The 144,179-nt window shown below is 38.5% G+C and overlaps 3 protein-coding genes and 1 long non-coding RNA gene across 5 annotated transcripts; all 4 read left to right on the plus strand.

Moving 5' to 3' along the window:
- The first annotated feature begins 38,375 nt into the window (after window positions 1–38,375).
- On the plus strand, window positions 38,376–81,838 carry LOC103477709 (ubiquitin-conjugating enzyme E2 E2). The gene is made up of 6 exons (XM_008430993.3): window positions 38,376–38,516; window positions 42,485–42,668; window positions 44,362–44,412; window positions 72,009–72,141; window positions 76,224–76,371; window positions 81,002–81,838. Exons 2-6 carry the CDS (start codon window positions 42,493–42,495, stop codon window positions 81,097–81,099), a joined length of 606 nt encoding a protein of 201 aa, XP_008429215.1. The 5' UTR covers window positions 38,376–38,516; window positions 42,485–42,492; the 3' UTR covers window positions 81,100–81,838.
- Window positions 81,839–85,960: 4,122 nt separating this feature from the next.
- On the plus strand, window positions 85,961–101,661 carry LOC103477708 (ubiquitin-conjugating enzyme E2 E1-like). 2 transcript variants are annotated; one of them, XM_008430992.3, is made up of 6 exons: window positions 85,961–86,205; window positions 88,979–89,162; window positions 92,419–92,469; window positions 94,227–94,359; window positions 100,027–100,174; window positions 101,368–101,661. In XM_008430992.3, the coding sequence occupies exons 2-6, from the start codon at window positions 89,008–89,010 to the stop codon at window positions 101,463–101,465; spliced, it is 585 nt and encodes a 194-aa protein (XP_008429214.1). In that variant the 5' UTR covers window positions 85,961–86,205; window positions 88,979–89,007; the 3' UTR covers window positions 101,466–101,661. The 2 variants fall into 2 exon arrangements, with proteins under 2 accessions (XP_008429214.1, XP_081453447.1); XM_081597321.1 differs by lacking the exon at window positions 85,961–86,205 and adding an exon at window positions 86,377–86,496.
- A 5,539-nt stretch (window positions 101,662–107,200) lies between these two features.
- On the plus strand, window positions 107,201–115,638 carry nr1d2a (nuclear receptor subfamily 1, group D, member 2a). The gene is made up of 8 exons (XM_008430991.3): window positions 107,201–107,505; window positions 109,302–109,514; window positions 110,223–110,311; window positions 110,400–110,544; window positions 111,294–111,958; window positions 112,042–112,227; window positions 113,233–113,443; window positions 114,528–115,638. The coding sequence occupies exons 1-8, from the start codon at window positions 107,475–107,477 to the stop codon at window positions 114,725–114,727; spliced, it is 1,740 nt and encodes a 579-aa protein (XP_008429213.1). The 5' UTR covers window positions 107,201–107,474; the 3' UTR covers window positions 114,728–115,638.
- A 23,687-nt stretch (window positions 115,639–139,325) lies between these two features.
- On the plus strand, window positions 139,326–142,827 carry LOC145547657 (uncharacterized). The gene is made up of 3 exons (XR_014083953.1): window positions 139,326–139,847; window positions 140,610–140,698; window positions 140,772–142,827. It is a non-coding gene; the product is annotated as an uncharacterized LOC145547657 (long non-coding RNA).
- The last annotated feature ends 1,352 nt before the right edge of the window (window positions 142,828–144,179 follow it).

A 144,179-nucleotide genomic window follows, 5' to 3' on the forward strand; every position in this document is an offset into this window, starting at 1 on the left:
TCCTTTCACCAAGTTCTTCTGAAATCTCCGAGAGTACGTTCACATTTATATCTCCAGTTTTTCTCAAAAGCAATTTCAAAATTTTGCTATGTTGTTCCTCAAAGGCTGTCGGACAAGATGCGAGTTGGTCATCTGCGCCTTTTCTATCATTCACAGGTTCACTGAGAAGTTTCTTTTTTAATTGGGCTCTTTGACAGGATGAACTTTGCTGGACATGTCTTTTCACTTTCGTCCAAAAGAAACCTTAGGTTTCACATCCATTTCTCTCTCTGGGCTTTCGTCGTTCATCTTTATTGTGCTGAGCTAAAACGTCCAAATGAATCTCGAGTTGACTGACTTGTTAACCGATTTGTGGTAACTGATCTTGATCATGATGTCATGGACTCTATGACATCATAAAGTCATCCTCAGAAGGGCCTCATGACACAGACATCATTTGAAGTCATGCTGATGACGTCATTGTAAGCAGCATGGCAACTGTTGCTAAGGGTAAAAATAGCACGCAGTGAGCATGCGCTGTGAAAAAAAAACTTAATCTGTGGGCACTAGATGCATTATTCCCGCAAGTCTGAACTGGCAGTGATTTGTGCAGCTTAACAGGAGGGGCCAGGGAACCATTGGCCCCTCCACTTACCGCCCACCCATTTTTATTTGTTATTTGGGTTCCATCTCCTAACAGGCATAGAGCAAATATCAGTGGAACCACAACATGACCTGGGCCGGTCTATCAGTCAAACAAACCTCTTGTGATGCCCACTGGTGTGTGAAAAAAAAGTGAAAAAGGAGCATTTAAATGTCTATGGGATAATAATAATAATAATAATAATAATAATAATAATAATAATTTACTTGTTAACAGGGGTTAAAGACGATGGGTGCAGTAACGGTGTTTCACCGGTATGTGGTGCATGGGAACTCTGAGCTGCCAGTTGCTCTTAATACATTAGAAATGTGCCATTTTAATGAACAATGCCACAGATAAAGCATATTTTTATTATGTTTACTCTCTGTAACATGGTTTAGACTTAGATATGTGATTCTATGCATCATAATTTCAGGGACGGAAACATCTTGTCTCCTGTCCTAACATAACATGAACTTCACTTTTTTTTTGCTACTAGTAGCTTTTATTTTTTAAAGAAATCCAACAGAAAGGGGATGGAAAAAAGGTGGGTGGGAGAGGACAGGCAACCAAGGAGCCAGTAGCAGAGTTGTAGTCAAGGTCACCGACCCAAGACCAAGTCAAGACCAGCACCCCGCGCTACGTGACACAAAAAAATTAACTTTTACTTATCAAAATTGCTTCTCAAATTGATCTGAAAGATCCACTTTCCCATAAAAAAATTGTTATTAAATACGTAGAGCTTAAATAAATGCAATCAGTAAAGATCTGTCCAGAAGAATCGGATCGTTCCTGAATGTACCAGCGTTGTCCCATATGTGCGACACCTCAGTCAAAACCTCCACACAATAATTCATCGCATGAGTGACAACTTTTTTTCATCGCAGATGCAACATGTGTGTCTACGTCAGTACAGCTAGCTTTGCTAGCATCACGTCCACAGATCTTACCTTTCTTTAAGCTTTCCTTCCAAATGACGCTAAAGGTTGGATGAAGTCCCCACCATCTGTGAAAGCGAAGCGCTGCTGATTTTACATGTCGCCATATCTTATGATTTATGCAGCGCTATTATATTACTGATAATTAGACTCGCTCAGAGGAAACCACTGCGCATGTCTGGAGTTTCGCGTGCGAGTAAAGGTGGAGGCGATGGGTGACAACAGACACGTAAGTTACGATATTGCTCGGATTTTAAGGCGCCACCTTAAGTCCCTGAACTTCACATTTTAACAGAAAAAAAGAGCAACGCGACTTGGATGTAACGAGTAACGCGACAGTTTTGTAGAAATGTAGTGAAGTAGAAAGTACAGATACTTACTGTAAAAGGTAGTGGAGTAAAAGTAGAAAGTCCCCATTATTAAATCTACTTAAGTAAAGTACAGATACACGAAAACTCTACTTAAGTACAGTAACAAAGTACTTGTACTTCGTTACTTCCCACCACTGCGTAAAGGTGACATAAAATGTATGATCTGCATATTTGGAGCAGAGCTCAGGAGTGTTGATTTTATGGCTTTTTTATTTATTTGGTTGAATTGTGATTTGTTCTGGAGTTAGGGAACGCAGCTTACCACACTGCACTTATATTAGAAGTTTTATGGTCACAATCCGTGTTAGTGAAAATATTTCTGTTTTATTTTGGTAACCTGTTGGTTTTATCTGTCAAGTTAGCGCGCTAAGTCTTAAATGTACGCATGATGTATAAAAGAAAAAGAGACGCAGTGTTTTGCTATTAATTATCTGTACAATTATCTGACAATTATATAAGGTCAGGAAAAAGTTTTAATTAAGTAAAAAAATATCAAGGGAGAAAGAAGCAGGTCAGTTATGCTAGCTTGACTTTGACAATCTTAACATGTTGATGTGCTGCAGGATTCAGTGACAAAATAAAAAAAACGGGAACCCCCACACCAACCCTGAGCGTCAGCTAATCAACCATCCCTCTGTTTATTCAATCAATAATTAATAACCTGAAAACATAATGCTGTAACGGACTGAATGTTCTGTTCTTCGTGGGGGAAATGTTTGTCTTCTGGTATCGAATCCTGACACACTAGTGGAGCTGCTGTCAGTCAGTTGCTATGGCAACGTGTCTGAGCGAGAAAAAAGGAGAATACGAGTGGTTTAAGTTTTTCTTCACTATTTTTTTTTTTTTGCCTTATTTTTCCCTTTTCTCTTGTGTACTACACTAAGTTTATGATTCCTTCATCTCCAGGTTTCATTTTCTTAATGAAGTTGTTTTACCATTGCAGCTCATCAAGCAAAAGAGTCTTTTTGCTCTTCTGTGCACATGCGCAAAATGTCTGGATGTAAACAATAACAGACAACGTGTTTATTGGCTATAATAGTTTTGGGATCAATAAACTTTTTAACGTCTGTACGGAAGCGCATTGCTATCACGCAGGAAAAAAAAAATTCGAGTGCTATCACGTTATAACGTGATACGTATCTTGTTAAAACGTGATACATATCACGTTATAACGTGATACTATCTTGTTAAAACGTGATACTATCTTGTTAAAACGTGATACATATCTTGTTAAAACGTGATAGTTATCTTGTTAAAACGTGATATGTATCTTGTTAAAACGTGATATGTATCTTGTTAAAACGTGTTATGTATCTTGTTAAAACGTGATACGTATCTTGTTAAAACGTGATAGTTATCTTGTTAAAACGTGATACGTATCTTGTATAAACGTGATAATTTAATGTCCAGGAAGTGGCGATATTATGCTAGGCTTTACAGTGGCTAACATGAATTGGTCAGGTTTCCCTTCATGTTTGGTCTACACGGATACGGATGCTGCTTTGCACTGTGGTTAAAACCATTAATAGCATGCAACTTTAGCAGGATCCTACACAGAACGGGGCTGCACAGAAGGAAACGTCAATTCGGTTCTCTAGCTGTGGCGGCGTTCCTGACTGTCTGGATCGAAGCTGGAGTTGGCTTTCGATTGTAGCTTCTGATTCGGGAAATGGCTAAAGAGCGATTAGAACGGAGGCTCAGATGTATTTGCTGAACATTTTCTGTTCAGATTTATTTTTTTTAACAGTACACTTGCTGAACAACGGCAACGGCTGTTCGTAACCAAGCAACCGAAATCAACAGAAGGCTAGATAGTGGCAAAAGACAAACTAGATCCTGTTAAGCATTCTTCAAAATAAAAGACTTCCTTCAAGTTAATGCATCCCTGTAAGCCACAACAGCCAAACAGAAAGGCGGATGCTCTAGGACAAAAAAATGAAAGAAACAGAAAGCTAAATATAGCAAATATTGTAAATGTGATAGTTCATTTATAATGCATTCCAGATACAAAAGGTTTTTAATCTCTCATGTTTGAAGTTTCACAATTCAGATAAAGGTTTCACAAATCATTTTCACAAGCATCAGGTGATTTCTTAACATTGCATGTTAAATCTAATTCCATGATTAGTTACTTATTTACAGGGCTGCACAGTGGTGTAGTTGGTAGAGCTGATGCTTGCAGCAAGAAGGTTCTGGGTTCGATTCCTGGCACGGGTCTTTCTGTATGGAGTTTGCATGTTTCCCTGTGCATGCGTGGGTTTTCTCCGGGTACCCAGTTTCTCCCACAGTCCAAACATGACTGTCAGTTAAATGGCCTCTCAAATTGTCCCTAGATGTGTGTGTGTGTGTGTGGTGTGTGTGTGTGTGTGTGTGTTGTGTGTGTGTGTGTTGTGTGTTGTGTTGTGCATCTCTTGTTGCCTGCGACAGACTGGCGACATGTCAGGGTGTACCTCGTCTCTCGCCAGATGTCAGCTGAGATAGGCACAACACCCTCCCGAGCCCACTAACGTACAAGGTGTAAAGAAAATGGACGGAGTTACTTAATTACAGTCATATGTTACGTATAATTTAAATGCTCATTATTATTTACTGAATGTAACTTGGTTGTACATAATTACAAAAGGTGATGTGAAAATAATTAAATTCAAAGCTTTATTTATGATTTATTTTGACCAAAGGGAAGAGAGAGGAAGTCTTTTATTTGAGAATGCTTAACAGGATCTAATTTTTGTCTTTTGCCACTATGTAGCCTTCTGTTTATTTTGGTTGCTTGGTTACGAACAGCCGTTGCCGTTATGCACCTATTGTACTGTTCAATAAAAATGTTTTACAGAAATGTTCAGCAAATACATCTGAGCTACGTTCTAATCGCTCTTTAGCCATTTCCCGATCAGAAGATACAATCGAAAGCCAACTTCAGCTTCGATCCAGACAGTCAGGAACGCCGCACAGTAGAGAACGAATTGACGTTTCCTTCTGTGCAGCCCCGTTCTATTTAGGATCCTGCTCAGAGTTGCATGCTATTAATGGTTTTAAAAACAGTGCAAAGCAACATCCGTATCCGTGTAGACCAAACATGAAGGGAAACCTGACCAATTCATGTCAGCACTGTACTAGCCTAGCATAATACCGCCACTTCTGACATAGAATTATCACGTTTTAACAAGATACGTATCACGTTTAACAAGATAACTATCACGTTTTAACAAGATACGTATCACGTTTTAACAAGATACGTATCACGTTTTAACAAGATACATATCACGTTTTAACAAGATATGTATCACGTTTTAACAAGATAGTATCACGTTATAACGTGATATGTATCACGTTTTAACAAGATACGTATCACGTTATAACGTGATAGCATTCGAATTTTTTTTTTCCTGCGTGATAGCAATGCGCTTCCGTACGTCTGACACTCTGATAACTTGCTTTTATTCAGACGATCATATAAATCAAGAATTTTTTCTAAATATGACAAATATTTATTAGCCTAAATTCAATGTTTTTTATTTATCATATTGCTGTTGTTCAATGTAAGCTGATTAATTCAGTTAAGAGAATGTGTATCAATACAGTGTGGCTGCGTTTAATAACTTAAATATTATTTTATCATAGCAAATGTTAGCTTATACAAAGTGATAAACCGTTTTTCCATTCATTTTTGTATTTTGTGGTGTACAAAGTGCAGTGTCCTGAAATATTTGTTGAAGTTGTAAACATTCGTCCTTGGACTCAGAAGAACCTGTCTTATCTCCATCCCGGGTCAAAGCCATTCATGTGTTCTGTTCATTTGATGGACAGACTTAAATGTGGCAGCTTTCAGGTGCTTTTTGTGAAACGTATTACACTTTTTGCTGTGGAGCTCTCTAGAAAGTAACAAAAGCAGATTTAGTGCTTTGATGGCATCTCAATAAAAGGAGTTTAAACTGAATGAACAGTATGAAGGACATTTTTTGTGTTTCTGAAACCGTAACTTTTCAAAACGTAACTTTTCAAAACTTTAGTATATGTTGATACATCTGACTGAACCTGGAATAAGTCACATTATGACTTATTAAAGTCAATATATATATATAAGTAGAATATATATTCTATATAGGATCCAACAAGTTAAACATTTTAATTCATATAGAAAAAATACAATTTAACTTGCAGATTTGCAAAGCAGATGCTTTAGTGCAATGCTCTGCGCCTCCAGACTGCTTGCAACTTGTTTTTCAACTTTAGGTCAGTATCCATTCATTTGATTCAGGTGGGTTGGAGCAGGAAGGCATCCAAAAAGATGGTCGCACTCAAGGACTGGAGTAGCAGATCCATTTCCATGGAATGTGACCTATGATGATTCTTAAACAGCTAGTTATATGATAGATTTCTTTATACTTAGATAGTGAGATTTTAGTCTGAACTGTTTTACGGCCTCTCGTTTTAAATATTTTTAAAACAAGCCCCCACCAACTCAACATTTACACTTGCAAGTGAAAATGGCTACAGCCGTTGCTCTGCTATACAATCATACAAATTTAAAAAGCAGAAGAAGAGCCTCTTGTCCAATAAACAAGAATAACCAACTGAAGAATAGCCAAGTCAATAACCAACTGACCAAACGTTCTGGAACTCAGCTTGGGTTGCTAGGTGACGGGCGGAATTCCACTGGGGTTGCTAGGCAACGGGCTGGGATTCTCTGGGGTCACTAGGTGAGGGGCAGGACTTTATGATTTGTGACTTTACATTCAGCAGATGTTTTTTAAACCGCTTGTTTTTTAGACACCCAAAAGCATCTGGGTTTTTTTTTTAAGTGCTTGGGCTGTTTTTAGAAGCAGCAGAAACCCAAATGGAAATACAAAAACACTCTGCACCACACTGCCCTTCCTACCCATCGTCGTTTTCACCAGTTTAAACCAGTCAGTTGGAGTTTTTCTGTCCTTTTCTTGACGTTGGGGGAGGAAGAAGAGGCAACTATATTTTTCTGAGACACACCAGAAAATGAAGAGTCTGAGCTGTCCTTGCAATATACACAAATGTTATTAATAACGATTAATAACATACGCAGTACGTATTACACTGACAGAGAAAACTTTCAGATGTATAATAATGTAGTTTCAAAGTAATTTCCAGTTTTATTGGGGTTCTGCTTTATAAAGCATAAAAATCAGGTTGTCCTCTGTGGTTTGGCTGTTGCCATGGTGTTGATGGGCAGACTCGCTGTGTATTTTTAGTTATAAGGAATCTGCAACAGTTGATGGCTCGTTGCCTTCCTGGAGCAAAAAAGTGCAACATTTCAGCTGCTGTTTTTTGTGAAGGGTGGACGTGTTTACAGAAACTGGTCTTCCAAACGATCCTATATCTATTTTTTTTCTCTCATTTTTTTGTTATAGACTTATTTAATGTACTAATTTGTCAGCAACTGCTTCACATTTCATCCTGGCATCCACATGCACTGCAAGTCATCACAGTCTTATGATTATTTATGCACTGTCAAATTCAGAGAATCATAATTTCCTGCATCACTTCACCTCCATTAGCGGTTTCTTTCAGACCTTGCAGCATCTTTTAGCACCATCATTTGTTATTGTAACTGAGGTGATGTTTTTCTCAGTCGCTGCTGGTCTAAAGTACAGCAGCAGCAGCAGCGGCAAGCCGGCACAGGCAGCCTGAACTCTCAGAGACCCGAGTCAACGGCCAGCAAGATTAGCAAGGCACACAAAAGCCCAGAGCATTAATAATTCAGGGATGAGTTGGTTGTAAGAGGTGGATAAATGTGCTTTACATTTCCGCTCTTGCAAATTAACCTGCTGAGAGGGGAAACGCAGAGTCTGTTACCATGAACATTATCATCTCAACTAAACAACGCAAACCATAGTTGGGGAGTAACAAGTTACATTTACTTAAGTAAGTTTTGGAAAAAATGTGCTTCTAGGAATATTTTTGCTATGCTGTACATTTACTTCAACCAGTCAGTCAAGTTTATTTGCGGAGCAAATTTCAGCCACAAAGCAGTGAAAATATATAAATATAAAAACAAAAAGCACAACAGTTGTGAAAGCAAAATAAACATTTTGTCAAGCGCTGTTGTTAAAAATATCAAAAGTGTTGGTCAATATTCCATTTATTATGGTTAAAAAGCAACTCTAAACTGGTGGGTTTTTAGTCTAGATTTAAAGGAAGTCAGTCTTTCAGCTGTTTTGCAGTTTTCTGGAAGTTTGTTCCAGACTTGAGGTGCATAGAAGCTGAATGCAGCTTTTATAAAGTATCGCTTCTTTTACTTGAGTAAATTTTCTGGATAATTTAGCCACGTCAGGGTTTCTTCTATATGATATTAGAAAACATTAAAAGATGCAAACAAACAATTTATTCCTTTTATGAATGAAGAAATAAAATTTTTTTTTTTGTTTGAATGGGATAAAATATGATTCGTTTAGTGAACAGTTGATGATTTGTAGTAAATGAAGCATCTGCAGCTATAACATACAATAAAAAGCTCAGACTATGATTAATAATTGGATAGTAAAATGTGCTTGGTGGAAGATTTTCTTTACAGAATTTGAATTAGATGACGCTAAAACTGCAACTTGAGAAATTCTGGGTAGAAGATTTTTAGAGATGAGGAATTTTTAAAATCTTAAATGCAAAATGTTTACATTTTTTGTACAGTTTTGACTTAATTACTGCCCTGCTTGTGTTCTCTAAGTGAAACTGCCTCTTTTGAGTCTAGATACTCCAGTTAACGATAATCGATTACTAAACTAGTTGATTATTATTTCAATAATTGATTAATAATAATTAATCGTTTCACCCTTACTTAAAACATCAGCTGTTTTTAACTTGGAGTACATCCACAAGCTGATTAATCAATTATTTAATCGACTTAATCGATTAATCGGCTAATCATTTCATCTCTACATTAATTTTGTAATTTTTAAATGTGTTTAACCTATTCCTGACCTGTTGTTTTCTCCTTTAAACATGTTGCTACATTAATACAAGATATCCTCCTGTGACAGCAGTAATGTAAATTATGCAAGCAGCTGAATATGAATGCGATCGTGTGTGTCTGTGTATTTATGTGCGGCTTCGGTTGCTGCGTGGGCAGCGAGATCTCAGCATCGCTGCACACTCTGTCACAGAATGCTCCACCTAAACGCCTTAACCACTTATCTTCCCCTGGGGATTACAAAGCATTGCAAATAAATGCCGGGCGGCAGCAGACAACAGTCGCGTTATTGTAGCTCGACTTTACGATAAGGCTCTGCGTGCTCCTCGGGGTTTCTCTGTGTGGCCTTTTCTGCTGCGATTTGAAAGTGGAACACACACAGAGAAATGAGAGTCTGCGCCGGATGAAAGACGGTTTACGGCTTTTAAAGAGAGCCAGGATATCACTGGACCTTTTCATCTCTCTGCCTGAGGTTGAGAATAAACAAGTTCTCCGCCAGCCGCTTCGCCACATTCGCTACAATTAGCTCACCTCCTCTGATTAATTTGAAAACCACTTCACTTCGTCCCAGCAGCTCCCCTCTGTGCGGCGCCACCAGGTGCCACTTCCTGTGGCGAGGATGAAAAAAGGCCCTCTCTAAAGGTCATTAGGGAAGAAGTCAAAGTTTCGCTGTGATCTTCAGCAGCAGGGAGCCAATCCATCCAGGATTTTACATGAGGTTAAATTTAATGCATGATAATTAGCATTTTCACACAACCGAGGGAGAAACATCTTCTCTCTGTGGGCTGTTTCTCTTTAAAAACTGAGAGTTTTAACAGATTGTACAAGTGCTCTTTTTAGCCCAAACTAAATATCCAGAAATAGACAGCGATAGTGGATCAACACTGCGTTCAGGCAGAAAGCGATTTGAGCATCAGGAATATCTGGTTTACACTCAGTCTATGTGGACGCGCCTTGAGAGTGCGTTGCATTTCTAGCGTTCAGCGCTTGAAGCGTTTCAAGGGTTCGACGCACAGCCATCGCGGAGCATCGACCAATCACAGAGACGCTGATATGTGACGTAGTGACCTGTAGATGGTGTCCAGGAGATACAGGCACCGATCAAAATCAAATCTAATCAAATTTTACAACAGAGCACACAGTCAACAATAGAAACATTACATTTTCCCATCGTTACACATCAGATTGTTGGTTAATATTTCATTTATTGAAATGCAGGTGGGCTGGCATGTGAAACTCACCAAAACTCACAACACCTGAATTACCTGGTAAATTCAAACAGGTGCCCGACAACAACATTCTGCTGCTTACAGTAAGTAAAGCAAAGACGCTCTCTCAATATTTCATCCGCCTTTGTTCAAAGTAACCGGGAGAAAAAAAAGAGACAAGAGGCTCCAAGGCGCCGCTATCAGCTTTCAACGTTGCTTGTTCAATAAAAAACTGAACACAAAATGTTCAGCAAAGACATCCGAGCCTCCGTATGATTGCAGAAGCTTTCGCTACATCATACTTTGGTACCACTCTTTCAATTTCATCTGCCATTGTATAAAGAGACCGGCAATTGAAAACAACGGCTCGTCCCAACACAAACTAGAGAGACTTTGATGCTCAGCTGGAGCAAAATGTCAAGCGTCTGACTTCAAAGTGCTAACGCAGCATAAAAACTGTAACGGAAAAGTTTTTCTTATCACACAAGTCACATGACCAAGAACAGGAAGTTACTACTGGCTTAAAGGTCAGAGAAGACAGCGACAGGAAGTGGTACGAGGATGATGACTCGGCATGTATTTTAGTGACTTATTGCTTGAACAAACTTATCTGCATGTGATTTTAATTGATAGCTATTGGCTTTGAACATAAAATTCCACAAATTCAAATTACAAAAATAAACTTGTTTAATGGAAACGCTGATTTTGAAAAAAAACACTTTTTTCGCATCACACGAGTCGTATGACCAACAACGTTACTACTGGCAGAAACAACAAAGAAGACGACAGGAAGTGGTAGAAAGACAATGGAGCAACATTTTTAATGACTTAGCCTGTGAACATAATTATTCACACGTGATTTTTATTGCAATTCTAATTTAATGGACACACAGACATTAACAGAATATTGACAAGGTTTGTGATTGTGTGTGACCTGGGTATTGCAAAATGTTTCTTTCCCATTAAAAAAAGGCTAAAGAATTTCACAGAAAAGTGATAGATCCAACAACTTTTGAATATATTGAAGTTCGGACAAGCTGTATAGACTCGAGTTATCTTAATTTTCTCATTAAAACTCCAAGTCCTGTCAGGTAAGATATTGACTCATAAAAGCTCCTACTTCGCTGAGTAAAGCAGAGAAAGGACATTGTTCTGCGCTGAAGGCTTTTCACCAATTACACAAGATTATTCTGTCCTTGAAAGCTGCTGCCCCAAATTTTAGAAACCTCGGCCTTGGAGTGGTTACCATGGCGTCCTAGTTAACTCGATTTAAAGCTGAGATGTGATTTTTCTGCTGTGATCCCCTGAACATGTCATAAAAAGGCCCACATGTGCACACACAGAGCGAGTTCTGCAAGGACCTAATTTATATGTCGCAGTTCTCAACCTAAAAGAGGAAGTCAGCAGTTTTAAAGCTTTCTTTAGTGGGAGAATAAATGAAATCTGGTGAGAACAGCAGCAGTCAGTGCATGACTTTCTACCTCTAAGCGTTTCAAATCTCAAAAGACATTATTGGAACTGTGTACAGCTGTGAAAGAAATGTCGTTTGCCTTGATTGAGATTGATTTTGTTCCCTTTTTATTTTTCAGCTACAAGTAAAGATCTGCTGATATGTACAGCGAATATACTCCTTACTGGTGGCGTCTCACTGACAAAAACATTCTGGCTGCAGGTTTTAGCAAACAGCTACAGAGCGGAGCAACGATAGTGATGAGCTGGCTGAAAACGTGGCACTGGAGGAAAAAAAAAAGAAGCTTATTTTGCTTCCAGGAAGCAGTTTTAAAGCAGGAGTGCAAAACTTTGCTTGCAGAAAGCTGGGAAAACCAAACCACAGCCGACTGATTTAAGCCATGTACAAAAAAAAGAACTTAAATCCGTCTAATTCCCCTTATCTGCTGCGTGCCGCATGTGTTTACATTTACATATGTTGCTGGTGTCACCTGCAGGGCTAAGCAAGCACTGCATGTGTCCCAATTTTCCTATTTCTTCCAAAAAATAAATAAATAAAAGTCAACCTCATTAAAATTAGATACAAAGAGAAAAGAGCAGCTTCTCCTCCTGAATTATATCTGCGTGGTTTTCTCTGCTGGGGTAACATCCAGTAACAAATCAGCAAAACACAAACCTCCCTGCCTCACTTCCACCATAAACACAAAGATTTAGGGGCTCTAATTATGCTGCAAATTACAGAACAAACTTTAAAACATGAAAAACATACAGTTTACATTACAAACTCATAGGGGTGAAACTATTAATCGTATTAATTCTGATTAATCGCTTGTTGAAATAATCGTAAACTAATTTAGTAATCAATTAGTCATTAATTGGAGTATCAAAATGTCAGTTTGCTGAAGGGCTAACACACTCAAAGCTGTAATTGAGCTAAAACTACAAAAATGCATACATTTTGTATTTACAATAACAATGTCTCTAAATTTATTCTACCCAAATTTCCCCAAGTTGATTAGTTTTTGTTTCACCAGGTTAAAATTATGTAAAAACAAATATATATCCTTTTAGGCTTCTTTTGCTGTCCAATTATTAATCAATGAAGAAAAAACATAGATGTATTTCCAGTATTGCAAAAAAAAAACCTTTAATAAAATATCAGCGGAAAGTGCCTAATTTTATCAGATGAATCGATTAATCGTCAGAAAAGTCAATAGATTTGCCGATAACTAAATTAATCGTTAGTTGCAGCCCCACAAAGGCATTGTAAGAACTTTTTAAATATTAAACATTTACATAAACAGAAGAAGGATAAAACTATGTTTTTTCGACAGATGAACAGCGAATGATTCATATAAATATAACCATGAGGAATTATTTCTTATTTTTATGATATCCTTTATTTGTAATGATTTGTTTATAGTCAAAATATTTTTTGATATTTCAGAAATGGTTGTGAAAACTGATAAATAAAAGACTTTACAATTAGGACTGCAACTAACGATCATTATCGATTAATCTATTGATTGTTCTTGATGATTAATCAAATAGAAAATTGGCACAATTTCTATTGTGTCAAGGATCAAATGCATAAAAAGGCATTTATGCCATTTTTAATGAAATATTAGAAATGCATTAAAAATGCAACTCAATTCCTTTTTTAAATCAGAAAACAACATTTTATTTCCTGAAATGCAACAGCATTCCTTTAGTGAACACTTGATCATTTGTAGATTTTTTTTCACAGAAATTGAACAAGGTTGAGTTAAAACTGCCACTTATGGCGTTTTTTGTAGAACATATTTGCAAAATTTGCTTTTATTTAACCTTAAATGCAGAATGTATATATTTTTGTTCCCTTACTGCTCTGAATTAGTTGTTTTTTTAACAAATGGTCTTCTTTTGAGTCTGTATACTCCAGTTAACGGTTAATCAATGACTAAATTAGTTGACAATAATCGATTAATCGTGATTAATCAGTTCAGCCTTGCTTACAACACCAGCTGTTTTAATTTGTAGTGCTGGCCACAAGCTGTTAGTGTTTTTCATGTGTTGTGCAGAAGCACATTGAAATGAGAGCATTATTAATTGCTTACTCATGTTCTGTGACAACATTAATTGTCGTTTTTATTTGGACCGAGTTGCTTCTGTCCAACAATTTTATGGCAGAATTTCACCAAGGAAGGAGTTCCATATTTACGACACATAGTAAATATAAATTAGTTCTTTTCCGGATTACAAAAGTATTTCAATCTGACCTCAAGTGGACAAAAACCTGCAAATGATTCAACACTGGCTTTGTTCATGAAGCAAAGCTGAAGCGGGAATAAGAAACAAAAAGCTGCGTGGGGAAACTAATTGCACTTGTTATTCTTTTAGATGATTTAAGTGAGGAAGTAGCAATAAAGTAAAGAGGAGGACGGAACATGGCAGCATGCTGTAGCTTTGATGCACTTTTTCCTTCCATTCAACTTTCCATCATTTTAGAAAGTTTAGAATAAGTTTTGGTAAGTATAGTGAGATTATAGATCCATGGTTTTGTCAATGATCAAATTGTTTTTGGTCCAAATATCAAATTAAACTTTTGTTTTCTGACAAAAATAACAGAAGAGTAGGTCTAATATTACTTTTTATATTAGCACTTTGAGATTTTTGCTAATAAAAAGTGCGGTACAAATTAAATTGATTACTATTATTATTATTATATTGCTACTTATTTCATTGAGTACCGTTTTCTTATTTCTGCTCTTTGATACTGTATTTAAATGTTGTTATTCTGACTCATTTTTGTTTTTTAGATGCTAAATATATAATTTTTTCTGTTTAATCAACAGCCGTGTTTAAAGCTGATCTAATTTAATTTAATTTTGCTCCATCAAAACGCCAGTCAGACCTAAATAAGCTGAATGATGTCATTCATCGACCCTGAAACAGAACATTTTATCTAATTTAGAGCTTGTTTATTTTAACAGTCTGAAACCAGAACAGATGGGATCTGATGCATGATGGGAAACGTGTTTCTTTAATCATGAAAATGAAAAAATTAGAAGTTAAAATTGTCCTTTAAACTTTTACCAAAGTCTCCTAACAGTTAAATATAACTAAGTTGATCTAATTACTGCTTTTGCTTCTGGTTTTGATTTAACTAATCTGAAATGGAACAAAAATGTCAATTATGCAAATTACATTTTTAAAAGTTGATCAAAAACTAAAAAGACGAAAGGACTTAAAAAAGAAGGCGCCGGTTGTTCTGCATTGAAGAAAATCAAACGGGAATAATTATCTTATCTTCAGACCTTTGCTTCCAGTTTGATGATGAATTCCTTTTGAAACGCTCACAGATAATGTTTTATTTAAGCTTGTTTATTCCAGAAATTTGCATTGTATTTTATAGATATGTGGAATAATCAAGGGAAGGCTCCGTTTCCAGGCCTTTCTTGTGTTGTTCATCACCTCCTTTCAACAACTGATACCAATTAGGCTTCAGTTCAAACTGGAATGATGATCGCGTTGTCTGGCTTCAAAGACTGACGTCAGATTATCCGCAGGGAGTTATTGTGCAAACCCGCCAGCTTCCAGAAGCGAATAAACAAACACTTTCCGCTTCTTCTCCTGCCAGACGTCTTACTCTGCTATAAAACATTTTTATAAAACTGCTTCTGCTCTTCTGCTGGGGCCAAACTCTGCCGGGTCTGAGTCAGCACCGGAGGCAAAATAATGCTGTTCTGGTAAAACTTCACAACAAGACGCCTACTATCGTCTATGGATGTTATCAATTCATATATAGGCACTTTCATTAATAACTGTTTATGCATTAATTAATGGTGAAAAGGAGATTAAAAGAAATGCTTATTGTGCTCACAAGGTCTAATATGTTTAACACTTAAAAAAAACACAAAATCTTACCAAATATTTTTGACCTAGTTTCTAATCCAAACATTTGTGTACACTTGACATAAGATTAAACGTCACTTACTTAGCGAGATAAAAAAAGTTTGTTTAAAGTAAATAATTCTTAATATTGATGAAAAAAATACTAGTTCCATTGACAGATTATTTAATTTATAACGAGACATTTTTACCATGTTAAAAGTTAATTTGTCTGCCAATGTAACTGGTAATTTTTCATCAATATTAAGAATTATTTACTTAAAACAAGCTTTAGTATCTCACAAGTTAGTTTTGTCTGATTTAAAGTGTACTAATATATTAGGACTACAAACTAGAGCAAAAGTACTTGGTAAGATTTTGCAGTGTAAACATTTCAGACTACCTTGTAAGCACTATAAGCACTTCTATTAGCATATAATCTCCTTTTCACCCTTAATTAATGCATAATAAACAGTTATTAATGACTTATAAAGTGTCTATAGATGAATTGATAATATCCATAAGCAATAGTAGGCGTCTATAAGGGGAGCCTTGCTGTAAAGTTTTACCAGAACAGCATTATTTTGTTCTGGTGCGGACTCAGACCTTGCAGAGTTTGACCCCAGCAGAAGCTTGGTTAGATTTTGTGTTTTTGCAGTGTAGTATAACAACTCTAAATTAAATAAAATACATGAACAAATTTGCTTCCCTATTTGGCAAGAAACCAGTAGATCTCACCCTTAATAAATGATTTATTAATGATTTATAAAGTGTTTAGAGGTGAATTAATAACATCTATGAGCTATTTATTATTCATCTATTAAGGGAGCGTTATCATAAAGTGGTACGGCTTTTTTATTTTTTAATCCATTTTGTAAAAACATGGTTGAAGATTTACTTTTCTCAATTCATTTAAAACTGTTCCGAGTCTCAGGATGAACTGGATCTGAGTGGATACTTTGTACCGCTCAACAACGTTACAACTCAAACACAAAAAACTCCAACAAACTTTAGAGAAACATGCATGTTTCTCAGAGGTGAAAAAGGTTTATGGCGTATTAATTTCTTCACTGTAAAAAGTTGTGTGGAACCAATTTATATCCTCAAACTTCAAAGTTTTAATTCTGTTTAGTTAACAACTATGTATATAATTCCACTGAAAGTTATTCATGTACATTTTTATATATATTTCAGACTTTTTTCCCCGTTATTTAATCTCTCTCAAATTACACCTTTATGTATTTTTGTGAGAGAGAAGAAAAGCCTGAAACATACACGGCTATCCTTCAGATTTAAACAGCATCTGTCATCCCTCAGCCTGTGACTCATTTTATGCATTATTGGTTTTCAGTCTCCTTTATTTTCTTATCTGCAACGTGTCCAAATGTGTCCCACAGAAGATAATTCAGGAACATATTTTTATACTGCCAGCTTACTCATTACTTTGGCTTTCCTCAAACAAATAAAGAGTGTTTTCTTTTTCTTTGCTGCTTTTGACCGATCAGAGCAGCATGAGGTTTCTGGAAAAAAAAGGACTTTAAAGTAAAACAAAGTCTTTTTGGCCTCTGTGCACACAAACATGGGCATTTTGACAAATGTTGAATTTTCCATTCGGTCATTCTTGTTGCCCACATTAAAAATCCCTGGATTTTGAAAATGCAAATATTCAAAACTTTGTCTGTGCCGAAGATTTTATGATGCAGTTTAATCCAGTCGTAACTCAAATTAGTCCAAATTATTCTGTTTGCTTCATTTGTTGAACAAATTCAGAACAAATGTCCATTTAGAGCTATGCACTAAATAAAAACATGATTTGGTTCAAATGATTTTTATGGACCCAAGTTGTTTTCAACAGAGGACAATTCAGTTTATTTCTAATTCAGTCCAATAACAGGTGTCCTTCAATATAACAGACGTACATAGATCCAGTTATTTGACACGTGTTCAAGAAACGGTCAATTTAATGAAATTAAATCAGTTTATTCACGTCAAAAATACAAAATCTTACCAAGTATTTTTGGTCTAGTTTAGTGCAAATGCCTTCGTTCACCTATAAGACAAAACTAACCTACAAATAACTTTTCAGCAAGATATGGAAGCTTGTTTTAAGTAAATAATTCCTTGTTTCTTATTTAAAAAGGTACTAGCTGCACTGGCAGATTATTTCACTTATATCAGGACATTTTTTCTATTGTTATAAGATGATCTGTAGAGTATTTTCTACTTAAAACATTACTTGTAAGTTATATTTGTCTTATTTAATGTGTACCAAGATATTTTCAATAAAAAGTAGGCCAAAAAAATATTTACATTATTATTTTTTAATATTACTTTTCAAAAAGGTATGTAATTTAGACCTCTTTGCTAGAACAGGTGTGAACAGTGACATTAAAAAGTATCCATACCTTCCAACCACACCCACAGCAGTACTTCATTTTGGTTTCAAAAACTTGCCAAATGTGATATCACAAATCAGTAAGCAGTGACCCCTCACCTACTAACCTCAGCCAAGCCCAACCTGTTACCTAGCAACCCCAGCCAAGCCAACCCCCGTTACCTAGCAACCCAAGCTGAGTTCCAGAACGTTTGGTCAGTTGGTTTAACTGCTCTGTGCTGTAAAAAGGAAAAAGGTTGGCCAGTTATTGACAATAACTGGTTGGCAAAACAGTTACAGTCACAATAAAACTAACTTACAAGTAACGTTTCTGGACTCATATCAAGAAACTAGATCCATGTTAATAAATGACAAGCAAAAGCTTGTTTTAAATAAATAATTCCTTAATGTTGATGAATAAGTACTTGTTCCATAATTAACGGGTTTTTTTCACTAGTAAAAAGATATTCAATCTGCTAGTGAAACCAGTACTTTTCCATTAATATTAAGGAATTATTGACTTAAAATAAACTTCTATATCTTTCTGAAAAGTTACTTGTAAGTTAGTGGAAATAAGACAAAACCAGGAATACGTGGTAAGATTTTGTGTTTTTGCAGTGATTAATCTGAAATACGTCACAGCTCTGTTAGCCAAATGTAGGCCTACAGTCCTTTTCAATTGGGAGGTAGGAGAACATGACGTCTTCCTAAAGTAACTCCTCTCTGTTGAACAAAAAATATTTAACCATCTATGGTTTTCATGCCAGAAGCTAAACACACAATGAAAACACCTCAGAAGAATCATAAACCTTAGTTTTACAGCCTAAACTTTTCCGTCAGTTGTTAATTAAATGTCTTCGTATCTCCGGGGAAGCCTTCCCTTCTCGTCGTCAGATTCATCTTTCATTACATGTTCTGCATGTTTACAGCAGAGTGTCGCTTGGGACTGCGCAACAAGTGGAATGCAAACAAACCATTAATCTCCTCATGCCAAGCAGAAAAAACTGCAAAATGTCCCTGAATGCCTTCTCCTGCTTATTTAGATTATGCTATTAGGCTGTGAGGATGATGCAAACAATGAGACCACGCAGCGTTTGCTTTATTAAAAAGAAACACAAGCAACACAGTTCATGAATATTTTACCAGCGAGACCGGAGAGCGACAGGAGAGAAGATCTTCGTTTGTGGATGATTTGAAGAGATGTTTATGCAACATGTGACTGAATAAGAAGAGATACTGGAATAATTTTTATGCTTTTTCTCAATGGTATAAAACCATCTGTTAGTATGTAGAGTGCTGTAATGTAATGAAAAGAAACGGCATCCCATTGACTATTTTATAGCAAAACTTAAATGATTTTCTTTTAAATTAGGCAATAATATATGAATGACGATGTAAAAAGACAAAAAAAAAAAACATTTAATGGGAATTAAGCTTGAGATTTGCCTCTACAAATACCATCTATCTGTAGATATTTATTAAGAAAGTGCTGCCTTTTATGAAATCAGTTATGTGTTGGAAGTTTTATACCCATGGAAAACATCTACATCGCAAAGATTATTATACTTTATTCTCTGTTTTGTGATTATAATTTTTTTTATAATTGTTAGGGCCTCCAGGTGGGAAGTTTTATTTCTTTCCCACTTTTCATCACTATTTTATAACATAATTAAGCACCAACGCTAATCTGCACAACTAATTATTGTAAATTGTGAAATGTGAAAATGCATTGAAAGGGTAATTATTTAGAAGAGTAAAGTGGTATTTAAATCAGCCTGAGCCAAAAAACCCAAAAGATTACAAGGAAAATGTGTCTTAATGCCCATGTAACTATTGCTGCTAAAGGCTGCATGAACTAAAAATGTACAAACCTGAACAAATATTCTACGTTACAGAATAATTTTATTCAATAGCTTGATATCCTTTCATATAAAGCACCATAAAATTTATATTTTATTATAAATCTAATGTATCTGCTTGGTCAAATGCCCGAATGCACTGAAGGCTAAGCTAATCAAGCATGCTAACACTGTAAATGCTAACAATAGCCACTGCCTTTTGAGAAGTTTTCACTTTTTAAATAACTTTGCAATACAGATAGTTGGTATTTATTAATAGTGTTTCAGCTGGCTTCATCAGACGCACGACTTTGATTACTTTATGTAGTTATTAGCTGCTTTAAAATATGAAGAGTAGACAAAAAAGTCAAATCCTGCTGACTACTCAGGTTTTTTTATAGAGCACACATTATATATAGAGGGTGATTAAATTAGAGGATATTTCCAGCACAGGTTCAGAAATGTTGAGCAGAAATCAGCGTCCAGCTCATTCAGGAAGCAGTAAGTAACTTCTGGAAACTGACCAATCCACACATGATGAGCAATCAGGTGTGATTGTGTCGGTAATTGGAGAGGCGTTGTGTACGGCTCGGCAGCACAACGCAGTTGATTGTGTTTGAATGGCCGCTGAGTGATTGGAGCCAGGCTGCAGCCAAGTCGGGCACCAAGAGTCCCTCAAGCCGTGGGGGGCGAAGGGCGGAGGTCGGGGGTCGGAGTGAGGTAAAACCTGAACTTGGTAGGAAAAAAAGTGATCCACGAGCTTTTAAACTTACTAGTAATATCCTTTTGGTGATGAAATTAAACTAACTACAGGACTAAAAAAACAAAAACATGTAAATATATGTTTAGCAGTAGTTTAGAAGGCGGTCTTTGTAAAATTTATATTTTGTGCTTTTTTATGCTTCTGTTTGGGTTTTAACTGCTTCTACAAACAGGCCAAGTGCAAAGAAAAAAAATCATCAGACATTTCTTTGGCAATAAGTTAAATTTGTTTTTGGTGTTTGGAAAATGCACTGTTTCAAAAACCTTCAGAATGTAACAGCACTGCCCGTTACCTAGCAACCCCAGCGGAGTTCCCCTCATTACCTAGCAACACAACCTGAGCACCAGGGTATGTGATCAAATAGTTTTACAGCTGTATGGGCAACTTGCGATAAGCAATAAACCAATTACTAGCATGATAAATTAAACCCAATAATTTCCATTTGTCTGATTTATCATTTTTCTCTCTTTCTACTAAAAAACCCCCCCCCTTGGTCTTCATTTTGGATGTTTGGTCTCAACTAGTTCTTTTTTCTGAAGGACAATTTTTTTTACAAAGACTTCAGAATAAATTTGATTTAAAATGTCTTCTAGTTCCAGCATTAAATGTTCATTATAATTTAAGGTCTATAGATCTCTGAGAATGAGTTCTAACATTATTAAGCCATTACCATTATATTACTTGAAAATGGTCTCAAAACAACAGTGTCATCATTAATTGCAATAACTTCTGGGACAATTTATCATCTACCAAAATCTGTTATTGTGACAGGGGTGTGTATGCTCTGTACAATGGCTGCTGGAAAAAAGACAGTATTTTATTGTTGAATAAAATACTGTCCAGAAACCACTTGCTGCATTTTCATTGGTTGTGCAGGAGACTCCACTTCTGTTTTTCATATGTATGGTTGTTTGCAGCCATTTTCACATTCAAGTAGAACAGTTGAGTTGGGGGGAGTGGCCAGCAGCAGTTTATTTATTTAAAATAACATTAAAAATAGACATAACTGACTAGACTAAATCCTCATCATCTAAGAATGTTTTTCATTACCTTTTTTTTCTGAAAAAAAGGTAATGAAAATGTTTAGTGTAATCCATAGATCTATCCTAACCTCTTCAAGGAAGCATAGTAGGTCACATTTAAAAGGAGTTTTAACAAGAATGTGTCTGCCCTGGCTAAAACCCTACAATAGTGAATATATTTTGCATTTTTGTTGCAATTAAAGGTCTTCCTTCATGGCCGTCCCAAATCGAGAGATGTTTTCAGACAGAGGCGACGTGAGCAAAATTTAGAAACATCCAAGGCTAAAGATGGCTCCCACATCCAGGCCTACCGGTTTCCAGTAGCTGGGTAAATTTTTTAGGGAACAAAAAGAAATCGTCAAGGGTTGCCATGGAGATTTTTGCAACATTTTCATAGCAAATCAGATAATTTTATTATTTCATAAGTAATCAGCTCAGTACAGTGTGTACCTAACTGAGAGCTGTTAATTTTGTTTGTTTGCCTCAGGACATTCAGTATGTACAGTGGGAACGCGCTGTGCCCGCTTTAATACCGGACAATTTAAAGTAATTTTCTATGATCTGCTCAGAGTTTATTGAATCAAAATGTGGTCATATGAAGCTAATAAAGAGATATGCAGGATTTCCCACAGTAAACTTTCTAAGCCGACGAGTAGCCCACCGTGGTTTTGCAATAAAAATGTTAAAAGGTGACAGAAAATAATGTGACTTCATCCTGAAGAAACAAAAACATGTTGTGGTATATTGGAAAAAAACATTATTAACATATGTGAGATTTGGGTAAGGTAATTTTATTTATCTATCACATTTTCAGCAGCAAGGCAGTTCAAAGTGCTTTATATGAATTAGAAGGAAATACATATAAACAAACCAAATGAAAGACAAACTACTGGAGGTTTGTCTGGATTCTTGTACTGATAAAATTAGATGTTTGGTTCTCCATGTTGGATTTTTGTTCAAGGTTGTTAAGTAGATGGTACTTTCTAAGTTTGTTCTAGATTTGTAAGCTAACAGAAGTTCCTCCAGGTCTTGCTCTGATAGTAAAAACATAAAGATAAATGTTGGTCTAAAGTAATGATAAATACTCCAGGATTTCTAAAAGTAATAAACTAAGAAGTTTTCTGTATCTCTGTAAATCCTAATTAAGTAATCAGCCAGGACCAAGCAGCTGAAAAAACTTTAACTAAAATGCTGGCCTTCATTGACGATATAAAATATTACACAGTTTTTCTGAAATTACATTTTTTTTACCATCATTAAAACATACTTTACTACTAGATTAAGTGATAGATTAAGAAAATTGGTGCAAAATGGAAGGAAGAAAACATGAGGCAACACGTGTTTATGAAATGGAGCCAATAAAACATGAAGAGACTGATTTAACTCAATACAGTTTCTAATCTGTTTCACGCTCACCGCCCACGTCAGCAGGATCATCTGCTCTGCTGTGAATCAGCCAATCAGTCCTTTCAGCATCTGGAGGCCATGACTTTCTGAAGTTCAAACTTAGTTTCAACCAGGACGTTTTTCACCATGCCGTCTCGATTGGTGCCAAACAGCTTTGATGCTGATCTACTAGGACTTTTAGGTACAACAATTTCTCAGGAGAAAACGACAATGACCAGGAACCTGAGGCTACTAGTCACACAGAATCATGAAATTTAGGGCGTCTTGCCACTTTAAATCCAAATAAGCTCAATGTTTACACTCACACGTGAAAATGGCTGCAGCACTTTGAATTGCCTTGTTGCTGAAAATGTGCTTTAAAAATAAAACTACGTTACCATACCTTGCAGACAGACGCGCAATCGTACTTTTAATATCGAAGCAAGACTTAGAGAAACTAATGTTAGTTTATAAATTGTGGAGGACTTAGCAGCCCAGAACAAGAATCAAACATGGAGAACCAACATTTAGCTTTATACTTTTCTCATCTACAACAAACTTAGAAAATACTACCTACTTATTAACCCAGAACAACTGGAACATTTTAAAATGTAGTTTTTCTTTTATTGTGTTTTGAACTGCCTTGTTGATGAAAAAATGTTGCATAAATAAAACTACTTCTTCTTCTTTTTCTTCTTCTTCTTCTTCTTTTTATTTTTATTCTTTAATTGTACATCTTTGAAAAGCAGAAACGGGGCCTCCCGCACAACAAACAAGAATGCAGCAAGCGGTGTCTGGATGGCAAGTTGACAATGAAACATTTGTCTGTTCCAGCAGCCATTGTACAGCTCAGCTTCAGTTGTTAGGTAACGGGCTGGGTGTGGCTTCGGTTGCTAGGTAATGGGCTGGGCATTGCTTGGGTTGCTAGGTAACGGTGCAGCGCCTGTAGAATGTGATGATGTAACAACTGGAAGGTTTTTGAAACAGCTCATTTTAAAAGACATAAAAAAAAACATAAATTTACTGCCAAAAAACGACCAGGTGTTTTTATTTAAGCGCTTGGGCTGCTTTTAGAAGTAAAAAAATGTACAAAATGTTAATTCTTGAGGAAACATAATACGTCACCTTCAAAGGCGGATCAGAACAACTAAAGACGGGAACTCGGGGAAAAGCCTTTAACATGTAAGGAACCCATGACAACTGGTGATTTATCGCCGTCTTGAAGCATCGTCACATTTCATAGACGGATCTTTCAGCCATTAACCCTCTTGGCCTCGAAGGGATTTGTCAAAATCTCAGGGTAGGGGGCCATAGGAAATGGGATCAGGCCTAAATTGCTGCAGTTCAACATTACAGATGTTTTTTTCTGTATTGAATGTCACTGTGGTCAGATTGCCGCTCTCAGGAGAAGCACTTAGATACCATGTTAAACACACTGGTCTGTTTCTAACAAAACATGACTTATGTGCACCACAAAGCCGCTGAGTAGATGCTTAAAGGTGAGGAAGAAGAAAGAGCATCATTTACTCTGCTAATAGAGCTGCAGGGAAAAGTGGTGAAAATAATAATAATTTTAAAAAAACACACACGTCTCCAGAGGAGAGAGTTTGGAAGCGGTTCCTCCGGTCTGAATCTTCAGTCGTGACTCAGAGGGAGTTGGAGTTTGTCCAGTCCTCTATGAAAAATGATCCCAGAAAAACCAAGAGCAGCCAAGAGAAGGACCTCCCCAGCAGGCATGGATGGGATCGGTTCTGGTGTGAGTGGAAAGACGCAGGAGTTCTCCAGTTTTCATGATTTAAATGTTTGGTTCTGAAGGGACCCGTCATCAAGTCTGCCTGTCCTTTATGGGCCCAGATGTTTCAGCATCAGTAAGAAAATGTTTAACAGGCAGAGCGGCTGCTCGTAAACTCAGACTAGACTTCTTTAATTAGCTGTTTTCATTCATCATAAAGTTGCACAAATTGGAATCACAAGAATAAATTTGTTCAATGGAAACAAACCAATTTTGAAAAAAACTTGATTTCTTTGATAAAAGGTTTTGGCACCAGGATGAGGCGGTTTTCCAGCTGTGTCACAGTTGGTGTATTTTGCAAAATTGCAGTAGAAACACTTCCTCACACATCACACAAGTCATAATCAAGAACTGAATGTTACTGCTGGCAGAAACGATGAAGAAGACAACAGGAAGTGGTAGGAAGATGACGGCGCAACATGTTTTTATAGACTTATTGTGTGAACAAACTTATTCACATATTTCTAATTTAATGCAAAAAAATTTATGCAATTTGTGGACTTTAAAATTCCACAAATTGGGAATAAAATTTGCTAAATGGAAATATGCTAATTTTGAACAGTTTTTCCATGGAAATGTTTTAGGATGAAGTGGTTTTTTGTGGGCTGTATATATTTACAAAACTGCAACAGAAACTTTTTTTACATCACACAAGTCATGATCAAGAAACAGATGTTACTACTGCCGGAAATGACAACAGGAAGTGCTAGACGGATTTTGGCGCCACGTGTTTTTTAACGACTTACAATTGGACAAGCTCATTAACGTGATTTTAACTGTATTTCTTATTTATTGGAAACACCACAATTGTGAAATTATTTTTTTTCGACATTCGTGGAATCTCAAATTTTTGCTCAAATTTGTAATGGAAACAAAGCTATTAAGTGCATTTCCACTGACTTTAAAACTGCACAAATTGGAATTATGAAAATAAATTTATTTAATGGAAACATGCCAACTTTGAAAATACGTTTTTCGATAAAAAGTTCTAGCTCTTGGTTGAAGTGTTTTGTTTGATTTTTTTTTGTGGCTAAATCAGAATTGGTTTATTTCTCAAAACTACAATGGAAACACTTTTTGCATCACACGAGTCACATGGCCAACATCTGGATGTTACTACTGGTGGAAACGACAAAGAAGACAGGAAGTGGTAGGAGGACGATGAAGATGCGTGTGTTTTTAATGACATATCATGTGAGCAAACTTATTCATGCGTGATTTCAATTGAATTTATCATTTAATGAAAACACTGCAATTACAAAATTGTGTTTTTTCAAAGTTTTGCGCTCATTTGTGATGGAAATACAGCAATTTCTTACTCATTTAATCTGTTTTCATATATTTGTAGATGTGTATATATGTGCTCCTTTTTTCCCCACCATTACCTGCAAAGTAAAACCACTTTCATGCCAACCTAGTGTCGATTTTAAGAAGTCAGTCCTATAAAAGAAATGCTGTAAAAAGCCCATCGGGAGCAAATGCCTTTCTGTGACATTTCAGACGGACGATTACACCTGGTAAAACAATTTAAAGCCTTGAGGGATCACTGAGCATCAAACGTTTCTGGGCCAGAGGTTCATTTTTCCATGCTTAACGGACTAAAAGGGAAGTGTTTTTAAGAAAAAATGTCCTTCCCATGACCCGCTGCTCAGCCCGTATGGCGCTGATGGTTCCTGGTGTTCTGAGTTTTGTCTCATCACAAGCGGCGGTCTTGTCTAAAGCAGCTGCTGCCATCTCTCTGTGTGAGAGACGGAAAACAGGACCCTCAGGAATCCACACACACACACACACACGCACACACACCATCTCAGGCACCTTCTTCTCTTCACTGCCATGACATCAAGATGACAGCAGCGCCATCGGGCCTTCGGGAACCAGGGAAAGAAGGTGCAACAGCTCCCCCTGGTGTTCAAGCCAAGGCAAAGGTATTTACAGTTTTTCTCTGATCAGAATTTAAATTTTCATTCCGCAACCTTTAACCATTTGTTACCTTTCGCACTCCTTCTACATGGCAAATCTTTTTGGACATGCAGTTGTTGCTTTTATGCAATTATTCCCTGTTTTACAAGTCAAGTTTATATCTAAACCACATTTTAGCAACAAGGCAGTTCAAAGCTCTTTACTAAAAACATGACCAGTTACCAAACAAGTGATAAACTTCACATTTTGCCAAAAGCCATCATCGAAATAATAAGAAAATATACATGAGAACCTGCAGAAAACATAGTTTTGGTTTCATTTCCAGTAGAAATATCTTAGTTTGCTTGAAAAAACACCAAACTATCTTACAGCAATTCATAAGAGCTCACTTTAAGTAAATAATTCCTTAATATTTATGAAGATTTTGCATTTTTGCAGTGTATCTGCTCAGTTAAAAATGTTACTTATAAGTTTTGTTTTATTTCATAATATTTCTATTTGAAATGTTCTAATTTACAAGTAACTTTTCAGCAAGACATACAGGCTAATTTTAAGTAAATAATTTCTCATTACTAATTAAACAGTAATAGTTTTGGTGGTATTTTGGTGATTATTTCACTTATGGGGAAAATGTCATAAGTGAAATAGTGAAACTAGTACTTTTTAAAATCAGTATTAAGGAAAGATGTACTTAAAATAAGCTCCTATATCTTTAGAGCCAAACTGCAAACAAATTAGAACATAATGCAGAAAAATGTGATATTTGGTGTTTGGTTGTCAGCATTTACATCAGTTTAATGTCAAAAATGTGATATTTGGTGTTTTGTTGTCAGCATTTACATCAGTAAATACAGAAACATGTAACTTAACCAAGAAACTGAACTGAATCGGTGAAGGGGAAGCTGTAAAGAAGGCAGCTTGTTTATTTTCTGTCAAAAATGTGAGTTATTTGTTTATAATTTTCACTGAAACAAAAATGTCAAAAATATGTTTTTCATTTAGTTGTGTAATAATTCTGCCCAATAATTGTGCACATGTTTATGTTCTCTAAAGAAAACCACTTTTCTCTTCTTAAACGCTCATGTTTGAGGTTTGTTAGCGCTTTAAATTAAAAATAAGACTTGCTTAATAATTGTTCAGACAGTGTGTCTATAATCTCCGTGGATAATCGTAAATAAAGCCTCGATAACATGTTCTTTCTACCCGTTATCGACAGATGTTGCCTCAGGTTTGAGTGCAGATTGTTTGATCTTGCAAAATAACGTGTGAAATTCCTCGGAGCACCAAACAAACCGTTCCTTCTTTTACTCCTCCGTGTCCATTTTTAGATTTTTGTTTTCAAGCAGCTTGTATTTCTCTTCTGAAGGAAACTGCTGAATGTTTCACAGAACAAATCAAATTCTTTCTATTATTGATCACGAAAGAGATCAATAAAATCCTTCCTGTTCTGGAAGGATTTACAACACCGTCTACAGCTGCTGCTGCGGAAGAATCATTACAATTTAGCAGAACATTTTTACTACAATAGTTTAATGTCACACTGTCAACGTTTCATGATAGATTATCTACGTATCTGTTCATAGAAAACTCTGCTTTCCCTTAAAACAAATTATATTTGCCATAAAAATTTAAACAAAAATGGATATTTCCCACCCTAACACAATTTGAACTCAAAAATGTCCTTTTGGTTCATGTAAATGAAAAATTTTTGGGTTTAATTACACAAAATTCACATTTTCCATGTTTTCTCAACTGCTTCTAAAAACAGCCAGCAGTTTTTAGACAACAAGTTATTTTTGGTTTTTGGTTTCTGGAAAATGAGCCATTGATTAAGTCACATTCAGCGGGCATTGAGCCGTTACCTAGCAATCCCAGTGGAGTCTCACCCGTTACCTAGCAACCCAAGCAGAGCTTCAGTATAGTTTTACTTCTCCTGGAAAAGACAAGTGTTTTATTGTTGATTTACCATCCAGAAACCACTTGCTACATTTTATTGGTTGTGCAGGAGGCTCCACTTCTGCTTTTCAAAGGTGTACAGTTGTAACATCTTTGATGCAGCCATTACCATGTATTAGTGTAAACATTGAGTTATTTATTTGGATTTAAAGTGACAAGAAGCCCAAAAACAGCTGAAAGGAGACCAAAACAGTCAGAACTGACCAGAGTAAAATCTCGTTACCTAATTAAATTTTTTGTGTAAAAAATGTAATTGACATATTTTGTGTTGCCCATAAACCCATCCTAACCTGTTCAAGTAAGCGCAACAGGTCATCTTTAAAAGTAACTAGCTACCCATACTCAATTACATTTACTTGAGTAACTTTTTTGAAAAATGTAACTTTTAGGAGTATTTTTACTACGCTGTCCTCCTTACTTTTGCTTGAGTAATTTTACTATGAAGTATTTTACTCTTAAGTAAAATTTCTGGATTTTCTACCCACTGAATTAAAAAGAAACATGTTTTAATTAAAAATCCACCAGACCCTGACACACACCCTCAGTTCCTGTTAAAGTTTCGTAAGTTTTATATTTAAAGAAACTGATTAGGAAACATTTTCTTTTGCCTCTTTTTGTTATTGTTTTGTTACTTATATAAATTATTGTCATTTTTGTCTTTAAAATGCCAAAATTTACCCATAACTCTATATTTTGGTCTGTCTGATAGTGCAATTTTTAAATATTAAATGATTGATAATTTGATCAGTTTCTCAGTACTTGAGTAAACTTTTACCAAATACTTTTTACTCTTACTTGAGTAATTTCTTGGACGACTACTTTTTACTTTTACTTTTTAAGCAGTGCTCCTCTTGCTGGAGTTTGGGTGATTATTTCTATAGAAGTGTAACGTTAGAGGCACGGCCAGCTGTTCCAGGATCAGTTATTTGCCTCTGAACTTGCGTCTTTCTGGATCAGAGCCGCGGTGACCCTGAGCAACTCGCCAACACGGGGCACCAAGTTTCGGATTGTTGCAGGGGTTAAACTTTATCCACAGCATTTCCATCACAAAAGCCTCCTTAGCAGTGAGCAGCCGTGGCCCTGAGACCTGTCAGGGACAAACTGGGGAAATGAATTCACCGAAGCTTCCCCCATTCACGTGTGAGCCTAATAGGTCGCTATCTGTCAGGCCAAGAGCCCGAACCGCGCCGCACCTCCTGCTCCTCTCGCCAGCCCAAGTCCCTTTGTTATGCTGATCTAATGACTGTGGAGGGTAATCCAAGAGATGTTCATTAAAACGAGTGGCCCGATTTTATCTGCTGCCACACCAACTTGGATGAGCGTTGGAGCAAACAGCTGCAGCAGCCGAACTTCACGCTGTTGCTTGTTATTTTTACAATACGCTGGTAAATTTTGTTACTGACTGAATTTAATGTGTTTATATTAAATTTTCTGCTAATCTTCTTGATCCAGATTCAATAATGAGCTCAGTTTGAGTTTTTTTTTATGTTTTCAAACCATGTCAGAGTTTCCTTTCGTCCAACTTTTCCAAGGAAACGCCTCAGTAAGAAATTCAGAATCCGAGGAAAACCAGGCTCTTTTAATTTAATTAGTACATTTTTTCAGTTGCTCAAGTAGATGTAATTCAGCAAATGTAACAAGTTACTACCAAACTCAGTTTAAAGGTGACCTGTTATGCTTCCTTGACGTTGTTACGAAAGGTCTGTGGCCTATTCAAAACACGTTCATTACATTATTTTTTGCACAAAATCATTCTTTGATAATGAGATCGGTTCCGCTTCTTGTTGCTTAAATCCAAATAAGCTACTGTTGAGCTGTTTCACTTTTGCACAATCGCACGTGAAAATTACTCCAAACAAATGCACAATTATACAGCCGTACATCTTAGAAAAGCAGAAGTAGCGCCTCCTGCACAACCAACAAGAATATAACAAGTGATTTCTTGATGGTAAGTCCAAAAGAAAACACTTGTCTTTTCAACTACAGCACATACAGCAGTAAAACCAGCTGACTGAACGTGCTGAAGCTCTCCTGGGGTTGCTAGGTAACGGGCTGGGCTTTGCTGGGGTTGCTAGGTAACGGGCTGGGCTTTGCTGGGGTTGCTAGGGCTTTGCTGGGGTTGCTTGTCCTGAGGAGCCCTTGTCCTGCTCCTCAGGACAAGGGCAACATTAGGGTGGTGTTCAATGTCGGCACAGACGACATCAACATCGAGGAGAGCTCCAAGTTCTTCAATGACGGGAAGTACCACGTAGTCCGGTTCACCAGAAAATGTCTACTCATTTGTTACATTACATTCAGGAGATTTTTGAAATGGCTCATTTTCCAGACACCAAAGTACTTTAACTTACCACAAAGCAAATAAATAAATAGCTGGGTGATTTTTTAAGTGCTTGTGCCGTTTTTAGAAGCAGTTCAGACTCATATGGAAGAATAAAAACATCGAAAATGTGAACTTGGCATCATAGATAGAAAATACTGACTGACAGCATAGGAGCCATTATTAGGTGATAAAAATCTACGTTGTTCCTCCTGCACTCTGTCAGGTCTGCCCCTGCTTTCGTAATGAACACAAACGGCACAAAGTGAGAGGTAAGTTCGAGTAGATGCAATAAAAGGAAATGGCAGAGCAGATTAATTTCCTATATGGCAAAAGGAACATGATTAGAAAGGTACCAAGCTAACAGGACTCATCTACTGTACAAATTGACCTGAGTAATATTTTCGCCTGCTGCCTCCTCGTACATATAGCACTGCCTCCAATGTTATATCACCACTGTTATGGAAAAACCCCAGCATAGAAAAATTGGCTAATATTTAATCACATTTTCTCCAATTTGTTCTTAGTAGTCAGGGCAGAATTTGTAGAATAAAAGCCCAATATGCCTCTTGGACTATTAAACAGGCTGTTTAATAGTCATTTAAAGGTTTTAATCTGATTTCAGCAACAAATGTGTGAAGAATGCGTTGCTGTTGGCTGCTTGCTGTGATTCTGGAGTGTTTTCATTTTCATCTGTATTTTGATTCTTTTTTAAACTGTGTTGAGCTTATGTCTCGTCATATCAGTTTATTATTTTGTAATTTGTAAACAACTCTTTTTTTTGTGCACATAAGCTGCAGATTAGTTTTAATGCTTCTGTTTGCCTCCTCTCCCAGCTGCACCCGTTTTGCAGTCATCTAGCATTTAAAGGCTTGTATTCAAAACATGTTCATTACATTTTCTGCACAAAATTATTCTTAATGAGATTTTAGTCTGGTCAGTTATGCCTGGTTTGAGCTGCTTTAAGGCGCCTTGTCTCTTTAAATCCATATAAGCTGCTGCTGGCCACGCCCCCCACACATGAAAATGACTAACACATACAACTAACAAGAACACAACATGTGGCACTCCCAAGGGGTTGCTAGGTAACAGGCAATGATTTGTAATGTTGCACTCCAGAGGTTTTTGAAACGGCTCATTTTCCAGACACCAAAAGTTATTTAAATTTTTGCTCAAAAACAACTATCTGTTTTTTTGTTTTGCTTTTTTTTTTAGTTTTTGGACTGTTTTCAGAACCACTTGAGATTCTGAATTAAATGAGAATATTAAAATCCTGTTTTCTGTAAATCAAACTGTGACAAACATTGGAAGTACTCCTGGATCAGTGCTTCTCTTTCATTGGTTTTGTCTGTATTCTCAAACTCCCAGTTGGTCGAGACAGGTAGTCATACATAGTAGCTGCATTTCCATTGGTAATATAATTGCTCAAATTGGAGTTACAAAAATAAATTTGCTTAATGGAAATACGGCAGTGTTGAAAAAAGTTTTTGTGCTAGGATATGATGGCTTTTCGGCTGAATTGATAAAGACGTATTTCGTAAAATTGCAACGTAAAAACTTTTTCACATCATATGATGAACAACTGGATGTTACTACTGGCGGAAACGATGAAGAAGATGACAGGAAGATGATGGTTTTTAATGACTTATATGAACAAACTTATTCACTTGATTTTAGATGCGTTTCTTTTTTAATGGAAACACTGCAAATGCAAAATTCTGTTTTTTCCAAATTAGTGGAATATTGACAAAGTTTTGCCCTCATTTGTAATGGACACACAGCTATTAACTCGCTGTAATAGTCTATTTTTGTTGTTAAATAGCCTTGAGACAGTATTTCTTGTCCTTCATTTATAAACTCAGCTGAATTTAATAGAAATAGCTTTGATAAAAAAAAAAAAAAACATTCCCGGAATAAAAATGAGAGAAAAGGCTGCAAAAGAACATTTCTGAAAGACCTTCAGACAGTCTGGAGAATTATTGATTACGATCACTCAAAAGAAAATCAACAGTTTATCTTCTTGGGAGGAAAACACAAAGAAATCGCCATAGCGACAAAGTGCAGTTGCAACAAGTGACTTTGATTCATTCAGACAATGTTTTCCTGCCGGGATTTAGTTTTGTTTACCTTTCATCTGGGCTCTTTTCAATAAAGTAATCCAACCTGTTATGCCGCCACACACCTTAGACCACAAGGCAAACACAGAGGCTATAAATCTCAGAGAAAAAAACTCTGTACTCACTAAATCTCTTTGCAAAGAAAACTTGAATGCAGCCAGAGCCTTTTTTGTGTTTCATTGATTTTTTTTTTAAAACAATAAATCCCACAAAGATGTGCACCTGTGCAGAATATTAAATGATCGTGATTTATTCCTTTTTACTTTTTACTCTTGCGGAAATTCTTTAAATAAAAACCATTTGGACCTAATGAACTGATTCTTCACTGAGAAGGACGAAGCTCCTGGTTTGGAGGCAGTTATCGTGCGACTCATGCCTCGTGGTTTTGGTGTGAGCTCGCCCTCAGGCGTTCACACACATCTCAGTGCATCGACTCTTGAAAAGCCCAGAGATAAGAGCAGAGCTCTCAGTAAGTCATTTTCTCTGAGTACGCTGTTATTAATCCAGACAATAAAGGCTGCAGTTCTCAGAAGTCTGTTTTACATTCACTGTGTGGTCCTCCAGCTGAGAGATTTGAAAGGGTTCTGCATTTTTTCAGAACCGGATTGATTAAATGAATAGATCTAATAGTGGTGAAAAACATTTTTAACAAGCAGTGAAAAGAAAAGCACTTCTAGCTTCTAGCTTATCTAGCTAAATATTCAGCATTTCACTCAGGTTTGCAATTTAATTTTTCATCATTTAAAAAGCACACAGTGCAGTGACATAAATTAAAGGAAAAGCAGAAAATTTATGTTAAAAAATGACAACAACCCAACGACTGGCTCAAAATTGATAAATGTCTTAGCTGGATCAAAATCCCAAATTTTGGTCTAATAAAGATAAAAAGTTTGGCAAACTTTCTTCAAATTGATTTCAGACTCTTGTAGATGTCTATAAAAAGTACCTCTGATGTTATTTAAGGCACCATCTATGACACTTTTTGTCAGATAGAAACAAATTTCTATTGACATTTACCGTTTGATGAATTAAACAAGGCCAAGTTTGGGTGCTTACATTTTGTTTCAGGGATGAATGGAAAAATAAGAGTTTTGACATCAATCAATCAATCAATCAATCAATCTTATTTGTTGAGGACATTTCAGCAACATGGTCGCTCAAAGTGCTTCAACATATGTGAAAGCCAGTAACAGACGTTACGTTTTGTCATCTTTAAAATCATCAATAAAAATCAAATATGTTGGTTAATGTTCCATTTATTATGGTTAAAAATGTTAACAATTCTTTGAGAAGAACATAATATTTATTCATAAACTATAAATGACATTCTTTACACTCCACATACTTTACATTTTAAGTAATTATTTGGTTTTTCTTTTGAATCTAAACCACCACAAACACCACACAATGAGACATTGGTGTGGTCTCACTTACTATATTTCAGGTGTTTGGTGTTGGCATAATTATTAAATGTAAGAGACTTACAGACTCTCCATGTTTGACTCGGCTTCAAACCTACAGAAACAAACTAAAACAACTGTTACATCTAAACATTTGAGAAAAAGGCTGCTGGATTTTAAGATATATACGGCCTTGAAGCCATAAAGAACCAGAGAAACACTGAAAAATATATTTTTCTGTCTGTGTCATTAATTTAAAGAAGCGGGGTTTTTTTTCGGTTTTTTTCTTCCTGGTGTCTGTCCTTTCCTCACCCACTGGGATGTGCTTGGCTCTGAAAGCTGAATGAATCTTTATGATGCTTTAGCTGCCAGCATGAGGGTGTTGTTTTTTTGCTAACCCAGTGAGTCAAACGGGTTTCTCTTGCGGTTTTGACAAGCACTTAAAACTATGTGGCGGCGCCCATAAGCTTTAATTTTATTGTTACTAATGTGAGGTATGCAATAGTAAACATTTATGGGAAAATGTGTGAATTGAGCCGGAATGAGAAGCTTTTCAGATTAGGATTGTATCATTTGTGGGATACGAATCATTATAATAATTAAGGCGTAACCCTTATTTAATTATTTTTTTTGCTGTTTTTCTGTTTTGTCCAATTATTTAGGTATTTGGCACAATGCTTTTAATTGTTTAAATGCTTGCAGAGCCAAACCAGCAGCAGGGATTAGTTACACCAAATTTTCCTGTTTCTCTCATAAAAAAACATTTATCTGCGCTGACATCAACAACCAATGAAAACACGGACCGCCATTTTCAAAACTACCAGTTTTATTTGGAATAACACAATATAATTTTCCCATCTTCCTGCTGTTTGTTTTATTTTCATCCCTTGTAATAAATGGTCAATACAGCACATGTAAGACTATCGACATTATTGGGTTGGTTTGTGGATTACCGGTGGGCAAATCTATCATTTAAACCATAAATAGTTTTTTGTTGTTGATTTTTAAAATACAGTTTATACAGTTTATCTGCTAAAAACAAAAATTGATTTGTGAATCAGTTACTCTTTAAAGAAGGCATATTAAGCAAAATTCATATGTTACACATTTTTGTACTTCCATTTGTGTTTCCACTGCTTCTAAAATAACAACCCAGGTGCTTTAAGAAAAAACGCCGAGCTGGTTTTTGACAATAACTTAATGGTTTTTGGTGCCTGGAAAACGACCAGTTTCAAAAACCTCCAGAATGTAACGTCGCAAATCAGCAGGTACTGCCTCTCACCTACTAACCCCTACTAAGTAAGTGAGGGGCAGTTACCTAGCAACCCCACGGAAGCCCCGCCCCTCACCTACCAACCCCAGGGAAGCCTAACCCATTACCTAGCAACCCCACGGAAGCCACGCCCGTTACCTAGCAACCCAAGCTGAGTTCCAGGACATTTGGTCAGTTAATTTTACCGAAGTATGTAAATGGCTTTTTTTTTTAAACACAAGAGTTTTGTGTTTTGCTGACTTATTATAATACTGATAATTTCAGTATGTTTAGGTTCAATTTATACAATATAGTTCCGGTAAGTTATACTTTTTCCCCCATTAATTATCCTAGTTACCTATTTCAGTTCACAAAAATGTTTTTTCAATTTCAGTTTAGTTTTAGTTAAACTATAATAGCCTTGGTGTAAACATTGAGTCTGGGGGCGTGGCCAGCAGCAGCTTATTTGGATTTAAAGTGACAGAGTCTCTAAAAGAGCTTGTCCGGAAAGGAGTTGAAAATAGGCAGAACTGGCCAGAATAAAATCTCAATATAAGAACAATTTTTTTTCAAAAAAGTGTAATAAACGTGTTTTGTACAGTTCATACGCCTATCTTAACCTGTTTAAGGAAGCAAAGCATAATAGAACTTGACGTTTGTCAGAAGCAAGGAGACTATTTTAAAAAGGGTTTTCTAAATGTGTAAATATTTATAAGAACACCTTTTAGTTGTGACCACAGGACAATCATCATTTAAACGGAAGACATGTTTCAAATGAGGCACACCACGGCCTTTTCTGTCTTTTAACAGATCCAATTAAGAACCAAGCATTAGCTCTGCTCTACAGTACTGGAACTACATAGCTGTCAAAACCTTGCAAGAGTTTTATGGTTGAGTGCGTTAAATATTTTACAAGGGTGCTGCAGTAACACAGACTTATCTGACCTGTGGAGAATCCCTGACCACAGTGTTTTATTCATTCATTGACCTTTTCGCAGTTGAAACAACCCAGAGCACCGTCTCTGTTAGAAGATATTCAGCTCCGGTTAGTGGGAAAAACACATATTCTTCTTTCTGTGGAGCCCCAGGTCCAGCCCACAAATGTTTCAGCTAATATATTTTCAGAGCTGCCAGCGTTGATGACAAGGGTTAATGAAGAAGCAAAGTCTGCAAGAAAGCCTGGCCTAAAAAAAGCAGTCAGCTGGTAAGAATGTGAAATTCAGGCTTTTGAAAGTGTTATGTGAATGACGCCCTGTGGCTGCCTGATGCTTCACATTTAATGGTACCTCTTTTGCATGAATTTCAGCCTTCTCATCACAGCAGAGAAGCTGGTAATTCTGTGAGAAAATTCTGCTTTCCTTGCCTCATGAAGAAAAAAATAAAACGTTAAAAAAAAAATCCCTTTAGCGTTGTGACTTTTTAAGGTTTACTGAATTGCACCTCACTGTGATCATCAATGAACCGTCGCTTAATCTTGTCATATTCATTTGACTACAGGGATGTTTTGCTTCTCTGCAGGCACATCATGTGCTGTGAACTGTTGACTACAACTGCAAGCTAGATACTCACCGTGAATTTCAAGCATGAATGAATGTTCGGTCTTGGTATTAGGAAACAGTGAGTGTAAGAAGCTGAAATATCAACCTAATAGCTTTGCAGCTCTTACATTTCACAGTCCTCTTCACTGAATCATGTAGCTGAGAGAGCCGCATGAAAGCTACTCAGTGGATGCGCGAGCTTCTGTTTGACTTCTTTACTTGACTTTATGTATCATTTTCTTTAATCTTCTTGTCAGAATCATAATGTTTTTCTGAAATGCACTGCAAAAACAAAACAGTTTGGTCTACTTTCTTGTGCAAATATCAGTGCTTGACATAATACAAAACTAACTCAAATTTTTTTTTATTAAGATATAGGAGCTTGAGAATAGTTTCTCATTAATGACGGCAATAGTAGCTCGTCTTTGAGCTACTATTGCCGTCTTTAGAAATGCACCTCTCCTGACCAAAAACAACCAGTCAGAGCCTGGAGGAGGGTCTAAACACTGTCAATCTATCTCATGTACTCACATTTAGCTAATGTCTGAGAAACAACTTATTGTTACAGGAAAACTGTTTATCGGTGGCCCTGCTAATGCTAACAAGTCTATTGAGTCAAGACACATAAAGGTAGACAGAAGTATGATCTAGAATATATATAGATATCTTTTTTTTAATAAAAGTTACATACTGCAGCTTTAATGTTAATTCAATATTTGGATGTGTGACCAACCACACCAACAGAATCATACCTGTCAATCCCTCCCACCCCCTTGACCGTAGACACCCCCTACTCAGCCCTGCTCTTGCCACTTACCTGTTAAGGTAGTTTTCTTCTCAACTGAATTCACTCTTCTGAGTGGTTAGATATTTCTCATACTAGTCTCAAGTCCTAATCTTGACAGGTATGGACAGAACGACTACCATTACAAAAACTACAGGCAGAATATAATTCCAAACCAGCAACTGACGTCACAGAAATTCTACTGCAGGAATCCAAGTGAATGGGAGAAAGGCGATTATAATCAAGCTGTTGCTAATTGTTACAAGAAATATCTCACTAAAGACAAAAACCCTCACTTTTTCTTTCGTCATAATTAATTAAATCTAAATGTATTAATTTCCTTTACTCATTTTTTAAAGGCGGTTTTAAGAAAAGCATCACGATCGATTTGTATTAGGTCTTAATAACCTAGCTCACGCGGGCCACTTCTCACCATTTGCAGCCCACGTGCACATACGAGGCGCGCGCGCGCAGATCGGGAGCGCGCGTGGAGGCGGTCCGGGGACTGCCTCGCTTCTGCTGTAATCGCTTTCCTGCCGCTGCTACCTCCAGTTAAATAGCAAGGACAACGGGAGCGAGCAGACGGCCGTGTGAGGATATACTTTTCTCGGTACCTTGGGGATTACGACGCCGAATTGCAGCATCGACGGCCAACCGGCTAGGTGAGCTCGACAACCGCCTTTTTTGGGGGGAGTAGATTGAGAAAAAAAGTAGCTAAAAAAAATCTCCCGAGAAAGAAAAGTGTCGTTTTCCAGTGAAGAAGGAGGAGGGAAGGAGAGAGAGAGGACGGGGGAGGCGGTGGGAAGAGTCTCCCTTTGTGCCGAAGCAGGGTCACCGCTCTCCCGGAGCTCCGCCGCCGCTGACCGTCCTCCGCCGGACAGAAACGCCTCCCTCTATGCGTCGTTTTTATCAATTAGTTATAAAACAAAGCAGGCCTGCTCATCTTCTCTGATCAGCGGCGCAGCCCGCAGCCGTAACCCTACTTTCCGCCTCCTCCCCCCGGCCTCGTAATGTTAGCTAGCTCCCTATAATGTTTACGGTCGCTTTTGTGGATCCGCTCGGCTGCAGTCCCCCGGTCCGACCCCCTATTGTGTGGGCTTTATCCCCGTAAACGTTTCGGTGGTGAAGTTAGCTCCCAGTTAAAGGGACATTTCTTTGCTTTTAGGGGAATCTGAACCCCCCTTTCATTTACTAGATCATCCTGAAGATTCTTTAAATCACCTTGTCTGACTCGTAAAATGTTTGTAATTTTGGTTAAAACACACGAAAATGTCTATATTGCAGCTTTTTTCCTTATAACAACACATCTTAGACATATAGTTTGTGATGAGTAATTAATTTACTGTACAAACCAGAGTAAAGCTGGGTTTTATTGATTTTTGTTTAGACTGTTAGACCTACTTCAATAATGTCCACTTTGAAAACTACAGTATTGTTTTGTTTATTTGCTGAAACTCTAAAGAAAAATAAATTTTTTGGTCCTAAAATATATCTTAGTTTGGAAATCACTTTATTTAGACTGACCACACCTGGGGTAAGTTGTTGGGGTAAGTTACCACCTACAGTGGTAGGTGCTATGTGATACCGATGTTGACACCAACATCGGTATCGGTCGATATTAGGCGTTTATCGGTCCGATAAATAAAACTGGGCAGATATGAACCGACATTTATTTTTATAAATATTGTTTCTGTTTCTGATGGTTATTTCCAAAGGTGTTGAAACAGTAGTGATAATATATAATATCGATTATTGACTATAACAGCAATATTGATATCGATATCGGGCCAAATTTTCACATCGGTTCATCCCTAATTTTAAATGCGACTTGATTCATGAAACAATATTTCTGTTAGTAAAAACATATAATTGACTTCTTTGTATTATTTTTGCGTTTTGACTACACCTTAGATGAGATCCAGATTGAGAATATTATCAAACCTACAGTAATGACAGATTTTTCAAGCTGAGTTTGATATATCCATTTGTGGAGACACATAATTAGGATTTTAATTGGATTCTTTTAGTCATCTAGATTTGATTCTACTTTAAAACTTTAACAATGGAAAACATTATTCTGTACTGATGGTCTTTTATAGACAGCTTGTCATTTGATAATTGTTTGTTCTATTTGTTAAAATACCAAAAACGATGATTTCTATACTTTCTATTTATATTGAATCAAATGTGGAAATTGCAGGCTGGTAAAACCAAAACCAGATAAGGTGAAAAATCTTCAACATATGGCGTGGAATGTGTGAAACCTTAGTTTTGGAAGTGGTGCTTCCAAATCACACTCTATAATTGGTGTACAGTAATTCATCTGAGGGTTTTGTAGATATTAGAGTGGATTTAAAGTGGTTTAGATTCCTTAAAAGCAGTAAAATATATGCTCACTGGCTTCTAGCTAATAATACCACAGATTTATCTTGAATTTTCTCCTCGTCCTTGTTTCGACCCTCATCTGATCGGTAGCTGATGCCTTTCCATGAACTGCTCTTCAGGGAAAGCAAAGGCAACCTGAAACCTCATTCAGAAGAACTCCTCGCTTATCAGACACCTAATACATATCTCTCATCTTTTATTACGCTACAACCACAACATATTTATGTTGACTTGTCTTTTTGTGCTATAGTGATTGAAGACGAGAGTTTTTCACAAATTGGGGGTCATTAATGATGCGTCCGCTTTAATCAGACTCTAATTCATTTGTTTAGAAAGTCCGGTTTGTTTTGGAGATGTGAATGCGTAAGATAACTCTGATGCGGACCAAGAAAGTGAATTCTGGTCCATCTAAAACCCTCGATCTCAGATCAGTTGCGGGATCTGGTGCGATAAGAATGCGCATGAATGCAAGCTGACCAGAGACCGCTCCCAAAGCAGGAAGTGAACTACAGCGCAGGGCATTCTGGGTAAATACAACCAAAACAAACGTGAGAGTTTAGCGTTAGCAGGAAAAATTACTCCTGTTTTTTTTTCTCCAAAAAATACAGGAGTCGTCTGATCCTCCAATCAGACGCCACCCCATTTCTGTTTACCTTTCATGAAAAAGGTTTTTTTGTGTCGTTTCCTTTGGTGGTTCTAGGTGCAGCGCCACCACAGGCTAGGAGGTTAACAGGTTTTTCAAAGGTTTGTTTTGTTTGACACAGTGTGAAAGCGAACCGCACAAGCTAGAAATGTAACAAATGTTGCAATTTTGGTCCCCAGTGGGGCCAAGTCTACCAGACTATCAGATGTGAAAACACCTTGAGATGATTTGGACAGGTGTGGAGGACGAATAGTGGTTGTGTTGGACAAATGAAGTGAAACAGGGAGCTACCAAAGAGGAGAAAAGGACAGCTAAAGGGAATCATTCCTAAATGTTATTTGCAGTTGCGGAAAAAACCATTTTATGCGTTTATTCAGATGAGAGATAAAATTGATCTTAAGTATCTTATTATCCACTGTGTGTGTAAAGAAGACAAATTAGAGCAGCAGCAGCTTTGTTTGCCTTAAATCTGGGTCAGTAAAGTCATTCAGTTAAAGTCATATCAAGGCTGCTCTTCAGCATGGCTCATATTTACTTTTTATCCCAATGTTTGCATCTGAAAATACAGTTTGTCTTTATTCTTCTTGCATATCTTTTATCAAGGTAACCTACTACGCTTCCCTGGAAAGGTTAGGATATTTTTATGGGCAATAAAAACATGTTGATTAAATTTTTTGTGCAAAGTAATTGTCAGATGATGAGCTTTTATTCTGCTCAGTTCTGCCTATTTTGAGCTCCTTTCAGATGAGATGTTTTAGGGCCTCTGTCACTTTACATCCAAATGAGCAGCCGGTGGCCGCGGCCCCCAATTCAACGCTTGCACTCGCCCGTGAAAATGGTTGCAAGCTGATGTGCAATTATACAACTGTAGCTATTTGAAAAGCATTAGTAGAGCCTCCTGGACAACCAACCGGAATGCATCCAGGCCTGTCATAACAAATTTTGCTGGACAATAAATTGTCCCCGAAGTTGTTGAGATAAATGACAATATTTTTGTTTGAGATCATTTCCTGGTAATCTAATGGCATATTGGTGCATGAACACATACTCAAAGCGCAATAAACTTTACATTTTATCATCCAGTTTTTGGTAGAAAGAGAGACAAAAGAGAAAAACGATAAATCGTGCAAATTATTGAGCTCATTTTAATTTGTTATACAATTAATTGATTTATTGTGACAGGCCTAAATGCAACAAGTGGTTTTTGGATGGTAAGTTAACCAGAAAACACTGTAAAATTAGCTGACCAAACCTGCTGGAGCTAGCTTGGATTGCTAGGTAATGGGGCTAGCTTGTGATTTGTGAAGTTACTTTCCAGAGGTTTTGAAACCTTTTTCCAGACACCAAAAACATTAATTTATTGCCAAAAAACTGCTGGATGTTTTTTTTGTTTTGTTTTGTTTTTTTTAAGCACTTGATTTGTTGGTAGAAGCAGTTAAGACCCAAATAGAAGTATGAAAAGTCCAATTTAACTCTCATTCACCTCGATATTAAGTACATTACTGGAAGCTTGTGTTGCTCGAACCAGAAATTTGGTGGCAATTTCCTCCATTCACGTTAGCAGTTGTGACTTACTTTTTTTTTTTTTTTTCCTTATTTTAGGGCCCACGATGTCCAGCGAAGTGCAGAGACCGGACGACAGCCCCAGCACGAGCGGGGGCAGCTCGGATATCGAACAAAGGGAAACTGTACCGCCTGAGCAGGATCGAGAGCAGGCACAGCCCAAAAAGAAGGAGACCAAGATCTCAAGTAAAACCGCTGCTAAACTTTCAACTAGTGCCAAGAGGTAAGCCGAGGAGCCCCAAAAAACGAAAAACAAACCAACAACCTCGGCATCATCGTTTACACAGGAGCTGTTTTGTTAGACCAAAGCTCTGTCTCCTCGTACCCCGGGGTGTGAGGTTGCATAAAAAGCCTCTGGTCCCCACAGGCGTTGTTGTTTCAGATGCTGCAGCTGTGAAGTGTCACTGCTGTCATCTGAAAGCGATATTCCCCATTCCCGTTTGTTTGTTCTTTAATGGATACGCCTCATGCTCCACAACACTTAACTCCAAGTCCGCCGGTCCTTCCCAAAAAAAAAAAAGACAGATGAGAGTTATGCAACCATGTGAGCGAAGAGTCTGCTGAGGACATGCAGTCTTTTCTTATAAAAGTGACTGATGCTGTGAGCGTTTTCATTTCCTGTGCTTCTCTTGAAGCCATGAAGCTTCCAGCACAAAAATCATGAAGGTGTTAATGACACTAATGGATAAAAAGCAGCTTCTGCTCTGACTTGCTCTTTTTTTTGTCTGTAAGAAGTACGACCGCAACTAACGATTATCTCAGTAAAAAATTCTCACATTTTATAGATTTTTCACTTAACCTAGTATTTGAAATGTATTAAAATATGCAGATAAATAAAAAGTGTAAGTGGCTTTTTTATCATCTTGTACAGTTTTGACCTAATTACTGCTCTGAATATGTTGTTTTTCAGGAAATTGACTTATTTTTGACTGTATACTCCAGTTAACGATAAATCGATTTGTAAATTAATTGATAATTATTTTAATGAATGATTGTTTTAACTCTAGAAATTAGAGACAGGAAAAGTCTCTAATTGACATAAAATGTGTAGGAAACATAGTAACACTTAAGGTCGCAATTAGTCATCGATTAATCTATTGATTTTGATGATTAGTTGATTAATCGGATAAGAAAAACCCACATTATGCAGTTTCTTCACTTAAGCCTTTTTTATACAGTATTAGAAACACATTAGGAAACAAACAAACAAATCAGTTATTTTTAATTAAGTATGAAAATAAACATTTGTTGCCTAAAATGCAGCAACACTCTTTTAGTTTATGCTTCATCTTTTGTAACAAAGGATGAATCTAAAGCTTTAAAAAATACTTTTTCAGCCTTTCTACTTGATGTAACATTGGTGCAGTGTTGAGCTAATCAATTGTTTTTAATCAATAATTGGATTTCAAAAGGTGCTTAATAGGGAATTTATTTCTGAATTTGAACCAGCTGAAGCTAAAACTTTAACAATTGAGTTCCAGGTAGAATATATTCACATTTGTTTATCTTAAATGCAAAATATACATGTATCTTTTGTATTTTTTTAGCTTAATTACAGCTCTCAGTGTGTTGTTCTTTCATAACTTGGCCTTTCTTTGAGTCTGTATGCCCCAGTTAATGATTAATTTGTTACTAAATTAGTTGATGATTATTTTGATGATGGATTAATCCTATTATTTGTGTCAGGCCTCGTAAGAATGTGTTAGCAGCACATTTTATTCCTCTGCTTTCCCTGCAGTCAGACAACACTAAGATCATTGATGTATAATTCATCTAAAATCATGAATAAACATAACTCATAACATCTATTTTCATGTTTTCTGTGCTGTGCCTTCAAAAGGACGAGGTTAAAAATACAAAAGGTGCCTTTCTGTGTGTTTGAACCTCACATTGAATAGAAAATCTTTGCTTTCCAGGATCCAGAAGGAGCTGGCAGAAATAACACTAGACCCACCTCCAAACTGCAGGTAAGGAGTTTCTGCTTTTATTTGTGTAAAGCGAAGTGGGAGCACAGAGCAGCTGTAATGGGCGCAGGCAGCAGAAACATGCTCGTTTCATGGCTACGCTGTAATGCTCCTCCTTTTGTCTGGGCTCCTATTCTGCTGCGGCTCGTGTGTGTGTGTGTTTTTGTGTGTGTGTGTGTGTGTTTGAGGGGGTAATCTCAGGTGAAAAAGAGCGACTGCAACCCATTCTTGCATTGTTGTTGCTGCACAAAGCAAACAGAAGGAAAAAAAAACAACAGGGTTCCGTTGCAGTCTGGAAAAGTCGGTAATGTGTTTTCCAGATCTGGACACGTATGGAAAATTATTTGGATTTCTTCTCCGTTTTTCTACAAGGTCTTTTCATCGTCTTGTTTATTGGAGATTGAGCGCCGTAGAAATATCTGCTAAAAATTCACTGCAAGCTTTCAGTATTTAAACTTTAAAAATCAGATAAAAGGATGAAGGCCAAATGTGACCCAAATGCGCTTTTTTTTGTCCTAATGTGACCCACGATGAGCTTCTTTACGAGTCTGAACAGTCCGATTCTAACCTCTCCACCAAAATAATCTGATCTTTGCCACTTCCATATGTGGATCTACTTTAGATATCTTATTGCTTTCAAGCCATCTGCAGTCTGAATGGTTATTTTATATGACTTTTATGTGATGGATGTGAGACATGAAACATACGTCTGCACCTGAAGAAGGCAGATGAGCTAAATACAGATGTAAACAGTGGCTGAAAATTATGATTATGAAAGAAGTATGGGTCACTGAAGTGCACCACATCACAATCAGGCCTGGTTCTGACTCCATATGCCTTTCTGTCAATGCTCTACAAAACCTTTTGCTATTAGTTGTGCTTTATTTTATTGGCTTCCTCCATTAAAATCACACGTGAATAAGTTTGTTCGTGCAATAAGTCATTAAGAAACATGCCTCGCCATCGTCCTCCCACCACTTCCTGTGTCTTCTTTGTCGTTTCCACCAGTAGTAACATGCGGTTGTTGATCAAGTGATGGGAAGAAAGTGTTTCAATTGCAGTTTGGCTCCGTCCATTATTACTTTTGTAAACAAAAAGCTGTTGTGTGACATCAACCTTCTTCTTTTACGTATGTGGATTGTTTTCATAAATTCTCCTTGCAGGCATTATGAAGTATTACACAAAAATATATCAGATTTCAGGAAAAAATCAGAATTGAGCATCAAGACTTTTTGTGTGAATGTAGCCTAAGGGTTATGTCACACCAGTTGCCCTCATGTCTTCCTTGGAGCTTTTCGTGTTGTTTCCTTTAGTGGTTCTTGGTGCAGCGCCACCACAGGCGAGGAGGGGAACGGGTTTTTCAATCAGTTTGGTTTGTTTGACGCAGTGCAGTGTGAAAGTGAACCACACAAACTGAAAATGTAACAAATGTTGCAACTTTGGTCCCCAATCGAATTGAATCTACAGGGAAATCAGATGTGAAGCCATCCAAAGAACTGTAAGTTTTAGTCTGGAAAGGCTAGAAAAACAGTCAGGAACCCTGCGCTTTCTGGGAAGAGAGCTTGGTTTTTACTCAGAATGTTTTGGTTCAGTGGAAGAAAACAAGCAGCAGTGTGACTTTAAAGCCCAGTTTTGATTCTGGTGTGATTCCACCCCCCACCATCACCTCTCTGTGCGAGGACAATGGTTATTGTGTGCAAGCGCCGCGGCTCTGAGCCTTCTGAGGAAGAGCGTCGCTCACGATGTGCATCCCTGTAAAGCCAGGGTTACTCAGAAACCGGCTTTTATTAACCCAAATAACACAGACTGACACGCCGCCGCTGATTGTAGCTCTGTTTGGCGGAGAACAGTCTCACTCTGCGTCTGCGCTGTGGTGGAAAATGGAAGCTGGTCTTTTTTCGTCCATCATGGGCACCTGCTTAAAATGATTAAGGAAAACTGCTTTATGTGACTCATCAGGCGGTTTGAAATGACTACACCCTAGACGGCCTTCTTTATTGCCTGAATTAATCACCCCTGCTGGCTCCCGTCGGAACCCCCGCCATCATTAACCATAAACATTGAGCTAACCTTTTCATTTGAGCTCATGGCCCAGTTTTGTTATTCTGCTGACGGCTGGAGGAGATGTTGTTTTCCTCCAGGACTCTAATCTTTATCTTTTCCACCTCCCTAAAAAACCCAGGTAGGCTCACATGAAGGATTTGGCTGGAGGACATAAGTAAGTAATTTGAAAGTAAAATAATCGCCATCTGATATTTCACAGCCGTCGTCTTGGCGGGGGAGCTAGTTGCCCGGGAAACAATTAAGCTTCTTGGGGATTATCCTTTTATTCCTGCGTGTGTTCCCTTTCCTACGTTCTAAAATGATTCCTGGATCTAACGACGTGTCTTCTGTGATGTTTCCTCCAATCGATTAATGACTACAGGGGTCAGACGCATAAAAATATCACACGGCACATTTTACACATGCTCACATGAGCGAGCACGGACCGCAGAGGCCTGTGCACCACATGCTTGCGGTTAGGTTAGCCTGAAAGGTTATTCTTTTCATTTACGGTGACAAATGGAGACGCAATCTGTCCCCCCACCTCCCGCCCTTCCTCGAGTTGCGTTCAAGAGATTCATGCGTTTTCATTGTGCTGCTTTGGAGCATTCTGCCGCCTTGAGACAGAAAGATTACCAGAGTAAATAGAAAAATCTGTTTCAATTGGTTTTTTTGTCATTTAGTAATGAAAAATCAACCTGGAACTGAGTAACTGCTGCCATCCAACATTTCTAATAACTTGATAATGGATCTTTTGGGTAGTTGTTGAGTTGTGATCCTTTATTTTTTGCAGAATTGTTTTAAATGAACTTCATTTGCAGGCAGGGATTCAGCTATAGAGACGTTTTATATCGGTGACAATAAAGGTAAATCTATTCAGTCTAATTCTATGCTTTGCGCTCTGAGAGACATCAAGCTTTATTCTTTAAATTGTACTTTCTGAATCATTTGAAGGGTTTGTTGAAGTTTATATTTTTATGTTTGACCAACCTATTTGAGTTTCTTAGTTATTTTATGTTGGCTTTTATGCTCTTAAATGCGCTGACAGAAAAGTTGTGTTGTTTTCAGAGCGGGGTAGTAGCTTGCTACATTACTCAATTATATTGAGTAACTTTTTGAAGAAAAAAATTACTTTTAGGAGTATTTTTACTATGTTGTACTTTTTACTTCTACTTGAGTAATTTTATTGTGAAGTATTTCTGTAAATTGAGTAAATAAAGAAGCAGTTAAACCCAAATGGAAGCATAAAAACAAGCAAAATGTGAATCTTGCGTAATGGATCCTCTTCTATATTGTTAAACATAGAAGCCCACTATTTGCGTCTTATTTCTAGTTTGTTTAATTTTATCACCTAAAGGATATTACTATTAACAACAAAGCATTCAAATGGAAACTAATGAGTTTGTTTTAATGTATCATGGGATTAAGTGATTTATTACGACAGGTCAAAGATCTAAAACATCTTGAAACCAAAGATTTAAAAGGGTGCAAATACTTCTTGCATGCTCTGTGCAGGTTCTCTCCTCTGAATTGAGCTGCTCTGGTTTCAGTTTCCTCATGCTGTTGATAAAAGCTGTAATGAATGGAGAGTTTTGCTGATGATCTAATTTAAAGCTTGCCAGACAGGAGCTGCCAGCTTCATAAGCGTAATAAAACTCTAATGCTTTTTCATCAGGCCTCTATTTAAAGTCACTATGATAACACTTAGCTGCATTTAAAGCCATTATTTCCTCATTACATATGCTGCCTGTTTGGATAAACCGAGCACAGTAATGCATTGTGTAACATTTCCAAGCATCAAATCTGTGTAACAAAGTGTGGTGTCACTTACCTTAAAATCACAAGCAGCCGTTTCCACTTGACACCAGGTTTTATCTGCCTCTCGGCTTTGTGACGGCTTGCTCGTCACCTTGGCAGTTGTCGCGCATCAGAAGAGCAGGAACACGCCGAAGCCCCGGAGGATTTGACACAGCAATTATTCTCGCTGTCATACACTTCCAAGTGAATTGCACAGGCAGCTTGTGCTTCCTCGCCTGTTGAAGCGTACCAAGCTGCTTTTTAGTGGCTGTTTTTTTTTTTTTTTTGCTGGGTGTGCAAATATTGCTTCGGTCTTGCAGGAAAATACATTTATTTGATGCTATAACGGATACAATTTTGCAGTGTTATCTGTAGGCCTGTTGCAATATAATCAATTAATCGCATGATGAATTGGTACAAATTCAGTAATTTTCACTTGCATGATTTGTCATTTTTCTCTTTTTCGCTTTAGTCTGATGCTTTGGTTTCAACTAGTCCTTTGGAATATTTTTTTTGTCTCCTTAGGCTTCATATTTCATTTTATTTGCTGTTTGTTTTGTTTATTTGTGATAATTAAAATGTCTTTCAGTTCCAGTGTTTAAATGTTCATTAGAATTTAAAGTTTATTCATTTTTGAATGTGTTCTTGCGTTATTTTGTCACCATTACCATATTACTTGAAAATGGTCTCAAAACAACAATATTATTGATTATTACAATAACTTCTGCCTCTCTCGACTTTGTGACGGCAATGTATCATCTAGCACCATTTGTTATTGTGACAGGCCTTGTTATCTTTATTGCTGGATGTATAAAGCTGGTATCCCAGTACTTTATTTTTTTAGTTTTATTCATCAAGACACAATAGAAATAAACTAGTTTTAATCGGGTTTAAACAGAATTTCACCTCTGGTTAAAGCGGACTAAACGGGGAGAATGCATCCTTAAATTCAAACTCTAGATCATTTATCTAGAAAGTCTGGTTTGTTTGGGGAGATGTGAATGTGTGATCCATCTGGTCCCCTTAAAAACCTCTGTCTCGGTTCGATTGAAGTGAACTCTGGTACGGTTTAAATTCATATCTGAATGTAGGCAGACAGGAGACTGCTCCAACAGCAGGAAGTGGACTATACAGAGTGCAGGGCATTCTGGGTAAATGCAACCAAAACAAACATGAGAACCTAATGCTAGCGAGTGAAATGAGTTGTGGTCTTTTACCAAAGGCTAAAGAAAGTCCTACAGTCGATAAAATCTGACACCACTCCCTTTTTACTTACATTTTGTGAAGAATGAAGTTGTGCTCATGTCTTCTTCAGTGGTTCGTGGTGCAGCGCCCCCACAGGCGAGGAGGGGAACAGGTTTTTCAATCACTTTCATTTGACTCAGTGTAAACAGTGTAAAATTGAACCACACCAGCTGGAAATTCGCTTCCACACTGCTTTGTATCAAATGAGCCAGTCTAATTGAAGAACCTGTTTTTGCTAGTTTTTTTCCCAATTAAGTGAATTCCTTGGTTGATGTTCATCTGCATTCAATCTAAAAACAAAAACAGAGTTATAACAGTTTTGGGTTATAAAAATTCATTGTTTCATTGTTTAGTTTTATTTAGTTGTGACATTTTGTGTGACAAATTCAGATAGTTTTAATTGGTATTTAGATGTTTGCTCATTTTTCTTATTGGTTAAATATTGTTTATAGTAGTAGCTTTAGTTTTTCATTCTTTGGTTGATTTTTAGGTGCAGAATTCAAAAAGGTCAAAGTTTTGTATTGTGATTATGTATAATGAATACTCAACAGAAGATACAATTTAAAAAAAAAAGTTAAATTATTGAACAACCAGCCGACTCCGCCGTTTTCTCCCAACTGTTGCTGTTGCCATTTTGCCACCAGGTGGAAAATGGAGTAACTTAATTTTCCAACACTGTTCGTATTGGGGGAAAAACAATCACATCACATCAAAAGGCCAATAAATGGATTGATAAACACAAAGACTAAGGTTATTATACCTATAACTTCATGAACACGTGATGTAGTTCCTCTTAGTTTTTCCCCATCACCGTTTTTTATTTATTTCAGTTAATGACAATGTTTTCTCAGTTATAGTTTGCGTTAACTGTTGAGTTTTAGTTGATTATAATAACCTTGTAAAAGAGGAAATCTGAGGAGCTTCAGGGTTCGAAAACTTTGGTATTTTGCCTGGAATAAACATCTCAATGAAAACCGGTGTAGACAAATGTTTTGGCTTCTCTCTTTATCTCTCATCTTATCTCTCCGCCATCCTCCCCCTCTCCTCGGTTTGTCATAAAAATACACCTTTCCGCCTCCCAGTTTGCGTTTCCTCTAAAATCTGCGCCTGTGTGTCATTTGCATGTGTTTCTGCAGCGGTGTAGCTGATTTGCAGACGCTGACATTTCCAGGCTATGATCCAAACAGACACTTTGTTAAAATAGTAGTTAATGGTGATGTACCTTTCCGGTTTGAGCCGTTTCATCTCCCGCCGCGGATGGTCAAACGAACACCCATTATGTCTGCGGAGAGGAGGAGCAGAGTAATGTTCAGCAGCAGAGATGCGATGGTAAGTGGCAGGTTTTTGGCTCGGATCGTCCAGATTCAAAGCGGAGGGGAAAGGGCATTTCTTAGAGCTGCTTTTGGTCACTGATATTCAACACTGGCAGTAGTGGAATCCCTTCCTCCAGAAATGGAGATTAAATGTTTTCCTCCTGCAGCAACTTGGAAAAATTAAATGCAACAAGGCTGCAATTTGTGCTGCGCTTTGGTAGCAAGTGCTGCTCCGTTTCTTTTGTCAGCTCTGGTTGCTGAAAGTAGAGGAAACCAGCAGCTGAAGTGAAAGTAGATAAGGTTGTGGGAAAGTTTTCCGGCTAATTTATGTGACGTTAATTAGAGAAAAGGTTTGGTTTCGTGATAAATTCAACCAATAATGGGATTAGTATTTTATTTAGATTTGTTTTGCTTTAAAATATAATAAATATTAGTGTGTTTGCTGTTTTAATGCTGGATTATCCCTTCCTTAATATAAAGTAATTTTTTTATCAAGTGTTTTTTGTCTGCCTAAAATATATTTTTAAAGAAAGAGGTGAAAAAATTACTTTTGGATCAATATTTTAGGAAGGTGTTTATATTTGGTAATAACCAGAGTTTGGTAGTAACTGGTTACATTTACTCAATTACTTGAGTATTTTTTAATGTACTTTTAGGAGTATTTTTACTACGCTGTGCTTGTTACTCGAGTAAAATTTCTGGATTTTCTACCCACTGAATGAAAAACAAACACGTTTTAACCAAAAAGCCACCAGACAGACACACACCTGTAAGTTTTTGTTAAAGTTTTATAAGTTTTTGTTTTTTTTATTATTATTGAAAGAAACTGATTTGGAATTTTTTTTTTGTCTGATATTATTTTTTTTGTTACTTATGAGTTATTTTCATTCTTAAAATACCTAAATTTCCACTTAAATTTGCGTTTTTGTCCATCTGATAATGTAATTTTTAAGTATTAATTAATTGATAGTTGATCAGTTACTCTGTACTTGAGTAGACTTTTTACCAAATACATTTTTACTTAAGATTTTTGGCTAATCTGCCCATCATTTGTCTTAACGAGACTTTTGATTTAGTGTCAATGTTTTGAAAGTGTTTAAACTTTTCAAAATCACCCTGATGTCACCATTGAATGTTACATATTTAGCATCTCCATCTGAATTATATTATTTAGAAGAGCTGGGTTTTCTATTGTTTCTTTGGATCACAGGCTCTCTGTATTATCAGCTCTGCTTCTGCTGGTTTTTTCTTCCTGTGATGTGAAAACAAGTTGCAACATCGATAAGGTGAAGTTTTAATTTATGAAAGTGTCGCTCACTTCTTCTTCATCTAAACCTGAGGCAGTGCGGTTGAGGAAATGACACGACTTTCAATCAAGGCAGAAATCTGTGCATAAGTTGGAATAACAGTTGCTATATGGATTTTATGACCAAATAAATAAGAATAATTTCGTCTTTTCTAATAAACCTGGTTCTATTAGCAGCTTACAATTCTGCCCAACAATATTTAGCATAATTCCTGCTGCGTTTGAGTCACTTGTTTGTCAATGGAAGTTTCAATGATTTAAAAATAGAAAATGAAAAGACTTGACGTGTTCGTGTTAGAAACTTCAACCACAAAGCTTTTTTTACAGGGTTTCCCCTCATCTGTCATAATTCCTACTCAGCTTTGATGTTTTAATGTTGATTCTGCTGCCACTTACTGGTGTGGCAGTAATATTTCAGCCTGTTTATTTGTTTGTGATTCATCACTCAAATTTAAAAGCAGTAATATCTGGACAAAATGATCCAAAGTTGCTGTTTGTTTCCATGTGTTCTCTTATTTCAGTTGAATGTTTTATTTGAGGCGCCGTTTTCTGGTGCAACTTTTTAGAACCAGGATTAACACCATTCATCTGTTTGAAACTGATTTTATTATTGAATAAACCATTTACCATTAATGTAGTAATATTAGTACTTCAGAGCTCCTTAAAGGTGCTTTTTCCATTTGAGTCTCAACTGGCTCTAAAATCAACAAAGCACTTAAAGAATACGCTGCCATTTTTGTCAACAAGTTAATGTGTTTTGGTCTGAAAAATGATCCCTTTTAAAAACCAGCAGAATGTAACGTCACAAATCGCTGCTAGGTAACGCTGCGGCGTTACCTAGCAACCTTAGCTGACCCCACCCCGTTACCTGGCAACCCAGACTGAGCTCCAGCACGTTTGATCAGCTAGTTTTACCACTGTATGCGCTGTACAATGGCTGCTGGAAAAGACGAGTGTTTTTGCCTTTCCGCCCAGAAACCACTTGCTGCATTCTTGCTGTTTGTGCAGGATGCTCTACTTCTGCTTTTCAAGAAGTATGGCTGCATCTGTTTGCAGCCATTTTCACGCATGAGTGTAATTTTTGAGTTGGGGGCGAAGCCAGCAACAGCTTATTTGAATTTAAAGTGACAAGACGAGCTAAAACATCTCATTCTGAAAGGAGCTCAAAGTAAACAGATCTGACTAAAATCTAATTATCTAAGATGGTTTTGTGCAAAAAGGATGGGTTGCAGAAATGATTTTCCATCATTTTCGTCTTGATGTGGTAAAATATGACCGTTCTGCTTCAAATTTTTGCTCCGCCTGGACCAGATTTTCCTGCTTCTCACCCAATTTGCTTCCTTAAATTTTTTTTTTGTTTTTTTAGCCGTTGTTCCTGGTGAGTCACGTTTTTGTAGCAGCATGACTAATTTCATTAGGCGGCCTTGTTTAACGTGAACTAAACGAACCGGCTTGGTATTTAGCTTGCTGCTCATGAATGATTCGTATCTCATTGAGTTGGTGCTCAGGTTTTCCGTTTCATCTGGAACTGTTTGGATTAGGAGCGAATTGTCATTTTCAAAGCTGTTTACGTTTGATCCCATGAAGCCTCCTAAATGTGAGGATTTGCTCCCTGACGGTAAACTAAATAATCCTTGAGCCTTTTTCACTTTTGCCTGACATTTTATAGATTACAAGATTAACCAAAAAAGGAAATGCTCACTGATTGTGAAAATAATCCCGTCTTGCAGCGCCGCGTGGTGCTTTGTTTTCGCTCTGGTTGAAGCTTCAGCTGGCTTCTTTGTTTGCAGTTTCTCCTTTTGTTTGGTTACAAAATACAAAGGTGCTGCCAGGAAAAGTCAGGAATAAAACCCAAACTGCTTTGAGTATTTATCAGGTCTGGATACATGTGAAAAAAGAGAAAATATAGAACTAAAGATGTTTTTTTTTCCCTAGCATATCAATTTCCATTTATATATTTAATTTACTGACTCATTAATCTGCATGCTTGTCATCCATGCATTCATCTAGTCACTGCTGATCTCTATAAAAATGAGGTTATAGGACAGAGAACACTGTAAATTAGTAGGTTTGCAACTAATTATTTTTAGTAATCAATTATTCTGGCGATTAATCGCCTAAAAATTTGGCATGCATTAAGGTTTTTCATTTAATCGCATAAGCCTTTTTTACACGGTGTTAGAAATGCATTAAAATATGCAAACAAGTCGGTTTCTTTTTTTTAAAATAACAAAATAAACATTTTATTGATTGCTATAATATAACATAGCATTCCTTTAGTGACTTTGAACTGGGTTAAACCAAAATTAAAAGTTTTGTGTTTACAAAAGTAGTTTTATCTTAAACATATATATACTTTATGAAGTTTTAGCTTTTTTTAAGTTATAGTTAACAATCATTTTCTAAATCAATTAATCAGGTCTTATTTGTCAAGTTGTTTTACTTATTTGATGAAATTTTTTGATTTATTTTGATGTTTTTTATGATGTTCAGCATTTTGTTTATTTAAAGTTGGTTTTACCGAGTTGATGATTATTCCAATAGTTGATTAATCACGATTAGTCCGATTGTTTCAGCCCTTAGAGACTGGAAAAGTTTGGAATTGTGACCTGAAAATGTGTAGCAGTCATTTATCGTGGGCATTTATCATATCGTGTGTCATTTAGCGTGAAAAATTCTCATAAGTTTTTGTTATGATACATTTCTGTTATTGATGTTAAATATAAAAATTTAACTGACCGTATGATCGGAAAAATTGTTTTTTCTATTTTCTGCAGCTTCTGTTCAATAAACATTAGCAAATTCAGCATAAATAGGATTAAATGCAGTTACTGTGTGCATTTATTGATATCAATCACACTTTTTTAAAGTCAGTTTTGTCTTGAGAAAGACTATTTCAAATGCTTTTCAAGAACAATATTTGTTTATGGGGCTGCGAAAGCTGTGCCATGCAGTCACAACCAGAGGTAGGTAAAGTACTCAAAAATTTTAGTCAAGTAAAGGTACTTCTACATATTTTTACAAAAGTAAAAGTAAAAAGTAGCTGTCCAAGAAATTACTCGAGTAAAAGAATATTTGGCAAAATGTCTTCTCAAGTACTGAGTAACTTATCAATCACTTAACATTTAAAAAGTATATCATTGGATGGATCAAAATATAAAGCTAAGAGGAAATTTTGATATTTTAAGGACAAAAGTGACAATTTGTATAAGTAACAAAAAATAAAACCAGGCAAAGTAATTTTTGCCAAATCAGTTTCTTTCACTAAAAAACGTATGAAACTTTAACAGAAACTACAGGTGTGTGTCTGGTAAAGTTTTGGTTAAAACATGTTTGTTTTTCATTCTGGGGGTAGAAAATCCAGAAATTTACTCGGGTAAAAGTAGAAATTCTTCATAATAATATTTATCAATTAAAAGTAAAAAGTACAGCGCAGTAAAAGTAATTTATTTATTTTTTTTCAAAAACGTTACTCAGGTAAAGGTAATCGAGTAAATATAAATAGTTACTACCCAACTGTGGTCACAGCCATACAGTTACCTAAAAATTAAGTAGTTGTTTTTTTAATCATAATCTGTATCAGTATCACAAAATATCGTGATAAAGTTTCCTAAGGACCATTCGCTGTGAAGAAGCGCTAGGCTACGCTCCGGCAGATTTCCAGTTGTGATGCAATGCTCTTAAGAGTTGCCACAGCTCAGCTGCATGCTGCAGGCACCCATGCTGCGGCCATCGCATGCTGCGGCCATCGCATGCTGCGGCCATCGCATGCTAACCTACTCCTAGTGGCGACATGAATATGCATCTCTGATCTTCATCAGGAGAGAAACGAGGCTCTCCTTTGTTGTAGGTTCTGACCTTCAGTTGTGATGGGATCATCTTTGTGTCTGTCATGGCTGCTTATTAGTTTTGTGCAAGGCCCTGGGGGGATTATGTGTGAGTGACACAGCCGGCATCGTTTTTCACAGCGTTACCATTAAGCACAGCAGGGGGTGGAGGCCATCAATATTCATGAGGGGGGAGGAAGAGGAAGACTTGGGGTGAGAGTCAGAAATACCTCCTGGTTGTTAAAGGTGATCGCCGTGTTGTCAGAGGCAGAAGCTGTGAAACAAACGTCCGCTTCAAGCCTGGGTGTGCAAACAGGCCAAACTGTAAAACATTTTCTTAATGTTTTTTTCTTCCATTTGGGTCTCTACTACACTGCAAAAACACAAAATCTTACCAAGTATTTTGTTTTCTAGTGCAAAACCTTGGTACACTTGAAATAAAACAAAACTAACTTATAAACTTTTCATCAAAATATGAGCTTGTTTTAAGTGAATAATTCCTTCATAGTCAAAATAAAAAATAATTGTAATATATTGGCAGATTACTTCTCTTAGATCAAGACGTTTTAAATAAAATAATCTGCCAGTGGAACAAGTACTTTTTCATCATATTAAGGAATTGTCTTAAAACAAGCTGCCATGTCTTACTGAACAGTTACTTGTAAGGTATTTACATTAGAAAATAGGCAAAAATATGTATATTCCATATTTTTTGCTTCTTTTGTTTGGGGGCATGTGATATTTTAAACATTTATTTTATAAGTACTCACTAGATTTAAAAACTACTCATACATGAATACATACAAAACCACACATTACATTTAGTACGTCAAAGACAGTGCAAAATAGGCAAATAAATAGAAATTTAAACTAATTTGGGTAACAAAAACAGTCTGAAATCAGCTACCAAATGTAAATAAAAATATTTAAATACACAAATGAAACAAACTGTTGTGGTTCAACAGAGCAATAGTTTTAAAAACAAAGCAAACATGATGTGCAAAACTAACAATCTTGTTTTAATATAACAGTATTTTCCTTTTAAAATGCAAAACACTTAAAAAAAACCTGCACAAAGTAAAAGCTTGTGCTCTCTTCCTAGTAATCTGGAACTTTAGTTTTAATTTCTCCCATCTGTTGTGAAGTAATGACTGTCAGTGTTTTTGATTTTTTAGCTCTCATCGTGGCAGACCTGTGGATTTGTTGCTTAACTAACAAAACAAACACTGGTAGACATTTTGCCTGAAATGAAGCTAATTTTACATATTTTCCATTGGGACTGTAATGATACAATATTCTCACAATGCGACATGATACACACACGATATTCTGCTCACGATACGATTCAATACACTTTTGCGATTTTCTGAATGATTTTAGAGGGACAGAGTGATTTTGGTGACATTTTGTGACTGTTATAGAGTTGGATTGAATTAATTTAACTGAAAACTGATTAAAAGCACCAACTACACAACACCTGGCTCTGGTTGGACACAGACTTAAAGTCGACAGCTGGACAAAATGAATCAAAGAAGTGGTGAGAAAACATGTTTTTTAAATTGAAACAGTACAAACTGTAGCTTACATGCATTTATAAAGTAAATAAAGTGCACCAAGTACCTGCTCTGAATAGTTTGATACCTTTTTAACCCTTAACATCTGAAGGAATCACTCTAAGCCTGATGACTGAATCACTCTCCTGGCGAAGCAAGGAGTTAGTGAGCAAGGTGACAGTTGGATGTTACGATACTTGCGGATGAATATCGATTTTTTTTTTTCCTAGGAAAGAAAATATCGATATATATCGCAAAATCGATGTTATTACACAGCCCTATTTTCCATACATTTTTTCATGAATTAACCATATTCATATCTGACTGACATAAATTTGACTCAGACCTCAAGTTTCTGTTTCTCCACATCATTTTCAGAAGAAATGGTGCAATTTTGGTACCTTTTTGTGTGTTTATGTGCGTCGAACGAATTTCTTCTCTAGTAAACTGGACCGTTTTTCTCCTCTCATGCCTTCCTGGATGGAAAATAAACGAATGTTCCCCAACGGAACGAAGCCGAGCCGCCAACAGGAACCTGCGTTTTGATTGATCCACAGTGATTTCCGTTGTGGCAGTGAATGCTGTCCGCCTTGATTCATGCGTGTCATTGAATTCTCTGTGTTCTTGTTTGTGAGGTAATTTTCCAGCAAACATTTGTCCGCGGTGTTATTAATGAGTCTGTGGAGAAGCATCACTTTAAGCGCTTCTGGAGCGACTGAATGGCAACCTGAGGCAGATGTGAGGGCAAATAGTCGAGTCTTTTGGTAATCCTAGTGGATTCTGACTCTTAAAGTCTTAAATCACACTTGGGCTGAAACGATTAATCGTGATTAATCAATTATTGAAATAATCAACTAATTTAGTAACTGATTAATCGTTAACTGGAGTATACAAACTCAAAAAAGATGGAACAAAACACACAACTGCACAAATATATAAACATGTTGCATTTGAGATTATAAAAAGCTTCTTTATCTATAAATATATTCTATTTTGAACTCTTCAAGTGGCATATTTAGCTTCCCTTGATTAATCAATTCTCCTGTTCAGCACCTTTTGTTATCCAGCTATTAAGAAACTAGAGTAGCTCTTTGTTGAATTGATAATTCAAGTAGAAAGAGCTGAAATTGTTAGATATATTATCGTTAGAAGTATTTTTTTTATCTACAAATGAGCAAGCGTAGACTAAAGGAATGCTATTTTATTGCGATTAAGGAAGTAAAATGCAAAGAAAGTAACATTTTATTATTTGCATCTTTTAATGTATTTCTAGCAGAGCTGCAGCTAGCAGTTATTTTAGTAATTAATTATATCGATTATTCTGATGATTAATCAATTAATTGGATAAAAACATTCTAGAGGCTTTTTTATTTAACCTCTTGGTTTTTATATTCAGTATTATACATATATTAAAATATGCAAATAAACTATTAAATTTCTTTTTCAGATAAGAAAAAAACATTTTGTTGCTCATTACGCAATAGCATTTTATTTTTTTAGTGCATTTTTGCCAGATGAAGCCAAAAATAGGCCACTTCACGCGTTTTGGGTAAAACATATTTACACACAAAGGTGTTTTTACCTCAAATGCAAAATGGATACATTTTTTGTACAGTTATGACTTAATTACTGCTATCAATATGTTTTTATTTAAGTAAATTACCTTTTTCAGTCTGTATACTCCAGTTAACAATTAATCAATTACAAAATCAGTTGATGGGTTAGTTCAGTAACCGATTAATTTGATTAATTAATTGGATTAATCACGACTATTCACCATTAATCGCGATTAATCACAATCCAATTAATTGTTTCAGCCCTAATTTCTCATATTGTGTAAAAAGGCTTAAATGAATAATCTGCAGACAGTGCGCAGTGTGTTTTTCATCCAATTAATCATCACACTAATCACTAGTTGCAGCCCTAATTCACACCTCCTTGTATCAATAGGTTTAAAAATATCTTAATTGCTCATTTACCATGTGGGGATTGAATCATAAATGCTCTTAAATTATTATTTTTAGTAATGTGATCAAAACTAAGCTGTGAAGAACATCCCAGATGACCAGCCGCTCTCTGTGTCTGGCAGCTCAGAAACCTGCAAACCTTTGGGCTAATGCAGCGCCGGGGGAAAACATGCAGGGCTCTGCAGCAGATCTAGCAGCTCAGCTTGTTCTGATCACTGACCTTTTTGTTAATAAGTCCATTCCCTCGGTCACAACACCAAATGGCTGCACAGATTGCTCTTGCAGAAGCACCCGAGAGGCTGAGAGGGCTGTTTGTAATTATGGTGGAGTTGACTTTCATGGAAGCCTTTAAAATTAAAAAATATTAACATCCTGCTTGTGGCTAATTCAGCTCATGAATTGTAAGACGCTGGAGTTTTGTCTCTAAGGCATTTTGGTGGGGGTTTTCTGCCTGAAGATTCCTGGTCTGTAAACCATTTAACATATCTGCACAAATACCAGCTTGTTTTACTCTAGGAAAGAAAATGTGTGTAATTACTCACTGACAGAAGCAGGTTGTTACTGCTTTCATCTTTCTGCAGGAAGAAGAAAAATCTACTGTGTGCTCATTAATCATGATTTAGACCTAGAGAGCGCAGAAAAGTATCTGCCTCCTCACTTAGTTCTCCTGTTTTTGCTCTTTAGTCGCACCTAAATGTCTCAGACCCACAAATAAATGACAACCTCAGTTGACACCAAATACAACTTCCTTAAAGGGGAAGTATTATGCAAAATTTACTTTTTTTTAGCGTTGGGTTGTTTTTGAAGAGGAAATGACATGGGTATTTCCTTGATTTCTTTTCTAGCAATCCAATTATAGCCCCACAAACACAAATACCACTCTTTGAAAGCCTGACCATTTGTATCATTTAGTTAACTGCTTTTCATCAATTCAATAATTAATCAATTGACATTTCACCATTTTTAAAGCGGGTGAACTATGAGTAAACTTGAGCTTGACACATAGCATCATCCTTGTAAGCGGTCTTCAACATTTGAATGGTTTCCGATGCTTTTTTTCCCCGAGCAGGAAGCAAAGCTTCAGCCGCACGCTGCTCATCGAACTCCTCCATGAAGAAAAATGACGGCTGGACAAAACGGCTCTTACAAGAAAATTCACTGCGGGTAGACAAAACCTTCTACATCAACGCCGCTTGGCACACTGATTGAGAAGGCGTGGTTGAACAAATACCTAGCGGCAGAATTGTGTACTACGAAAACTGCGCGTGCAGCAGCGTCATTCTGGAAACTTTTGGGTTACCCCCTCGTATTGATAATTATTGATTAGTTTTTTGTTTTAAATATCGGAAATACTGCCAAACTGGTGTCACGACATTTCCTGTTTTACCAGTTTTCATTCCACGCTGTTTTTTGTTTAAGCCGTTATGAGGAACAGTGGGGAAATTTTAAACTGCGGTTACACCAGTTACTCAGCAAGTTGTTGCTAGGCAACCACAGAGTGAGCGAGTTGCTAGGGAACCAGAGTGAGTGAGTTGGTTGATTCCACCAACCTTACTTAGCCAACCTAAAGCCTTTCTTCTGCCTACATCTCCCAGAATGCTGTGCGGTTCTGGATCGGAGTTCAGAGAATTATTAATATATTGAATATTCTATCAAATGTATTATCTACTAATATTGATATTATCTCTGTTGTGATATATTGATTTACCACGCCGCCCTACGCTCGTACTTTGTTTTTGTTTGTATTTCGTGAAGAAGGAAGTTGCGCTCATGTTTTCTTCTGAGGTTTTTGTGTCGTTTCCTTCAGTGGTTCTTGGTGTAGCGCCACCAGAGGTGAGGACTGGAACAGGTTTCTAAATTAGTTTGATACAGTGCAGTGAGAAAGCAAAACACGGCAGCTGAAAGTGAAACAAATGTTGCAATTTTGGTCCCAAATCGAACCAAATCTACCAGACTATCAAATGAGGTGAAATTCTATTATTTCTATTACGTCACAATGAATAAAACATGAACAGTTTCAGGTTTCAAGTGCTTTTTTACCAGTTTTATTTTTTTTATTTATTTATTTATTTGTTTGGTTTGATAAGTGAGACTTTTGGAGTTGTGCTTTCTTCATGCTAGCAGTGTGTATTTTTTCTTTTTTTTATGGTAATGATGTGTGTTAAATGATTAAATCCCGGGCTGGAGGCCCGCTGCATCAGACGCTGGAAGCTTTCAGCTGCAGAGGAAAATGCTTACCGCAGTAAAATCTGTTGTAACTCCAAGTTGCAAAAGAAGCGCAGAGGATAACGCACAGATCCTCTGCTCTATTTACAGCTCGACTTTAAACCTCACTGAATGCAAACTTCCTCAATAAAAGCCCGCTTCTTTAAACTCTATTACAACACATTCTGCCTCAGTTCAATACACCCTGCTCTTTAGATTGACTGAGCCCAGCATGCAGCGTTTATGGGAATGAAATTGTGTTATTCCCTTTGGCTGAGGAAGCATGAATCCACCTCCTCAACCATTTCCCTGGAAGCTGGATGAACTTTCCGGGCTGTAATTGCGGTATTCATTGTGCTGTTTAACAGCGAAAGGCCTGATTATAAAACAAACCGTGTCATTTCAGAGCATAAGACGAGGGAACAGAGGAAGGAGGTGTCACCTCAGCTGTTGGGCTGCACATTAATTGGTCTTGGGGCTTTTTCACGGCTGGGGGAGAAGAAGATTGCTTCATTAAAGTTCCTCTTGTGATGGCCGCAGCCGCCGCACTGATCTGAGCCGAGCGACTGCGCTCTCAGGAAGATGGAAAGAAAGCTGCAGGGAGCGAACTGGAAGTGCAAATAATGCAGATAATGGCTTGATTTGTGCTTACAAGCTGCAGAACGTACTGATCCGCTGTATGTTTTATTTATCAGGGTGCAGTGTTTTACTCTGGCAGCTATTTACTCACTATGAACAGCTAGCTGTGCGACATGAATTGATGAGGATTTATCAATACCGATTCCATTATCGATCTCGCTTATCAATTCTCATTGAGTTGGGAAATAAACTCGTAAATTAAAAATATGCACCATGTTGTATTCGATTGAAACAAAATTAAAACTTAAAAAGCAATAAGAATCTCTCTGTTAAATGAATATTTAACATGAAATGCAACTTTCAGCACCGCAAAACAAAACCATACAAAGTAATTTTGGTCTAGTTTCAAGTGCAAACTTGAGTTAAGTTAACTTAGAAGTAAATTTTTAGTAAAACATAGAGGCTTGTTTTAAGTAATATCCCAAACCAAATTTGAAACACAATTTGAACAATATTATTGTTTATCGCAATGACTTCAATTTATTATCCGGCAAAATTTGTTGTCGTGAAAGGTCTAGCTGCCAAAATGATCCTAAGTTAATCGGTACGAAGGTAACTGGTAGTAAGCATCTCATTTTTTGTTACAAACACACATTGATAGTCAAATCAAAGATTTATGTGCGTAAATTCTAATGGGAGCGCTGTCGCTGCATGAAAACATGTGCTGCAGTAACTGCGGTATTTACATCGAAGCACCTTTTTATGCTATTGTTTATTTTTAAGCTTTTTTCTGAAGGTAGATTTCACAAGCCAATGTCATTCAAGTCTTTACTCAACCATTTTATATGAACAAAATCCATCCAACAGCTTTCACACTCGCATCCTCATTCTTCCTCTGCCTTGGACTTTAACGTTGATTTCTCCGTTGTTTTCTGCAAATACCCTTACAGATCTGATGGACGACTCTGAGAATTTTCTTGCCTGTCGTCTTTGCCTCATTGTTGGGGGATGAGGCAAAAATGACTGGTAACGCATTGAGTTCCACTACCTCTAACATTATATTGTTTGTTTGTCGGAGGTTTGCTGTACTTCCACATGGCAGCGGAGCTGGTGTCATGTCAATTGCAGAGAAACATTAGCTGATGTCAAAACTGCAGCTAAACTCTCATAAAAACACCATTTATCTCCGCTGAAGACTGGTGTGTTGATGGTAAAAAAAATAAAAAAAATTTCTGCCATTTGCTGCTTCTTTGTCATCTCTGTTGGGTTTGTGTAGTTTCATTTTCACTTTGTATCTCAGCATTTCTAAATTAAATTATCTTTCCCCCTAAAGACATTAAATTCAGTCTTTTTCTCTGCAAATTTGATCACAGGGAATGAATTCATCCAACCTCGTGACTGCGTCTCTGCCATCGATTTAACCTGATCCGTGTTGTCTGGGGGAATTGGTTCAGGGTGACAGTAACGCTGAGATGTGTCGGCGATGCGGCGGAGATTAGATAAAGGTTATCTTTTGGAGATCGGGCTGACAATAAAATAAGACGGCGTGGATGATTAAACGAGCGAAGGACCTTTCAGTCTGGGATACAGTACTGCATCTGGGAAAGGAAAGGTCATTTTAATATAAATGGAAATTATTACTGCTGTCTGTGATTATGGAGCATGACACGGGTAATTTAGAGACTGGAGGTAAAAAAAATAACCATATATGACAATGTAAGCCTGTTAAACAACTTTGGTGTGACATAAAATGACTTGCTTCCCTTACACACACATTGTATAAAGCTGGCTGCACAAAATGATTCTGCTGCACATAGTTGAAAAATCAATCTTTTTTTTTTATCTTTCATTCACCACAAAGCAAGTTTCACAAATATAGTCACAATATCAAAACTTAAGAGATGAGTAAATAAATAAAACTCTATTTTCCAGGGAAAGATTACAGTGTTGGAAATATAAAACTTATTACTTATAAAACACAAAATTTAAATTTCAAGCTTAGAGTTATGCATAGTGATTAATCGTGGTTATCCACACTGCTAGTGTGATTAATCTGACTAAAGTTTTTAATTTATTGATAGCACTATAAAAAATAACTTTAATATTAAGTGTCTATTATAAGAGAGGGTGGTTTTATTGAGCTTGGTCTCTAAAAATAAAATTGGATTGTCGAACCAAATTTGCCATCATAAACTAAATTGTTTGGTTTTGCGAATGAAAGAGGCTTTTTTATTTTACATTTTAAATGTTTTATCCATCCCATCATGTAGGGTGAAAATATAAGTACTTCTATCTAGGGCTGAAACGATTAATCAGATGAATCAATGATTGAAACAACTGTCAACTAATTTTAGGAAACGATTAATCGTTAACTGGAGTATACAGACTCAAACGAGGCCATTTGCTGAAAAAACCTATTCAGCAGTAATTAAGCCAAATCTGTACAAAACAATTATGCATTTTGCATTTAAGATGGGAAAACATAGGTCTGTAAATATGTTTTAGCTAAAACTCCTCAAGTGGCAATAAAATGTTTTTAAATTAAAAATGGGAATTACATATTTGATTTGCATCTTTTAATATATTTCTACAAAAAGCTTAAGTGGTTCAATGAAAAAATCTGTTGAGTGCACAATTTTTTAAAAATCCGATTAATCGATAGAATAACCGATAACCCGATTAATCGTTGGTTGCATCCGTGATTCTAGATGAAGATAACAGACGTCAGAGGAAGGAGCAGAGGCGCAGAGAAAGGGGAGCAGTGTGTGTTTGTGGTTAAGCTCTATTTTTGGTGCTCCGCTGTGGAGGAGCCAGCCCAGCTGTCGAAGTGGTTTCCTGCATGAGTGTAATCTCAGAGGACAGGGCCGTGGTGAGATTCTCACAGACACCCGCGCTCTAATGCATCCCCGACCCCTGAAACAAATGACCCAAATACTGGCTGAATGAAGGCATTCGGCTGACATTCGGCTGCACATGGAGCTCCATTTACACAGAGGTTATTGTCTTTTTGTTTTGAGCCGAAACCAAAGTCTTTAGTCTGCACTAATCCAGCTCATGGTGTCATGGATTTGTGAAGAAAGGAAAGCTGATGGATAATAATCATCAGTCTCCTTCAGATGGTAGATAAGCGTTGTTTGTTTTTCTTTGGTGTTTGTTTGACTTTGGATAGATTTTTGACTTTCAACACAGCAGAAAAAAGGACAATGTATAGGACAGTAAGTCCTGTACACTGAAGAGCCTTTATCGTATCGTTTATTACTTATCGTGATAAATTTCTTGTCATGATGAGAATTTTAATGTATTCTTATACATTTTACATCATGGCTAAAAAAAAAAGAAGCTGAAATCTTTATTTTTTTCACAAGAGACTCAAATATCAGTAGATTGTAAATTACGATGTAGGAGCAAGCATTTATCGTATCGTTTATCATTTATCGTAATAAATTTGTTGTCATAAGAATTTCAATTTATCGTGATAAATTTCAGTTCAGGTGAAAAAACTAAATACATTTTTTATTATTCACAATATCAATAATGTTTTTGTACTTCCATTTTGGTCTCAACTTTTTCTAAAAGCAGCCTTGGTGCTTAAATAAAACTACTCCGCCTGTTACCTAGCAACCCCAGCTGGTTTTTCTGCTGCATGCATTGGACAATGGCTGCTGGAAAAGATAAGTGTTTTGTTGTTGACTTGCCATCCAGAAACTACTTGGTGCATTCTTGTTGGTTTGGCAGGAGGCTCCACTTCTGCTTTTCAAATATATGTAGTTGTATAACTGTTTGCAGCCATTTCCATGTGTGAGTGGAAATGTTGATTTTTTTTGGGTGTGTGGCCAGCAGCAGCTTATTTGGATTTAAAGTGACCAGACGCCCTAAAACGGCTAACTCTGAAAGGAGCTCAAAATAAGATTAAAATCTCATTTTCTAAGAATGATTTTGTGCAAAACGTGCAATGAACATGCCTTGTAAAAGCCCACACATCTATCCTAACCTGTTCAGGAAGCATAACAGGTCACCTTTAATTTTTTCTATGGGATGTTGTGTAATATATGAACAACAAAGTATCTCATAATTATGGCTAAAATAATTATCCGGCACTAAACAGTAAAACATAACAAAACCTGGAGGCAGATAATTGGCCTGTGATTAATCATCCGATGAATCATTGCAGCCCTAATAATAATCGTTGCCGTTTTGGCAGGAGGAGTGAATACTTTCAGAATACACTGTAAATTTGTAATTTAGAAGAAATGAGTGACTTTGAGAAAAGAAGGCGTCCATCAGAGTTTTATCTCCAGGAATCCTGACCTTAAATCTTTTCCAAACATTTAGAAGGGCTGACATTTGCTCTATTTGTTCGCCTCTCCCTAAACTGTGAGCCGAGTGGGAGGCCGTTGGGGCGTTAATGAGCTCTGAACCAGCTGCAACAAATCAACAGCCGGCCGCGTCTCTGAGCAACAGTCGGCGATGGCGTGAACGCTCACTTACTGACTCGGCGTTTACGCTCAGCCCCTGTGTGGCTGAGATTCCCTGCAGCAGTCGGGACGTCTCCATCTTTTCGCTGCATGTAAGTTTTAGTGGCGTTTCCGTTGTTTATTGGTGCTAAATGTTTTAACTTCTGGCTGCGATTTGCATACGACCATTTCAAGACGGCAAAACTGAGTCACTAGCAGTAGTTCAGGGTTGAACAAAAATGTGGTTAGTTTGTGATTTTTAAAAAGGTGGCAGCATAGAGCTGGGCTGGAGAGCTTTTTGTCATTTTTAGCAAATTAAATTAGTGTTTCAAAACGGCTATCTGTATTTATTAAGTACATTTCTGGTCAGATATTGGAATTTGTTTTCAAAACATTCAAGAAGAAACGATTAAAGGCAATAGATGAGTGGTAGATAATACATATTTAAGTTGATTTGGGGTTTTTTTTCATCGAAGACGCAGCAAAAATACAAAATTATTCCAAGAATCTTTGGTCCATTTTTATGTGAAAATTTTAGTTTTGTCAAGTAGCTTTTCATAGAGATAAAGGAACTTGTTTTAAGTAAATAATGCTTTAATATTGATTTTTTTTTTTAAATGCTAGTTCCACTGGCATATTATTTCACTTTACACATTTTTCCATGTTATAAGTGTATTAACCTGCCAGTGGAAATCGTATTTACTTAAATCAAGCCCCTTTACCTCACTGAAAAGTTACTTATAAGTTAGTTTTGTTTTATTTCAAGTTTACTAAGATATTTGTACTATAAACCAGGCAGAAACTACTTAGTAATGTTCTGTTTTTTGTGGATTTAGAAGCATTTCAGAGGCGCCCCGTCTGATCTAGTTTAACCGATTTCAGCGCCTGATGCTGCCTTGCCTGTCGTCACACGCTGAAGCTGTGGTGTCTTTCCAAAGTTTGGTTTCTTCTTCTTATCTGTAGTCATGGCGGCGTGCCACCAGCTTCATTCGCTGCAGCTGTATTCTTCCTGCTCTTGAACGTCTCACAGTATGTAATGTGGTATGTGGGGAGTGGCCGACGGCACTGCAGAGGTTAGCGAGCAGGTTTCATGCATCGGTGCCGCAGGGAGACTTTGCAGCACTTTACAAGCCACATGCGTCAACCATGATGGCGGCTTTTACAGGGAAGTATTTTGTGAAATCTGCTTTTTTTTAGCTTTACATGATGTTGTATTGTGATTCCCTCATCAAAAATGTATCTGGAGCGTTACTTTGATTCTTCCATGCATCTTGGAGAAAAATGCTTTAATCTCCATGGCAACCATTCAGCTGTACAAAACGAGTTGTTGAACCTAGCTCCGCCTTCAAGACGAAGCTCTTCTTCTGAACTGCAGGTTCCAAGCAGCACCTCCCCTGCTCCTTCAGACTAGCCAGCAGAAATTAGCGAATACCTGGTGGAACTGAGCATCAGTTAGGCTCATTATAGGAGCTACTTCTCGGGGAATGCTGGTTAAACTGGTTTTAAAGAGTTAAAGAAGGAGCCATGTTGTGACAATTCCTGAAAGCGGAGCTTCAGAAAGAGCAGAAGCTTCTTAAAGAGACATTTCAAGGTGTTTCATCAAGTTATTTTTGATATATTTTTACTTGATTGTGCTACAAAATGACGCTATGCGGATGGAAAACACAATGCTGCCCCTTTAAAAGTACTAATACTGGCAAGGCCTTGCAGTGTTGGTGCATTTAAGGTATTCACATCCCTTAAACTTTTCTAAAACAATGTTTCAAACAATAGAATATCAGTGTATTCTGTTGCTACAGAACAGCTGCTCAGTTGATGATTGATTGTTGGATAAATACGGGACAGTTCTGGAAGAAGCTGCAAAATGATGAAATATTTCGAAAACGTTGAATGCCTTTCCTAAAATCAGAATAAAAATACATTGGAGTTTGTCCTTGTAACTTAAAGTATAAAAATAAAAGTTCAGAGTCAGATGTGTTTGGTCATCAAACTTGGCGGCGTCCTGAATGTGAAGTCTGTGAAACGTTTGGTCAGGTTGAGATAAATCCAAGTCGTGCTCAGCCTCCTGCACCATCGTTTGTCTAAACCCAGCAGATACGGCCGACAGGAACAGCCTCCCGCTGCGAGCTGCATGCGTGAAATAGCAACTCCTGATAACAGCCGAACCTCATCCTCTCTCTATTGTCCAGCATCTATGTGTGAAAACGGCTTCGGAGTTTCAGGGACAATAACAGCTGCTTTCATGTTTATCTCAGATGGGTAAAATACTCTGGAAATGAATAAAAACCACAACCAATTAGACTCAATTCATTCTAAGAAGTTTAGTTTCAGTGTCTAATATGTGGAAAGTCATCAGGTATCAGAATAACAGGTAGTTTTTATTTTTAAAGGTGACGTATTATAGCTCTTTGAACAGGTTAGGAATGATCTACTGGCCTATACAAAACATGTTTGTTAAATTTTTTTTTATAATGAGATCGTATTCTGATCAGCGCTGCCTGTTTTGAGAGAGCTTCTTGTTTCTTTAAATCCAAATAATGACTGCGCCCCTCCAACTCAAAAAGATGCGCAATTATACAACCTTGCATCTTTGAAAAGCAGAAGTGGAGCCTCCTGCAAAACCAACAATAACACAGCAGTTGGTTTCTGAATAGTAAATCAACAACTGTAAAATTCTGTCGTAAAGTTGACCTGGATTCAAAGTCCAAGCCAAGATGGCCGCTCTAGGCGTCCTGACACCAGTCATTGGTGAAAGTATAATCTAGATTTTCTAAAAATTAAATCTTCAAAAAACAAAATTTGGTTTAATCGATCCAGATCCACGACGTCTTTAATCTGCATCGACCCAAAAAGTATCCAAACATCTTCGGTTGCTGAGGAGGAAAAATGGCCTCCCTCTGCTGGAACCAGCAGAATCATGTAGGAACACGAACACCAGGAGCAGTTCATGGTGCGGTTTGCTCTTACTTTATGATGTTATGACAGGCTCAAACTGCTGGCTATCAGATGTCAACATGGGCCCGCAAATCCTTTCATTCGGAGGTTCGTTTCCTTTGCTGCGCTCAGATGTTTCTCTCCGTCTGGATGACATGCGGCAGCGCTTGTTTGGAGGAAAAACTAAACATGCAATTATGGAGTTTATTTGGCAACTGTTCAAACAGAGTTCTGTTCTGCCAAAACAAATTAAATCTGTGATGTAAAGATCTCGTTATCCAAATAAACTTTCTAAACTCTGTGTTCTCGCTGTGTTCTTGGCTCAGACGTCTTTCCTCAGGCTTATGTTCACACATGTGTAGTGGAAAAGAGAGGGAACCTCCCATCAATACTAAGGTTTTTATGCAACACTTAAATCTACAACTGTTTACACTTATTTTTATTTAATAAATATTAAGTTTTGCTTGGAAAACTAAGTTTGTAGAATCACCTTTAGCTTTAAAACCTGAAAAAAGTCAATATTACTTTGCAAAAACACAAAATTACCAGGTATTTTTGTCTTGTTTCTAGTGAAAATATCTTTGTACACTTGAAATAAGACAAAACTAATTTGCAAGTAACTTTTCAGCAAAATATAAGAGCTTGTTTTCGTCAATAATGTCTTAATATTGATGGAAAAAGTATGAATTCTCTTAACATGAGAAATGTGTTGTTACAAGTGAACTAATCTGCCGGTGGAGCTAGTACTTTTTAAATCAATATTAAGGAATTATTTACTTAAAACAGCTGCTACATCTTCCTGAAAAGCTACTCCTAACTTATAAGACAAAACTTAAGAAAATATCTTTTTATTATCTTAAATTAAAAATATATACATATTTTGTACAGATTTGGCTCCTCTGAGTATGTTTTTTCAGAAAATTGCTTTTTTTTTTTGTCTGTACACCGATTAATAATTAATCCATCACTAAATTAGTTGATGATTATTTAACTGGGTTTATTGTGATTGTGATTATTCCCGATTAATCGTTTTCGTCTTAATCGCCTGGTGTTTTCTGCTGCTTGTGTTTCAGGATGGATCTCGATAACATGACCCAGAATATTTAAGAGCAGTGGTCCCCCAAACGTTTTTCCTGTGAGGGCCACATAACTTTTCCCTTCTCTGGTTGGGGCCGGAGTCAGTTTGTAACAGAAAAAGTGTTACACGTTTATCACCTGCGCTGCCGGAAATTGTTGACGGGGGTGGGGGGTTGAAGATTGAAACTGCTCAGCAGGGGGGAGGGGGACGCGTTTCTCGATTGATTTTTACCCAGAAAGCACATGGGCAAAAACCGTTAGTGAAACTGTCACTGGGACTGACTAGTATATATTTCATTGAGGGAAACTTGGAATGTTGCGTTCATAATAAACACGTGTGTTCATCTGCTCTACCGCTAGCAAACAACCGTACTGATTAAATAACATAAAAGTCAAGCAGTTCCCTAAAAGTCCAACAGATGGCAGCAATGCACCATGCAAAACAAAACACCCACAGTTTATGGGACACACTTCCTGCTAAAGAGCCCCCTGGTGGTTGAAGAAAAATCCACATATAAACTGGAAAATACAATATATGAAAAAGATCTGAGTGCTCTCTGGTATTATTGGGGGAGCCGGACCAAATGTGGGGCCGTAGTTTGGGGACCACTGATTTAAAGTGTTGTTCTTTTAAAGTAGATTAAATTGTAACCCATCTAAACAGGGAGATGTCTAATTCCTCATCACAGAGGGCCATTTGTTGCCAGACGGTCTCATTCATGAAATATCATTACTGGTTTCAGTGAAACGGGAACCGCGGCTGAAAGCAGCCCAGTGTGTCCACACATCTGGCCACAGGCGACTCTCCGACATGAACACCAGGCGTTGTAGTTACCCGACGTCGGAGGGATTATTTATTGTCTCGGTGTTTTTCTGGCTTTACACCAGATCAAGGTCTCATCACAAACTACAGGATGGGGGCATTAATTACTCATCATATGTAGCAGATGTGGTGTTCAGCTTCACAAAACCTTAATATTCTGTGGTTTCAGTGTCATGATTTAGTAGCCAGGCAGCTTTTTAACTACTTATTGTTTTCTGTGTTGTTGTTAGACCTGCTGCAGAATGCAACCACAAGACATTATCAATAACCGCAATAATCTAACTTTAGTTGTATTGTTTTTATCTTCAAAGTGTGGTTCTGGTGCCTGAATTTTGTTGTGGTACAAACCTTGTTCCTGGTTTCATCTTTCTACAAATCTTCATCATTGTCCTGTCAGGAGACATTTTGTCCACACAGATCTCTGTTGGGTCTCTTTTCTCATTAATATTAACTCATGTCTTGTTTCGATTTCGCAGCGCCGGCCCCAAAGGAGACAACATCTATGAGTGGAGGTCGACCATCTTGGGCCCTCCGGGCTCCGTGTACGAGGGAGGAGTCTTCTTCCTGGACATCGCCTTCACACCCGACTACCCATTCAAACCCCCCAAGGTCAGTGGACACGTCCTTCTGTTTTCAATTAAATTAAACAATTTAAACTTATGATCTCCAGTCAGTCAAAGCGGATGAGTTTTGTTGTTCTTGTTTTCCTTTCCACTGTCACCACATACACTGCTGCAAAGTCGGTGACTCAATGACATTTTTTACCATTTTGCATAATAAGCTGACCTTAAATGTATTGTATCGTCTATATATGATGGAATTGACAGAAATGCTCAATATAACTGGAGCCTATTAGTTATTTATTAAAGGTGACCTGTTATGCTTCCTTGAGCTGGTTGGGACTATACACAACATGTTCATTACATCTTTGCACAAAATCATTCTTATATAATGAGATTTTAGACTTATTATACAAGACTAAAATCTCATTATCGTTTGTAATGTTTTGCTATTCTTAAATGATCGCTGTGGTAGATTAGCTACCGCTGCTATTAGCTAAACTAACACAGCAGGGGTTGATTATCTAATTTAAACACCTGCTCTACTGGTGATCTGTCAGAGTTGTTGTTTAGGTTGCTTTCTTTTATTTTATAACTGCACTGAAAACCAGCTAATTCCACAGCACATCCTAATTAAGGTTGTCAAAGTCAAGCTAGCATAGCTGAACTACTTCCCTCTCCCACGTTTCTTTTTTCTTAATTAAAACTTTTTTCTGTCCTTATCTTATTGTCGTAGTGTTGACAATTGGTACTAAAGCACTGAGTAACTTCTTTTAAATATCAGGCATACATTTAATCTTTAGCGCATTATATTGATAATTTAACAGCTAAAACCAATGGTAGTCATTATCTCCAAAGTGGTGCTGGAAAAGCTTGAAAAGTGCTTGAATTTTACCGAGGGAAGATTAACGAACTCTGGTTGTAGAGAATCTACAATGTGTGAATCTGTTCGGTTTATGTTTGTAGCTTTTTGACACAGTTTCTATTAGCAAATCAAACTCTGTTTATTCTGAACACATTCGCCGTCTGGGAAAGTCTCGTAGATATTTTTGGTGCGGCAAAAAAAAACCTGTCCGGAGGTTTTCCACGCACACGCGCGCGCTCTCACACACACACACACACACACACACACCTCCTTTTCTGTCTTTGTGCTGTGAAACCAGCAGCTCCGTGTTTGACAGAAGACTCAAACAAATCCACAGGCTCCGACCCAGCTTTCTGTGGCCAGAGGGATTGAGTGTTCCCGCCCCCTTCAGTACCTCTTACCCCATCCAGCACACTGTGATCTGCAGCCAAACCCCCCTTCAAACACACACACACACACACACACACACACAAAGCGTTAGGTGTGGCGCAGCCACAGACACCTTCACTGCAGAAATGAATGTGTAGTTTGGTTTTAAAACGAGGAATCTAGAGTCTTTTTCTTGGGGTGGCGGGGGTTTGGATGGAGGTTTTCCTCAGGGTCAGGAGGTCAGATCCTGATTTCTGTGGGAGGTCATTAGCTGGTTGAGCTGTCAGGAAGGAGTGTGTTGTCCTTATGATTCACCGCTGGAGCCCGCGCCGTCACAGGAGGCTGTTTACTTTTACAAGTGGAAGAACTAATTGACACTTGGGTGCTGGAGTCCAGTTTTTCTTAACAGAGCTCATATTGTTGAGGTGTCGTGCTTTTTAGAACGCGCTGCCCTCTGGTGGTCAGGTTTTTAAAAGCACCAGATTTAGTAATGCTCTGGTGCAGAATTTAAAGGTGACCCATTATGCTTCCTTGAACAGGTCAGAACAGGTCTATACAGAACATGCTCATTGCATTTATTACACTAAATCATTCTTAGATAATGAGATTTAATTTTTATTCTGTTTAGGCTCCTTTCAAAATGAGCTGCTTTATAGCCCATTGTCACTTTAAATCCAAATAATCTGCTGCTGGCCCCATCTCAACATGTACACTCACACTTGAAAATGACTGAAAACAGATGCTCAAATATGCAACTCTACATCTTTGAAAAGCAGAAATAGAGCCTCATGCACAACTGACAAGAATGCAGCAAGTAGAGTTCAGCTGGGGTTGCTAGGCAGCAGGCTGGGCTTTGCTGGAGTTGCTAGGTGCCTTAGTCCCTGCTGATTTGATTTGGTTTTTGAAACTGATGTTTTTGACAAATGGCAAAATGTTGGCAAATGCTTTTTAGTGTCTTGAAATGATTTGAGTGTTTATTTAAGTGCTTGGACTGTTTTTAGGAGCAATAGGAACTGAAATGGAGGAACAAAAATGTGCAAAATGTGAATTTTGTGTAAACCAACAAGGATGCAGCAAGTAGTTCAGCGGTAAAACACTGGTCTTTTCCAGCAGCTGATGTACAGCGATAAAATTACCTGACCAAACATTCTAGAGCTCTGCTTGGGTTGCTAGGTAACGGGGCCAGGCTTGGCTGGGGTTGCTAGGTAACGGGGCCGTGCCTTAGGAAGGTTTTTGAAACGGCAAATTTTCCAGACTCCAAAAAATACATATTTATTGCCAAAAAACGATCGGATGTTTGTTATTTTTTGTCTTCTTAAGCGTCAAATTAAAGCATGAAGCCATGCAAAATGTGAATTTTGCATAATCCCTTTAAAAGAAATCCCAGATTTAAGTCCTGATAAAATACAGTCGTTTAAAGATCTGTAAATTTGTCGGCTACATTGACGAACGGTGCAAACGGCCCTCAGTGGAGCTCTCAATCAGCCTTTACAGCAGCGCTGATGCTGGAAAGTCAGCGGTAATGTGAAGAAGCTGAGAGAGCTTTAAGACGTCCCCAATGTCTCACTTATTACTGCTGCCAATGAAAACAAAGCCCTTAACCTGACAAACTGCCAGGAACATGTCACAAAATGTTGCTTAGCATTTCCTGCCCGTTGTGTTTTTCTACGTTTTACATTTCATTGATAAATTTAATTGCTGTTCTAAAACTAATTTATTTCTCCTGTTATTTCAGAACTTCACAATGGAAGAATAATAAGATGACCTCTTTTTAGTATGACTTCACAACAAAGACGCATTAAAAAATTTTTTTTTTTGATTAACTTATTTGACAGGGACAATGAAGATGTATGTAAATGTGCCAGAATTGGCCAAAAGGTAATTTTTCCATCTGTTATCCATGGACTGATATGAGTAATTTGACTTCCTACAACAAATATTCTATGAAACGAGATTAAATGACTTAATTTTGTCAATAAATACAAAACAAAGTACAATGCAATTGTCTTAAAAACCATTAAATCGAAGAAAAAGTTTTAAATGTATTTTTTGTTTCATTAATTTAAGCTGTAACTACCCTAATACTATCATTTTCTTATGCCAGCTGTCATTAAGTTGAAGATGCAATCTGAACACAGTTATTTTGTAATGCACTGCCTAAAATTCAATACATTTTTATCATATTGTCTTTTATTTGCTGCTGGTATTTTTGCACCTTCTGCAAATCTGGTTTCTATTTATCTGGGAAATCTTTAATTTTAGGTGATTTCTGCCTTTTATTGAATCACCATTAGCTTTTAAGTGCAATAAATCAACATTTTTCTACAGTACAGCTCAAATAAAATGAGACGTACACAGTCTTATTTATTTAACTTTGTATTATTTCTAATGCAGATATGTTGACTTTACAAAGTGATGTGTTATGGAAAATTCATATTTTACATGTTTTTTCTATTTCTATTTGGGTCTCGGCTGCTTCTAAAAACAGCAACCCCTAGCAACCCCAGTGAGGCCCAGCCCGTTACCTAGCAACCCCAGTGAGGCCCAGCCCGCTACCTAGCAGCCCCAGTTAGGCCCAGCCCGCTACCTAGCAACCCCAGTGAGGCCCAGCCCGCTACCTAGCAACCCCAGGGAGGCCCAGCCCGTTACCTAGCAACCCCAGTGAGGCCCCGCCCGTTACCTAGGAACCCCAATGGAACTCCAGGACTTTTGGTCATCTAGTTTTACTCCCATACGCCCTCATTATAGAAGAAGGATTTCATGCCAACAAGTGTAACGGCCATGTTTTGTATAGGCCATAAAATATCCTGACCTGTTCAAGGAAGCATAATAAGTGATTTTTAAAAATATTTTCTTCACACCAGCGTTAATTTTTCTGTTTGTTTTTTTGTCTGCAGGTAACGTTTCGCACGAGGATCTATCACTGCAACATCAACAGTCAGGGAGTGATCTGTCTGGACATCCTGAAGGACAACTGGAGCCCCGCCCTCACCATCTCCAAGGTGCTGCTGTCCATCTGCTCCCTGCTCACAGACTGCAACCCAGGTAACGCCACCCTCTGGATGCTAAAGTTGAAGTTGATTCATTTTCAATGCGATCTTTCAGACTGCTTTCACAAAACAAACTTGTGACGAATCCAAATCTTCAAGGTCATGTAAATGTTTCTGCTAAAAAAAACACCTACATTTTCAGTGCAGAAAACTCTGATGAGCAAAAATGGATATTATCCTGGGGTAAAAATAGCAGCTTCATTGTTTTCTCTGTTTGGCTTGGACTTGGGCTACATTCACTCAGCAGGAAAATGCGAACCAAATCCTCTTTTTTGGCCCAAATGTGACCCATATCCAACTTTCTCACAGCACTCAAAAAAATCAGTATGTGGTTCTAATTCAGATCCGATTGTTTCATAGCGTCTGCAGTCTGAACGGTCATTGACGTGAATCTTAAGTCATAATTCTGCACCAGAAGAAGTCAGACCCAGTAAAACAACCGCTGCAAATTATGTTTATGAATTTATGAAGGAAGCCTGTCAGTACTTCCAGAAATCCAAACTGATTTCTCTGCAGATGTTACTGCCAAAATTTCGTCACTATTAGTTTTACTTTCTCTTTCATTTGCTTCCTTCACATTGTTATGATCTTGTGACGATACTGCCAGCTCCAATTGCTGAATAAACTTTAAAATCCATAAATCAGTGTGTTATAAGCCTGGCGGGCCTCCAGGCTTTGCTTGCGCCCCATCATTGTTTATTTATTTATAGTGTTTTTTATACACCAGCAACGATGCTACTGGTAAATTAGCCTCTTTGCTAGGATAATGGCAACATTATATGGTCGCTATGCCAACAATTTCAGCAAATAAAGTGACAAGTAATGGATGAAGAACTTTAATTAGGATGAAACAACTAACAACTGCAAAACTATTTATTTTAATTGTAGTTTTTATGTTTGCTTGTTTTACGGCTTTATAGTTGGTGTTTAGGTAGTTTTTAGGTAGTCTGTAGTTTTTTGTATTGTAGAAAATGTCTTCCAGTAACGCATCAATTACCTTGTTATATTTTCAACTTTAAACATTTTTTTTAACTTGGACGAATGTCGACGTTGACAGACTTGCAGGTTTTCTGGGTCAACCGCTTCATAAAGCCTCCATCCATCATTACTTGTGTAAACGTTGTGCTGCTTTGTGACGTCTGTTCTTCTGTGCATCCGGGTCACTTTGGGGTCGTAAACCGTTCACACAGAAGTGTCTTTACGCTCAGGTTTAATTAGTAATATGATCAAACACGCAAAGAAAGGTGAATTAATCATCAAGGTCTGCTGTGTAAACATAGCTTTTGTTTTTCCCCACGGTATTCACTGTGCTAAGGGTTTTTTTCTGAAACTGCTGCAAATATAACAGGAATTACTGCAGAAACACAGCAACTAAAAGAAGCAACACTCAGTTTTTACGCTTCTCTAATCTGGAACCAGCTTCCAGAAAACTGCAAAACTGCTGAAACACTGAGTTAATTTAAATGAACGCTGAAAACGAGCATGTTTAGTGTTGCCTTTGATTAACAATAAATGGAAAATTGATTAATTCTGGTCTGGGTTACAACTTTTTATCACTGCTTTTTATCCTGCCACAATAATGTTTGTTTTCTTATCATCTAAAACACTTTGAACCTTGTTGTTGCTGTACAGATGAACCTGAGGTAAAAGCTACAAAACCCTCTTCTTGAAGCAAAACGCTGTGGTTTTCTAAGAGACTAAATTTAAAAGCACAGGGAATAAAAAGTAATGGCTTTAATCTCATTTTATTTGTTTCATTAACTCGTTTATTCATAACGTCTGCGCTGCTCCTGGAGGGACGTCTTCTTGATTTCACCAAGCTAAATCAATTTCCAGGCTAATTTAGATTTGATGTCGCCTGGTTTGAAACTTCCTAAACATGAACCAAATAATGATCATTCTGATTTTTCTCTGATTTGTTTCCGCTGAATCTGTTTTGGTCCATTTCCTCACCGCAGCAGCTGCAGCTCGGCGCTTCTGTTGCTCTTGTTTTGGTTAGCAGAGGCGCCTGAATGCAGGTGGATGTTTTTCTCCAGGCTGTATTTACATCTTAATGAAGTCGGGTCGCGGTGTCCGAACCCATTACAGTCATGATTCCTATTCATTTGCAGCTGCGACGGCGCCGATTACTCTGTGAAACCGATGCAGATTCTTATTAGGCAGGGAGAAACAAGCTGAGGGTAAATGGAAACACATTGTTTCAGTCAAACCAGGTTTGTTATAACCTCTGGGTCCTTTTTGTTACTGTTGCATTAAATAGAACCAATCTCTGAAAGTACTTTATCAATCAATCATGTTTATTTGTATCACCAATTGTGAAACCGGTAAACATTAAACATCATCAAAATCAACATCACACATCTAATATGTTTATCAGTGTTTCATTTAGTATGTTTCAAAAGCAACTCTAAACAGCTGGGACTTTAGTCCTGATTTATAGGAACTCAGTGTTTCGGGTGCTTTTCAGGTTTCTGGAAGTTTGTTCCAGATTTGTGGTGCATAGAAGCTGGATGCTGCTTCTCCATGTTTGGTTCTGGTTTTGGATGCAGAGCCAGAACACCAGAGTTTTTTCTAGACAAATCTTGGCTTTTGAAACCTCAGCAATTCTAGAAAACTCTTGACATTAATTTCAAAATTTCAGAATGTTTTTTAGCTAATTTTTGACTTTGCAAAATCAGAAATTTTAGTTTTTTCTTAGAACATTTTTTGAGACTAATCTTAAAATATCTTTTCAAGAAAAAAAATGTACTTTTGAAACTTGGAGATTTTCGGACATTTTTTACTTCCGATTTAAGAAAATTTTTGAGATTAATCTGAATTTTCTTCAGTAAATTTAAAATTTTTCAAACTCAGAAATTTCCCAATTTTTTCTTAAAAAAAATTCAGAGATTAATCTCAAATTTAGATATTTTTTTCTTGCAAATTTTAAACTTTTCAAACTCAGAAATGTCGATGTTTTTTTTTGTTGTTGTTTTTTTTAGAAAATTTCTGGGATTAATCTCAAAATATTGTAATGTTGTTGTTTTTTTTGGGTTTTTTTTATAGCAAATTTTAGATTTTTCAAACTCAAAGTTTTTCTAGTTTTTGGCAGAAATGTTCTCCATTATTTTTCCAATAAGCCACCATAGATATATTCACCAGTAATGCAGTAACAAGATGTTTTTGTAAAACACTTTCTGGAATAAATTGCTACTGGCAGTCCTGCTTGAATAAATAATCGGTACAGGAACCAGCTGCGATCGAAGCGATGCTCCCAGTGACCTGCTGCTGGTTTTCTCTCCAATTATTTCCATGTGACACATCAGAACAGTTGGGTTTTACTTTCTCCTCTCAGTGGAAACGTCTGAAGCTTCATGAGGACGAAGCTGGACCAAAAACATTTAACAACCTTATCAACTGACATTTGGGTTACAACAAATGATTATTTTAGTGATCTGTTGATTCAATCGGCAAAAAGTTTAAGATTTTATTTTAAAAATTTTTTACTTTTTTATAAATACATTGAAGGATGCAAATAATTCAATTCCTTTCTTAAACCAGATTTTATTGCCTAAAATGTAATAATATATCATTACTTTAGCTAAAACTACACCACTTGAAGAGTTATGAGTAGAATACATTTATAGAAAAAGGATTATTTTTTTTATCTTAAATGCAAAATGTTTATATTTTTTGTGTAGTTTTTGGCTGAATTACTGCTCTGACTGTGTTGCCATATTAGCAAACTTTCTGTTTTTTGTCTGAATATTCCTGTCAACGATTAATCGATTGACTAATCATTAGTTTAGTTCATTAATAACAATAATATCAGCCCTAAAGACCCTATTTTACTTTTTTTATTGTGGTCATTAAAAAAACGATACATTTTCCTTCAACTTCAAATTTTCCTTTTGCAAAAACTAGAATACTTATAAGTTTAGCCAGTATACTGCGCACCACGTACTTTTACTATACTGGAATGTATATTAATTTAATACTACTACGGATTAAATTGGGACACATACGTTTTTAAAAAAGTAGACTTTAAGCATACCGTTAATAGGGCTGCAACTGATTATTTTAGTAATCAATTATCCTGAAGATTAATCAATTAATCTGATTTAAAGAATTCTGAGTAGAACATATTTACAGACAAATGTGTTTTTTTTTTTTATCTTAAATGGAAAATGTATACATTTTGGTATGGTTTTGTTCTATTTTGCTCTATATCGAGTCTAAATTCTCGATAACTGAAATAATCGTCAACTAATTTAGTAATCGATTAATTGTGATTAATCTGATTAATCATTTCAACCCAACTCTTAATGGCTCAATGAGTTTAGAATCTGTGTAAGGGATATAAATGTTGGCTTATAATTTAGTTATTTAAATTGGGGTATATTGGTGTAATCACGGCTAATCGTGATTAATCTGATTAATCGTTTCAGTTTTAAAGGACACTATTTTTTACTTTTTTTTAAATACTCTGCATAATTTTCCTTCTGCTTCAAAATGATGCACCATCTGTGTCGGTTTGTCATATAAACACCTTATAAAATATGATTAGATCAAGTTTTCTTTATTGTTTTTTGCTGCTCTGGTTTAATAGAAACGAGTTAATTTGGTGTGTTTCTGTCTCCTTTCAGCCGACCCCCTGGTGGGAAGCATCGCCACACAGTACCTGACCAACAGAACAGAGCATGACAGAATAGCTAAACAATGGACGAAGAGATACGCTACATAGAGCTGTCGCCGCCGCTGCTGCTGCAGCAACTGCGGCGCCCCGTCCTCCCTCCTCATCTCTGAACCTCTCTCTACCTCTCATCCTTCGTACGTCAAAGCACACTCACTAAGTGCAACGGTGAACCTGCCCTCCTGTTACTGCCCTCCTGCTGTTCCTCCCCATTTTATCTACCTTTTCTGTGCAAAAAACGAGAAAATTTTTAACAAAAAAAAAAATTTGTTCTTTGTTCCTTGTTGACTTGAAAGCTTCTTTTTTATACAAAGAGTAGATTGGGATTTTTATTTTCCAATATCTGAATGTTGGAAGTATTGTATTGGAGAAAAAAAACAATATCATTATTATCACTTGCATTGTCCTCTGACTATACAGTATGTATTCTCATTTTTCTTAGTGGCACCTGGAACAAAACTGCAGAGTATGCTTTTGATTTGAATTTCTTTGCTCGTTTTTTGGAGATTTTTTTTGTAATTGTCATCAGTGACGTTAACTGCATGGAAGAAGATTAGCCCCAGTCGATTCTTCTTGCTTTTAACCTCTTCTGATTTTGTTTGTACTGTATGTATTTTTTCAAAGGCTTTTGAGGCAGACCACTAAAAGTCTGGGTCTGCCTGTGAAAGAGGCAGGACTTGTATATTTACTGGCTACCCGCCACCTCTGCCGTGTGCAGAGTGGTTTGTCGTGCACTTGTATATCTGAAGCACCCAATAAAACACTCCGTGGTTGGCTCGTGAGAAAAAAATGAGTTTTTTTTATGTGTTTAAACAGTCACACTCAAACACACATGGATGATTATCTTGCGACCAACGTCGAGGCGATGTGATCTTATCTGTCCGATCGCATGAGGAACTCATGAATGGATCTCCATAAAAGACTCTGGGGGGGGGGGAATAAAATGGATCCTTGTGTTTTGGCAGTGATCCATATCGGGAAAGTCTTTACTGTTATGAGGATGTACAGGACTGAAGATAAACTCAGCTGAGAGGGTAGAAAATTATTCTCAAGTGAGGTCAGCACAACTTCAACTCAACAGCAAAATGCAGCCGTCCAAGAAATTACTAAAGAGTGAAAAAGTATTTGGTAAAAAGGCGACTCAAGTCATCAGATGGACTAAAATATAAAGTTATGAGGACATTTTGGTAGTTTAAAGACTAAACGATTTATATAAAAAAATAACGGGCAAAAGAAACATTTCTCCAAATCACTTTCTTTCAATAGAAAGTTTCATAAACTTAAACAGAAGCTGCAGGTGTGTGTCTGAGTGTGGAGGATCTTTGGTTAAAATGTTTTTCTTTCAGTGGGTTGAAAATCTAGAAAAGTAGAAATACTTCTTTATAAAATGACCCAGTGAAAGTAAAACGCAGCCGACCCAGTAATGACTGAAGAGTTGGAGTATTATTTTCTTAGTGTGGTCGTAACACTCTTTCATACTGTGTTACAACTGAATGAATGAATAAATAGGGTAATTATTACAAAGTAGGCCAATTAATCATATACCTATTTATTGAGCATTTATTTATTTATGCATTTATTCCTAATTATGTCAGTTTTGGCCCTACACCAACCATTTCTCCATCCAAGTTGGAACAAAAAGCAGAAATCAGTTAAAAGGTTACAAAAATAATTTTTAAAATCAGAAATATATCAAAACGACAGGATTTCTCCCACAGATTTAAATATGATGCTGTTTAATCTGATATAAATCAGATTAAACTATTTCTATCTGCCTCTAGAGGAACTAAATCCAGATTACACTGGAATAATAAACTGTATCCATGTCAGTACGACACAAAATGTAACAATAGATTACTAACTCATCTAAATGTGTAATTTAAACTTTAGAAATTCATGAATTTGCCCCAAATGCAGCTGAAATGAAATTCTGAGAAGTTTGTTTGAACAAGACAACAGCAGAAAGTTACTCTGCTGATTCATCACATGAAACTAAAACCACACTTTCAGGATGATGAGACTCGCTTTGCTGTTTTTCCATCGCATGACCTTGTAATTAAACCACATGAGTAATTTTCAGATCGGTTTGCTGACATGTGGTCAGTTCTTAATGTGGTTCATATTTTTTTATTATTCCTGCGGCTGAGGAGAAAAAATACCCACAGCTGAAGATTTGTTTTGGATAATTCTGTTTCTTTTTAAGCCTTTCAGTTTCTATTAAATAGGCTGCCATATTTTATTAAAGGGGACATTTTGAAATTTTTTAAAAAGTGAAACTATTGGGTATATATTTTCAGTAAAACTCTTCTCGTCTACAAAGTTTCTAGAAGTTTACAAACATTTATGTGAACCAGGGTGAAAATTACACAGTTGAGCTGGTGTCTTTTCAGGCTTTTAGTTTGGTCATTAAATTTTCTCTAGCTTTAATGTTTATTAAGCCACATGTATGTTAACATGTTTGAATTGATGTCATTAGAATCTGGTGCATAAATTGCAAACCACTGTCTCCTTCCCATTGTTATGAATGTTACAAAGTCCAGTAAGGATTCTCAAGTAAATCCTTTTTATACTGGTAAAGAGACGTTTTCTGAAACAAAATGGAGCCGTTTGACTCGGGATGTTTACTACAACCATGTTTTCTACCTGCTTTAAAATAATTTCCTATAATCTGATCATGTCCTGCTGCGCGATTCCACAGTGCTGGACAATAAATCATTAACAATAATCAATACATAGTACGTCTAATATTCAATATATAGAATATTAACTGAACTCTGATTCAGAACTGCAACTAAGGTAAGATTGGTGGAATCTACTAACTCTCTCACTCTTTGGTTACCTAGCAACTCACTCACTCTTTGGTTACCTAGCAACGGCCTGCTGAGTAACTGGCCCAGGAGCAGTTTAAGGTTTCACCACTGAGCCTCATAACTGCTTAAAATATAAACAACAGCTTCCAGGAGTGGAAACCGGATAAAACAGGAAAGGTCACGTCACCAGTTTAGAAGTATTTCAGATATTTAAACCAAAAACTAATCAATAATTATTGATATCGACTGATATGAAACATTTATAACAAGATACGTTTTTCAGCCACTTTGTCCACACCTATGATTCCAAAGAATAATTTACACCAACAGGAAGTGGCCTTGTTAGTTTGGTTTGAGGGCCAAACCAATCTCATATTATATTTCATGAGTTTTGTTTAAACTGGAATAAAAACCAAAATAGGGTGTAATAATAAAGTCCTCAAAAATAATTTACAATCTTTGGGATTTGACCATTTTATGACTATTTATGTTCAGAGTTTAGGATCATGAGTACAACAACATGACCTCTTTTCAGAGTGGAGGTAAGTTGGGAGGAAAAGGGACTAAATGAGGTTACAGTGAGTTAAATGGTAAATTGACCCAGATTGAGTGAAACTAATAGCTACAGCCAATCTTAATTACTCACTAAAGGCTAATAAGTCTTAGAGTTGTGTCAATTTAAGATGTTATAGAAACTTTAACACAATTTATTACATGATTATATGAATAGATGTTTATATTTGAATCTCTATTTACAATTTTTTATATTCAAAACAAGTTGAATGTAGTTTTGTTGTTGCGTTCAAATTCAATTCAAATTAAAAAACATACTTCAGATGCATCCTAGAAACATTTATGTCCATTGTTACTGGATAGGTACATCACAATATATCAAGTTAAAAAGTTGTCTTTATTAATTGCTGATAAAAATGTCTGAAATGTTAAAACTATAGTCATGGGCCACAAAAAAAATGTTTTGCTATGAAAAAAGCAGAGAAATCTACTGTAAAAATAAACTGAAGACATAATATTTTAATGAAACTTAAATATGTTAATGAACATTTGTATACAGAACAAACCTGTGTCTAAGTTATAAAACATGATACAAGTTCTTTTGAAAAAAAAAAAAAAACTTATTGAGCCCAGTTTAATAAAAGGAGGCACAACCACATATTAAGTTTAGTCTTTCGTAGGCTGGGATTGCAGTACTTCTGAAGTAGGGTTGGGATTAGGTTTGGAAGGAAGATTAGGTTTTTTCCCCCCCTTAAGACTGAGCATAATGTGAGCAAAAACTTGAACAGGGATTTTATTACATCTGTAAGACATGAAAAAACGGAAATAAACAAGTATGGTAGCTGAAGTACATTTTAAAGTTTCTAGATGAAAGTATCTACAAGTTTTTAGAATTTTTCAGAAATTATGGGATGTTCCATTCATTTTGATGAGGTCCAAGATGATCACAAAACTCTGAATATTTCATAAACCAGAGAAGATGTCAAGACCAAAAGACATGTAATGCCCTGAATGAGCAGAATATGGTCAAAGTTGAATGGCTGAAATAGCAAAAAGCATGCAGAAGTAGTTAAGTGGTGAAAAGTGAAAGGAAAAAAAAAACAGAGTCATAAATCAAAGATTGGAAGAATTCTTGCTCTTACTTTTGGACAGTAGTCATGATGTATTGCTATGGCAATACATCATGACTATTGCCATAGCAATAGTCATGATGTCTTTCTCAACAGTGTATTGTTTTTACTACAAGAAGCAGCTGAGTAGCATCTGAAAAGCTCAAATTATAAATTAACTACAACTCCAAATCCCAGAGGAGTTGAAAAGGAGGTTTCATACAACCGGTGGGGTCATTCAGGATAGAAGACTGTCAAAGTCTTCAGTCAGAGGTCTCTTCAGATTCGCTTCAAGACTGACTGCTGCTGCAGACCCTTCCTACCCACAGCATCTCCATCTCCAGTGACTCTTGGTAGCTACTTGGATGATACCAGTTACAACATCTAATGTCCATTTTTGATAAAATAACGTATTTTTGAATTTGGAATGTTTCCAGATTAACATGACGTTGATTCATTGAGACCATTAAACTTGACTTCTCCTTCTAAAATGCTGACATTGCGCCAAGAGGTCAACATGTTAACGTCCCTGAGGAGGATTAATCCAATTAAATTAGATGTGCTCAATGTGAACCTTGTAACAGTGCAGTAGGCTGGGCCGATTCCACGGTAGGACCGGTGCAGCACTGCCTACTGCAGCCGCGGGAGGCTACTTCCGTTCCGCAGAGGGCGACAGGCAGCAGCCAGCCTCGACTGTGGCGGAGGTCCAGACACAATAAGACTGGGTAAGTTTTGTTTGCTAAACCGACGGTGTGTTTGGCGTGTACATCCAGACATTCCGTGTTGGTTTCTTTGGGCGATCTGCTGGCTGTTTTTCTTTTCGGTTGATGTCACGGTCAGCTGCGCAAACAACCGAGAAATGAGACAAACAAAACGAGTCTGCCGCACGGGGGAAGGGCCACGGCTACGTGCTGGAGAGTGGAACCGGTCCCGTATATTTCCTGGAATGAATATTGTTTGGTTTTAAATATTTTACGTATTCATTTATATTCCTATGAACTTGGCGACAAAGTGAGGTAAAGTTACTATTTGTATTATATACATGTCATCCCAGAAGTCTAGTTTTTTAAGTCTTTGCTACCAGTTTGAGTAGAGTAAGCTGTTTTCTTGAAGGGTCTGTTAGCATTAATAACCGCTAATGAAGAAAGTGAGGGTAAACCAGCAGTTATTTACACTTATCACCAATTAAATCCCGATGATATACGCCGAGGATTCAGTTATGGATTGGGTTACTTTATTAAATCTTGAAGCTAGCTCTTCGGCTACTTCGTCAACCGTAACGGAGGACGTTACCTAACGTTTAAAAAACCGCAGAGGCTAATTTTGTTAACAAATCTCGCGAGAGAGAGAGAGAAACCACTGCACTCAAGAAGTTTTGAAGATAGGTGTGCAATCTTCTGGATACTTCTCAGCGCATTGCTTTGTCCTCATAATTAGTTGCACTGAATTCAAATGAATGCAGTCAAACACCTGTAGCCCCTTTGGTTCAATTCACTTTATTAATGGAGCTGAAATCAACAAATGTCATCCAAATTCACTTAAAAACAGAATAGGTCGTATAATTTTTCAGTGTGGTTTGTAAAGGTAGGTGGGCGTAAAGGTATATGGAATTTGGTGAAAGTATTTTCCAGAATAAAAGAGGTATTTATATTTCCAGACTTTTTCCCATTCACTCACCCAAGATTGCTTTCTATGAAAAAGAACAATAGTTTATGATAACAGTGAAATTAAAAGCTTTGTTGTCATTGAAGAAATTACTTTAACAAGTGACTGGATGAGAGCACATTATGAAATTTTTCCATTACATTTGTCCAGGAAAAAGGCGACCTTACCACTGACACTGAGTACTTTCTATGACGAAGAATACAGTTATTGGAGTACTTTCTACGGAAAGAATAAAAATCTACACTAAGTGGCTGAAAATGTTACATTGTCAGGGCAAAAAGTAGGAAAAAGTGATTTGCATGTTACAAAAACATTAAAATATTCTGGAAATTAGACAAAGTTTACTTTCTAATGATGGCACTGACATTTATACAGCATATTGAATATTTTCTCTCACTTGCCAACAAAAACATCCACAATTTATGACATTGAGGTGTAGCCAGTGGCCTCTTTTTCAATTAACAAGTTTTCAATTCTACTCCTCCAAGTCCAATGAGAGATAAAATGTCACAAATTTAATCAAATATATTGAGTAGAATAAAACATTTTTGGAAAATAATTAAATGTAAGAGTCAATCTTGCATTCAGATATAAGAAACGTAGGAAAAAATGGCGTCAGGACTGATACCAATATCTATTTATAAGAGGTAATCTTAAAAGTTTACCTTAGTTTTAGCTGTCCGTTGAGGTGGAAGGTGAAGGAGCCTTTTAGGGCATGCAGCTGAAGCAGCAGCAGCAGCAGCAGCTTTTTTTTCTGTGTGTGCAGATCTGGTGTTTGATTGACAGAAGGCTGCAGCGTCCCGCGTTTCAGACGTTTACTGTCAGCGCAGTAACACTGTGCCACTCGCAGACGCAGATTGTTGTCGTTTTAGTCATTTTTAACGTCAACTGCAGGATATGCGGCGACTGTATCGTCAGTTTGTGTAATATTTATATGGTAAAAAATCGTTTGCCGTGCAACAGTTGCTGAAGGGTTGGTGCTTGAAATCCTTGGAAATTGGGTTTGGAAAGTAGAAAGTCATTGAAAGTGCTTGATTTTCAAACTGAACAGTTTTGTCGTAAAGTGCAAATCTAGGCTTTGATTAAAAGCCAACTTTTAGAAAACATTTAGTTGGAACCAGATATTTTCATACACCTCATCAGACAGACATTTTTTATCTCTGTGTCTGAAGTTAAATCAGACTAAACTTTTATTTTATATCAGAATATAGAAAATTATTTATCTTCTTTAAATAAAAGAACATCTTTTTTGTAACTTTCCTTGTTGTCTTTGAGCAGGAAGGTAATTTACCTTAAGATGTGTTTGGATTGTTTCAGTGTAATGAATATTTATTATTCCTAATGGCTCAATGACTTGTTGATATGTGCAACTGAAATAAAAGGTTTCTCATATTTTATATAATTAACAGCTTTATTAAAATTGAAGGATTTAATTTGTTAGTGTTTTGTTCTTGAACCAGTTAGGTATTTAAAACATAAAATGTAGCTATATTCCAGTTCACTTTCTCCCTTTGTGATACAGTCAAAATACATGATTAATAACAGTAACAAATGATATTGTATGAATTGAAACTGTGTTTTTAGGTACGTCTGTATTGTTTTTATCTCCAAAGTGTGGCGCTGGAAAAGTTTGAAAACTTGAAAAGTGCTCCAAACCCTGTGATTGGCTAATATTTTCCAGGTGTTATGAAGTTTAATTTCACATGTTAAAGTGATGGAAGCACATGTTTTAGTGGAAAGATTAAGATTTTCTGGTAGAAATGAACAACAAATTTCCCACATGTGGTGAAACATTTGCCCTGGCTTACTTCCTGTCTTTTTTTTTATTCTCAGGTTGCGCCTCTTCTCCAATCCAAACCGGAATGTCGGATGAGGATTCCCGAGCCAGCACCAGCTCTTCCTCATCTCCGCCTTCCTCCAGCCAAAGCAGACATCGGGACGCGCAGGGCAAGAAGAAACGGGAGAGCAAAGCCAGCATGAGCAAGACCTCCAAGCTGCTTTCCACCAGCGCCAAAAGGTTCACATGACACAACGGCGTCGTAAAGTCGCTCATTCTGAAGGATATTTCTAATCCAAACCAATCATGTTGGGCATAAATCGGAGACGTTAATGTTGCAGACGGCAGAGAAGTTGTAAAATCTGATTTACCCTGAGTAAATTAGAAAAGAGTGGGGGAGTTTTATTGCACTTCCACCCTGCAGTTGTCATATATTTGGAAAATATGATAGGCAGATTAATTTTTGCATAAACGGTAGCTCCAGTAGAGTTAAGTTAGTCATACACCGCAAAAACACAAAATCTTAGCAAGTATTTCTGAACTAGTTTCTAGTGGAAATCTTAGTTTTGTCTTATTTTAAATATACTAACTTGCAAATAACTTTCCAGCAAGATAGAAGTTGTTTTATTCATTTAAGGAATCACCTTAAAATTGGCGAAAAAGTACTTGTTTCATTGGCAGATTATTTCACTTGTAAAAAGACATTTTCTCATGTTAGAGGTGAAATAATCTGCCAGTGCAAAACCAGTTTGGTATGGTCCCCTCAGCTTCGGCGTTTTCCTGCTGGTTCTCAATCGTTGCCAAGTCAAGGTAGTTTTCCCTGCAGTACGTTTGAGCAGAACTCCAGGTTTTCTGAGCTGAGGTGTAAAAAAACTTCTTCACATTTTGCTCTGTAACTGCAAAAGGACAAGAGTCAGTTAAACAATGGATTTCTCCAGGGGCGTGTCCAGACTTTTTACGTTAAGGGGGCCAGGCACAAACTAAAATTGCAATTTCATCTAAAAGCATAGAAATCTTAGATTACAATGGACAGTGCACCAAAGCTTGATGATAAAACTATTTATTAAATCAAACAAAAGACACGGGTCTGTTTAGCATGCAAGAACTATACAGTACACTGCAAAAATGCAAAATCTTACCAAGTATTTTTGGTCGAGTTTCTAGTACAAATATCTTAGTACAGTTGAAATAAAACAATACTAATTTAGATGCTCCTATATCTTGCAGAAGTAATTTTCTGCAATAAAGATATAGAATAATCCTTAATATTGATGAAAAAATAAGTTCCACTGGCAGACTATTTCACTTACAACAAGACATTTTTCTCATGTAATAAGTGAAATAATCTGCCAGTGGAACCAGTACTTTTATTCATTCAAGAAGTTATTGACTCTAAAGAAGCTCCTATATCTTGCTGAAAAGTTACTTATGAGCTAAGTTTGTCTTATTTTAAGTATACTAAAATATTTCCAAGAAACTAGAGAAAAATACTTGGTAATATTTTGTGTTTTTGCAGTGTGAGATCTGTGGTGTTTTTAAAGGAAACACAGAAGCTTCCTTTTCAGATAGAAAACATAAAACCGATCACCACTTATTTTCTCCATTGTGGTTTTTGTTTCTTTTTGCACAAAGAGCTTTTTAGTGTTTTGCTTCTGACTATTGAAGTGTTCAGTGTATGGTTAACAGTTGTATTTTGTGGCTTCAGTGTTTTGTTTTTGTTTTTTTCTCTACTAAGCATATATAGATAGATATATATGAATATGTATGTTTCTCTTTACTTTTTCTTCCAACAATCTGGATAACAACTTCTGTTGTCGTCTTGGAGTTGATCCGTTTGTTTGCTTTAGTTTCTTCTTCAACCTTCTGAGAATTGAACACAGGTTCTCATTGGCGCTAAAATCTGGGAAATTTTCCAATTCTTTTTTACATTTTGATCGCCGTGACATCTTATTTTAGATTCATGAGAAATCATCACGAGGTTGTTTCTGGATCCATATCCGATTCCTGGCTTTATTCTTGGTAGTGTTTGAAGAGCAGAACTGGGAGGAAATCGGATTTCTCGGTGGAAAAGCAACACCGCACATGGATTGAATCAGGATTCCAGATGTTCAGGAGGAAGATCGCAAAAAAAATATAAAAAATTACTCTGATGACAGTCTTCTGTCGCCAATCTCTGCTCCTGCCCCAGAACTCCAGTATATCCTGAAGTTGCTTTGATTGGTGGCTTTCTGTTCACACTACAGGTCTGCTTCAATTAGGGATGCAGCTTATTGATTAATGAGTTTATCTAAAGTTGACTGATCCTACTGATCAACTAACGATTAATAATTTTCTTAAAAATCTGTTTTCTCTTGTATCAAGAGTGTGGACTATTTTTTTCCCCATTAAATAAATCATTAAAAAAATATTAAATTTCAGCATTTTATGTTAGCTAAGCAGAGATAAACTTTTGCTGGACAATAAATTGTCCCAGAAATTACTTCAATAAATGATAATATTGTTTATAATATAGGTTTTTTTTGTTTTTTTTTCCAAAAGTGATTTTAACACACTCCCACACATACACAAAACGCATTTGGCAAAAAATGACGTACCGCTGTCATTTTAGGAAGGTGACGATATAGCACTACCATCTGTAATTGCTCTCAAAGGAAAGTTAAAACTTACCGCCCTCAAAATCAGCCGCCCTTAATGGCGGATGTTTTTTTTTCCCCTCCGCTTTTCTGATATTATCCTTGCCTTCGTAGCATGTCTGTAGTTTTTGTAAGAGACGTTGAAGCTGCTCCGCCACGAAGCTCGGCTGAATGAAGCTCTATTAAAGTGAAACTTAAGGAGTCTGAGTGTTTTTATTTCGAAACAGAACCGCATAAAGTGCAATTTGCATCCCACACCGAACTCTTTTTGGACCGTTCTTTACTGTCCTGGCTCTGCCGCCATCTTTGTGTCTCGACGAACGGCTTAGCTTCAGGATGACCAGCATCGCCCTCTGCTGGATGGCGGCCAAACTACAACACTAACTGGAGCTAATTTTAGTCTGATAAACCATTAATCTACGATCAAGATTCTACAAGTTTCTTTTGAACATATTTAAGTCTTCATCTTGCTGAACTTTTCCTCTTGAAGTTGTTGATGAACCAGAACGTCTTCTTTCAGCTGCGGCGTTTTTAGCAGCAGCTTCCTGCATGTGAAGCCATTTTGATGCAAACCGATAAACCGGAGGCAACAGTTCCTGACACAAGAGGACAGTGATTTCTTCCTATTATTTAGAAACCAGTTACTGATTTCACAAGGCAATCTGTGCCGAGGTTGTAACCAAACAAAGATAGTTGATGATTCAGTGCAAAAATATACAATGATAGTAGGTTTATGTTTGTTTCTTTGTAGTAATTGAATCGGTGCAAAAAAAAAAAAAAAGGCAAAGTTTGCAGAGAAACATTTGTGTCACTGCTTCGTAGTAAATCTGTGGGGTTTCTGAAGCTATTCCTTCTGTGTGCAGGATTCAGAAAGAGCTGGCTGACATTACACTGGACCCTCCACCAAACTGCAGGTACGGTTCTTCTTTTTGTTTTCAGTTGTTTACTAATGCATACCAAATGAGTCTGAATTATTTGTAACTCATTCTCACACACCCATCTACTTAAATTCCTAAACTCTGATAGAAATGTGACCGAACTGCAAGAAAGTTTCAAATGCAAAGTAACTGAAATCATTAAAGGTTTAATTAATTGTAATGTGTTGGTTGTAAAAGTTTGACATTTTCAGGTTTACATTTATCCACCTTGCGCCAATTTCAAGTTACATTTATTTCTACCAATAGATTTTCAAATAAACAAAATACTGCAAATAGATAAATTATTGTTGAATCCATCAATTTTAAAATTGTAACTGTTTACTTAAATCTTTATTTGTGTATGACTGAAAGTTTTCTCAAAGTGTCTTCTTTTTTTGTTCTTTATTTAGTGCATCTGAGACAGCGAACATCAAATTAATTCATAATTAGTGTGAAAAAATGTTGTAATGATGGATAAAATCCTATTAAATATTACCAATCCTCTAAAATATCAGCTTGGCATCATCTCCACCTAAAGCGGTCTGTCGGCTTTTGCATGCTATCATGCAGTATAATGAAAATCTTTATCCAAATAAGATAACTGTACTTAACCTCTGGCTTCTGCTGTGTATTTGAAAGAGTTGCGTGTTGAAATTTCCAGACATTGTTGATTATGAAACAGCCAGAGGTCGATGTCAACATGATCAAAAACAAGGAAATCAATATGTCTGATTGTAACGATCCCTCCCTCTCTCCCCCATCGCTGCGATCAAAACTGCATGTTCAGCTGCTTTGAAGAGGAAAAGATCAATACAGATTATTAAGGATCACTAAACCCAGAGCACAGGATTTACTTTGAACTTCAGCGTCCATGAATAAAGCTCAGTGGGGATACCAACATCCATATTCCTTTTTATTTAAAGGACACGTACAATGAAAAAAAAAAACAATTCTTATCTTTAATTAATTACTGATCAGGGAAATATTAAATGAAAGGTGACATTTATAGTCCTTCATGTAGCAGTAAATACAACATTACTATGAATTTATTGGTTTCTACAGCTTTTGAATGTTAGATTCACATATTTTTATATTTTTGTGTCCTTTAATTTTTTTCTGAATTATTCACCTTATTTTCTAAACGGTGCCAGATCACATTAAGGTCACATTTCCTATAAATTCTGTATTGGCGCTGAAACGATTAATCATATTAATCATTATGAATCGATTATTGAAATAAGTCAACTAATTTAGCAAATGTTTAATTGTTAACTGGAGTACAAACATTAAAAAAATGGCCATCTGCTAAAAGAACATACTCAAAGCAGTAATTACACCAAAACTGTACAAAAATGGAACCGTCTTGCATTGAAGATGAAACCATTTTGTCTGTAAATCATGTTATACACATATTGATGTATTATTTTAACTTCAGATGCAATCTTTGCTAGAAATAATCAAGCATGCACTAAAGTGTTATTTAAAAAGGAAATTTAGTTATTTGTTTATAATGTATTTTAATTGTATAAAAAAGGCTTGCATGATAAATCTACATAATGTGCCAGTTTTTTTATCCAATTAATTATCAGAATAATCGATTTACGATGATAATAATTAGTTGCAGCCCTAATTTAAACAGAATGATCATGTTCTTTTATCAATCTTGCTGATAAATACCAGAGTTAACAGATGGAAACCAAAGTGCAATTTGAAGATTATCTGAATGATGGTTCTGATCGTCTCTGTGACTGCAGTGCTGGTCCAAAAGGAGACAACATCTACGAGTGGAGGTCGACCATCCTGGGACCACCGGGCTCCGTGTACGAGGGAGGAGTCTTCTTCCTGGACATCGCCTTCACACCCGACTACCCATTCAAACCCCCAAAGGTACAAACTGCAGCTAATCGTCCGCCAGGACAGAACGGCAGTCCAGTTAGAGGCCGCAGGGCATGAAAACCGATACAAACCTCTCAAATAAAACGACTCCAGAGTGAAATCCTCTTTAATAAGCTGATTATTGAAGGCATTTTAAAAAACAAATTCACTCAAAAGCAAGAAAAGTTTGATACAAGGTATCCAAAAACAGGAACAGTGTCGACAAAATTGCATCTTTAAATACTCCTGTGCAGATTTGTTGCAGACGGTTCTCAGATAAGGTGAAACTGTGCGGTTATGTTTGTTTGAAAAGTGCACTTCCTGCATGACTCACTTTCTGTTGCCATTCCTGTTTTGTAGCCGTGTTATTTTCCCCTGTTCAGTCTGCATGGCCTCAAAATAACCAAATTCTCAATAGTAGTTTCTAAATTACATTTAGCAGCATGTATGTCAATTCATTTCATGGAAAGAGGGATGTCTCTAAAACTGTCAGCGACTGTTATGAACTTTACTTTTTACAGTAACGGTGCTCAAGTTCACATGACGCATTCAGAAAATATTTACTTCAGCATTTAAATATAGTTTTGTCAACATGTTTACAAAAAAATAGCAAGTTAAATTTAAATGCATTTAAATGCTGAAATTTGATGCCTATTGTTATAGTCTGCTCCGTTTCTACCTCATGACTAAATCCTTGCATTAACCTGTTTGTTATAGTCAGATAAATTGAAGTTTACTGGTTAATCTAAATAATTTAAGCAGAACCTATTTATGCAAAGTTCACCTTTTACGTTTCTATTTAGGTCTCAACTTCTTCGAACAACAACTCAAGCGCTTAAAAAAGAAATAAATTAAAAAAAAACATGTAGCCGTTTTTTTGGCAGTAAGTTTATGTTTTTAGGTGCTCTGTTACCTAGCAACCCCAGCAGAGCCCAGCCCAGTTACCTAGCAACTCAGGTGGAACTCCAGCATGTTTTGGTAAAGCTGACACATTGTTAATCACTTTAAAAATGTCCTAAATACACACAATTTCAAGACTATATGAGAATATTTAAGGATGGCTAAAAGTGCATGAAAAAAGCAAAGACATCCAAACTCTACACAGCTTTTTAATGTCTCATTTTAAAGTCACTCCATGACTTTCTGATCTTTAGCCGCGCCTGAGCTCTGCAGCTACGAAACCTACTGACAAACCCATCAAACGTATGAATATCATTAGGAACTGGGAGCATAAACGCTGCATACATTAATAACAACCAGCACATGCATATAAACTGGCTTGTTTTCTACGCATTGCGGTTGCTCTGAATTTTATGTCGTCCAATTAGCCACTTTCAGTTTCCGTGTGGTGTTTTGCTAATCTGAGGATCTGTTTCCACTATCTGATCATCAGGCAACGTTTTACAAACAGATAGAAAGTGTTTCATCTCAAAATCTGGCCCTTAACATCAGGGCCTTTTTCATCCGTTTAGATTCATGTAGGTTTATTTTCTTTATGTAGAAAACATTAATCACTTCAGTTATGCGTCTGACATCTATGTGCATAGATTACATTAAACCATTAACTTCCCCTAGTTTTTCCATCTAAGTAATGTATTTTGCTTTGGTGCAATGCCAGCAGACACAGCAGCTTTTTAATAATGCATTTAAAACTCATCAACTTCTACATTTAAAGCATGAAATCCGGTTTAAAGCAGTCAGTGATCGTTTCTGGACTTCTCCCTCTTAAGCAGCAGCTCCTTTCATGGCTGCTGATAAAGGTTTGTCAGACACTGAGCTGGAGAAAATGGGTCTAAACTGATAAAGCTTTGAGCTAAAACATGACGCACGAGAAAGCAAACACTGACTGTATGACCCCTAGATACAGTCAGGAGATAAAAAACGAAATTATCTATTCAGTTTAATAAAAACTTCACTTTTTTGTCTATCTAAAAACGGGGAAGGAAACATTCCTGTAGGATTCCAGGGTTTCCCGCAGTGTATTATAAGCCTGGCGGGCCACCAGACTTTACTTATGTCCCCACCAGGCTGAGCATTGCTTATATTTTTAAGTCATTTTAAAATGTCTGGATTTTTTAAGGCTTTATAGTTGGTGTTCAGGTATTATTCCCCCAAGTCTTTCAGTAACATAATTATCAAGTGATATTTTCAAATTTCCTGTCAATTTTAAACATTTTTTAACTGAAAAACATGAATGGTTGCTGGATGAATGACTGACCAACCACAAGGCTTAGCAAGTTTTCTGGGGGAAACCTGGGGTTCCTAAAGGCGCTTCAAATCCTTGAAAATTCTTGAAATTCAAGACCAAAGTTTGGAAAGTGCTTGATTTCTGCATAAAGCTCATGAAAGTGCTCGATATTCAACTGTTTTGTAACAAAGTGCAATATAACGCTTGATTAAAAGCCTAAATTTGGGAAACGTCATTTACAGTTGAAACTAGAAATTTTCATAAAACTGAAAAAAGGTTTATTCAGACTAAACTTTTTTTATTTAATCTTATTTTTATTTGCTGAATGCTAAAAACGTAGCAGTAATGTTTTTCTATCTTATTAAGTTTAACTTTCAGTTTGACCATGAAATATTTGGCCACAAGTCACTTTTACTTTCAGAGAAACATAAACCGTAAATAATGCAAAAAAAAATTCTTATTCTGATCAAAAAAAAATGTCACATTCTTCAGATTTCTTATTTAACAACTTAAACTTATTTTATGCAATATTGGACATGCAAATAAATAATTCAATTAATTCTTCCAATAAGGAAATAAACATTTTATTTACTAAACTGTAACAACACAGCACTCAAGTTAATTATTTTAATAATCACTTAATCACTATTAGTTTGATTGTTCATTGCAGTAAAATAACATTCTCTCTGACCTGTTAAACTTTATGCTCACAAACAACACCTATAGTGATCTTAGTAATCCAGTTGTTGACATCTTGCTCAAACTGTCAGCAGTAGTTGTCAGAAACTGTCCTCTTCCATCTTGTTTTTTGTTGTTCCTCCTCTTTAATCCCAGATTACAGTTCTTTATAAATCCCAGCGTTAAAAACTTTTTCCATCAGACTGGTGGGTGTCCTCTTAACCCAGTTACTTTCACAGCTAAACCACATTTCCTGCGCAGCTTCTCTCTGCACTTAAAGCGCTCACTTCATTCTGTTTCTGCATCACCAATAAGCAGCTTCACATCTGTTCAACATATTTCTGTTTTTTAATTAAATCAAGATGAAGATGCCCTAAACCCTAAACTGGACTACAGAATGTCACAGTGGAGCCAGATTATCGTTTACACTTCCTACAGCTCTGTGTTTAAAACAATTCAAAGGCTAATCATGGTTTGTTTACGCTTCAAAGTGTAATCTGAGATAGAATATTTCCCATTTAATAAATAACAGAGTTAAGTGACATCTCCTTTTCCCTTTTATTTAAACCCTGAAGGATTTAAATAAAAATGAGTATCGGGAAGAATCTGACAGTGGTAATCTGATTTTAGTTTGAAGATTGAGTTTCTATTCGACTCCAAACAGAAAACCTGAGATTTCTTCTGAAAAATTACATTTTTGGGTTTTAAAAACTACTTTTGAATAAAGAGAGGCTGACAGAAGAGGCAGCTTTTGTTTTGTTTTATTGTATTTTAATAAAATATCACAAAACTAAACTACACTTTTGGTAAACGGAAAACATAAGAATTGTTGGAAATTAGGAGGAAATATGTTCTTTACTGTTTGAAATTAAACTAAATGATTTTTTAACAGACCTGGAAACTCTTCTCTAACTCAACCTGAAATAAGCATTTCTCTTAAATTCCTAAATGGGGGAAAAACATGTAATCTTTACAAAATGAAGCGTTTGAGCTTCATGGAAACCAGTAGTTTGGTATGGTTTTCCCTAAATATTCATACTTTTGGGCCGATTATCTGTTTTTGTGTGCTTATGGTGGTTGAAGTATCAATTTTTATGAAACAGTTTTTGGCACGCTAATGTTGCTATGGCAACAGAAATTTGTATTGGTGTGATAAAAGAATGATTTAAATAAGAAAAATATAGTTGTTGCCTTTCATAGATGAAACTGACCCTCATTTATTTAACATTTGTAATGAATGAATTAGAAGTTTGACTAGTTTTATTGAACGTAGCATAATAAAAGAATATAAGTTATATAAGCAAAAGAAGAACAGTAAAGTTTATTTACACGTTCAGAGGAGTGGGTAGAAACATAAACTTATGAACCTGCTATGCTAATGGCATCATCCAATAAATTTCTGCTTAGTTAATAATAGTAACGTATTTTATTTGTAATGCCCTTTAGTCCTTTGAGAATAAAAATATAAAGTTAAAACCTGTTAGTATTTTCTATATCAAGGACTTTTATTGTCATACCAGCTCATATTTGCATGTTTATGGTACGAAATATGAATGTAAGAAACCTCATAAATGAATAAACAGCTGTAAATAAAAAAAATAGACTATAGATATAAATAAATGAGTTAAAGTGACATGATTAAGTGTGACTCAAGTTAATTCATATTTACACTTGTTGCAACAGTAAATTTACTGTGGATGAATCACCTGTGTTTGTCGTGGAGTTCAGCCCTGATGAATAAAACAAGTTATTTGTTTTTTTAAGACAATGACTGTGTGTGAAGTACCTCTCTGTAGCCACTAGAGGGCCTCCCAGAGCGGAGTGACGGTCTTCCAGCCTCAGGTGTTTCTCTGCTCTGAGTTAATTTCAAATATAACTGACAGACATAAACAATGTCAGCTTTAGGTTGGATGATGGAAAAACGTGAATTATTTCCTCCACCTTACTGAATGTTGTGTCTGCAGGTAACGATTCGCATGAGGATCCTATCAGTTTTTATGCCAACTGATGCAACCTGAATACAGTTATGAATTACATATGCATTATATTAGTATTGGTACCCTCTTCAGATCACTTTTTTTTTATTTATCTGGGAAATCTTTTATTTTAGGTGATTTCTGCCTTTTATTGAATCACCATTAGCTTTTAAGTGCAATAAATCAACATTTTTCTACAGTACAGGTCAAATAAAATGAGATGTACACAGTCTTATTTATTTAACTTTGTATTATTTCTAATGCAGATATGTTAGCTCAACAAAGTGATGCGTTATTATGTAAAATTCATATTTTACACATTTTTTCTATTTCCATTTGGGTCTCAGCTGCTTCTAAAAACAGCCAAAGTGCTTAAAAAACACACCCAGCTGTTTTGTTGGAAATAAAGTTAATAATTTTTAGTGTCTGGAAATTGAGTCATTTCAAAAACCTTCAGAATGTAACGTCACAAATCAGCAGGCTCTGCCCCGTTACCTAGCAACCCCAGTGAGGCTCTGCCCCGCTACCTAGCAACCCCAGTGAGGCCCAGCCCGCTACCTAGCAACCCCAGTGAGGCCCAGCCCGCTACCTAGCAACCCCAGTGAGGCCCAGCCCGTTACCTAGCAACCCCAATGGAACTCCAGGACTTTTGGTCATCTAGTTTTACTCCCATACGCCCTCATTATTGAAGAATGATTTCATGCCAACAAGTGTAACGGCCATGTTTTGTATAGGCCATAAAATATCCTGACCTGTTCAATGAAGCATAATAAGTGATTTTTAAAAATATTTTCTTCACAGCAGCGTTAATTTTGCTGTTTGTTTTTTTGTCTGCAGGTAACGTTTCGCACGAGGATCTATCACTGCAACATCAACAGTCAGGGAGTGATCTGTCTGGACATCCTGAAGGACAACTGGAGCCCCGCCCTCACCATCTCCAAGGTGCTGCTGTCCATCTGCTCCCTGCTCACAGACTGCAACCCAGGTAACGCCACCCTGCTGCTGCACCTACCGAAGCAAACTAAAAAATAAAACACTAAAAGAACACAAACCACACACCACTGAAACCATAAAGCATATGAATTGTGAAGTGCTTCTAAATAAATATTAATCATCAGAATAGAAATTATAGATCTTAATTTAATTTAGCATTTGATCAATTGTTTTTTTGAGTTGTACTTGGTCTTGGGTGAAAGTTGTTAAATTAGCATTAACTGATATTTACTGCTAAGCTCACAGTAGGGCTGTAGTGATACAATAATCTCACAATACAATACACAATATTCTGCTCACGATACAATATATATTGCGATATTCGGCAAACGATGCAATTCAATGCACTTTTGTGATTTTCTGAAAGCTTTTAGAGGGACAGAGTGATTTTGGTGACATTTAATGGCTGTTATAGAGTTGGATTGAAGTAATTTAACTGAAAACTGATTAAAAGCACCAACTACACAATACCTGGCTCTGGTTGGACACAGACTTAAAGTCGACAGCTGGACAAAATGAATCAAAGTGGTGAGAAAACATGTTTCTTTTAGTTGAAACAGTACAAACTAGCTTACATGCATTTATAAAGTAAATAAAGTGCACCAAGTACCTGCTCTGAGTAGTTTGAGACCTTTTTAACCCTTAACATCTGAAGGAATCACTGATCGACCGAATCACTCTCCCGGCGAAGCAAGCAGTGAGTGAGCAAGGTGACAGTTGGATGTTACGATACTTGCGGATGAATATCGATTTTTTTTGTAGAAAAGAAAATATCGATATATATCGCAAAATCGATATTACGCAGCCCAAGCTCACAGCTGCTTTGGTTCAACGTTTTCCTGGTTCTCAGTTGGTCTGTAACAGTAGCATCTTTTGCTGAATGATATATTGTCGCAGGACTTATTGTGATAAATGATAATATTGTTGTTTTGAGACCAAAGGTAATAGGGTTAGGGTTAAACCCTTATTGTGCTTGTTTTAATTTAACATGCAATTACTTGATTTACTGCTTTTTTCAACAGGCTTACTCCTCAGTTAATGTAATTAACTCTGGAATGTAATTAAAATGCATGCTGATCAAATTCACCATTTCAAATCTGACCACATAAGCAAACTGAATCCTGCAAGTTACAGGTTCTGTTTATCCTGAGGTCTAATCCCTGTTTTTTATTTTTCTCCTTTCAGCTGATCCACTGGTGGGAAGCATCGCCACGCAGTACACGACCAACAGAGCCGAACATGACCGAACAGCCAAACAGTGGACAAAACGATACGCCACATAAACCCACCGGACGCCAGTGGGAGGAAGAGGACGAGCGGGAGGAAGAGGAGGGCCGGGGTGGGGGGTGATCTGTGTTGTTTGTGACTGGGGTTATTTTTATCTCATATTTTTAGTACTTTGTCGGCTATATTTTTTTTGCTTCCTGGTTAAGTTATCGTTGTGAACATGGTAATAAAGGAACACAATGGAACATCTCATCCAGGGTTTTATTTATTTAAACTGAGATTTTAATTCACAGGCCTCAGAAATAAATGTTGCTTTACATGAAATTAGTTATTTTACAATTTATGTGCTGGCTTTTTATACAAGTGTTATCATATGTTATCATACCACAAAATATGTTTACATTGTGGCAGTTTTGGTCCAGATCACATTACTGACAGAGTTTTGTTTTTTACACGTTTAACATTTTAACATAAATTAGCAGCTAGTTGCACTAAAGTAGTTTTAATAGAAGTGTGTCCTAAAGCACAGGTGAAGGTCTAACTCAGGAACCCCAAACTTTTCCAAAGAGCATTAAACTCTGCAAGGCCACAGAAAACGCTACAAAATATGTACAGAAATATCAACTTCTAGAATCGTTTTTATTCACCATTCCATAATTATTACAGTCATTATTACAGCCACATAACTCAGTAATATGAGTTATGTGGCAGAAAATTGTGTTACTAGATAATATATTCCTATTTTATTACCACATGATACAATTTTAACACAATTCCCTCATGTTTTTTTCCCCGGTCTTTTTCTTGTCAAGCTTTTTAATCTCTTGGTTGCTACGCCAGTTTGATTAGCAGAGCAGCTTAATGAATTTGACTGGCAGCCAATCAGAAAATGACCATCAGAAATAACATTTAAATTAATTATTTTAATTTATTTTTTTGTAAAAGATGAAAAGGAAAGATGAAAAACTTAAGATTAAACAGTTAATGGGATTCATATTTTTTTGCATGTTTGTCTCACTTTGAAAAACATTAATATTGATGAAAAATAGTTTTTCATTAATGGATTATTTACATAAAAAAAGATCCTATAAATTACTGAGAAGTTACCTATAACTTATTTCTGTCTTATTCCAACTGTAGTAAGATCTTCTGTTTAGAGACTAGACCAGAAATACTTGGTAAAATTGAATGTTTTTGCAATATACTACATTCTTTTTGGACAATTTTAAATAATTACTTACATAAAACAAGCTCATATTTTTTGCTGAAAAGTTACCTGTAAGTTTTTTTTTCTTATTTCAAGTGCACTTGAAATAAGATATTTGACCTAGAAACTGAACCAAAAATGCTTGGTTAGATTTTGTGTTTTTGCAGTGATCAATGTAAAGTTTGACCTCAGAACCATTCACCTTCACAATATTTGGTCAGTCCAGCTGGGATTCGGTCCAAAATAAGTTCATATATGGCGATAATGTAACATTTCTTCCTATTATTAGGTTTAACCACGTGACTCATTGTGCTAGTCAGCAGTGAGTTTAGGAGTGTTTACAGCTTTGTTTATCAGAGGGAGAGTCATCTTGTCAGAGATAACGGGATTGCTACCAAATATAACCTCGCTGCGATGTCGGGTGGACGGATATCAGATGCGTAGGATCAGAGAGGTCAAACGTCCTCGCATTTCAACGGCAGGTCACTGCCGGAGGAAACCCGCTCTGCAGAACAGCTACAACCACTGCCTCTCAGAGTACGCTTTCACTTATTAAAGCTACAAAAACTCTAAGAATACGTGCTTATTTTTATTTTCATTTATTATTGGGCTGAGGAAATCTAGTAGAAAACTGAGCAGATAAAAATGTTACCAAGTATTTTGGTTTAGATTCTAGTGCAAATAACTTAGAACACCTAAAATAAGACAAAACTAACTTGAAAGCAACGTTTCAGCAAGAAATATGAGGTTGATTTAAATAAATAATTCCTTAATATTGATTAAAAAGAACTAGTTATAAGTAAAAAAAATCTGCAGACATTTTCGAGTTAAAATGTCTCAATATTATCACAATTTTTGGGACAATTTATCATCCATAATTGGTGTCGTGACAGGCCTGAAGTAAGACATTAAAACACTCCAAATCTTCTCAATGTAGAAGCTATAATTTGTTTTATTTTTATTTATTTTACTTTAAGTTACAGATTTAATTATTTCATATCTAACAATTCAAGTAACAGTGTGACTCTTAAACTGAGTAAAATTTAAAGAAGAGGCATTTTGTCCGATAAATCGCAACATCTGATTTTTAAACAGACAATAATCAGTAAAACTGATTACAAAATAAGACTATGTCTATGTTTATGTAAAAAAAAATTATGTATGTATCTCTTTAAGTACACTGCAAAAACACAAAATGTTACCAATCTACTTTTTAGTTCAAATATTTTAAGACACTTGAAATAAGACACAACTAACGTAAAAGTCGCTTTTTATCAAATCTAGGAGTTTGTTTTTAGTTAATAATTCCTTAATATTGATGAAAAAGTAACATGGGAAAAATGCTTCAAGTTAAATATTCTGTACTTTCATATCAATTTTAAGCAATTGTTCACTTATATCTTGCAAAACAGTCACCTGTATGTTAGTTTTGTTTTATTTCAAATGAACTAAGACATATTCAGTACAAACCAGACTAAATTCAGTCTGTAAGGTTTTGTGTTTTTGCAGTGTAAAACAGGAATGTATCCCGCTGGTGTCTGAAAAAAACACAGAAAAGCCAGAAAACAAAACAAAAATGTGCAGAAAAAGCAGCCATGTTGAAAATACAACTCAGCAGCATGCATCATTTCCTGCAGGAGTTTAATTAGCGTCCTCTGACAGCTTTGTAATTCATGGGGTCACTCTGAAAATATGTTCAGCTCTCAGATGGAGTACGTGATGTGTGGCTGGTGCTACGCCCTGCCAAGAGTGAATCACTCCCTCTGAGGTCTGAACGCCCGCCAGCAGCTCAACCTGGGAATTAAAACACTTTCCTGCTCTTAGCACAAACAGATTTCAAACCGGTTTCTAGTAAGGTTTGTTTTATTTTTGGAGAGGAGCCATTTATGGAAATATTGTTTGGAAACATGAGAGTGGATAAAGTTAACAGTTAACTTGTTTTATTACCACAGGCATGCATCAAATTCCCAACGTGATAAAAAGAAACTCCAGGTCAATGGGAGTATTTGTTAATGATTCATGGAGAGCTTCAGATGTGGTTGTCCTGCTGATCAGATGTTACTACATGTGATGTTAGTCGCTGAATCTCGTCAATCTATCAACACGTGTTCGTCTGTTGTGCAGAGATTAAACCAGATGGGTTCGATGAGACGCTTTGTTGTCCGATCAGAACTTTGGATTTCTCTAAAGTAAATAAGAGCTGGGTGGACTAAGACAGCGAACGTGACTCTCTTAGCGAGTCACGTTCACAACTTTCTGCTGCTGGTGGAGGAAATACCTGAAGCAGCTGGCGTGGTTTTAAGTTTATACATTAAAGTAAATTACAAAAAAATTATAGTATATCAGTGCAGATGTGACAGATCCAATAAAATGTTATATTTGACATTAATATATTTATACATTTTTGTTTTAAGACAAATAGTACATTCTACAACACTATATTGGGGTCATTGTAGAAAGAAAAACAAATTCGGCAACAATCTCACATTTTCTAGAAAAAACATGGACATTTCTGAGCTCCAAAGTCAAAAATGTGCTGGAAAACAACTCAGAAATTCTGAGATTAATCTCACAAATTTTCTAGAAAAAAAACTTGAAAATTTCAGTCTAACCTTTTTGACTTTTCAAACTCAGAAATTTCCATATTTTTTCTAGAAAATTCCTGAGATTAATCTAAAATTTTCTGGGGTGGTTTTCTAGCAACTTTTTGACTTTTCAAACTCAGAAATTTTCATGTTTTTTTCTTGAAAATCTTTGTCATTAATCTGAAAATTTCTGAGTTTTTTCTAGCAAATTATCAACTAATACAGTCTCAGAAATTACTTTTGTTTTCTTCAGAAATTTTCTAAAAAAACGTTTGGGCAGGAACTTACTCTTCCTGGGGTTTTTTTTCCATCTACAGTGGCGTCATGACATTTACCAATAATACAGCAGAAACTAAATGTTAAATTCAGTTGAAGTGAACTCTGGCTCAGTTTGAATGCACATGTGAACGCCAAGCAGATCCAATATCACTCCAAAAGCAGAAAGTGGACCACAGCGCAGAGCATTCTGGGTAAATATGACCAAAACAGATGTGCCAGTCTAGCACATGCAAGAGAAATGTCTTGAGATCTTTTCCCAAAGACAGAAGTCCTACAACCACTAAAATCTGGCGCTACTCCATTTTTGTTTACATTTTGCAAAGAAGGACGTGTTTGGTCACTGTCTTCTTCAGAGATTTTATATTGTTTCCTTCAGCAGTTCTTGGTGCAGCGCCCCCACAGGCGAGACAGGAACAGGTTTTTCGAAGGTTTTGGTTCAGTGTAAAAGCGAACCGTTTCAGTTCTGCTCACAAACCCAACAGAATCTACCAAACTGTCAGGTGTGAAAACACACCAAGGCTGCAAGCGTCATGGCGGCCTCACCAAAATTATACAACTGACTGGACAAACAGCCTGCTGCCGTTTTCACACATTTTGAATTTTAAAGCTCAATTATTTGTTGCTTGTGATGTAGTGTAATATTAATGGATTTTGTGTTGAGTTTTTTGTTGTTGTTTTACTGTTGACCAACAAGAAAATGAGCAAAAGTTTCTATCTACGTAAACTGAGCTGCCATGAGGTCAGAGGTGACATGTTCCACTTTTCATGATTCATTTAACACTTTCTATGTGGCATGTTTCACAAAATGCGGTACTTATGGTCCAATATAAAGCTTAACCTTTAATTCAACATTTTAAAATGATAACAGTGACTATGGTTCAGAAGGTCTTCATATTTTGGTTATTCTCACTTCTGGCACTGATTAAACGCTGCAGCTGTCAGTGTAACGTAGTCTGTTGACCTCATTTCGTGCAGGTTGTGCCTGATTGTTGTGGGAGTTTGGGGACTTCCAGAGGCGAAATGACAAAAATCAGTTTCACTTTTTTTGTTAGAAGTCTATGTGCGAATTCTCTGTTCTATTCTCTAATATTATGACTTTATTGTGGTAATACTATGACTTTATTTTCAACGTTATTCTTGCACAACTTTATTTTCATAAAATGACTTTATTCTTGTACAAGTTTATTTTTGTAATATTCTTCATTTTATGAGTTTATTCTTGTAATTTCTTTTTTTTCTTAAAATGGCTGCAATACTCGTGCAAAATACAGAAAATGTTGACTAGAAATACATTTTAATTCCGCCCTTGTTCGGCGCCCCCTCTAGCAGGGCGCCCCTATGCGTCGCATATAATGCATACCCACTTTTTGCAGCACTGACAGCTTACAAGCACAATCAGCTTGTGATTTCAAGTCAGTTGACTTAAAAAAAAAAACAAGAATAAAGTGACTCTTGAGAGGGTACTACACGAAAACTTTTTGAAAACAAGAGTTTGTAGACTGCATTCATGTCTGACCCTTGGCAGAACAACTAGAGTCATCATTAAGTTAAATATATCTATCAACCAACGGCCTCACGCTGTCAGGGCTTCACGTTGTGCTCTGCAACGTGACCACCACGTTTCCATCCTCGTGTTACGCCGCGGACCCGCTTGGCTCCGCCCCTCAGGTGTCCTGAAAGTGTGTCACTGGGTTAAAGTGACTCCAGCGGCCGGCCGGAGAAGGCGGGGCCCCACTATTGAGAACATTTAGTTCTCTCCACTAACCCGCAGTCTCACACACAAAAAGAGGGGGGACTTCCTGCAGCAGCACACGGAGACCGGCTCTCAGTCAGGACGTAGAAAAGCCCTGGAAGCATCGCTCTTTTCATGAGTCATCGGCTCAGCGGTGCACAGTTATCCCAGAAAAAGAAGCCTGGTGTTCGGTTAGGATCCGTCTCTCAGCTCGGTGTTTTTCCTCTGACAGTTTGGATTTAGTTTATTTCCTCCAGCAGTGATGCCAGAGGACTTCGGAACAGCCAAACCTGGTAAGAAGATTATGTTTTATGCCATTATTAAGTTAAAATGATCAATTTGCCTGCACTGTGCAGACTTGCTGCAATGTTGTAACATCATGTTAATTCAATATTAAATAGTTTGCCCTACTTTTAGGCGTCTTTGATTAGTGGGGAAATAACTTCTTTGAGTCTTTTAAAAGTGTTTAAACTGAATCGGGGACAGCTTGTTTACTATCGAGACTCTAGAAATATTCTAAATAGAAGTTTTACTGTTTGACCCTGTGTTCAGAGAGGCGATCTAAACGTATTTTTCAGCCTTTGTTGGCGTTTTTAAATCGGGGTTAGGAGTGTCAGAGCGGCGCTGCCGTGTTTCCATTTGACACAACAACAGTGTTCCACTTCCCCGGTCCCGCTCACATGGCCAGCGTAGCCGAGCCATGTGCCCGTGTGTACATGCTCTTTAAAAGCCGGGCTCTGATTGGCTGAGGGGCGTTCCACTCCGCGGCGAATTCCTGTTCCCATTGGCTGGAACGCGCTACGTGACGTACACTATTGCATAATGCATTCGCGCTCCTCTGCAGCTCTGTACACGTGAGACAGTGGAGCAACAAACACGCGGCTGACCCAGATTTTTTTCTACGTCCTTTTTTTTCCCCCTGCATTGTGCTTCTGCTGAAATTCATGACAGGCCCACGTGTGGGTGGGCCGTGACAGAGAACAGTCATGGTTGAGGTTAGATAATCAGTCTGCCGTGGCCTCTAAAAAGAAATGTCACCCGTGTTTTTCTAAGAGAAGAAAATCATCTTTCATGGTAGTTTTCCTGTAAAAACTTTATGATTCAGCTTCTTGGAAGTGACGACACACTGATTCAGTTCAGAACTGTTCATTTACTTAAAATGTACGAGTTTAATATTCATTCACATCACAGTAGAGTTGGAGAAAAACACTTTTTATTAAGCTTAACTAGTGAGAGAATAGTTATAGCTACAATCATTTTGGTCAAACTACTGGTTTTGCTTCATTTTTCCCCCATATTTTTTAAAACATTTTGTGCTCCATTTATTCCATTTTTTCATTTGGCTTACCCAGTTTCCTATTGCATACCAGAAAACCAGTTATTCTCGATCAGTTGAATCCATCTCGTCATACAAACCAGCTATGTTTAATGCACATGTCAGCCAAATTGGATTTTAAAGTTGGCGTTAATGAGAGTTTTCCAACTTAGTTTGATTTTAAATACATCATTACCTATTTTTGACCCAGTTATTTGTCCTATGGCTTATTCTGTCCATTGAAGTGCCAAAAACTAGTTTTATTACACTTTGAAAGTCAAAATCAAGTGAAACATTCAGTTTTCCAAAGTGAAACAAACTTTTTAAAATGGCCTACTGTTGTCCAGAAGAGGAGTGCTGATGAAACCCACCCAAACACAGAGTTGCGTAACAGGGGAGCGTGTTTCCTCGCGCAACATTTGGTTTCCACGAGTGTTGCCCTGGTGCTTCAGTGACCCCGTCTGGCGGAGCACGCTCCCGTAGCACAGAGACCCGGCCGTGTTATGTAACCGTGTTATCCAACCAGCACAGGAGGTGATAAAGCAGGTCAAACCCAAACCAACCAGCAAACAGCAACACACATGTCCAAATACACGCTGCCTTGCCTGTGTGTGTGAAACAGGCGGAGCTACTTTCTATGAACAGTTTGTTTATATGAAGCACTGAGTGAGTTACTACCCCGAGTTGGAAAACTTTGTGGTTAAATATAAACCTGTTAGGTGGTTTTTGGTCAAAGTGCATGCTCTGATTCTTCTTTTTTTTTTTATTCCACAGGAGGAGTTATAGCTTACATTTCATCCAGTTTGGGCTCTTCACCTGAGTCCCGTATGAGCAGCAGCCCCATGTCGTCGTCCCCGCCAGCTTCCCGGCCCTCGTTGCCGAGCCGGGCCGTCGGCATGGTGGTGGACATCGCTCCACCGGCAAAACGCGGTTCTGGTGCGGAGAAGACCGGCCGCTCCTCTGCGTCTGCAAAAAGCAGCATAACGAGTAAGATCTAGGGAACATGTTGCACACTCCGGCCATTTTCAGGGTTCCAACTGGTGCCTGAAATCCTTGAAAATTAAGAATTCAAGGTTTGGAAGGTGCTTGATTTCCCTATAAAGTCCTTAAAAGTGCTTCACATTCAATCCGCATGGTTTTGTAATAAAGTAGAATTTAACATTTGATTAAAAAGCCAAAATTGGCAAGGAGTTATTTACAGTTGAAACTAGATATTTTCATACCATACCAGACACAAACTTTTTTTTTGTATAGTGTCTAAGTATTTAATTTGAGCAGGAAGGTAATTTATCTCAACACAATTTGTTTGGATTCTTTCAGTATACTATTTACTATTCATAATGGCTCAATAACTTAATTATATGTTTTATATGTTAAACAGTGTTATTTAAATTGGGGGATTTTTTTGTTACTATAGTGTTTATTTATAGTAATGTGTAGGGTGTGTGAAAAATGTTTCAAAACATAAAATGTGTTTATATTTCAGTTGACTTTGTCCCTGCTGTAGAATATAGAATACTATCATCAAACATGATCAGTAATAAATTATTTCATATAAAAGTGAATGGAAACTTTAGTTTTTTGTTCATTTGTATCATTTTTATCTCCCAATGTGTGGAGCTGGAAGAGTTTGAAAATTTAAAAATGCTTGAAAAGTGATTGAAATTTATGAATCCTTCATTTTTGTGTTTGCAGAAATCAACGGCATGGTGCTGCTGTGCAAGGTCTGCGGCGACGTGGCGTCGGGTTTCCACTACGGCGTCCACGCCTGCGAAGGCTGCAAGGTGGGTAACGAATTAACTCTTTATAGTTTGAGTTTATATCGCTGTCGCTGCACACGCTCACACTGTTGATGCTGGTCTGGTCGTTCAGGGCTTCTTCAGGAGAAGCATTCAGCAGAACATCCAGTATAAGAAGTGTCTGAAGATGGAGAACTGCACCATCATGCGGATCAACAGGAACCGCTGTCAGCAGTGCCGCTTCAAGAAGTGCTTGGCTGTCGGCATGTCCAAAGATGGTGAGCATCTGGAAGGTTTTCTACATTTAGCTGTATTTTTTTCCACCAAAATGGGTTCAGTAGGAGGCTGGGTTCGGCTGGGGAACAAAATGGCAACGTTACATTTTCAGCTGGTGCGGTTCGCTTTCATGCTGCATTGTGTTAAATGAGCCAAAGTAATTTAAAACCTGTTCATCTTCTCGCCTGTGGTGGCGCTGCACCAAGAACCACTGAGGTAATTGACACAAAAACCTCAGCAGAAGACATAATGGTAATTTCCTCCCTTGCAAATGTAAATAAAAATGATTTTAGCAGTTATATTTACTTCTCTTTTGTCTTCGAGCCATGAGCCATTTCTCCCGGTAGTGCTAGACTTGTGTGTTTGTTTTGGTTGTATTTACCCAGAATACCTTGCATTGTTTCCACTTCCTGCTTTTGGAGCGGTCTCCGGTCCGCTTGCATTCACATACGCATTCAAACCACACCAGAGTTCACTTGAATCGAACTGAGACCGAGGTTTTTAGGCAGAAAAGAGTTTGCTCTTTTGGTCCCCGTCAAAGTTTGACTACGCATTCACGCTTTCACCTACAAACTGGACTCTCTCGACCAACGAACCAGAACCAGTTATTAAAGCTCTGATTGGTTACTAGTCTCTCTGACTCAGCTCAGAGGTGGAGCTAAGAAAGAACCAGAAATCAGGCTCCAGTTTATTACGAGAACTGGTTTTGTGTCCTCAAACTGATCAATTTTTTGTATGTTTTTACTCCCAGCTGTTAGATTTGGACGCATCCCTAAAAGAGAGAAGCAGAGGATGCTGCTGGAGATGCAGAACGCCATGAACAACATGATGAGCAAGAATGGCATGCTGCACGACGACCAAAGCCCGCCGCCGCTACCCATAGAGGCAATCAGCAGCGACACCAGCTCCTCTTCGTCGTCGTCTTCTTCTTCCTCCGCCTCCTCCTCTACTTCCGACTCTCCATCGTGTTCCAACCCGTCCTCCCCGCGATATCCTCAGGACTCGGAGTCTGTGGTTTCCATGGACACCAACTCCAGTTCTGCATCTTCCTGCGGGTCTGACAGCAGCGAGGATGAGGGTGCCGTCACGATGAACGGGCAGCACCAAGACGCCTTCACGTTTTCCCAGCAGAGGTCCCAGTCGCAGGGCCACACCTCGCCGCCGTCCAGTACGGATTGCGGCGGCCGCATGGAGGAGCAGCAGGACACCTCGAGCTGCTGGAACGACAATCCAGCTGTGGGAGGATACCAGAGCTGTCCGTACTCCAACTCTGCCTACAGGGAGGAGAGGGCGGCGTACCAGCAGCAGCTCGAATGCAATCCATCCGTGGAAAACCACAGGCAGGAAGAACGTTACACCCAGAATGCCTTTAGCTACAACGGACCAAACGGCTGCATGAAAAGTCGAGCATATCTGGTGAGTAATCCCCCAATAAATACACATAAACTCATAAACTTGGAAACATCTGCTTCACGCTCTCTGTTCTTTGCTCTCGAAAGGTTTGCCCGATGAACACCTCTCCGTACGTAGACCCCAACAAGCCGAGTCAGGAGATCTGGGAGGAGTTTTCCCTGAGCTTCACCCCCGCTGTGCGGGAGGTCGTGGAGTTCGCCAAGAGGATCCCGGGTTTCCGTGACCTCTCAGAGCACGACCAAGTGAGCCTGCTGAAGGCTGGAACGTTTGAGGTGAGAAGCCAACCGGGCTCTATGTTTCTGCTCATCTTGAAGTTCCACAGGGCTGTGCGCTCGGGTCATGTTTCCTCCCTGAGGCTTTTTGTACATCTTTAATAATCCCCAAAAAAGCAAATTTTACAAACATATTCACAATATCATAATGCCAGTTAGAGCTGAAACGAAGGATCATGAATCGTATTAATCGATTATTGGAATAACTGGAGCATACAGAAGAAAAAAATGCTATTTGCTTTAAAAGCAACATATTGAGAACAGTGATTGAGCTAAAACTGTAAAAAACATTTTGTATTCAAGATAAAAAAAACACCTTTGTCTGCAAATATGTTTTAACAAAAACTATTCAAGTGACATTGTGTTAGCTTCACCCAGTTCAGATTCACTAAAAGAACACTATATGATCGCATTTTAGATAATAAAATGTTTACTTTAGTATTTAAAGAAGAAATCAAGTTGTTTATTTGCCCTTTAAAGGTATAGATAAAAGAAAAATGTATAGAATATCCGACAGAATAATCTATTACTAATATAATTGTTAGTTGCAGCCCTGTGCCAATTTCAAAATAGACACATCATGATAAATAAAACCACTACATTTAAAATACAAAATAGAATAATTTAAAAGAAAAAAATACAAATGCATGCATAACAAGAAAACTGCAAACATAATATGTGTATCTACTGTAAGGGAGTGGATTACTAGGGATGTTTTTATCAAGCTTCACCCCTAAAAATAAAATCAGATCTTCTGAGTTTAATATAGTCTACCCAACTTTGCCACAATAATCTGTAAATTGTTCCTGTGATTGACAAGGTTTGTTATTTTGTTCCATTTTATACATGTCAAATTTTATTTCCATCTAGTCATCTGGGGTTGGTTTCATAGAATTAAGACAAATATTTTGAAGTTCATAACTGAAGTAGATTTTACAGCTAAGCTTAGAAAGCTGAGGAAAAAGGGAGATCTGGTCATTTAAAATGTTTATTCCTGATATTCAGGTGCTGATGGTCCGCTTCGCTTCCCTGTTCAACATGGCCGAACGGACGGTCACCTTTCTGAGCGGCAAACGCTACAGCCTCGACACGCTGAGGTCGCTGGGCGCCGGCGAGCTGCTCAACTCAATGTGCGAGTTCAGCGAGAAGCTGGCGGCTCTTCGACTAAATGAGGAGGAAATGAGCCTCTTCACCGCTGTGGTGCTCGTCTCAGCCGGTAAGATCCCAACATTCATCACTGTTTTCTGCTAGGGATGCGATTTATGGTCGATTAATGGTTTAGATGGAAATGAGCTCCACTCTATGGATTATAACGGCCGCTTTTAGTATTGTAGTTAGGCTGCCATCCAGCAGAGGGCGCCGCTGGTCATCTTTAAGCGGAGACAGTTGATTCAGGGAGGGAAACGGCTGAAACAGTCCGGTGTGGAATGCAATTTATGCCGTAATGTTTTGAAAAACAAACACTCGACAAGCTCCTTAAATTGTCATTTATTTTTGAATTAATGTCGTTCATTCAGCCGAACTGCATGACGGAGCATTTAAACATGATGGCGGCAATACGAACGGAGTTAATGCACTTCATGGAGCAAAGTTTTAACTTTCCACAGACAATATTTACATATGAACATCTCTCTATTGATGGCAGGGAATTATGTGTTAAATGTTTTATTCTTTTCATCTTTTATTTTTCTATTCAGAAATATAAGTATGTAAAATGGGGCAAAACCACAATTTTTTGTTAATTCAGTGAATATTTAATACAGTTACAAAAAAACTAATAGAATGATGGATTAATAATTTATAATTTTTCTGTTTTGTTCTCAACTAGCTCATTTTTAAAGAACAGTTTTGTTTCCAGACTTCATAATTCATTTTATTTGTTGACTAATTTTGGATATTTAAAATGCCTTCCAGTTCCAGCGGTAAATGTTCATTAGAATTTAAAGTTTATTGATGCATCATTATGCCGTTACCATTACATTATTTGAAAATGGTCTCAAAACATTATCATTTATAGAAATAACTTCTGGGACAAATTTGTTATTGTGACAGCTAATTACAGCTGACAAAATAACCTTAAAATTATATTTTTAAATCAGCATGTGAAAAACTTAGTTATGTTATGGAAAGACAGTCGGCCATCTTGACACAAAAGAAAACGTTTTTTCTTTTTTTTTGTCAATCAAACATCAACTTCAGATTAACTCATTAATCGATAACTTGCATCCGTATTTTCTGCACGTTCAAATCAAAACGTTTCCTTCAGGAGTTTTAACGTCGTCTCTTTATTTGTGGTTCAGATCGATCGGGCATCCAGGACTTGAACTCTGTGGAGGCCCTGCAGGACAAACTGATCTGGGCTCTGAGGACCCTGGTGATGCAGAACCACGGCGACGAATCCGCCACCACCTTCACCAAGCTCCTGCTAAAGCTTCCCGAGCTGCGTTCGCTCAACAACATGCACTCTGAGGAACTGCTGTCATTCAAAGTGCATCCATGAAGACTTCCTATAATGACGGACGATTTGTTGACCCTCCACCTGGACCTGACCCTTGACCCCCGACCAACTCAGCCGCGTTTGTCTGGAATGGATGAAGTCGTTTTTTTACTCTGGGGGTCTGAAGAGAGAACATAAAGTTTACTGTATTTATGGAAGACATTTGCACGTTGCACACAGACACACAAATGCACGTGTGTGTTGGAGGGTTTTAGTTGGATGTATTTTTACTTTTAAAAGTACTATAAAAAAAATAAGATAAAATAATGCAATGCAGTTTTTCTTTTTTACATCCGTTTCCTCCGAAAGCCATTAATTCCAAAGTGTATTTCTGATCGGGTGAATGTGGGAGACATTATATACTGTATCTTACACGTTTGTCGGGTCCAATAGTTTATTCTGTGTGGTGAAACGCTGCAGCAGATGCATCGCCGAATGTGTGCTCACCGCTAAATGCATGGCTGTACTTGATTCTAAATATTAATCTGGATCTTTCCCGTCATGTCGATCAGCTCCTTGTTTCCGTGTACATAGCGTCGCATCTTTCCTGTTTTGTCTTATTTAATATTGTTTACGTGGGCACAGCCTGGTCATTTCTGCAGGAAAAGCAAAAACACTACGTTTGCACAGGTTTTGGAGCAGAAGGTGAAGTGTGCTGCATCATGTAAATGTTTTGCCATTTTCCCACTTCCTGATTCTCTCTCTTTTTTTTTTTTTTATCAAACTGTTTTTCAGCATAGCACTGAACTTTGACCAGTTTTTCCTCATTCACTATGTTGAAATATCAGCTACTGGCAACACTGCCATCTGTAAATAGTTATACAAAAACATTTATGTGAAATATATATATATAAATATCTTATGAAAATAGACTATAAATATATAATATAGTATAAATAAAAATATGTGAAATAGTTTTTGTTAAGTGTCTTTTTTTAAGTTTGTCTAGCTGCAGTGAGTTTTGTTCTCCAGCAGGTGGAGCTAAATGTCCAAGTGATCCGATGGAGGAAAGAAAAAACCGAGTTATCTTCAACAAATGCACTGCAAAAAACAAAATCTCACCAAGAATATTTGTCTAGTTTCTAGTGCAAATATCTTACAGCACTGTCATGAAGAGTCATTCAGTAAATAATGACACTTTTAATGCAAAGTTGCTTTAAAAGTTGTCCATATTTGCATGATTTTGTAAATGACTTTCATGCAAAGTTGGCACTTTTAATGAACTTTTAATCCAACTTTTAAAGCAACTTTGGATTAAAATAGTCATTATCTACTGAATGACCCTTCATGACAACAGTGAGACATTCATTAAGACTCCTTCATGTTTATGGCAGTCATGTAAATCTTATGCACACCCCTTCAAATAAAGTGTTAAATTCCGTCTTACTATAAGTGTACTAAGAAATTTGCAATTGAAACTAGTTTCAGTTTTTTATAAACTGAATTCTTTACATATCGGACTTGATCATGTTTTGTGTTACAAAAACTACTATTTAAAAGGTCTTGGCAAAGAGACAAGAAAACTAAAGCCACCAGATTCAGAAAATTTGTGTCGGAACATCAGTTTGGAGGAAATTATTGGGAGACAAAAAAACAAAAACAAAACACAGATTAGGATGAATTAAAGTCCTAAAAGCCAGGAAATTACTGGTTAGAATCCAAGCTGTTTTCATTTTTATGCAAACAGCCGATTCCATCAGGCAACAAAAATTAGAAAAATACTTCAGCAACAGTGGTTTCAGGCTTCAAATTGTTCAGTTTTTTTATATCCTCTGCATCAAAACAAAAAAAATATTGGGATTTTCTTAAAGTAGAGATTAAAATCCCAACAAAACTTTCTATGTACGTAGGCCTGTCACGATAACAAATTTTGCTGGACGATTAATTGTCTAAAGAAATTATTGCGATAAACGATAATATTGTTTCAAGACCTTTTGACACAGATTTAATGGAAATGACTAATAATACATGCGATTACCTGATATTTATTTTCAAAATAACACGTAACACTGGAACTGATAAACTAAATAAACAAAACAACCAAAAACAAAAATAAAATGGATTCTCAGTCTCCATTAACAAAAAACGTACTTGAATAAAAACTAAACATAAAGCCAAAGTGGAAATAAATACTGCATTCAACCAAAAGAGTGCAGATTATGAAGTCTGTATTGCCCTTCAGTAATCTCTAGATTTAAATAGAGAAAACCGGCACATCCGACCACCTAATGCAATAGTTCACACTACACCATTTGTTGCCCCTATTTTCCCTTTATGACAATCTTAGATCGTTGGCCGATCTAACCGATCATCTTGCGGTGTGTGGTGGGTTACGGTAGATTGTCGTGGCCGCTCCGATCTAAATCAGGGGTTTTCCCCGACTGTGAGCTTAAAGCTGAATGTGACAGGTAGCCAATCAGAAAGCGAGGATTCTCTTCCGCGCTTTCTGAGGGGAAATTACGGAGGGGAATCCCAAACAGCTGACATGGCGCAACCCGAAGTCTAGCGGACATCGGAGATGACATGTGGAAACAACATTAATATTTATTTAACGTTTCGTGCAAAGAATATAGAAATGACAAGGGGAGGAGTTGGAGCCAAATTGCTACCGCAGTTGATGAACCCGGTAACTTTTCAGCTGTTCTTCGTTAACGTAACATAAATAGGTTTTAATTATTTTCATTCAGCTAGAACTTTACGCTGACTCTATAGCCAAATGCATCACAGGTAGATTCTAGTAAAACATTGATTAATGCCTGATTTTAAAATTAGTTAACTGGACTTGCAGCCGTTATTTTGTGCCCGTGTGGCTGGACACCACACGGCACGACAAACCCGATCGAACCGTTATACCTAGGATTTCTGTCGGCTAACGTGTCTCTCAGGGTTTGAAAATGGGCCAACAACTCGTGTAATGTGCGCTGGACATTAGACTAAGGAAATGAGGACGGGAGGGTCAGTGGAGAGAACCGGAGCTGAGCCTTTTTCATTCAGCGTCTTTGTTGTGTGCTGCGGGCACATTATTATTCTTGACTATTTCTTTTCCTTGTTTTCTTATAGATTTTAGTTGAATGACCTGTTATTAATCTATTTTGGAGTTTGGATAAATTCCTTTTTGCTCACGTAATTATGTTAATTTGTGGCGCTGTTGGTCCGCCTATAAATAGGCTGGCTTTCGGCATGTTGGGAGCGCCATCATCCTTTCCGAGCTCCGCCTTTTCCGCTCGTCCCACTTGCTCCATCCGTGCGGTGCGCGCACGTCCAGTCGCTGTGGGCCGCAGCTGACTCTCCAGCCAGCCATGCGGTATTTTTGTTAGCTTTTGTTTGTCTTTCTTGTGATTTTGGCCTGGTGGGACCGGTTGTCCTGTTTTCGATCTTTCTTTTGATTAGATTCTCTTTTTGCTCTAGTCCGGTACCAGTAGGGGCTTCGACGGCCCTGTATAGGGTTGGCCCCCAGCTGTACCGTTTTGTTCCGTTTGATCGGCTCACCAGGTCCAACTTTATGTTAATACTTTTGGGGTTTTGTTTTTTCTTTACTTTTGGGAACACAGGATTTGAGGGTCTTAACATTATTTTCTTCGCAGAAAATCAGGAAAAGCTGAATTAAGAAAATCAACGTGAAGAAAATGTATAAATAAACATTTTGTTAAACCCTCACCTTGTTGTCTCGTGTCCTAAATATGTTGTGTCCTTGGTGGACCTAACAGTCATCAACAGAAAGAAAAAAAGGCAGGAAAAGTCGATAAAGACGATAATTAAAATGGTCTCGATAGGTTTTTTTTTTTTTATCGTCCGATTAATTGATTTATCGTTTATCGCGACAGGCCTATATGTACGTATAAAAATAAGCAGCAGGATTCCAACGTGAGGTCCGTTTACATTTCGACTTCTTCGTGAGGTTTCAGTGAGGTATTTATGTTCCTACAGTGATCTGGATTCAAACACAGGCAAATGGAGCAGCTAACTCACTTCCTAAAAATGCAAATTCTGCTTGTTTGAATAACAAATTATGTTTTCAGACACCAACAAGTTGAAAGTTCATAAAGTAACAAGACTCCATATAAAGCTTTACATTTTTAAAGTAATGGAGTCAGACTTTGGTTCTAATGAAACAACCAGCAAACGTGGCAAAAGTTTAGCATTTTTCATATTGAAAATTTAGACGTAAAACATTCAATCTGTGATTCAAACCTTTCTTATTTGGTTGTGCTGTTTTTGACATTTAGAGTTAATTTTGCTGACTTGATGCCAATTAAAACTTTGCTGATGGTAGAAAACAAACAATCTTCCCATTCACACAAGCAAACCCTTTTATCTTAATGAACCTTTGTTGTTTATGTAGTTTCTGTGGCACATAGTTTGTTTTCTCATTAAAAAACTGAGCTTGGCACTAAAATTACCAATGAAATAAAACTCCCAGACCTGCATGCCAGTACTCAAAGTATGACAGTGTGTTAGGGCCACTGTAGAGAGAAAAAAGGAGCAAATTTCAACCAAATAACTCAGAAATCTTAAGATTAATCTCAGAAAATTTCTGCGTTTCAAAAGTTTAAAATTTTCAACTTCTTTTGAAGTTTAGAAATGTTCTTGTAAAAGACAAACTGTTGTATTTTAAATAACTTCTTGAAGGTTTTCATTTGTACAACAGTGTAATTTAAATAACCTATAAATATTGCACCTAAATGTCAACATTTGCATATGTAAATTTCATGACGGACTGCACGTTTCTCATCTTCTTCCCATCTTAGAAAGCTGAGATGTCAACCTTTGAGCACCTTAAGCTCTTAACCTCGTGAGTATTGCTTTTACATTTTAGCAGCTATTGAGTTAAAAATTTTATTATTTTTGATAGGTTTCGTTTAATAAGCATTCATAACAACTTATTCAACTAATTTACCCATAACTGAGAGTTTGTCATTTTCAGCAATTTTCCAGAGATCAGTTATCTTGTAAATGTAACTTATTTATGTCTAAGAAAATTTAATCAACTCCAAAACACAGGAATTTTGTATTGCTTTTTGTCTAATCACCTGGCTCTGATAATGCCATGATGTGAATTGTGTAAATGTAATTAAAAAGGTTCCAAAAATGAACAAAAAAATTTAATAAATATAAATTGGATAGAAAACTTATATATTGGATATTTTGCTTGTCATTTTTTATTTACCCTATAATGAGTAAATCTAAAATTTCTTTCCATTTTATACAGGATTATATTTATATTTTGTAGTTGTTTTATAATTGTTTGCTTTTGCAGAAACGTCTACAATGAACAAGCAAACGGTTGGAACAGCACTCCTCTTTGGTAAGAGCCTAAAAAGGAGGTAAAAATGTCTAATTTCTAGCTGCGCTGGTGACAGAGAAGTTAAAAAAGCATCTGTTCATAAAATGTAATTACTAATTAGAAATGTAAAATATCAACATTTATTTCAAGACATCACAAGTATATTTTTATTGCAAAGTAATCTTAGGTGTTGTGTCATTTTTTCCTATGGAGACGACTGGGTGCCAAGACCGTATGAGCAGGAGACATGTCTTAGCATTGTCCATCATTGTCCATATGACACATTATCTGTCTCATATTATTGGCCATGCTGCAATACGCCACTGTTCTTCCCTGTCGAGGAATCTGGTATGGGTGTGAGATCTGTCCAGGTATACGCAGAAAAATGGAATAAAGGCCTGGGAAATAACAGTATAACCTGATTAATGATTAAAAGATGATTATAAATGTTAAGTGATTATAAGATGATGATACTCATTGCCAATGAAGCAATGTGTGATAATATACAGGCAGTGAAGAAATGTTTGTAATGAATGATCAAAACATGTATCTGTACCTTTAATCAAGTGAATATTATAATGATGTATGCTCTGTATTCTTAAATCCATTGATTCTACTACATTATGAAAGGCTAAGGTTGTACTTTTGAGTTAACCAACAAATAACATGTATTATTAAAGATCATAAGAGTACTTTTCACTAAGCAGAAGGCTAGGACAGAAGGGTGAGTCATCTAAATGGGGAAGGAAAACAAGGGTGCGGCAGAATTGGAAACAGATGGTCAACGGAAAAAACAGGAACTGCCCTGATGGAAAAGGAACTGCCCCGATGAAGCGAGAGGCAGGGATGAGTCATTGGAAAACTTGAGAAAGAGCCCGGTACTTTCCACGGCAGCCCTGCCCTTCATGACATCAGGTAATGACATAATGCGATGGGCAGGTTCCATGGAAACACAAGTGCATAATACCGATGCACGAGTCAGAACGAGCGTTCTTCGTCGCAGCGCAGAGAAGCGGAATCATCAGAGGAGCTGACTAAAGACCAGCGGAGGATACACCGAGGACCAAGGGAACTTACTCCACGACTTCACGCTGCCTAAAGGGACGAGTTCCACCGCCAACACCCCTGGTTCCAGATCCGACCGAATCCTCTGCCTCTACCAACGCTCAACCCCGGTGCGGCTGACTTGGAGAAGAGACGGAGGTCCTTTAAAGACAAGAGTCTGCACGTTCAATGGAAAGCGTGAGCCTTCTCTCCGCTTCTCTTCAGTAAAGAGGACTTTGCTCCGGCTGGACAAAGACTCTGACCAAGGACCTCAAAAGATTACAGCTGCCGAGATCAAGACCATCGGGTATGAGTAACCAGTCTCCCAAAGCCTCGCTCAGTGAATTTAGTGAAACAGGTTAGGAATGAGAACAAGGAAAGGAGGTGATTAATCCTAGTTGATTTCATTATATTTTTGCTTCTTTTATAACTCTTGGAAATTAATTTGTTGTTATATGCCCTGCTAAAGCTTGCTTAATAAATTTAATTCTAAAATTCTAATGAGGATTGTGAACAGTGAGTTTAATTGTGTCAGTCTTGATTATTGTTGGTTCTCCTAAATATAGTAAAACAATATACATGATGCTAGAGACAGGGTGGCTTTGTGTTTTCCTCTGGTGAGTGTTAAAATAATGACCTTGGGACTTAACTCTAAGTCACTAAATTTAATCTAGCCGTTAACAAGTGCCGTTATTTTAGGAAAGGAGCTACCGTTAACAGGAGTGGTTGTAGGGGTTATGTCGTTGTGAGGGCTACTCAGCGGATTGCCCTCAACTGTAAAAGGTCATAACTTCTGGATGAAGGTAGTCAGAGCTAGACGAGTCCTTTCCGACCCCAGTTTAAACAGATAATTCTCCACAAACTATCGCTAGGGTAAGACCCGAGTTTCTGGGGGTTTTCCGGACCTGTTAGACAGAGAACTGGGCAGTAGTGAGTCCTAAGAGTTGTGAGGAGTGGGCGGGACTTACTATTGGTAGTAACAGACATGGCGTCCCTGGGTGGGCCCACCCTAATGAGTAGGAGGGCCTACTTTGACCAAGTCAGTAAAAACAGACGAGAGGGTCTGAATAGCTCACTTGGGAGACCAGCTCTTAGGAATAGAGTTGGGAGCGACTGATGAGGCTTATCAGTCGCGACCCTTGCAGTAACTGTACAGCGTGCAGGCGAGGAAAGCTTCAGCTGAGGATGAACGATCGCATCCAGAAGGGAAGCCAGTAGCCAACCTAGCCTAGACCCATCCCTGCTCTAAGGTACCCTGAGAGGCTTTGGGGATAGGCGACTCGGAGACAAAGACAACCATGGATGCTGCAACTGAAGCAGCAGGGCTCACACCAACGTCGAACATGGAGCTGGATACCAGCCCCGACAGAACCGAGAGGGAAGAACGACTTCGCTCTCCCAAAGTGGGTTACGGCAACTTCCAGTGAGGCTGATACTGCTGGGCGACGGGTACAACACCTGGACGACACCAAATCAGCAGATGCTCTGCGAGGCCCATCTTGCTGGAAACCCAAATGGATCACGAATCCTGATGGAAGTGACATTGGAGAATCAACAGATCTACTTATGCCCCAAGCTCAAACATAACCACCGGCTGATGATCGCCCGGTGCCCGGTGAAAATCGTCAAGAGGACGGAAGTTCAAGAATGGCTGGAGTGGTTCGCCGCCTCCTGGAAGAGTGGCCTGACGGCCAACTACGGATGATGGATAGCCCGTCTGAGAGGTACGACGGCATAGTAAAGCTGGTGGCATTGGCTGCCGGTGTGGATGGGATCCTGGTGAACCATTTGGCCCGACAAACGTCCCGCCACCCGAGTACGGACGTCCTGCAGAAGATCGGACTATACAAGAAAAAGAGAGAAGAGTACCAAGCACGGGCCGTGTGGACTCGGAGGTGGCTGAACCTCCGTCACGGCAGGATAGCCGAAACCCGTCCCTCAGCCGGACACCCCTAGTAGATCTGACAGGGGACGGTGATGGAGAGATCCAGGGTGAACTCCCTGGGCCGTCGGGTAAGGAGAGCCGAGCGGAACACCGGTTGGAGCACGAGATAGAGCAGTGGGATAAATGATAAAGGAATGGTCCCTCTGGAGTGAACCAAAAACAAGCCCCTGCCGCAGGCCACAGCACGGAGAGAAAGGCACCAGCTTCCGCCGCCACCATCAGGAGACAGCTCGGACGACGAGGAGAGCGACGCGGACAAGGGCAAAAGAGGGACTTATAGCCCCAAGAAAAAGACTCAGAAATCAAACACCCGGAAAAGGCCCGAGAACTGCCCCCGCTGCCAAAAAAGCACTCAACATCAGAATGCAGACTGGGCTCAAGGTGTATCAACTCGTCGGAGAACCTTGGGAATCGAAGGTGATGGCTGATCGTATTCACAGATAGAATACAAGTCCACAACCGAAAGTTCAGGTCAGAACTTAAACTCCAGGCTGGGGACGATTACCAGAAGGATCTACACCGGAGAACTGGGCAGCAAATGACGGATAGGGAAGTGGTCACATTGAATGGCTACAACCTGACCTATGGGGAGATTATCCTGGTCCCTATCGACGCTTACAAGAAGGGAATAACCTCGAAGATTATCGGAAAAGATGTGGCACGGCCTGGAGCGAGGCCTTATAACCGCCCACAACCGACGGATGAGAAGGGTCGTGAGCGTGCAAGGACTAAGGTCACCGGATCTGCGGGGAGACACGCTCAGTCGGTCGCGGAGAGAGGGGTGGTGTCCATAGTCCAACTAACATCACTTCTTCACTATCCATGAGGTGGTGGTAGGTTGACCCCTACCTACACCAACTTCAGACCGAGCAGGGCGTGCGGAAGCGGCGAGAGACGGAGAGGCAGTACCGCGCCGAACGCCAACCTCCGGAAACCAACGACCATCCCCAGGGATCCGAGGAGCGACCCCCGGAGATACTCCGGTTGGGCCAGCTAAAGTCATCAAGACGGCGAAAGTAAGATTGAGAGCATATCCAGTCGAACCGGCAGACAGGGCAGCAGAATACATCCGGAAGCTCTCGATTGAACCGGAAGACGAAGGACAACAAAACCATGATATGGACCGGCCAAAGAAGGAACCGCAGGTGGACGTTGAAGACGGATTTACAAAACCGGCAAAGATCCAGCCGTTGAATGGCCCCTGGAGTACACCCCTTCGACAGTCGCAGTTCAGCGACATCAGCGACCCAGAAGAAGAGCAAGGGCAGCAGGAGGGCGAGGACCGTGCGGAGGAGGGGGAAGAAAGCGAGCATGAGAGCGCTTTTTCCGACCCAAGACTCCCCCTGGCTAACTACAAACCACTCCGAACGGGCCAACATCGAGGAAAGAAGAATGAAGTGGAGGTGTATGACATCGAAAGAACCTCCGAAAGACTGGCGAGAGACGTAACCTGGGGCCCGGTTCAAGCCAAAGATGGGAGACGGGCGTATGTACCGGAGGTCGGCCAAACCGACTATCAGGTACCACCAGAATGGTCCAGCCGCCTGGAAGACCGAGTTACCCTCGGGGTCGAGGCGACCGTGGGAGAGTGGGCCAATATTCTGATGGCGCCCTCCCGTCCACGCTGGCGGTACAATTCCCTGACTTCCAACTTCAGGATGAACTACATTGGAATCATGCACGACGTAATGCTGAGGCGTCTAAAGAAGCCGCCTTTAAGCATTCCCGAGAGACTCAGCAAAGGCTGGATGAGGTGTCCGCCGACGAGGAAGACCACCAGAAGCCTCAGCAGGGCCATCGCCACGGAGCCCTGTGGCTCCTGGGACGGAGCCGACTCCACCGGTTACCACTGGTGCCGGCCAGGATGCCTATGCTGAGCTCAAGAACCTCAGACTGGTGATCAGAAGAAAGAATGGGAACGAAAGCAATGAGGAGTATTTGAAGGATGTCTGGCCAACAGTGCTGTCTACCACCACCCATGAAGGAGCCAAGAAGCTATGGCTGACTAGTGTGACTGCGGACCCGATGGTTGGATCAGAATCCGCCCAGAGTAACTACGAGCGGTTGGTGCTGGAGGATGCGGATGACGAAGAATCTCAAGTGAAAAGAGCCAGGGGCGGCTCGACAAAGGGAGTCGGTTGGAACCCCTCTGGCACACCTCAAGCACACCATCCCCCGGCAAAGTATGTGAAAGTGCTGCGTGACGTGACGAGAGGGAGGGAGAAATAGTGTTTGTAAAGATGCCAATTAGAGGCACCACATCGCCCAGATGGATGTGGCCGTGAAAGGATTCGACCTGGAGCAGCAGTACTACGAGGAAAGAGGAAAAAGGAGGCGAGTCAGACGGTGAAACCGACCAACAAAACCACCGTAAGCCCATCCAACTCCAAGGAAGACCATCACCCAACTTCCAAGGAGGACCGTCACCCAGCTACCAGGGCAGGCCACCGCCCAACTTCCAGAACAGGACGTTTCAGCCAAGACCACAAGGACCGCAAGGGAGACCAAGCGGCCAGCCAGCACCCCCGCGCCAGCCGAGGGAGGCCCCTACCTCTCGGATGAGGAGTACAGAAAATTAAGCCCTGAGCAGAAAACGGCTCTCCGCGTTGCCCGTGAGAATGGGACCGGAGGGCCGCCACAGTAATGACGTCCAGGTCGCGGGTCACGCTAGAGAATGCCTACTGGGGGGGACGAGATCTACGCGAGAGTGGAAGGAGTACCCTACCTAGTGGACACGGAGCAGAGGTGTCGATGACCCGCAAAGACCTAAAAACAACAGGACACCTAAAAGTTCAATTTGCCAACGGAAAAATAGAGAAAATGCCGTATGGAACCTGGAAAGGAGTGGTATGGATCAAAGGTCCATACAACCTCCTCACCGTCAGAGACTTGGAAGAAATAAGTAAGAAAAAGTGTAATCATCGTGCTCTCGAACGAAGGTTGACAAGTCTAAAAGCCAGACTGGTGAAAGTCGGCCCGACACAGACAGGACCAGAAGCGCAAGGCTGGTACAAACCAGTGGATATACCAGCAGTGACGGAGCAGAAAATCGAAGAGAGTGACTTCTCCCCGGCCGGGAAAGAGAAGTTGCTTAAGATCATCGCCTCGGCGGAGGTGGCCAGATTCAAGAACGACTGCGGAGATTTGGGCCAGAGGTTCGTGCACCAGATTGAAGGTGGGGTGCACCCCCTGTCGCAATACCCCTGAATCCAGGAGCAGTCGAAGAAATGGACAAAATAGTGAAGGAGCTGAGTTCCCTGGGAATCATCAGAGAGGAACTCAACCCTATCACAAACAGCCCCATTCAGGCGGTGAAGAAACCCGAATCGGCAGGAGGGGGTTGGAGGCCAGTAATCAACTTTAAGGCTCTGAATCGGAGAACGGTGGCAAATAGAGCCAGCCTGATCAACCCACAAGGCACCCTTAAGACTACGGGTCAAGAAATTCAAGTCCTGCATCGATCTGGCTAATGGATTTTTCTCTCTCCGCCTCGCGAGACAGTCCCAGGGTAAGACAGCATTTACCCACAAAGGCAAGAGCTATGTTTGGCAGAGATTACCCCAAGGCTATAAAAATTCACCGAACGTTTTTCAGTCAGCCGTGATGGAAGTACTGGGAGACGTGGGGGCAACTGTGTACATAGATGATGTTTTTATTGCCGATGACACCGAAGAAGAACACTTGGTGAGGTTACGGACTGTGATCGAGAACCTCACCAAGGCAGGCCTAAAACTGAACCTCAAGAAGTGCCAGTTCGGACAATTCCAAGTGAATTACTTGGGGTTCCAAGTCACGTCGGACTTGGGACTCTCGGATGGGTACAGGGACAAGTTAATGGACATTCAGCCCCCTCAGTCAGAGAATGATCTGCAGAAGATATTGGGACTATGCAACTATGTCAGGGACCACGTACCCAACTACCAGAAGTATGCCAGACCATTGTATAACTGCCTGAGGAAAAAGGAGGAGGACGAAGACGCAGGGCAGAAGCAATGGGTTTGGACGGCAGCAAACCAACAAGATCTGGAGGAATTAAGAAAAGCAATCCAAGCTGCCGTGAGACTGGAACCGAGGAGTTTGTCAGCACGAATGGTGGCAGAAATCAGCTGTGAAAACGACGACGCTATGATCAAAGTGAGTAACGAGAACGGAGGCCTGGTTACTCTGTGGAGTTACACCCTGACTTCTGTCGAGAAAAAGTACCCGCAGGAAGAGAAGGAACTGGCGGTGCTAGCTCGATATTGGAGTGTGCTAAAAGACCTGGCACAAGGGCAACCGATCAAAGTCATCACACAGAGCCAGGTCCACAAGTACCTACGCAAAGGCACCGTCGAAAGTACTAAAGCAACAAACACACGATGGGGAAGATGGGAAGACATCTTGCTGGACCCAGAGCTTGAAATCGGGCCAGCGCAGCCCCCAAACAAGAGACGACCGCAAGAGGCGCCTGAGACATCGGGGCAGCCAGAGTGGACACTCTACACCGATGGATCAAAGAAAGGGTCGGACCACGTGGCCTACTGGGGGTTCATCCTGAAACAGGACGGTACAGAGAGGTACAGACAGAAAGGGAAAGCCCCGGCAGCGCCCAAGTCGGAGAAGTCACAGCAGTGTTGGAAGGATTACTGGAGTTGCCAAAAGAAAATCAAGAGCGCCAGGTTAGTGACGGACAGTTACTACTGTGCACAGGCCCTGAGAGAGGACCTAGCCATTTGGGAAGAAAATGGTTTTGAAACAGCTAAGGGCAAGCCGGTGGCCCATAGAGACTTATGGAAGAAGATTGCTGAACTAAAGATGCAACTGGAGCTCCAAGTGGAGCACCAACGAGCCCACACGCATGAGGGAGCTCATTGGCGTGGAAATGATGAAGTGGACTGTTATGTCCAACAGAGAAAAATTGTCTTTGTCGGAGCCGAGAAGTGGGACACTACTCCCAGAGGACGGGAGGTCCCAGAAGAATACGTGGATGAGGTCGTGCGGAGCGTGCATGAAGCCCTTGGACATGCAGGCGTACGGCCTACCCGTAAGGAGCTGGATGAGCATGAGCTTTGGATCCCAGTGAAACAAGTCCAACGCGTGCTACGGGGCTGTGAAGTATGTGGACAATACAACGCAGGCCGCCGAGGGCAGCGGTTGGAAGGATTGACCATCAAGAGCACGATTCCCTGGGGCTCAGTCTGCATGGATGTAGCAGGCCCCTGGGAATAACGGGAAGAAAAGGTGAGAAGTACCTTTTAGTGCTGGTGGACTCAATGTCGGGATTTGTAACTGTAAAAGCAGCCAGGAAGGCTAATGGCAACAGTGTTGTCGGCATGCTGGAACAAGTGTGCAGCGTCCTGGGAATCCCAAAGGAGCTACGTACGGACAATGGGACTCATTTCCGTAACGCGCAGGTTGACCAATGGTGCCAGAAGTTTGGCGTGATAAGAGTTTATTCACCCCCTTACACCCCTCAAGCCAACGGGGTGGTGGAGCGGACCATTGGATTAGTCAAAGGCTGGATAGCTAAGAATGCTAACGACAGCAGCTGGAGCACCGTGGCTGTGGAAATAGGGCGGGCCCTGAATGACAGGAACAGAGTCGACAGGCCCGCCCCATCCATGGAACTCAACCAACGACCGTTCGCCACGAAGGAAACGGGGCGGGGCTCCAGCGATAAAAAGGAGAAGCTGACGCCCAAAGTGCCATTCAGAGTGGGACAGCGGGTGTGGATTAAAGCAAGAGAACAACCTGTGAACGCAGCAGTGAAACCTAAGTTTGAAACAACAGACACCGTCAAGCAAGTACTGGACAGGAATACAGTACTGCTGGAGAAACGGGGGATCCAAGGAGTTGAGCAGCTCAAGCCAGTTCCTGACTAGAGAGAAATAGAAGCCGGTGAAATGGCCAGTGCATCATGTATCGTTCCACCCTATCTCGGACTGGCCACCGTGAAAGGGGTGGTTGTAATTAGGAGAACAACTTCAGGGATCTGGGCAGGACGAGCCCTGAAGAAATTGGATTGGGCCAAAAATGGAGTCCTGTCAAACGAACCTGAAATGCTGAAGTGGAGTAGCACCAAAGACCGTTGCCCAGTATGTCTAACAGTCCTCCAGCTCCCCCTCACCTGGGAAGGACCAGGCCGCGAAAACCCTGGCGGCAGGAGTCGACGGCGGACGGGCTGCGAAGCCTCCCCGTCTCCCCGGTTTCGGTTATAAGCATTTTTGTGGAAATTGCCGAATAGGATACCTGCCACGTACCCTGGTGATAAATCAATGGGGATGGCGAGAGGAAGAACCAAAGAGATGCCACTGCCAGTGGGACGGAGAGAAACTGATCTACTGTACGACCTGCGAGGAACAAATCCGCAGAGACGAGGTGACAGCAGCGGGACAGGCCGAGGGCTGGCAGGTGAGAAGATACTACAGCTCCCTAAGATTCTTCCAACCATGCGTGGGGGCCCACCCACTTATGGGAGCCCCATACCCTCAGTCTATTGGCCCGGGACCTTCAGCTCCCCCTAACACCCCAGAGGGACCCTCGGTCAGAGAAGACTGGATCTGGAGAAAGCAGAAGGGCCGCATGACTTTCTTTGGGAGTCTGTCCACGCCGCATGGCCCTATGATCCTGCGCGAGCAGCCTGTCCTTCCCCCAGTGAATACCTCGTATTCCCCAGTCATTTTCCGAGTGCTGCGGCCTCAGACAGGCCCCAATTCTGTAGAGGAATTAAGATGGCTCCCGGATGACACCTTAGCACAAGCAGTGAACGGAGGCTGGACGGGCCCCTGGGAACTGACTACCTGGGCACATCTGATTTTGGAAACCATCAATGACTGCACCATCCCGATAGTGGATTTGCCGGACGTGCCAAGAGAGGGTGAGATACGCACGTCGGATCTGTACTATTGCACCACTGAGCTGGATGGGTGGGGCAGCAACGCAGCAAGACCCAAGGAGAAGTCGACCCTGTTCCGTGTAACAGCAGAATACAACTTTCGTGACGGAGTCCTGCAGGTCCCAGGAGGCGTGGCCCATAGAGTGAAGACGCCCTCTGATCCTGACACTACCCGTTCGGTTCAACTGTCAGTGCAGATGCTCACTATCCCATATAAAGGAGTCTATTCGGTGGGAGCAACAATCACCGTGGTTCAGACGACCAAGTCTACCCCACTGTGTCCTGTACTGAGCCAGAGAAGCCAAGAAGAAGACTCGGAGGCGGCGCTTGGCGGTCGCTCTCCTCCACTTTTGCACGAAGGAAGAAAAATTAAAAACTGATGGATACACCGGCAGAAGGGGTCAGGTCGTCAAGTCTACAAATCAGCGGAAAAGATAAATATCAAAATGGGAAGAAGTATTTTATAAGTAAATTATTTAAAGTGGGAACGAAGTCTGGTCCGGACTCTCGGACAAAGGACCCTTTTTGAAACTCCCGAACGGTTCCATTTTACTGGACCCTCGAGAGGATTTACTGTTCCTACCCGCTCTCGGAGCCTATTTCCTAACCACCTCATCTATATTCGACCCACGACTGGCAGAGGCGAAGGAAGTAAGGAGAAGCGAGGCAACGCCACGGCCGTGGCATGATCCGTTTTACTTTCTCCCGTGGAATACCCGATTTGGAAAGGAAGATGTCACCGGATGCAGTCAGTCACGGGAGTACGCCGACCTGCCCACAACGGCTCCCTTGGATTTTAATGCAGTACCTGACCATAGGAGGAAGAATACGGTTCGATGGGGCCCCATTATCTGGAACCCTACAAGGTCTGTACTGTGAGATATCAGTAAATATGATCATCTGGACTACATCACCAGGTATGGCCAGAACAGTGGTGAAAATGGAGGGACCCGAGAATATTTTCAATAACACCAGGCTCCACTAAAATTGGAACTAGACCGAGTTTATCCCAATCCGCCCACCAAAGGATTTTACTCCACCACCCTGGGGTACCGCACACGACTGACGCTACATGGGCAGTCGTTGTGTACGTACATACGGTACCAGCCTATAGGCTACTCGCAGGCCTGGAACGATCAGTATTGAGACGAGGCGAGGCCAAGGCCCACTTCCCGACCAGACTGCTGGAGATTTCTATGGATGGGTGTGGAGGGGGTTGGAACCTAAGTTGCCCTACCCCTCTCCAGTATATAGCTCACTACTGCGAGGACGAGCCACCAGACGCAGCTACAACCACGCTCGGCGGCCCCAAGCCTTAGCAAAGTCGGCGAAAGGCCATATACGCAGATCCCAGATACCACTGACCTACACTCTAAGGAACCCAAAATGGAAGAACCCGCTTAAGGAGGGTGAGACAAGATCCAGCTCGCTGGATGACCTTACAGATTCGGATACACCACAGACGACGAACCGGACACCCCTGAACGACCCTTGCTACGGAAAACGACTACGAGAAAGAATACCACTTTGTATTAAAGCTTTGCTTACGCTTTTGGCGCTACTAGTTACTGCTACTATTCTCATCGCCATCCTGTACTTCATAGGAGTTGGGCCATGGCACCTTACGCATACAAAGGTTACCTATGGTCGCTCCAAGTACTTCACTTTCAACTGTTGGAATACCAGTACCACCTCTATTTTTGTGCCATGGGACAACGAGTCTTCTGTTCAGAACCAAAGTCAATTATTCAAGAAGGAAAACGGAAAGAAATATGTGGAAAGCAGAGCTTACAATCTAAATGACTCCATGATTGATGACCTCCTAAACCGCACCTGGGAGATCTACAGCTACAGCCTCCTCAAAGATGGAGTGATTTGCTGGGTAAGGATCGTGCATCAGAAAGAGCGACAGACGGCCCGATGCAACTGGATCCATCCAGACAACGGCGTGCCAGAATGGCATTGCAACAAAGCCTGCCGACCCCTAGCGCTGGCACCGTCCCAAGGATACTGGGACCGAGGTGATTTATTCGGCCCCACATAGGTCCTCAGGCTGCAGGACTTGGCTCCCACGAAGAGTTCTGGGGAGATTATCACCTGAATTGTGATGAAGATGAAATGACACCGAGACCCTGTATCAGAACCGAACTGCCAGTAACAGCACTCGGATACAACCGACGGGGCAACCACAACAGTTCGTCTGGCAAAACTTCACAGCCTTCCTAATTAGACAAGGACCCAGACAGTTCATGTATCAGAGCGACCAGCAAGAATGTTATAAGAATAAATTTGGTATCCTAAACGCATGCCTGTGGAACAAATATGTTAGTTGCACTGGGCAAAATCACATAGTTTTGGCTCTGAAAGCAGATTGGTCATTCTCGTGGACCCGAGCCAGAACCGTGCAAACAGAAATAGAACCTTGGTTGAATGACTCATTTCCCTGGACTGGTATAGCACAGATCAAGTATTCTTCATAGGAGATTTCCCGGAGGGGCAGTTCGCTCCCCTGCCGGGCTAAAAGGACCGCACTTTGCTGACATGCGCACGCAACCGCTTCCACTCCAGATACCCCTGAATGCCCCTAAGAACCAGTTGCACAAATGATGAGTGTGTAGCCCAACGCATTTTGATAGCCTTAACGACACAGAAGGGTGAAGACGATGTCCTCCCCGCATGTGACCTTTGCAAAACAGCAACACCTTCCACGCTGCATGGAAATACCACTGCCCGAGTCCTGACACCTTCAAAACAGCGAAACTCGTCCTCCGTGCCGTACGAGGACTACCATCGTGCCTGGATTGGGAGTGGTGGGGACTCCAACAGGAAGAACTGCAGGCTGGGTTCTGCCTTGCCTCAATGCGTCCCACAATTATTGGATTAAAATACCAATATATCGCCACTGTCTACTCCAAAGATCGGATGATTTGGCCAGTATTTTTTGGAGACCTGACAACTACGTTTACCAAGGCCCTGGCCATGACTTGAATAAGAACAAGACCCAATGTACCATTGGACAGCAAGAAAACCTGTCAGACACTCCCAGGTTGGGAAGATTACTGCAAGGAACATTATGCGGATGAGTATGACACCCATGCATCGAAGTGGTTTGGCGAAAGATTGCAGGGACATGGCGAAGAGCGATGTAAGGGCGAAAACCTGCACTGATGCGATTTTGGATACCAGCTACAAAAGCGCCAGAAGATTGAGATCTACCTGTCCTGCCATCCCCGACACCCTCATAGCCATTGCAGAAGGCCATGCATTCCGGAAAGTCCTATGTGACGAGAAGTGGACCATGGTTTGACTGGGTAGGCCCTAACCTTCCTATTCTAATCTCACCTGTAACAGTTCCAAGGAAGTTGGCAGAAATGTGGAACGGGTGAGCCAACAACATGCTGTACTGGTACGAGACTTTGGGCTCTACCCTGACTTCTACCGTTATGATGTAGTTGAGGAGTTGGAAATGTGGTTGGAGGAGGCCTCAGTATATCGAACATTGGTTGCAAAGCTTTGAGCATGTTATGGCCATATTTGCTGGGCTTCCTGGGCGGAGCCATGCCCTAATCCTGGAGTGGTTGTCGTGAAGAGTGGCTAAAAATGCTTTGCAAACACGAGAGGAAGGACTACCGGCCCCTCCCCCAGAGGAGGAGCCTGTTTCAGCATAAGAGAGGCTGCCGGGAGCCAGCGAGCCATTCGCCGATCTTCACCACTGCAATCAAGACTGGACCTAAACCAAGGGACAAGAAAGGACGACATGGAATCTAATTCTTCAACAACTTCTCTCTTCCTCTACACTTTCGCACCCATCCAAGTGAGTACCACTGAGCACTCGGATTTATCCTGGCTGGGTTGTCTACTGCCACACTGGGTCCTGGTCCACCGGACAGCTCCTGAGGGTGCTTGTCTCGGTTCAAGGGCTCATCAAGATCATCCTACGCCCAATCTTTTTGGGGCGATGGGATCTCGCACCTTCCTCTTCGCCTGCTACCTAATGGTAGACCCGCATCAACTGGCGACGAGGCCGGTGGCATGCCTTTGGCTTTCCATTGACACCGCGGCCTTCTGATGGAATTACTCCTCGGGGAACCCATGCTACCCGAGCGGCACCACTCAAGATCCTGGCCGCTATCGTCGAGGGCATTCTGGCCGTATCCATCCTCATTACCTAGCCTACCAAGCCCTATCCATCAAAGGCAAGGGTAAACGCCGCTGGCTTCGTAAGTGGGCCGCCCTAACCCTCTGGGCAACAGGATGGGGTTTTTGTGCTTTTGTATTGGTTAGGGAAGTCGTCCCACTGCCCATTGCCGTATGGCTCATGACCCACGGAGCCATATTCCACGATCCAACCCCGATGGCTACTCCTGGGTCCCCGGAATATGAAGATCCTCCCCCTATCATTAATTCCCTTGGCTCGCGCTCAACGAGGCACATCAGTAAGAACCAGCCTTGATCCCTGCTCCTGCTTATGCGCACTTAGCTTCTTTTTATCCATTTATGTTTGTGATCGATCGATACCTACTAATCATGAAAATACCTGAGTTGCTGTTTCTCCTAGGCTCCAACTTGCTGTGTGGGATGCGGAGCATCCGTAGAATCCTTGGGATTCATGTGGGTAGCATCGTCTACCCGATGGTGTAACGCTTGCGTGCACCTTGATAACGTTACGGCGATCCTCTGCCTCAACGAGCAACGGGACCTGCCGTACGTCTCGGCCTCTGCATCTCGATCCCTGGAACAAGTACACAAAGTCGTGTGGACCTCTGCGTTGAACCAAGACGACGATACTCTCCGCACATCGTACTTGGGGAACGACCGGATACTACCCATAGTCCAAAAGCTATGGGAGAATCAGATCACTCGTCAGTGCCTACCCACGCTGCACCTTTTGGATGGCCGAGTGTTGGCGGTGGGTAAACCCCGTCCATCTGTTTGTCCGGCGTCTCCTGACACGTACATCGACGTCGGGTGCCAAACCAGCATTGCAACTCACGTACAGAGTACCCAAACTGAGCCTCTCAGTTCATCTCAGCAAGCATGCCAGACCGATGATATACCTGTCCCATCACCCCAAGGCCAAAGTAGCAACGTCAGCTCCTCTGTCGCCTGCATCTGCCAGGCACAGTCTCCTTCGTTTGCTGTTGACTTCGAGAACCTGCTGAAGGAACTCGAGGAAAGTTGCAGTTTTCCAGCGGCTCCGCCACAGGATTTGGCGGCCGAAGTGCTTTCTCCAACCTCACCACCTCAGTTGGAGCGTCAGGACCCCTTTGGGCCGTCTGGGTCTACTGTGGACATGGGACTAGACCCCGACATCTGGTCTTCTCCACCTTCCCACCTGACGGAATACGAGATCGTGGACACATGGACGCCTTCGTCTTCTCCTGTGACCTGCTACGAAAGAGACATTTTAACTCTCCATGGTGGTGATGAACTGGACTTTTGGTAGTTGGAACTTATGTTTTCTGCGAAGCCCCGTCCGATCTCACGGAGGGGGTGTCGAGGAATCTGGTATGGGTGTGAGATCTGTCCAGGTATACGCAGAAAAATGGAATAAAGGCCTGGGAAATAACAGTATAACCCTGATTAATGATTAAAAGATGATTATAAATGTTAAGTGATTATAAGATGATGATACTCATGCCAATGAAGCAATGTGTGATAATATACAGGCCAGTGAAGAAATGTTTGTAATGAATGATCAAAACATGTATTCTGTACCTTTAATCAAGTGAATATTATAATGATGTATGCTCTGTATTCTTAAATCCATTGATTCTACTACATTATGAAAGGCTAAAGGTTGTACTTTTGAGTTAACCAACAAATAACATGTATTATTAAAGATCATAAGAGTACTTTTCACTAAGCAGAAGGCTAGGGACAGAAGGGTGAGTCATCTAAATGGGGAAGGAAAACAAGGGTGCGGCAGAATTGGAAACAGATGGTCAACGGAAAAAACAGGAACTGCCCTGATGGAAAAGGGAACTGCCCCGATGAAGCGAGAGGCAGGGATGAGTCATTGGAAAACTTGAGAAAGAGCCCGGTACTTTCCACAGGCAGCCCTGCCCTTCATGACATCAGGTAATGACATAATGCGATGGGCAGGTTCCATGGAAACACAAGTGCATAAATACCGATGCACGAGTCAGAACGAGCGTTCTTCGTTCGCAGCGCAGAAAGGGAGTCAGCAGAGGAAGCTGCCTAAAGATCTGCGGAGGATCACACCGAGGGACCGAGGGTAACTACTCCATGATTTCACGCTGCCTAAAAGGGACGAGTTCCACACGCCAACACCCCTGGTTCCAGATCCGACCGAATCCTCCGCCTCTACTCAACGCTCTCAACTCCGGTGCAGCTGACTTGGAAAAGAGACGGAGGTCTTTCAAAGACAAAGAGTCTGCACGTTCAATGGAAAGCGTGAGCCTTCTCTCCGCTTCTCTTCAGTAAAGAGGATTTTGCTCCGGCTGGACAAAGACTCTGACCAAGGACCGCAAAAGATTACAGCTGCCGAGATCAAAGACCATCGGGTATGAGGTGATCAGCTTCTCCCAAAGCCTCGCTCAGTGAATTTAGTGAAACAGGTTAGGAATGAGAATAAGGAAAGGAGGTGATTAATCCTAGTTGATTTCATTATATTTTTGCTTCTTTTATAACTCTTGGAAATTAATTTGTTGTTATATGCCCCTGCTAAAGCTTGCTTAATAAAATTATAATTCTAAAGATTCTAATGAGAATTGTGAACAGTGAGTTTAATTGTGTCAGTCTCGATTATTGTTGGTTCTCCTAAATATAGTAAAACAATATACATGATGCTAGAGACAGGGTGGCTTTGTGTTTTCCTCTGGTGAGTGTTAAAATAATGACCTTGGGACTTAACTCTAAGTCACTAAATTTAATCTAGCCGTTAACAAGTGCCGTTATTTTAGGAAAGGAGCTACCGTTAACAGGAGTGGTTGTAGGGGTTATGTCGTTGTGAGGGCTACTCAGCGGATTGCCCCTCAACTGTAAAAGGTCATAACTTCTGGATTGAAGGTAGTCAGAGCTAGACGAGTCCTTTCCGACCCCAGTTTAAACAGATAATTCTCCACAAACTATCGCTAAGGTAAGACCCGAGTTTCTGGGGGTTTTCCGGACCTGTTAGACAGAGAACTGGGCAGTAGTGAGTCCTAAGAGTTGTGAGGAGTGGGCGGGACTTACTATTGGTAGTAACAGACATCCCCACAGCGGAGCCTGCCATTAATTTGCAGGCTAGTTAGCATGCAAATTAATAGCAGATAAACCTTTGGTTGTTTCTCCACCATTAGCACAACTGCAGCAAAATGGCTATCTTGAGCTTGTACACACTGGAACATACATGAGCATGATTGACAGCACTAAGACCCTTCTCCTGGTTCTGATTGGTTGTTTCTAACCAGAGCGTGTATTTCAGTATATGGCAGTAGGACCACACGGTGAAGAGATAGGAGTTAGATTTGTTCACACATTATCTGTCTCATATTATTGGCCTTTTGCAATTATGTCCCCTAATTACAGTGAGGCACCATGATGGATGTGGGAAGTGAGGCCAGGAACATGCAAGTGTTTTTGCCAGTATAGTCTTGGCTTTTACTGGTTCAAGTCACGCTAATTTGTCTGTGGAAGTAGTACAGCTAGTTGGGGTACATAGACGCCAGTATTTACAAAATCTGGAAATAACTAGCTTAAATAGTGATCATCGTCTTCCTCCTGACATGTTTTTTGATTTTTGATTAAATTGCACCATTTTGCCAAAAGTTACGCCACATGATATTTTATACCAATATGTCTTTAATTGCGTTTCCAGAGCCATAAGCCTACTAAGCTCCAACTAATCTTTTAGTTATATTGATGCATTTTATTAGCATTTACTTATTTGTTTTATTATTTGTGCTCAATATGTACATTTTAAATGTGCAGTTGAATGAAAGTCTGTGTATGTCTTACCAGTTTTTTGTATGCTAGGTTACGCTGGTTGAGCATTTTTTCCATGATTACAAATAATTAGTTGCGTACCTTGTATAAAATGGAATATTTTATTGCATCTGACTAAGCTTACTAACTTATTAAGTATATGAACGTTAATCTTCTTACCTTGTAAAATGTTTTTGCTGCAAATCCGTTTGCAGTCATAACGATTGACAGCTGCTGCTATCCTTCTCCGTCTCTTTTCCTCATCAAAGCTTTTACTATAAAATGAAAAGTTTGGTTAGCATCCTCATCCGTTTGCCGACCGCGCAGAACCCTGTGACCATTTTTACAGTCAAATCTACAAAATAAAAGCAATATTAGGCAACAAATTCTGTTTTTTGACACGCTGTACAGGAGCTAGCGGCTTCACTGGTTGTTTGGACATCCATCATGGCGGAGCGCGCAGCGTTCTGAAGAGCGTGACGTCACGCGCAAAAGGTCAAATAAATTCGCTTAAAATGGTCTCGATAGGTTTTTTTTTTATCGTCCGATTAATTGATTTATCGTTTATCGCGACAGGCCTATATGTACGTATAAAAATAAGCAGCAGGATTTCAACGTGAGGTCCGTTTACTTTTTGACTTCTTCGTGAGGTTTCAGTGAGGTATTTATGTTCCTACAGTGATCTGGATTCAAACAAATGGAGCAGCTAACTCACTTCCTAAAAATGCAAATTCTGCTTGTTTGAATAAGAAATTATGTTTTCAGACACCAACAAGTTGAAAGTTTATAAAGTAACAAGACTCCATATAATGAAAATAGTTTTTATGGTGAAAATATAAGGGTAAATTCAAAATTAGACCAAAACGGGCATTTAGACCAAAGACTCCAAAGAGTCAAGCACAAAATAAGCCATAAACCTAATTTAGTCATCATTACCTTCAACCATTTCTTTTTCAATATTCAGGTTTTTGTCTGGGCTCCTGCTTGCAGTCCCCTCTACGAAAGTACTACTATGTTGACAAGTTATTGACCTGGCCTCAAGCTCAGCAGTACTGCAGGGAGCATTACACCGACCTGGCCACGTTTGAGAGCATGGACGACATTAACAGGCTGGAACCTAATATTTCCTATTCCTGGGCCTGGATCGGACTCTGGGATGATCCGAATGTTTGGCAATCTGAAATGGGCAACGAGTCCAACTCCTGGAGATGGTCTGCAACCGGAGAAACCAGTAAAACTGGTTACCAGTCGTGGGCCACTGGTGATCCAGACTTCGGATATTCAGGGGAGATGTGCGCGTTAATGGTTAATGCTGGGCAGTGGTATAATGGTAACTGTGATGTGGAACTCAAATTTGTTTGTTACAATGGTGAGTAAAAATGTAGAGTTTATACATTTTGGTATAAAAAAATGAGGTTAATTTAAATTTGACTAACTTTTGTGTTTATTACAACAGAGTATAGGGCACGCAAAAAAAAGAAAATATGAGACTGTGACTTTATTCTCAAAATATTCACTTTATTCTAGAATTACTTTTATTCTCGCAATATTTATTTGCTTATTATTATGACCTTATTCTAGCATTATTTGGACTTTATTCTCATATGACTTTATTCCCGTAATTTTTTTTTATTTTTATTGTGACACTAACATTCTGTCATTTTTTGCTTCTTTTAAAATAAAACATGCTTTTGTTTTTATGCAGTTAAAGAGCACAATCTGAAACAGTTTGTGTTCATCGCAACTTTGGCAACATGGAGTTCTGCTCAAACGTACTGCAGAATGCATCACACCGACTTGGCAATGATTGAAAACGAGGCAGAAAACTCTGAAGTCAGACTCTTAATTCCAGTTGGAGTCGATGTTTGGATCGGTCTGTACCGAGTGCCGTGGAGCTGGTCTGACAAGAGTCCCAGCCGCTTCCAACGATGGGGATATTCTGAACCAAACAACAATGGGGGCATCCAGCACTGCGTCTGCGAGAATACACTGCATAAGTGGGGTGACGAAAGGTGTCAAGCCATCAAAGTTTTCATTTGCGAACAAGGTGATTGTTAAATAAGATGCTATGTCAAAAATACTCTTGTTTTTTTAATGACGCTGTAGTAGGGACAAATTTTGAGATCAATCTCTGAAAATTTCTAAAGAAAAATATAAACATTTCTAAGCTTGAAAAGTCAAAAATTTCCTTGAAAAAAATTCTGAAAGTTTCAATCAGAAAATTTATAGAAAAAAATATGTAAAATCTTGGAAATTTCAGAGTTTGAAAAGTCAAAAAAAAAAAATTCTGGAAAAAAAAAAAAAATTGAGACTAATCTCAGAAATGTCCAAGGAAAATCTTCTAAATTTATGAGATGGAAAAGTTAAAAATTACTAGAACAAAACTCAGAAATTTAGAGATTAAACTTAGAAATGTCATAGAAAAAAAGTTTGGAAAATTTTGAGTGAGCGCTTGAAAAATACTTAGAGATTGTGAAATTAAGCTCAGAAATTTTAATGAAACATGGAAATTTCTGAGTTTAGGAAATCCAAAATTTGCTGGAAAAACTTACATTTTGATCATCTCAGACATTTTCTTGAAAACATTTGGAAACTTCAGAGTTTGGAAAGTCAAAAAATTGCTGGAAAAAAACTCAAATTTTGATATGAATGAATTTTCTATTTTTTTTTTTCTAAGTACAATTTTTACTTTTTAGATTTACAAATTAACTCACTTTTCTCAAATTTGCTCCTTTTTTCTAGAAAGGCTGTAATACGCCATTATAGTTCTGTCTTGTGGTTGTGACACGCCTTATTTTTTTCTACTTAGTGGTAAAAACAAGCACCACTGTGAAAATGACGATGACGAGCGACGTCGATCTGACCGATCCAGCCGTCAACGCCCAGGTCCTCCAGCAGGTAAAGAGACCACATGTCCTTTTACTTGTCTCAATATAAATAAAGGAACGTGACAAAATGTACCCTTCCTCAGCTTGGCGCCTTGCTGACAAACCAGGGATGGACTGATTTCAAAGTGCAATGGAAGATTATCTCCAAGAAAAACAAAGAAAACTGAATGCAGCAAATTAACTGCTGATTTATAGGTCTTGTGATTTTACCTTTTGCTCAAATCAGACAGCAAATTATTGTAATAGAAAGTAATGGTATCTTAGGCTTTAAAGGGGACCTATTACACAAAATTGACTTTTTGTACATCTTTATGCTTACATTTTGGTTTCAACTGCTTCTAAAAATAAAAAAGAGACTGTTTTGGGGCTCAATAAAGTATTTTTTAATTGAATTGAATTTGAAAAAAAAAAAAAGCTGAGCTTGTTTTTAGGCAGTAAGTTATGGTTTTTTGGTTTCTGAGAAATGAGTTTCAAAAGCTTCCAGAGTCACAGTCAGGCACTTTGTCGTTACCTAGCAACCTCAGCCCGTCACCTAGCAACCCAACCTGAGTTCCGCCATGTTTGGGTAGCTGGTTTCACCGCTGAGTACGTTGTTAACGGAAAAGACCAGTGTTTTATTGTTGACTTACCATCCAGAAATATTACTTAATTATTTTGTGCAAAGAAAATGTAATGAACCTGTTTTTATACGCAGTGTAACAGGTCACCTTTAAAACAAGATACCTGAAAATAACGTAGCGCTTTAGCATATCATAAAGCTGCTAATTCAAAGTGAAGCATGAACAGATAAACTAAAACTGTGCAGCTGAATTTCCTCCATCCACTTTTAGAAGTAGATATAACCACATAGCCACTAGAACCGTTTAAGCATCCCTCATTTGATTAATAGTCTTGTTTTTAATGGAGTTGAACTGTAATGTCAGGCTGTTTTGCTTCTGTTTAAACTTTAAGCTGTATCAACTGCCCGGCTCAGATTTCCTCAGCAAGGAAATGAAGTTTAATAGCTTAGTATTTTTGTGTAATTGCAAGTCATAACAGAATGTGCAAAATGTAAACGAAACAATGCATGTCTTTTTCTTTCTTTCTATCTATTCTTAATCTGGTTGTGCAAACAAATCCAGGATTACTTACTAGTTTGTATTTGATAGTGTAGCGTAAGAAAATGTAAGACCACCATTTAATTTCAATATGTTATGCATTCTGGTTTAGTTCCAAAAGAGCTTTTAATAAAACCTTTAAATAAAAAAAACAAAACAAAAAATTGGCAGATTGATTTTATTTTGAAGTTACAGATTGAGGCAGACTAAATACAAAAACCCCCAGATTAATTAAAAGAAAAAAAAATTACCTCACATAATTTTTCTTTCACTTCACAACTATATGCTACTTTGAGTTGGTCTATTATATAAAATCATAATAAAATACATTTAAGTTTCTGTTTGTAATTTGAAAAAAACGTAAAAGTACTTCAAGGAGTATTTTAAGCTACTGCATGTGAAAGTTTTAGTTATGGACAACTTTATCCCCGTTTTCATATAAAATTATAATTTAGAAATTGCATTTAATATTTTCTGATTAGAACATTTGTTTGATGATCTAAAACATTTACTACAAGCATGACAAATTACTAAAAACAGATGAAATCTGCAAGGAGAAAAATACTTCTGTACAGCACATAGAGTATACGTGCAGGGTAACTTTATTTATTTACGTTAAATTGCTTTAAATTAGAGAAATCCACCATGATCAAATATACAATCTTGCTAAGACAAAGAAATGACTTACAAACATGTACCTCAAAGACAAACTTTGCATATGAAAATCAAAAGAAGCACCGTGAATTTTGAAGAAGGCGCCTTCCTTTCAATCCAAATAAGATGACGTCTAAACCTGCAAACACCAAGCAGCAGCACTTGACTTCAGTAGTACCTTAACATTTGCTGCATTTTCAGCTGCTTCGGTTCGCTTTCACACAGTGTTGTGCCAAACGATCCAGTTACTGAAAAACCTGTTCCCCTCCTCGCCTGTGGGAGGCGCTGCACCAAGAACCACTGAAGAAACACCAAGAACCACATGAAAACCTCGGAAGAAGACACTGAGCAGAACTTCCTTCTTCACAAAATGTAAATAAAAATGAAGTGGTGGTGTTGTTACTCAACAACAACTCTTACCAGTTGTTGAGGAATCCAATAACTGGATTGTTTCTCAACAACAAGCTTTGGGGAAAAAAGCCACAAACCATTTGATTTCAACCGCTAGCGCGAGGTTAGCACATTTGTTTTGGTCGTATTTACCCAGAACACTTTGCGTTTTAATTAGCTTTCTGCATTTGGAGTGACCACTAGTCCATCATATGCATTCAAATCGTGACTCAGTTGACTTAAACCGAACCGAGGACTAGATTTTTAGACGGACCAGAGTTCGTTTTTTTGTTCCAAATCAGTTTTATCTCTTCAGAATAAACCAAACAAACTAACTAAAGTGGACAAAACCTGGCTGGTGTGAAACAGATTCAGATGACAGTAGAGGATTATTAATGTTTGTGTATGCTGCTGAACGCGGTTGCCGGTGGATTAGGGAACCTGAGGAAACATGCAAAGAGGTCAGATTAGCGCAGCTGCACAAGTGTTTCTGTTTAAGCCGTCAGACAGTTAGGCAGACAGTTTTTTCAAAACTTCAAGTCTGTTTCAAAATGTTCAAATTCAGATTCGACAATAAGCATCTTTTTTAAACGGATTTACATATTTTATACATCATACATTATATATTGTGTTTACAGTAGGAACCACCATACAATTGTGATGATAAAAATTGTGTTTGAGACATCTGAGCTTTTGCTAAATATATAAATAAATATGCTTATCCTGTGAGTAATTAAGTTTTTGCTGATTATTTTTGTTCATTATTCCTGAACGTGAAGCACTCTCTCTTGGACAGTTCCACATTCATAAGGTTTGTTACATAAAAAGTAATGTAACTTGGAAAAACTACTTTAAAAAAAAAAAAAAAATTTACATTAACTGTGTCCCAAACAGCACTGGTCTTTAAGGATGTGACACTTCTTAAAAGGTCTAAAATATTACATCGCCTTTTCTTCAAATGCAAATATGTTTTATTTTTGAGAATTGCTTCAAGGCAGGAGCAGAGTTTCCTTTGAGAAGGTTTGATACGATGGCATATTATGGTCACAGTAGATTTTTTATTTTTTAATTTAAAGATTAATATCAGAAATTTACTATAAAAAACTTGAAAATTTTTGACTCATGTCATGTCTCAGAAATTTCCGAAATTTTTTCTAGTAACTTTCTGATTGATTTTAAATTTTATAGAAAAAAAACCGACATTTCTGAGTTTCCAAACTTTAAAAATGTACTACCAAAAAACTCTAAAATTTTGAGATTAACCTCAGAAATGTTCTAAAAATTAATTTTTAACATTTTCAACTTTTGAAACTCAGAACATTTCCAAAAATCAAGCATTTTTGACATTTG

The sequence above is a fragment of the Poecilia reticulata genome, chromosome 16 (genome assembly GCF_904066995.2).
Source record: "Poecilia reticulata chromosome 16, P_reticulata-male-v2, whole genome shotgun sequence".
NCBI classification, from domain to species: domain Eukaryota; kingdom Metazoa; phylum Chordata; class Actinopteri; order Cyprinodontiformes; family Poeciliidae; genus Poecilia; species Poecilia reticulata.

What these genes read in the sequence shown, in the direction of transcription:
- LOC103477709 (XM_008430993.3), top strand. Translation starts at nt 42,493, where the DNA reads ATGTCCAGCGAAGTGCAGAGACCGGACGACAGCCCCAGCACGAGCGGG. An exon ending in GACCCACCTCCAAACTGCAG is followed by an intron (nt 44,413 to 72,008) that starts GTAAGGAGTTTC and finishes TCGATTTCGCAG; the next exon opens with CGCCGGCCCCAAAGGAGACA. An exon ending in GCTCACAGACTGCAACCCAG is followed by an intron (nt 76,372 to 81,001) that starts GTAACGCCACCC and finishes GTCTCCTTTCAG; the next exon opens with CCGACCCCCTGGTGGGAAGC.
- LOC103477708 (XM_008430992.3), top strand. Translation starts at nt 89,008, where the DNA reads ATGTCGGATGAGGATTCCCGAGCCAGCACCAGCTCTTCCTCATCTCCG. An exon ending in GACCCTCCACCAAACTGCAG is followed by an intron (nt 92,470 to 94,226) that starts GTACGGTTCTTC and finishes CTGTGACTGCAG; the next exon opens with TGCTGGTCCAAAAGGAGACA. An exon ending in GCTCACAGACTGCAACCCAG is followed by an intron (nt 100,175 to 101,367) that starts GTAACGCCACCC and finishes TTCTCCTTTCAG; the next exon opens with CTGATCCACTGGTGGGAAGC.
- nr1d2a (XM_008430991.3), top strand. Translation starts at nt 107,475, where the DNA reads ATGCCAGAGGACTTCGGAACAGCCAAACCTG. An exon ending in CTTCGGAACAGCCAAACCTG is followed by an intron (nt 107,506 to 109,301) that starts GTAAGAAGATTA and finishes TTTATTCCACAG; the next exon opens with GAGGAGTTATAGCTTACATT. An exon ending in TGTGGTGCTCGTCTCAGCCG is followed by an intron (nt 113,444 to 114,527) that starts GTAAGATCCCAA and finishes TTTGTGGTTCAG; the next exon opens with ATCGATCGGGCATCCAGGAC.